Source organism: Balaenoptera musculus, chromosome 11 (genome assembly GCF_009873245.2).
Source record: "Balaenoptera musculus isolate JJ_BM4_2016_0621 chromosome 11, mBalMus1.pri.v3, whole genome shotgun sequence".
Classification (NCBI taxonomy): Eukaryota; Metazoa; Chordata; class Mammalia; order Artiodactyla; family Balaenopteridae; genus Balaenoptera; species Balaenoptera musculus.
The window spans coordinates 54,920,768-55,064,946 of NC_045795.1; the positions used below are offsets into that span (position 1 = coordinate 54,920,768).

General features: G+C 42.6%; 1 protein-coding gene across 3 annotated transcripts; it reads left to right on the forward strand.

Annotated features, from left to right (window-relative positions):
- The first annotated feature begins 6,568 nt into the window (after window positions 1–6,568).
- STAC (SH3 and cysteine rich domain) lies at window positions 6,569–107,696 on the forward strand. 3 transcript variants are annotated; one of them, XM_036870750.1, is made up of 11 exons: window positions 6,571–6,886; window positions 42,884–43,127; window positions 66,416–66,516; window positions 68,037–68,118; window positions 69,501–69,616; window positions 72,788–72,866; window positions 80,670–80,734; window positions 82,079–82,167; window positions 98,038–98,089; window positions 98,184–98,321; window positions 105,928–107,696. In XM_036870750.1, exons 1-11 carry the CDS (start codon window positions 6,776–6,778, stop codon window positions 106,024–106,026), a joined length of 1,176 nt encoding a protein of 391 aa, XP_036726645.1. In that variant the 5' UTR covers window positions 6,571–6,775; the 3' UTR covers window positions 106,027–107,696. The 3 variants fall into 3 exon arrangements, with proteins under 3 accessions (XP_036726646.1, XP_036726645.1, XP_036726644.1); XM_036870749.1 differs by having other exon boundaries at window positions 6,573–6,886; window positions 42,851–43,127; XM_036870751.1 differs by lacking the exon at window positions 98,184–98,321 and having other exon boundaries at window positions 6,569–6,886; window positions 42,851–43,127.
- Window positions 107,697–144,179: the final 36,483 nt, after the last annotated feature.

Consider the following 144,179-nt stretch of genomic DNA (forward strand, 5'->3'; position numbering starts at 1 on the left):
AGATAAGCTCGATGCTTTGTGACCACGTAGAGGGGTGGGATAGGGAGGGTGGGAGGGAGGCTCAAGAGGGAGGAGATATGGTTATATATGTATACATATAGCTGATTCACTATGTTATACAGCAGAAACTAACATGACATTGTAAAGCAATTATACTCTAATAAACATGTAAAAAATATATATATACCAATATATGCATGTGCTTCTAGAAGGAGGCTTACCAAAATGCTAATAGTTATTACCAATAGGTGGTGGAAGGTTCTTACTTTCTTCTCTATTCTTTTTGAATACTGCTTGAATAATGATAAAGCTAGTGTTTTGGAAATGAACAGAAAACCTAACTCAAAACTAATATATTTGACCAAAATCATATGACTAATAATAATATCAAAACCAGGCATTTAATCCTCTAATACTTATAGAAATCCATTGAAATAGGGATTATTATACCATTTTGGACTCAAGGAAGCCAAGGCTGAGAGAGATCAAACCAGTTGTCTAAGATCTCATTGCTTGTGAGCAGAGGAGCTGGGATGTTTGGAGTTCAAGTTCATGGCCTTTCCACTAAATGTAGAATAAAGATTAAAGTTGCTCTCTTCTCACCGAGATAATAACCAACTAGAAGCAGCCCACGCATGCTGTCTTTAGAGAAAAAGGCAGATCTTAACCAGAAAGCAGCTACGTGAGGCGTGGACCTTGTACCCTTTTCTAGGCACCTCCAGTGGGAGACGATTCCAATGCAGCCAAACAGTGCTCTCCAAATATTATCTACTATTCATGTTGCTGTTATTCTTATTGATTGGTACTTAGAAAAAACAAGGTGAGGATGCTTCAGCTGGATCTCATTCACCTTGACAGTATGTCTCCAAATTTAATGATTCACTTTGTCGCTGAGGAGAGACCAGACCAGAGTTGCTGTGAGGACTGCAGACAGGCATTAACAGTTGCTCACAGTAGGGATTGTTGTTGTTGTTATTGTTTTGTTAGCTGTAAGACTTTGGACAAAGCCCTTGATTTCTCTGGGCTTGAAGGCAGGTGCATCAAACAAGGTAGCCAGAGGGTGAGGATTAATGCTGGGATTCCTGGCCCTCCTTTACAGGTTGAATGTCTAGTTTGTCTTGACTTCTTGGCTATTCCTTTCAAAGTGTAGATGTGGTTATTATTTACTCTTAAGATAAAAGAATGGAGTGGGCAATGCTTCATTCTTTGAGGACTCCCCCCGTGCATTTCATTATGCCTCTGACTCTCAAATTGCATCATTCCTTCCCTTTAAGGCCTGTGGCCTCTTCACCAGATCTGGGTTCTGCCAGTGTTTGGGGTTTAGCAGAGCAGAGCCAAAACTTGGCCTAGAAGCAGGATAGATCTAAGTTCAAATCCCATGCTCACTGTGGAACCTAGGATAATTATCTTTATCTTGCTAAGGTTGTGTAGGGATTAAATGAAATAACATATAGAAAATGTCTATAACATAGTAGAAGCCCAATATACATTAGCCATTGTTATTATCAACAATCTAATTGCCAAACCCTGTGCCCTTTTCATATGTCTCGTTACCCATGATGACTCGGATGCATCAGACATGGAGAACCACTCCTTTATTGAGACCCTCTCTCCTTTACCCTTGTCAGTTCTCCACCCCCTGGACATTCTAATGATCCTCCCTTTTCCCTTTTCCTTGTTGTTCTTTTTTGTACCCTTCATAGTTATGGCTGTTTTAGTTAATTAGTCTTGATAGTATGTTTTTATTAAATGGCTCTAGAAGAAGCCGAAGTCCATAGAATGAAAGTCCAGTCTTTTTATCCAAACTTGGAGCAAAGCAATGGGAGAAGGCTGAAAGCGTCATATACTCTTCTGCTCACCAGTGTTACTGCAGAAGGCAGTTGCATGTAGTCAGGAGGAGGGCTTTGGTCTCTTTACAAATGAATGAATGAGTAAATAAACCAGGAGAGGGAGCATCAAGTTCAAGTTTGTGAAGATACATTTCTGCACACCTCACACTTCTGCTGGCTTGATATTTAACCAGTAACCAGAGTGAAATGGACCATGAAGAGAAGCTACAAAAATCACAGGGTCCTGCCCCAGTCCCGAGACTTAGGATAATTATTTGCAACTTGAATTTCCCAGCCTCCGATAGAAATGAGGTCATCATGACACCCATGGCTGAAGTGTCACCACAGCTTCTAATGCAGGGCCTCCAGTCTTCTGTGAGGTCTCAGCCCAGCATCACTGGGAGTCCTGAAGGGACATCTCACACAGAGCCATGAAAAAGTGCACTTCTGCTCAGGGATGTCAGCGCTTTATCAGGTGACCTCTGGGAATCACCATCCACTAACTCCAGTACCTGGAGACCATCAGTCCTCTCCACTGTTCTCTGGGCATCACTGCCAATATATCAATGTCCCCTTAATACCAGGTCAGGGCCGGCTTTCATGACAATGTGGGAGGACTCTCATCACTCCAGGACTTGGAATCAGGCATGGTCGCCTAGGTCCCAAGGTGGCAATGCCTGTGACCCAAGCCTGAAGGCATCCTACACAAATATAGTGCCATCCCCTTCTGCCAGCAGCCCTCTCCCCACAGACTGAAACAAAGCAGTGTTCTGTCCACCTGCACTCCCATTCCCAGAGACAAGCTGTGGACCTAACATCCTTTGTGCAGACCCCTTTCCTCCCCAAACCAGTGAACTCCCCGTTCACAGACAGCATGACTCTCAGTTTAAGGTCCTCTCTTAAGCCAATAAAGACAAAATCCTCAATATCTAGGAGTTTGTTTGATTTTAAATCATACTGTTTTCTAGAAGCATCCAGGGTCTTTCTCCATTCACAGTATGCAGGGCACATGGAGTAACTAATGCCTAGGGCATGTCAGAGCTCGGAGGCTACAAAAGCAGTCTCCTTTCATCATCAGCTAGAGGCAGAGGAAACAAGATGAGCACGGCATGGTCCTGCCCCAGTGGAGCTCAGAGCCCATAGGAGGACAGGCCACTTCGTCATTTATTACTCAGGAAAGGATGGCATGAGAACACGGCATTGGTTTGGAAACCTAAATCAGACTAAAGGAGTCAAGGAAGGAGACTTCAAGAGTACTAAATGTTTGGAGATGTGTTTTGAAGAACAAAAGAAGTTAGCTAAATAACAAAACATGAGATGGAAAGGGATTTATGTGAAAGCAACACACAAGGAAAGGCTTGATTAGTTTTGGCAGCTACAGGTAATTCCACAATTTCCTAGGAAAGGTAGCTATTATTTATCAGACCAAGGATTTCTGTTACTAGGATGGGGGTGCAGTGAGGAGGAAGGATGTACTAGCTCCTTTAACATTTCCCTCCAGGGCACCATGTTTAAACTTACGTTATTGGAGAATGACTAGCGTTAATCAAAGCTAAGCATTTACTAAAATGAAAGATGACATCTTACAGCTGCTCTTCAATTCGTAAAAAAAAAACCCAAAGATGAAATATGTCTTGTTATAAGCCACAATGTGCTTGCCCACCAAGATTGTAATTTTCCATGGACCTGGGGGCTTTACTTTCTCAGGAAACCCCTCTCTGGTCCCGTACTAGTTCAGACCCTGCATCTGTACACACTCATTAGAGTCCTGTACTGTTCCTTCTCACAGTTTATGAAAAATGTGTGTGTGTGTGTGTGTGTGCATGTGTGTGAACGTGTGTGTGATTTTATTAATCTGTATCTTTCACCAGTTTCAAAGTTCCAGGAGAACAGTCTTTTTCTTTTTTTAACTTTTTATTTTATATTGGAGTATAGCTGATGAACAATGTTATAGTTTCAGGTGCACAGCAAAGCACCTCAGCTGTACATATACATGTATCCATCCTCCCCCAGACTCCCCTCCCATCCAGGCTGCCACAGAACTCCAGGAGAACAGTCTTAAATCTCTGTTTTCTCTCTGCAGTATCATTAGTTTCTAGCACAATGTCTGGTACAAAATACATGCTTGATAAAGATGTGTTGATTCTGGGACTTACCTGGTGGTGCCGTGGTTAAGAATCCACCTGTCAATGCAGGGGACACGGGTTCGAGCCCTGCTCTGGGAAGATCCCACATGCCGTGGAGCAACTAAGCCCGAGTGCCACAACTACTGAAACCCACGCGCCTAGAACCTGTGCTGCACAACAAAGAGAAGCCACCTCAGTGAGAAGCCGTGCACCGCAACGAAGAGTAGCCCCCGCTCACCGCAACTAGAGAAAGCCTGCGCGCAGCAACGAAGACCCAATGCAGCCAAAAATAAAAATAAATAAATAAAATAAAATTTATTAAAAAAAAAAAAGATGTGTTGATTCTGCTGCTCCTGCCATTGTGTGCTGTTACTGTTGTGACTTTGGCTGTTACAATTTCATCTCGAATGAGCAAACAAGAATTGTGTTTTGAGGAGGAAAAAGCTGTAGTCATCAGGTTAGCCAGTATGGCCAGGTCATATGAGAGGCTAAGGGTCACAGGGGTATTTAGAGCACTCAGAGCCAAGGGCCAAGTAAGAGGCTGTCACTTAGAACAGAAGCTTTCAACTGATGTCCAGGACGGAAAGAGTAATAGGTTTGTTTTTTCCAAAGGACATGAGCTAGGGCAAACATGCAGGACCAAATACATAATTCACAGGGTACAGTGCAAAATGAAAATGCAGAGCCTCTTGCTCAAAAAGTATCAAGAATTTCAAGACAGTGACAGAAGAGCATTAACCCAAGTGCAGGGCCCTGTGTGACTGCACAGGCTGCATACCCATTGTAATAGGGAAGGAAAATCTGATTCCATATTACATCTGTTCCTTTTCACTTCAACCTTTGTGTTCTGTTGTCTGCACTTAGTCATGCTGGCTCTGCACCTTTTGTAAAAGAATGTTGTCTATAGCCTGAAATATACAGCATAGCCTATTCTCTGACCTTTAAGAGTCCTTCCATATAGCGATAAAAAGTTGCAAAACAGAGAATAACAGTTGCCTTGTTAGAGGTTTACAAGAACATCCTGACCTATGTGGATAACTGGAAGAACAAAGAATTCTTACACCAAAAAGTTCGCAACAACTAACCACGTCCTTCCTTCATCTTGCCTTTAAAAGTGCTTTGCTGAAACCCTTCGAGGAGTTTGGGGGTTTGGGGGCACGAACCACCTGTTTCCTTGCATGGCCCTTCAATAAACCTTTCTCTGCTCCAAACTCCGATTTTTCAGTTTGTTTGGCTTTACTGTGCATTGGGCACAAGAACTTGCATTTGCTAACACCGTGAAGCTGGCCTTGCAAACATTTATAGCTATTAAATAAAATCTGAACATAAGTTTGTAGTTTCCTGTTGGAATATTAAGGAGTTTTGTATTTGGTGGGGGGAAGCCTTTTAAATATCCAGATGTAGGACTTCCCTGGTGGCCCGGTGGTTACGAATCCGCCTGCCAATGCAGCGGACATGGGTTCGAGCCCTGGTCCGGGAAGGTCCCACATGCCGTGAAGCAACTAAGTCTGTGCGCCACAACTACTGAGCCTGCGCTCTAGAGCCTGCAAGCCACAACAGCTGAGCCCGCGTGCCACAACTACGGAAGCCCGTGCGCCTAGAGCCCGTGCTTTGCAGCAAGAGAAGCCCCCTCTCGCCACAACTAGAGAAAGCCCATGCACAGCAACGAAGACCCAATGCAACCAAAAATAAATAAATAAAATAAATTTATTTTTAAAAAATCCAGATGTATTTCCTTTCCCTGCACACTGAAGGTTTCCTTCAAAAGATACTGGATTCTTCTGCCCCTTTATCCCATGGGGCCATCTCTCTGTTTCCGAAAAGATCTACTAAGGCGTAGGTACTGGTTTGCCCCTCTGTAAACAGCCCTGACATCCTTGCTATACTGCAACACCCATTTGCTCCTCAGCTATGAAGATTTGGCCTAGATTTAAGGCTCCACAGTCCAAAAAGCATGGATTTTGACGCCAAAATGGGTTCAGATCCCAGCTCCACCATTGACAGTTTAGCGACTTGGAGCAAATTACTGAGCCTCCCAGTTTTCTCATCTATAAATGCGACTGATAATACTTAGCCTAATAAGGTGGCTCTGAGTATTAAATACGGTAAAAAGTGTGACGGCTTAGCACATAAATGCACAACAAAACTAGGACACATCCACATTTTGCAGTATCCCCCTGCTTTAGTCCAAAACTGAACCGAGGAAAGAGGAGCGCCCTCAGGCCAGGGAACTCCAGCTCTGCTTCCTCCGTCACTGAACCCTATAAATAACTTGGCTAAGTCACCGGCTCCCTGAGAGTCGATGTTTCTCAGGGTGCAGGAGGGAGTTGCTGCAGGTGGTCTCTCCGGCTGGATCATTCATTCGGGCGTTTGGTCTGAATTTTCCGTCTACTTCCTAAAGCATCTCCCCGACCGTGCTGTGCGCGCCCAGCCTCCCCGGAGGGCCTCCCGAGGGCGCTGCCCACTTCTGCCCCGCTGCTCCCCGCGGGGGCCCGCGCAGCCCCGCCCCGGAGCCACCTCCCGCCCCTCTTCTCCGGGGGGCGGGCCAGCCCGAGCCCAGTCACGACTGTGCGGTCCCCCGCGAGGTGGCCGCGGGCGCGGTGGGGCGGCGCGCTTTCCCCCTGCCCGCGGGGGTGCCGGGGAGGTGGGCAGGGCCGGGGCGGGGGCGAGGCCGGAGGAGGACGCGTCGGCGCCTCGGCGAGGATGGGAGTCCCCGGCCTCCGGAGCTGAGCAAGCCGGCCCGCGGCGGGGAGGGCGCGCCGCAGGGAGGCTAGCCTCGCTCTTCCTCCGGGAGCCCAACACCTTTCCCGCGCCGCAAAGATGATCCCCCCGAGCGGCGCCCGCGAGGACGGCGTGGACGGGCTGCCCAAGGAGACGACGAACGCCGAACAACCGCCCTCTCCTGCATCCACCGGCAGCCAGGAATCCAAGGTACCGCGCACGCTTGCCCCAAGAGGATACAAACTCACTCTCCTTCTCTCCTCTGTCCACCTTTGTTTTCTCCCTACTGGCGCTGGCGCCAGAGTCTGAGACGCGTCCCCAGTGCTTCTCAAGGACTGTACCTCCCTTGAGACTTGAATGTACGGCAGGACTCGCTGATAGCGATGCTGGACCACATCCCTGGAGACCCAGCTTTCTTGCCCACACAGCCCGGGGGCTTTGCGCAGGGCTTCCACCCTGCGAGCACCCTTAATTCAGTTGACTCCGGGTTCAGATAGCTTTCTTGGGTGGTGGTGGCGTGGTTCTGTGCTTTGAACGTGCATGTACCCAAAGCGCGTGTAGGTATTAGGTGGCTTCTGAAGGCTGAGGGACAAACAGCCCAGGGATACTCCTCCAGAAAAGCTGGGGCACTTGCGGACCAGCAGAGGTTTGCCTGTATCCCAAAGGTCTGAGACCCTTTGCTTAACAGGGCTCAGATACAGCTCATTTCAGAAAAACTAGGGAAATGATGCGTTCTCGGGAAAGTTGATGTTCCTCTTGTGGAAGTTAATCCTTGGACTTGCACTTGCTTTCATGAGAGTTACACTGACATACACAAAACCAACCCCGCAGCACTTCTGTCACTGGTACACTTCCTCTGAAACTCTCGTGGGTGCCAGGCACATGTTTGGAAATCTTGGAAGAGGATAAAGTAAAATGCAGCTGCTAGCTGTGCGATGCCAAATGGCATCTCAGCCGGGAGTGAAAACCATAAGATGGAGTTTGTAGTTATATGGATTTTTTAAGGGCAGGGCTCCTGGCTCTTTATCCAGATCTCCTTTTGCGTTCCCTGGATGTCTTTGGAATGTGGGGCGGTTCCTGTGTAGGAATGAAGGAAAGGAGGATGCCAGTCTGGAGGGCAGGTCAGATGGGGCAAAGAAGAGTCCCATCCTTATCTCCCTTCACACACATCCCTGGAAGCCATTGACAAATCAGCAGGATCAAAAGCACAGCTGAGTGGCTCTCAGTTTAAGTGATGCTGCCCACCGTGTGTACCCCAGCCTTCAAAAGTTAACCATCAGAGATGCTAATCCAAGGCGGAGAGCTTTGCATTATCTTTATTTTATTTTTTTGATAAATTTCTGACCTGAAATATGTGTGTCAACTTTTCTAAAACGCAGTTGGAAATGGGAGCAAAACCCCACCTTCCAGAATCATTGTGAGGCATAGTAAGTACAGTGTAAGGACTATACATCCCAGTACAGTGTAAGGACTCGATCCATGTTTACCCTTTTCCTTCCTGAGATAAGGAGATGGGCTCCATCTCACCATAGATGATTCACTCCAAATCTATCTCACAACCCATACACATGGACCGTTACCCCTCCGACCAGAAGTTTCTGGCTGTCTCATCATTGTGCATCATTGACCTTCATTCACCTAAGTGATATGGGGTAGTGGCCACTTCAGAGGTGATCTAGAATACTGTAAATGAACGCAGCTAAACTCAAGAGTGAAACTAGTATTCAACTTTTTGAATTGGGCCTGTTGCTCTGCAGTAGGTATGTTCTGGAAAGCGCTTAGGATTTGCTTATACAGCAGCACAGTTCAAACACACTGTATGGGCTTGCTATTTATAGATATCCTAATGTAAATTCTTTGGCAAAGCAAAACCTACGTATGTAATACCCGTCATCATCCACCAACTTATCTGGTTTATGGTTTCGGATCTGCACACGTCAGTTTTTCTCAAAGTGTATTTATACATTCCTAAATTTGCTGTCATGGCTTAGGTGTTCTTAATCAGTGGAGATGGACTGTGGGGGGCCCATGAACCCCAAGAAATTGAATGCAAAATGGTGTGCCTGAAGGTGAAATTTTGGGGGGACATAGTGTTTTTGATACTCTCTGAGAGGCCCATGCTTCTCAAAAAGACTAAACTGCTGATGTGGAGGGGGTATGGTAAGGGAACACGAGGATGGCATGAAACAGGAGTAGAGGCAGGCTCTATTTATTCTGCACCAGCAGTGCCACATTTGAAAGCTTATTGGCGTTAACAAGGATCCTCCACCCTGAGGATGAGCGTCTGGTAGGAGAATGTGGACACGTAGTCATCCCATCTTACTCTCCTCTGAAGTGGTTTGTTTGTCAAAATACCGTGTGAGACAGAATGGTCCAGCCCCTCTGGACAGTAAACTTTCTCAAGAAAGACTTTTAAAATTAGTTTTTTCTTTTATTTTGTTAAAGCCTAGTTGACTTACAGTATTGTATTAGTTTCAGGTGTACAACCTAGCGATTCAGTGTCTTTATAGATTAGTCATCATGCAAAGTTATTATAATACTAACTACATTCCCTGTGCAGTACATTGCATCCCTGTGACTTACTTATTTTATACCTAGTAGTTTGTACCTCTTAATCCCCTTCACCTCAGTCGCTCATTCCCCCCACCTCCCTCCCCTCTGGCAATCACTAGTTTATTCTCTGTATCTGTGAGTCTGTTTCTGTTTGGTTATATATGTTCATTTGTTTTGATTGTTAGGTTTCACTGCACATTTTTAAAATAACTTTTTTCTCTCATGATAAGAGTAACAAATACTCTGTGGAAATTTGAAAAGTCCTGAAAAAAATTTTAAAAATTCCCCACTGGTCACAGTCCAGAGACAACTACTGATATCTTGATTATATATTTGCCTTTTTTCATTGATTTTTATATTTACACAGTTGAGAGAACAATAGTGAGCATCTACTGAGTGCCTGGTCTGTCAGGCACAACTTGACCCTTCATGATAACCCTGTGAGGGAGATTGTGCTATTATTTCTGTTTTATGGATAGGGAAGTGGAAACTCAGAAAGGTTAGGTGACTTCCCCACGATTGTATAGTTAGTTGAGTGACACAGCAAGGACAGGGACCCAGACAGCATGGCTCTGGAGGACAAGTTGTCAACCACCTGCAGCCGTCTCTCATGCCTGTGTACTGTTTTACATCCTGTACTGTTTCACCTAACATCCTAACCAAGTATTTTATATGCCACTAAAAGCCATTTGCAACCGTATTTTGGTCTTCTCATCTTAAGAAATCTTTGAAAATAAATTGAGCCACATTATCATGTGAAATGATTAAAGCCCAGTTCTTATACAGCTTCTTTGCATTTGATTTTGCTACTCTTTCCCTAAAAGTATATTTACGGAAGTGATTAAATGGAATATCACAGAACCATCTGGAAAACCGGGCCACAGCAAACCCTTTGGTCTAGAGGGTCCATTAGAGAAGAATGATAATGATTCAATGCCCTGAGCATGTAAAATGTTTCTGGAAGTCCATTTCTGCAGATTCTTTAGAATGCTAAATCATGGAATATTAGAATTGGAAACACTGGAGATGATCTATTCTGGGTATTTGTAAAATTATGGATAATTTTTATTGTGTAAATTTATTTTATTATGGAAAATTTCAACACAGAAAAGTAGAGAAAATACTATAAAGAACCATCATGTACCTAATCACCTGGCTTCACCAATTATCAATTCATGGACGACCTTGTTTCATCTGTTACTCCCAGCACTACCCCCACCCCTCCCCATGCACACTGGATCATTTTAAAGCAAGTTCCAGACATCAAAGCATTTCATTCGTAAATATTTCCAGATGCATCTCTAAAGAATAAGGGCTCTTTTTGTAAACATGACTACAATCCCATTTTCACATACTCCAGGTGTTTTAAATCAAGGGTCAGTATATTCTTTGGAGGTCCACAAATTGTCTTTGGAATATCTGTGAACAACCAGAACTTTCAAAATTGCTTGTGTACATGTATATGTGCATTGTCTGGGGAAAGGATCCATAGTTTATACCAGCTCAATGAAGTGTTTATAGCCTTCAAATGTTATTTAAATATCCCCTCCCTTTTTTTTTCTCTGTCGAGTAAATCGAGGCCCAGAGAGAGGTAGTGACTTGCCTAAGATCACACAGGTAGTTAACTACCAATAGTCTAAGAACCTCATCTTGGACCTTGGATACCCCAGCACAATTTCCTCAGAGTAAATTCCAGTAAGCACAAGTCATAATCTAGTTTATGTAGTTTTGTTTTTCATAAAATTAGTCAAGTTGAAAGAGTTTGAAAGCCACTAATGAACCTCACCCCTGTATCTTTCCACTAACTATCCCAGAAAGACCACAATCTAATTTATTTTCTAAGTGCTTGACAGAGACCATTGAATACTAAGAAAAATTTCATGTTTCAGCATCCCTTATTGCAATGAATGTCTTTTCTCCTACTAACTTATTGACAACATAGAAATCTTACTAAGGTGTCACATGAAGTTTTGTATGGATGCCCTTTGCCATCACTTATATGACACAAAGTCACATTTTGATGATATGAAGGGATTATAGGTTTTGACGTCAAGTAAACAAGAGGTCAAATCTCTTCTTATCAGTTGCCATCTTTGTGTCCATGGGCAAGCTGCCTAACCTCTCTGAGCCTCGGCTTCCTAAAATCTAGAATGGGGGTGCTAATCCCCAATTGGCGTGGCTTTTTGTAAAGCCTGAGAATAGGTGAAACACCCAGTATGTTGAAAGCATATGTTGTAAGCATAAAGCGTTGTTTACTTTCCCTTCCTGCTTCAAATTAGATGATTCCGTCACTGACCAATCACAAATGTCATCATTGGAAGAATTTCAATAATCAAATATGACATTCCAATAGTATAACTGAGTTTTCCTCCCTTTGCACTTTCAGTTATACTGTTGACTGCAGTGAGATTTCATCTTAGCTATGTTGCATCCCCAAGAAGATTAGCCATAGACTCACCAGCATGTGACTTTGATTTTGAAAGGTTGATATAAGCCACCTAGGGCACCAATGGAGCCATGGACCAAGGTGTCCCCTCATTCGTGGATGGTTCTCTCTGAATCTGGACCATCTTCTGAGCTATCGAGAAGCAATTCCTAACCATGAAGATGTGCCCTGCATCTCCCGGAAAGGTTTCTGTGTCCATCAATCAGCAACTATTTATTGACTGCCTACTTTGTGGCCAGCTCACCCATTACATATATATGAAGCTATTATTGATAAGGAATTTAACTTCTACTCAGGGGAGAAGAAAGGAAATGGAACCTTGGCCTTGCATTCAAATCCCCTGGCGAGTCCAGACCATAGGCTAGACCTATTAAATTGAAATCTGTGAGTGAAGGTCCCAGCAATCAGCATTTTTATAAAGCTTCCTTAGTGATTTCATTGTACAGCCAAGTTTGAGAAACACTGGTCTAGACTAAAAGAATTACAGAATGTCAAAGAAAGCAAGATATTTTCCCTTCCAGCCAAGATACTTGGAATCATTTGTATTTACTTTCTCTTCTTCTTCACTTCCCATTTATACTTCAATCCAAAGAAATGGTTCTGGCAAAAGTAACCTGCTGTTTCCTCCACATTGCCAAAAAATCTAAGCATTGCTCAGATACAGCTGGATTTATAAGGTTGACTATGTCCTTATTAAGTTATTTTCATAAGCACTAAATGTAGAAAACTGTAAAGCACAGAATATATAAAAATTCATTTATCACAAAATGACCTAGACATAAGTATTGTTAGGTTTGTTTTTTTTTTTCCTTCTCCTCTCTCTTTCCCTTGCTTTATATACATCCTGCTTTTGCCTTGGTTAGATTAAATCAGGTTATTGTTGGCTTTCTTCTTTCTATAAGTAAGTGGTGTAATGATAATTACCGTAGGTCTTTTTTTTTTTTTTTAAGATTTATTGATTGATTGATTGATTGATTGCTATGTTGGGTCTTCGTTTCTGTGCTAGGGCTTTCTATAGTTGCGGCAAGCGGGGGCCACTCTTCATCGTGGTGCGCGGGCCTCTCACTATCGTGGCCTCTCTTGTTGTGGAGCACAGGCTCCAGACGCGCAGGCTCAGTAGTTGTGGCTCATGGGCCTAGTTGCTCCGCGGGATCCTCCCAGATCAGGGCGCGAACCCGTGTCCCCTGCATTAGCAGGCAGATTCTCAACCACTGCACCACCAGGGAAGCCCTTGTTAGGTTTTTTTGCTGTATTTCTTTCAGGTTTCCTTTTACACACACACACACACACACACACATACACACACACGCTTGAAACAAAATTAAAATAATGTATACATAAATGCACATTGTGTTTTTTCTTCTACCTAATGTTGTACATAAACAGTTTTCTTGTATTCTTAGATAAGTATTAAAGATGGTATATGTCATTGTTGTACCATATCTATTTCGTCAGTCTCTTCTGATGGCACATTTAGATTCTTTCTCAGCTTTCAAGCTTTAAAAAAAAATCAATATTTAAACGGGCTTCCTGATACATCAACATTTGAATATTTTTCTGGAGTAAAATTGCTAGGTCTGGATATAAACACTTTGAAGGTCTTTTATTCTCACTGACACAGCGCTCTCTAGAAAGATCTATCATAGCTTTTTTTTTTAGAATTTTTATTTTTATTATTTATTTTATTTTTATTTATTGGCTGTGTTGGGTCTTGGTTGCTGCACGCGGGCTTTCTCTAGTTGTGGCGAGTAGGGGGCTACTCTTCATTGCAGTGCACGGACTTCTCATTGTGGTGGCTTCTCTTATTGTGGAGCATGGGCTCTAGGCACGCGGGCTTCAGTAGTTGTGGCTCGTGGGCTCTAGAGCGCAGGCTCAGTAGTTGTGGCGCACGGGCTTAGTTGCTCCGCGGCATGCGGGATCTTCCCGGACCAGGGCTTGAACCCACGTCCCCTGCATTGGCAGGCAGATTCTTAACCACTGCGCCACCAGGGAAGCCCTATCATAGCTTTTTTTCTTGTAAACTTTGCAGTATAACATCATACCAAAAAGTGCACACAAGATTACAGATCAATGAATTTTCAAAAAATAAATTATTGATCAGTATGTAACCAAAACAGAAATCAAGAAATAGAATGTTATCAGCACCCCAGAATCTCCCTCATACCCTTTTCTGTCACTGCCTTCCCAAAGGTAAATAATATTTTGACTTCTAACAACATAAATTAACCTTCCTTTATATAAATGGAATCATACAGTGTGTACTCTTTTATGCTTGGCTTCTTTCACTTAGCATTATGTTGTGAGTTCATTTATACCATTGCATGTAGCAATAGTTTTCGTTTTCATTGCTATATAGAATTCCACTGTGTGAATAGACCACTATTTAACCACTCTATTGATGGTGGACATTTGGATTGTTTCTTGGTTTTGGCTGCTAGAAGTTATACCACTTTGACCATCCTTATACATGTTCCTTGTGGCACCTCTGTTGGGTGTATACCTAGGAGCAACATTGCTGGGCTGTAGGGTATACATAAGTTCAGTGTTAGTAGATATTGTCAACTTTCCAAAGCATCTGTACCAATTCGTAATCCCACCAACAATGTATAAGAGTTCCATCTGATCCTCATCCCACCAACATTTGGTATTGTCTATATTTCTCAGTTCAGCCATTCTCATAGGTGATTAGTGGTATTGTGCCGTGGTTTTAACTTGTATGTCCCCAATGACTAATGAATTAAGCAGTTTTTTTGTTTTGTTTTGTTTTGTTTTTGGCCACGCCTCATGCGGGATCTTAGTTCCCTGACCAGGGATCAAACCCTTCTCCCCTGCATTGGGAGGGCAGAGTCTTAACCACTGGACTGCCAGAGAAGTCCCGAATTAAGCAGTTTTTATGCTTTGGGGCATTTGAATGTCTTCTTGTGAAGTAGTTATTCAAATCTTTTGTCTATTTTCCTATTAGCTTATATGTCATTCTTTAAAATTTATATGAATTCTTTACATATTCTAGATCAAGTACTTTTAAAGATAAATGTGTTGCAGATATCTTCTTCTATCCTGTGGCTTTTCTTTTCTTAACAGAAATTCTTATTGAATGTAGTCAAATTATTAATTTTCTCACTTATGGTTGTTAGTGCTTTTTGTGTTCTCCTTATGAAATCTTTGCCTGCCCCAAAGGCATGAAAGTATTCTCCTAGAATATCTCCTAGTATTTCTTAGAAATGTTATTGCTTAGCCTTTCACACATAAGTCTATAATCCATTTGAAATTGCTGTGGGTGTGAGGTAGGGGTCAAGATTCATTACGGCACTGCACTGCCACCTTTGCCATAAATTGGATGGCTATATTTTTGATTTATGTGGAGGTTGCTGCTCTGCCCCATTGGTCTATTTGTCTGTCCTTGTACCAGCACAGCACTGTCTTAAATATAATGGCTTCATTAAAAAGTTTTGATATCTGGCAGAGTAAGACTTCTGGCTTTGCCTTGCTTTTTCAAAACTGTTTTGGTTATTTTGGGCCCTTGATATTTCCATTATGCATTTTAGAATCAGCTAATCAGTTTCCACAAAAACACCTGCTAGGAATTTGACTGGGGTTGCATTAAATCTACAAATCCATTTGGAGAGAATGGACATCCTCATACTATTAGTTCTTCCAGTAATAGAGTCCACTGTACAGAGATTGCTTCCACCAAGTGCCCCAAGGTATCATTACCTGAGAACCTAATTCTTTGTTACTTTTTTTCAGTTTGGGGATTCTCAGACCAAGTTGTGTTGTATAAATTTAAGCCCCAAATCTATGTGAAGGCAGATCTGTGATTATGAATTCCCAAGGAGATATTTGTTTGTTTATTGTCCACCTTATGTCTATACTAAGATTTTCTTTCTCATCAACCTGAATTGGTGAGAAATTTCTTTCTTGTTCATTCTTTCTTTTCAGATCTCCACTATATGTAGGCAGTAAAATTCAATCTTCCTAGGATTTTTCTTTTGAGTTAAAATACACATAACATAAAATTTACCTTCTTACTAATTTTTAAATGGTTACGTTTTAAATGTAGTTTTCTGTGGCATTAAATACATTCATATTGTTGTATAACTGTCACCATCTTTAGAACTTTTTCATCTTCCCAAACTTAAGTTCTGTACCCATTAAACAGTTATTCCCCATCTCCTACTTTTTCCAGCTCCTGGCAACCACTACTATTCTACTTTCTGATTCTATGAATTTGACTAACTCTAGGTACCTCATATATGATGAATCATTTAATGTTTGGCCCTTTGTAAGTGGCTTATCTCACTTAACATAAACCGTCCAGGTCCATCCATGTTGTGGTATAAGTCAGAATTTCCTTCTTTTTTTAAGGCTGAATAATATTCCATTGTATGTATATACCACATTTCTTTATCGATTCATCCATCAATGGACTATTGTGAATAATGCTGCTATGAACTTGGGTGTACAAATATCTGTTCAAGTCCCTGCTTTCATTTCCTTTAGGTATATAGCCAGAAGTGAGGTTGCTGGATTATATGGTAATTCTGTCTTTAATTTTTTGAGGATTCACCATACTGTTTTTCACAATGGCTGTACCATTTTAGATTCCCACCAGGAATGAACAGGATTCCAATTTCTCTACATCCTCACCAACACTAGTTATTTTCTGGGTTTTTTTTTAATCCTAGTGGGTGTGAGATGCTATCTCATTGTGGCTTTTGCTTGCATTTCCCTACTGATTAGTGTTGTTGAGCATCATTTCATGTGCTTATTGGTCATTTGTATATCTTCTTTGGAGAAATGTCCATTCAAGGCCTTTGCCTGTTTTTTGAGTTGTTTTCTTTTTTGTTAGTTATTTTTGTTATTTTTAAATTTATAGCCTTTTATCAGCAAATTTGAAGGGCAAAGGTGTATTGAAATTTTTTATTGTTTTAGTTACATTTATTCACTAGAAAGTGTTATTTTTATATTAAAAATTTTTTTCCTTTGTGAATTATATATTCATCTATTTTAATAGAGCATTTATTTCCTATTGATTTTTTTAAAATTCTTTATAAATATTAAAACCACAATCTTTCATATATGCTGCTAATGTTTTCCCAGATTGAAATTTGTTTTTCAATTTTATTACATTTTCAACATGGAAGATTATTTTTTTATGTTGTTAAATGTCTCAAATTTATTTAGCTATGGCTTCTTTTTCCCATTTATATTTAGAAAGGTCTTCCCCAGCCTGAGAGCAAATAAATATTAATCTGTGTGTTTCTCTAGCTCCTTATTATATACTTTTTACTTTTATCACTTTAATCCATCCAGAATTTATGTTGTTATGTGGTAACGAAGACCTTTAATTTTTTCTGAATGAAAAAACCACTTGTTGAACAATTCATTTTTACACTGATTTGAAATGTTGGATCTATTATGTAATAAATGGTAATATGTACTAGGTTGTCTTTTACAGTCATCTGTTATATTCTAATGATTTTGCATTTATTACTACACTCTACTTTGACATTACAATGATAATGTTTTAATTACTGTAGCTTTATAATAGACTGATAATTGATAATACAGGTACCTTCCTGGGAATTTATTTATTTAACTGCACTCACCGTTTTGATTTTCCATCAAGTTATAAATATAATATTTTGAGAAGAATTGCATGAAACTTTTAAGATCGTTTCTGCAAAATCTTTACATATAGTGGGATTTCTCATCCAGGAACATAGTATATATCTTTAGTTATTGAAACGTCTTTTATGCCACTCATAAACGCGTAGTAATTTTCTTCAAATACTTTTGCCCAATCCTCTGTTAGCTATTTCCTGGATATTTTATACTAGTTTTATATTAATTTTGTAATCTAAGGTCTTTTAGATTCCATTTCTTATTCATTAATAAAGAAGTACAGTGTTGCTTACTGATTCATTGTGGGCTCTGGAGTCAGAAGCAGCTGTGTTCAAATCCCAATGTACGGCTTTGGGATGCCACTTAATGAGCTTCCCTGTCCTTCACTTTCCTGAGCCTCACTGTTCTTTCTGTAAAATGAGCATACTAATGGTCTTTTGCAGCACTGTCATTAGGGTTAGGTTAATGAGTGTATCCTAAGTGCCTAACACAGTGCGTGGCACATAGTCAATGTTAGCTATTATTATTAGGTTATCATAGTATCTACAAAAATAACTTTGCCTCTCTAACTATAATTATCTCTTTTGGGGGTTAGGGGAGTGGGGTAGGTAGGGACAGAATATTATTGCAGTAGATATCCCAAAATACAGTAAGTATCAGTGGAGGTATTGGGCTAGTACCTAACTTTAAGTGCTACCTAAGTTTTGCTGTAAGTGTACATTGCGTATAGGTGTATATTGTACAGTGTTGGTACTAAAGGGTACTCTTAGATCTCTTGTATCTCAAGTTACTCTGCAAGCCACTTAAAATTTACACATTCAGCCTGAGAAACATCAGGTGGTAGTTTGCAAATTTAACTTTAGGACAAATCCATTTCCAACTAAATCATTTCTTAAGTCCTCCTTCTACACAAATTCCAGACTTCCCACTCTGTTTGCAATTAAACTGAGACAGTGTTTCTTATGTAAATTTGGGTAATGTTCTTAGCTTACTAAGAATTTCCACCAGGAATGGATGTGGAATTGTTTCAAATGACTTTTTGGCAAGTATCAAAGTAATCATGTGATTTTTCTTTTTTTCGTCCTTTGGCCTCTTTATGTGATGGATTATATTAATAGATAGCCTAAATTAAACTCTTCTTACATTCCTGGAAAAGGTCCCACTTGACCATGGGGATTTTCTTTTAATAAACTACTAGGTTTTCATTGCCAGTACTTTATTATTTTTACATCTATATACATAAGAAAGATTGTTCTCTGTCATTTTGTGTCCTTGGTCAGATATTATTTTTAAGGATATGCCAAGTTTAAAAAAACTATTTGGGAAGATATACATGGATGTTTTTGTTTGTTTCTTTTCAGTTTTTGTTCTGTGAACAGTTTGTAGAATCCAGATCTCCACTTTGAATGTTTGAAAAAAATGGGACAATATCTAAAACTGGCACCTATTTCAAATAAAATTTGAAAACATTTTTGTATTTTTTATTCTATTCTCTTTTCCTAAACTGACATGAATCAGGTTTGTTAACTTGTATTTTGCCTGAAAATTATTCCTTTCAGTTAAATCTTTATAATATCTCTGGATGAGTTATTTATAGGACAGCCCTGGGACCTTCCTTCAACCTTATCTCATCCTCACTCTTTCTAGCAGGCTTCCTATGTGTTCTTATCTTGTGAAATCCCTTTTTTTGTAGTTCTCTGTGTTTATATACCAGTGATCCCTTAGATCTGGATTTGGAATCAGGAAAGTTAAATACCAGTGCTTACGTTTCCACCTTATCTAGAGAGCTGCTCCCTCTTTGCTCCCTCCTTAAATCTCATTTTCTCTTTGATTCCCTTTCTACTGCTGTAACAGTTCCTCTCTAGTCCTATTGGCTATCACATTCTCCTCCACCCATCATTCAAGGGTTGGTCTTCCCCAGTATTCTATTCTCAGCCCTCAGCCCTTCTCACTCTTCATAATCTCTCTGGGTCTTTCTGGGACATCTTACCTATTCTTTTTATTTCATCCACCAGCTGATAACTCCCAAATCTGAAGCCAACACAGACATCACTCTTCTGTGAGCTCCAGACCAATATATCCCACTGCCTTTTGGGCAACCTGTCTTGATGCCCTCCATATATTTTAAATTCAACCTACCCTCAACTAAACTCATCATTCTCAACTCAGATGCCAGCTCAATTCTTGTGTGTTCTTCTTCTTGTGTTCTCACCCGGAGATGAGCATCATCCATGGAGTCAGCCAAGCCAGAAAACCAGAACTCATCCTCAGTGACCCCCAGAGGGCCTGAATAGAGAGGTTTTTGGAAGCAGGTGGACAGGAGACAAGATGTCTGTCAGCCCTCAGAGGGTGCTTCATTTATCTGAAAATGAAACTTGCACCTGTTGTCTGTTCCTAATGGCCCCCATAGCTGAAGTGTCAGTCAGCATGTTTTCCTCAGGTCTGGGAGCAACTGTGACCACAGCATGAAGGACTGAGGTCAGGCACAAGAGAAAGAATAAAGAGGAGGGATCCAGAACACCCTGGGCTCCCAGGAATGCCACTGCTACCTTGCCCTCCAAACTGACATGAGAGAGAGAGCAGTGAAAAGAGGTCCTAGAGTACTATGTGCCCTGGTAAGACCCCCACATTCCCTCTCTTCATCTCCAACACTCTCAGTTTTATCAGAACAAGGTAACTTGGAAACCTTGGAAAAGATTCCCATGACACCTCTTTCCCTGGGACGTCAGTCACCAGAAGAGCACAAGGCTGCAGAGCCCCCTTCCTTTCTCACAGTTTAATCTCCATACAGGTCTGCATATCTACTCATCAACTCTGTCTGCCACCCTCCCTAGTGGTCGGTACTCTCTACTCTACCCTCTGGAATTTACTTTTCAGTAAATCCTCTCTCTCCTCAACGTCTCTGATGTGTCCTTCACTTCTGACTCTGATTCCCAGCCATTCCCCTGCAGCCTCTCAAATGGTGGCTCTTTTCTCCCTCATCAGGCTCGGTAGTTGAGGAGGCTGCCTCACTACTGCTTCCAGACTCTGATCTCTCCTCCTCTAAAACGTATAGCTTTAAAATCCACACACTCAGTCTCTTCTACCCACTGCTAAAATCAGCAGTCCCCTACCAACCCGAGTAGGTCTCTCCGTTCTCCAGGCTCACTCTCACTCATTCCAACCCTACCCCTGTTATAAACATCGGTGATTTTCATATACTGCAGATGACTCTTCCAAATATCCTGACTTCATAAGTCCTTAAACTTTTCTCTTCCTAAGATCTTGTCTCCACTCTGTCCCACGTTGCCACCCACTTCTGTGACCATTCCCAAGACTTTGCACAATGATTGCACCATCTTTCCAATTGTAAAAAAGTACAGAGAAAACTTTTCAGGCAAGGATGCTCAGGAAAGGAGTCATTCTGGAGGGTCAACCCTTCCAGATAAAAGAGAACATGTCCTTTTATGTTCCAGGCATTTCCCTATTGAGAATTTTGCTTGCAAGGTTCACATCTCCGTGCTTTCAAAAGCAAAATATGCCACATGGAATTTCATTCACGTATAATAGAGCTGCAAATGCTTTGTAAATTTCAAAGCAATTATATTGCTTCTGTAATTTCCTTTTCCTAATTATTCAGGATCACCATTTTAAACACTAGTTATTGAACTTTTTGCGTGCAGGAGAGTTTTCCTCTTGCACTAATGTCTCCATACTGCTGTGCCTTCCTGCTTCTTGTGTCTGACTCTAACATTTTTCATACTCTTCCTACACAAAGACCATCCTCTCTCTGCTGGCTACTTTGAGTCTTCTAACATGCTTCTTTTCGTTTGCTTTTGTATTGGAAAATAAATCATCACACTAGTTGGAATTTCATGTTCCTTAAGAGGAAACAGAAACTGAACTCAATGGGCTATCAGGGAAGTAAACAGAGGATTTTTGGGTTTCAGTGTTTTGATTTTACTTAGTGACTTTACCTAGTGATTGGTTCATCAGACTTTCTGCTTACATTTTCTGGTTCTTAGCTGCATTTTCCATAATCAGTTGCTGAGTTCCTGATAGGTTTGATATTTCTTAATTCTTGTTTAAAGGACAAATTGATTAAGCTCAAGTTTCTGGTATCCATTTTTTTCATTAATCCATTTGTACTGGGTCCTTCATGTGTTGATTAGTTTGCTGGTGATCATCCCCAATGGATCTGACCTTCCAGTTAACATTTGAAAAGATAAAGTCGAAAATAGAAGGTTTCATTATTGTCAATTTCTATGGAGTGATTTTTTTTTCTAATTGCTATACTGGACTCTATCTCTTCTCCTCAGGTATATAGCCTGGAAGTACAGTAACATTGCCAAAATAAATGTTCCATGAATATGTTGCGTGAGAGAAAAAAAAAGAGCAAAAGGAACAAAATCCAACTTACAAAATTAGAGCATGTGGTTTATGGTTCTTCAGATGAATAAAAGAGAGAACACGATGTACGATCAGGAGGCTTCATGTCAGACCACAACTCAACCCACTGAAGCGTCTCAAATGTGCAGATTCTTAATCACTGAATGGTCTCTTTTCCAGAAGGAGTAACTTCAATCTGGTTCTGATAACCCAAGGGCTCTAGAATTTCATGAATTTTATGAACTTGTCTGAGAAAGCAGTGGCTTTATAGGTGATTTGTTTGTTAGTCCTTGTGGTTAGAATTATTTTGGCAAAGTTCCATTTATAGACTGCCTATAGGGTGACTTTGGCAGACAACAGGAAGTAAAAAACCTGATACTCTAATTTGTAATAAATCATGGAGTTGAAGATGGGAGATATTTTAAGCTTGTATTTCAGGAGCCAAGAGCAATATCCCAAGCCATCTAGCTTCATGGCAGGACCCTTTCTGGTTCTTAATTGGACCTTCCCTTGTAAGTTTGTCCACAACCTGGCTGGACAGCTGCACAGAGAGCCTGAATCTCATTCTTAGAGCCCATGCCCTTGGTTCCCAGGCTCTGGACAGCAGCTGTGGGGTAGACAGAGGCCCATGGGGAGAGCAACAGCTTTGACCTCATTCTCAGTGGTCAGAATCATCAAATCATATAGGTCCAACTTTCAGGAAGCCTATTTCCAACATGTAAAGTTGCTGTAGCTGCAGAAGGTACTGAGTTTATTTTTTTTTTTCCTTCTCCTTCACCTTAAGTTGAGATCTCTAAAAGAAAAGCATGAGGTTCAGAAGCATGTAATTTATGGAGTGTGTACTCTCAGGAGAAACCTACAAGGAGGAAGGAAAGCAGGAAAGGACAAGAGATGGGGCTGATCAAGAATGTAGTCTCAGGTGGTCTTGGCCCGATCCACAGCGGGGCTCTGGGGCACAGACAGCCCCACAGGGTTGTGTCGGCCTTAAAGCAATCGGGCAGGACTGCTTTACTCTGTATCGATCAGTCTTTGACCCCAGGGGTCGGCGGAGGGGAGGGGAGACATTGCACAGTCTCCCAGGGGAGACAGTTTCCATTAGCTGAGGGCAATTCTGGGAAGAAAGAATGATCTGCAAACCTAGGCATCTGGGAGGTGGGTGCAAGGGCCCCAGTAGAGAGGATCTGGGCAGGACACCAACAGCACCCACTACCTCGGGGTTCTCCCTGCGCTGCTTCAGCCAGAGCAGTCATTCCCCTCTTGCATGCCCTACAGTTAGGAATTTTGCTAATTTGTTAGTCAAAAAAGAGCGCTACATTTGAAAAATGTTTGATAGACACCCACCGTATGAAAGCATGTTAAGAGCTGTAGGCCATGGGAACTGGCTGCTTACCCCCTAACGCGCCACTGCATCATACCTGCGTCATACGGCAGAAGGAGGGTGAACGAGGGGTCTGGGGGGAGAGGTGGTGGGCACGGCTGGTACCCGGTCTAAGCTCCTACCGCTCACCCCATGACAGGCCAGTAAATCGAGAGACAAGGGGGGTGTGCTTGGTTGTTGCAGACTTTTGGTGCTGGAAGGTTCAGGTGATGTTGACGCTTGGTACAGAGACCACACTGAGTACTGCCACTGAGGTACCTTCATCCTTGTGGAACCCATCCTCTTAATTTATTGCTGTGGCTGTAATTACATACAGATGTTCTCTTGACTCAAGACGGTCTGCGTGTATGTAAGGGCTCAGGCTATAGCCTCTATCACCCCACAAATGGCCAGAGTGAACTCAGCTGGCGAGGAGGGAAGTGCCAGGACCACGCTGGGTTGGCCCAGCCTCTCTCCCCCTCCCACAGCCCCTGCCTCCTTCCCCAGCTGTGGAGTTGGGTAAAGAAGGCAAAGGAGGTCTTCATATGGTTGAGATTAACTTTGCTCAAACCTACAAACAACTTTTGGGGTTCATTTTGAAACAACCGGGAAATCAAACCTCTAAAAAGGTTGCTGTCCCTCCATTTGGAAGTCATGTTGGCTTGTGAAAAGCAGTCTCTATCCCCTCTGGAAATAAAGGAACAGATGGCCAACCGAAGGTTCAGGAAGGAGGCAGGGACACCTCCCAGCTGTGCATCTCCTTAGCAGGGGTTTCACGTTCGAGGACATACTCTAGTCCGTGCACAGCATGAGCCTGCCTTTTCCAGCCTATTCCTAGAAGTTTTATTATCCTCCAAACATGCTCATTCCTTTAGAAGTCATTAACAGAAAGGCAGGAAGTTGCTTCACTTCCAAAACCTTGCAGAGAACTACCTTAAAGACCTGGATAGAAAATAGTAAGTGTGTCAAATCAGAGCTATAGTTACAAGTGCTGCAGGAAACCCAAGGAACCCTGTGCCAGCTGCTTTGGGAACTTGGATAGAAATGACACTGGGAGAGCTGAAGCCACAGACAGCTGGCCGTAAGATTCCGTAGCTGCTGCCTTCAGGCATCTGGGAATCTGCTTCTTCCCTGTCTACTGGGAAGACAGAAATACAGATTCTTCCGTGCATTGTGTCACAGCAAGCAAAGCCAGCTGCATAATTTACAGATCTAGTGCAAAATGACAATAAGAGCTCCTTGTTCAAACATTATTAAGAATTTCGACAGCAACAGCAGAGAATTAAACCAAACCCAGGGCTCTTCTCAGTGCAGGGCTTTGAGTGACCATACACAGGTGGTGACCCCGTGAAGCTGGCCCTGCAGTGTGATCCCCACTACAGGGTTTGGCGGAGCCAGGGAAGGGGAAGGGAGAGGGGATGGACATTTCCCTAGGCCTTGCTGTGCAAGGTGATCCGTGTACATCATTCCATTTCTTCCTCATTTTACTGATGAGGAAACCACAAAGGTCAAGGCTAAGGAAAGCAAAGCGACTTCCCCAGGGGCTGACTGATACGAGTCTACACTGAAATTTGTACCCAGTTCTGGCTCTAAGTTCCCGTTGGTTGTTTGCTGGTTGGTTTGCTTGCTTCTTTGGTTTACCTTTTCCACATCTACATTCCAAAAGCAGTAACGGCTTGTAGGGGAAGCACTATATCTGTTTTCAAATTTTATTCCCTTATGAGGCTAAAGAAAGGGTAAATATTCAAAAACTATTTTTAGTGAATAAAAGGATTAATACATTCTCCGGGTCCTGGTTCAGTAGCAACAACAACAACGATAATAGTGGAAACACAGGAAGAGAGGATGAAGGAAAGGAGGAGGATGGAGGGAGGGGAAGAGTGAGTATGAAAAGAGGAGAAAGAGGACAGAGGAAGGTCTGGTCACTACATACCACTCTCCAGGCCTTATTTTATTTAACCTGCACAGAGTCTTCCCAAACAGCTCTTGTTTTTATGCCCGCTTTACAGATGAGAAGCCAGAAGCTTACAGCCATTGGTTAACTCTCCTGAGCCTCCCCACTCTGTATGTAGCTGAGGCTGGGTGCTGAAGGCTGCTTGCTCTCGCTCTTCTGTAAGGAAAGCCATGCAGGTTGTGTCCCGTGTCGGGCTGAGTCGCACCGTCCGTCCAGTAGTAGGTATAGTGTTCCCCTCCAGTGAGGCACAGCGAAATCACTGTAGTGCAGATAGTAAGAGCAGGTGCCATGTACTGAGTCCCTGTCACCCAGGTACTTTGAATCCAGTTTCTAATCCTTACAACAGTCCCCTTGTGGTAGGTTAATATTTGATCCAAACAACAGGTGAGCAAACTGAGGCTGAGGAGGTAACTCGTCCAGGTGAATGGTCAGCCTTACTTTAAAGATCGTTAAAGACTCGTCATTCAAATCTAGACCAGGGGTAGGTATTTAATTGCCTTTCCTCGCAAAATCCCATTGATATAACAGATAATGTAGGTTAAAAGATTATGTCAATGACGGTGGTAGAACAAGAAATGATACCATCAGCAGGCCAGAATTTGTGAGGAAATTGTGGAAGATATGAAGCAGAGAGCATTGAAGTAATGGAGAAAGCAGATGAGAGAAAACTTGTCCAAAGCAGATTCTGGAGTTAATAGTTACAGCCATGAGAGCAGATGTTCCCAGCAGAGCTCAGGAGATCCCCCCCCCCCACCAAGCTGAGACTTAGCAGATGCAAAGAGCAAGGGTGGTCTCGGCAGTTACCCACCCAGAGGCTCTGTCATTCCTCCTCATTCCCTAAGGATGCAAAGAGCTAGAAGTATAGGCTCCTGCTGGAGGCTAACACCTCTGGACTTCTGTCTAAACAACCTAAAGCATTAGCCTAGCAAGTCACCCAGAATGGATTCAGGGGCCAGACAGAGGAGAAGAGCCCAAGATAACTCCTGACTTCAAAAACCGTTAACTCCAAGAAAATAATAGACAGAAGGCAGCCCTGCCCAGGAGTAAAATATATGAAAGCATTCAAATCTCAAAGTAAAACCCTCCATACGTTGGGATTTGTGGGAGCCTCCATCCTGCCTTTTCGATCCCCACCCAGATATCCTAAAGCAGAGGCTGCCTGTCAGCCTTCCCAACTCAGATGGATCCAGGGAGTGATGTACTCAGAGCCTTACCTGCAGAGGAAGCTCATCCCAGCTACTTGTGTGATCAAGCTAGTTTTTCACCCATAAATAGGAACAGACAACAAAAGCATAGGTAAGAAGGACCAGTGCGCACAACTAAATAAACTAACCGAGAGAAATGAGAGATAACACAAGGATTATGACTAAAATAACTTTTTTTATTGAAGTATAGTTGATTTATAATGTTTTAATTTCTTCTGCATAGCAAGGTGATTCAGTTATACATTCTTTTTTTTTTTTATTAATTAATTTATTTATTTATTTTTGGCTGTGTGGGGTCTTCGTTTTTGTGCGAGGGCTTTCTCTAGTTGCGGCAAGCGGGGGCCACTCTTCGTCGCGGTGCGCGGACCTCTCACTATCGCGGCCTCTCTTGTTGCGGATCACAGGCTCCAGACGCGCAGGCTCGGTAGTTGTGGCTCACGGGCCTAGTTGCTCCGTGGCATGTGGGATCTTCCCAGACCAGGGCTCGAACCCGTGTCCCCTGCATTGGCAGGCAGATTCTCAACCACTGTGCCACCAGGGAATTGCCACATTCTTTTTTTATATATTCTTTTCCATTATGATTTGTCACATGGTATTGAATATAGTTCCCTGTGCTATACAATAGAACCTTGTTGTTTATCCACTCTCTATATAATAGTTTGCATCTGCTAACCCCAAACTCCCAACCCATCCCTCCCTCACCCTCCCTCCCCCTTGGCAACCACAAGTCTGTTCTCTATGTCTGTGAGTCTGTTTCTGTTTTGTAAATAGATTTGTGTCGTATTTTAGATGCCACACATAAGTGATATCATATGGTATTTATCTTTCTCTTTCTGACTTAACTTCACTTAGTACGATCATCTCTAGGTCTGTCCATGTTGCTGCAAATGGCATTATTACAGCTGAGCAATATTCCATTGTGTATATGTACCATATCTTCTTTATCCATTCATCTGTCGATGGACATTTAGGTTGTTTCCATGTCTTGGCTCTTGTGAATAGTGCTGCTATGAACATAGGGGTGCTTGTATCTTTTGGAATTAGAATTTTGTCTGGATATATGCCCAGGAGTGGGATTGCTGGATCATATGGCAACTCTATAAAATTACTTTCTAACTGGTATCTTCAGAGAGATTCAAGAAGTATTGTGACAATATCAAAAGAACTGGTTTCTATTTTTTTAAAAAAAGGGACAACCAATGCTAGGAATGAATTTTTGGAAAAAATAAGATTTCCAAAATCTAAAAAAAAATTAATGCAAGGCCTGAAAAATACAACAAACAAATCTGAAGACTGCATCAGTAAAATGGAAGGTAAAGTAGGGTAATTTCCCAAAAGAGATAGAAAAGGAAAGATAATTTATAAGAGAAAGGTCTGGAGATATTGAAAGTGGAAACAGGAAGCCAATGGGTCATCTCCACTAGGACAGAACAGCTGAAATGGAGGTCAGAAGATAATTAAAGAAACAAGTAGAAAAAAATTAAGGATTTTTTAAATATGAAAAATAAATGAAGAAAATTAATAAAAAGTTAAATAGAAAAATATTGGATTCAGAAATGTTCAAAATGAAAGCAATTTGTGAGCAATAGTCAAATATAAGTGTCAAGCAGTAAAAGCAAAAATATAAGAATGATATGAAAAGTAAAATTGAAAGAACTATACATACACAATTAGCAGAGTCATAATGACCTTTCTAAACTTCAAGAATAGAGAAAAATCCCTAAATGTCTCCACAAATTAAAAAATAGGTGACCTTCTCATAATGAGAATGAGTCACATCAGGCTGAGTGTAAAAGTCAAAGGCACCATGGTTTCAGATTCTAAGGGAAGGGTACATTCAACTTGGAATCCAAAATCAAGACATTGGGATGACTCCGGCAAAGAAAGTCATCATCTCTCTTGAAAGAGCATAGGTACAAATTAAATACTGCATAAAGCATTCACAAAGCCATCAGTATATTAAAAAATGAATTTCTCATAACCAAGGAGAATGGACCCCAAAAAAGCATGGGCAGCAAAACATTTAAAATGTATGTAATTCCCTACTTTGATTTAAAAAAAAGAGAAAATTGCTTTGACTCCACTGATGCAGAATCATTTGGAATTCCCGATTATCAAAAAGATTCCTGGTACACTAGGATGTATTTACTTGCTAAAGACTATCCACCAGAAAACTGAAGCAAACACCCCATGTAGCAGTGAATCATGAGTCCCCTTAAGGTGAGGAACAAGACAAGCTCACTCTTGCCTGTGTTACTCAACAATGCTCCAGAAATGCCAGGATGGAAAAATAAGCAAGAAGAATAAATAGTAAAATGAAGAGACAAAATTGCCATGACAAGCAGTTTATATGAAAGTCTGTTTAAAGTAATCAAATGAAACTCTCATGACTAATCTAAGATAATTCTGTATGTGACAAGCTCAAAATACAAAATACAAAATCCATTAATTTTCTTTACACCAGCAAAAACTATGACATACTGAAGAATATCTTTAACACGAAGTGTGTATGTGCAATGTGAAGAACCATGCCAACATTATGGAAAGCAAATAAGGAGACCTAAATTAGTGTAAAGGCATGACATTTTTTAGATGAGAAGACTTAATACTGTAAAGATGTCAATCCACTCTGAATAAATACATAAACTCAAGTGAATTCCAATCATATAACAACAGCATGTTTTTTAAAAATGAAAACCAGCAAGTCCATTCCGCCATCCTTCTTGGGGAATTAGTGGCAGTTCTCTAAGCCACAGCCTCTTCATTTGTAGTATTGGGATCATAATGAAACCTACTTCAAAGGGTAATTGTGACAATTAAATGCGTAACACGTGCAAAGCACTTACCACAATACCCAGCCCATAAGTTGCACCCACCAATATTAGTTTTTATTATATTACTCTTATTAAATGTACCTGTGCATGCAGATATACGTATGATAATGTTCATTCGAGCAGTGCTTGCAATAGCTAAAATTAGGGCAGCCTCAAGTTTCCATCACTGTTATAATGATTAAGTACAATGCACTATATCCATAGCATGGAGAAATATTAATAAAATTAGTTATTTCTGTCTATAATCTGACTTGGAAAAAGCAAATCACAGGACAAAATGTGTAGGATAATTCATGTATGTAAAAAGTATCAAAATAAATAGATGATGGAAATTTTTTACTTCTTTTAATTGAAGTGTTTATTGAAATAATTATAGATTCATATGCAATTATAAGAAATAATACAGAGAGATCCCTTGTACGTTACACCCAGTTTACTCCAGTGATAACATTTTGCTAAATTATAGCATAATATCATAAGCATGATATTGACATTAATAAAATCCACCTATTTTACTCAGATTTCCCAAGTGTTACTTGTACTCATTTTTTTAAATAAATTTATTTATTTATTTATCTATTTATTTATTTTTGGCTGCGTTGGGTCTTTGTTGCCGTGTGCAGGCTTTCTCTAGTTGCAGCGAGCGGGGGCTACTCTTTGTTGCGGGGCGTGGGCTTCTCATTGTGGTGGCTTCTCTTGTTGTGGAGCACAGGCTATAGGCTCATGGGCTTAGTGATTGTGGCTCGCAGGCTCTAGAGCACAGGCCCAGTAGTTGTGGCGCACAGGCTTAGTTGGTCCGTGGCATGTGGGATCTTCCCGGACCAGGGATCAAACCTGTGTCCCCTGCATTGGCAGGCGGATTCTTAACCACTGCGCCACCAGGGAAGTCCCTACTTGTACTCATTTTTAAAAAAATTTTATTGGAGTATAGTTGATTTACAATGTTGTGTTAGTTTCAGGTGTACAGCAAAGTGAATCAGTTATACATATATATTTATCCACTCTTTTTCTTTTTAGATTCTTTTCCCATATAGGCCATTACAGAGTACTGAGTAGAGTTCCCTGTGCTATACAGCAGGTTCTTATTAGTTATCTGTTTTATATATAGTACTGTGTATAGGTCAATCCCAATCTCCCAGTTTATCCCTCCCCTCCTCATCCCCTGGTAACCATAAGTTTGTTTTCTACATCTGTGACTCTACTTCTGTTTTGTAACTAAGTTCATTTGTACCCTTTTTTTTAGATACCACATATAAGCAATATCATATGATATTTGTCATATACTCATTTGATGGAAATTTTTAAGTAAAACTATATGTGAGTAAATTCATAGAAATTCACTGGTGCCTGGAAATGGAATTTTGGATGAATGACAAATGAATTCATGTGTAGATGAATGAATCACACAGACTTGGGTTTGATTCTTGGCTCTGCCATTCAAAAGCTGTGACCTTAGGTACATCGTTTAACCTCTCTAAGCCTCAAGTTCCTCATCAATACAGTAGGATTTATATTACTTCTTTTTCAGGGTTGAGACAAACATTACATGAGGATGCACGTATAGATTTCTATCACAGTACCTGGTATATACTATATGTTCACTTAAATGAGAGCCATTAGGTCTATTCAAAAAGTTGTACGACATTTTACAGCTAAAAAAGGCTGGAATCCTATTTCCCTATTTGGGTAGACTATTGCTTGTTTTATTAAAAAACAGCAACACCTTAGTACCTGCCAGAAATGCAAGGCCTTTCCTGCTGCATAAATGTGACAGACAGTCCCAGTGTTCTCAAAGGTATCGTGCTTTAATTTCTGGCACAGATTCTAATTAATTGCAACAAGCCAGATCCCATAAACGAAAAGTGCTGTAACCTCGGGGTGACAACTAATAACTCATAGCTGTTCAGAATTCCATTTCAAGAGCGGGTACAGCCCCAGGAGACCGCCTCCATGACCAGATTTCCAGAGGAGACAGTCCCTGGGCATTTCCTGGGGCTTTTACTGCCTTTATATGAGCAGCCTTGTTAATGCCATTGTATTTATTTAGTTAAAGTAACACACTGCTATGAACCACCAAAGTTCAACGGCTTAACACAAAGAATACGTTTATTTCTCTCACCTGACAGTCCAAAGTGGGTGTATGACTTTCTGTTGCTGCATAACAAAATACCACAAATTTAGCACCTTAACACATTTATTTAACCTCACAGTTTCTGTGGGTCAGGAATCTAGGTACAGGTTAGTTGGCTCCTTTGCTTAGCATCTTACTAGGACGAAATTAAGGTGTCAGCCAGCTCTACCATCTCATCTGAGGCTCGGGGTCCTCTTCCAAGCTCACTGGTTGTGGGAAGAATTCAGTTCCTTGCAGCTGCATGGCTAAGGTCCCCATTTCCTTGCCAGCTGCAGGCCAGGGATGCTCTCAGTAACTAGAAGCCACCTTGGTCCCAACTGGAAGCTTACTTCTTCTTCAAGCTTACTTCAACAGGACGGTCTCACTCCAGCCTGCTAGGATGGCGTTTTATACAACACGGCACAGGAACCCTGGAGTGATTATCCCATCACTCTTCTCATACAGTGTAATCGAACCAAGGAAGTGACTATCCCATCCTATTCACAGGTCCTTCCCGTACTGTAGGGGAGGGCATAATGTGCTCTTGCTCCCCTAAGGCCTTGTTATCTTCTTCTCCTGCCCCCTCCTTCCTCCTTCATTTCCTCCTCCTTCACCTACCGCTAGTTACGTCGGTCTCCACCAGGGAGTGCCATACGTTTCCGACACTCTGTTAGTTGCCTACCCGAGAGCCATTTACTCCTTTCTCCTTCCTAATAAAATGCTAATACTGCTCTGGTGCCCACCCTTCTCTCTATCGCCCTGTTCTTCAGGAAACAAGTGTTCTCAGCCCATGCACCAAGAAGGTAAATCCTGACTGGTCGAAGTGGATCATTCTCCTTGCCAGTGATTGGTTTAGGAAGGACATGTGGTTACAGTTCTGGCCAATAAGAAGGGAAATCTGATGGTGAGCTTGAGGGAAAGGTTTTCCAGGTAGGCTGGTAAGAACAGACATAAGGGGAGATGCCATCACCCTCCTGCTACTGAATGTTTGCAAACTGGCAGCCATTTTTTTGACCATGAGGGAAACCAGCTTTAAGGCTGGGATGAAGAAGGCAGAGTAATCTGATAGAGAGAACCTGAGTCCTCTGTGATGTCATTCTGCTGCTGAATTAGCCATCCCTAGTGACTCCTGCATTACGACCTCGTGTTATGCGAAGCAGTATCATTATGCTTAAGCCAGGTTGAATCTAGGTTTCCTAACACTTGCAGTCATAGGTACCTAAATGATTGTATGTGACTGGGGGGATATCAATCTTAAATTGTGGCACCCACCCCAGAGCAGAGTGAATCAGTGTGAAATATTGTGGTTCCCTTGCTTTACATACTGGAGTTGGAAATATTAATGATGCTGATGAAGATAATGATAATAACAGCAGTTACACAGAGAGGAGTTACCTCTGTCCAGGGAATGATGTCAAAGTTACCAGCATGAAATTTGCAAAATCCATTGCCCCTGATTTTACTGAATGGCATCTAGAAGGATATAAGTATAGATTTGACATGTTCCCTATAGTCTTCCAGATTCAGTGCTCCCCGGTTTGAAAATCCAGAGTAAATGTGCCAAGACAAACTTCAGAGGAGATGTTAATGATTTGGTGTTAAGATCTTGAGTGAGTGCCTCTCTCCAATTCAAATCAAGGGAGCAGGGTGGTCCAAATCAGAATTTAGTTGGTTTATGCATATTGGGCCAACAGTATTGATTTTCCCAATATAAAATGCACTCTAAATGTTCTTTTTAATTTTGTTTGTTTGTTTGTTTTGCCATAAACATGCATCCCAACAGTATGGATGATATAAACCGTGTGGTCCTTGACCCAGAAAACCAAGTGAACTCTTGGGGAATTGTGTCCATCAGAAGTTTAGTTGGCTAATAATGCTGAAAGCAATTCATCTGCTTGTACACAGTGACTATAACTTGAAAGGTATCTTGTAGCCACTCAATCCATTCACACACATCTGGAGGAAGAGGTAGAGAAGGCAAGTCACGCATTAACTTATCAAGGTAAAATACTCTAGGTAAATGGCTCCATAAAGCCAAACAGAATGAACATTCAACGGGCAGAATATGGAGAAATCTGTCAGCCTTCCATTTATATTTTACATAAATCCAATAAACAGATGAGGCAAAACTAGGGCATTTTGCAAAGCTTGAGAGATTTGTTCATTTTTATCGAGTCACGTTGCTTGGGATAGATTAGCAGTCAGTCTCTAACAAGAATGGAATTTTTTCTTTTCAAGGTATATGGAAATGAGAATGGAAGCCAAACGTCATCTGGGGTGGTCTATTTTTAGAGAAAGTGATTTGCTGAGGGTATTTGTCATTCATTCAGGAGGACAGCCAGCCCTGAGCCATGGCAGGCATCAGTAGTAATAGCCAGCTCTTGCAAGGAAAAGAAAATAATCCTTCCATTCTTGAAAATCATTAAAAAGGAATGTTATCAAGTCAAAGGCAAGCAAGACAGGCAGCAAGGGAATGAGAAAATTTAAGGCATTTTCTGTATATATTCATGTATGTACCGTAAATGTAGATTTTCTAGTGTGTGTTTCTCAGTGCACAAGTGTGAAAGTGTGTGTTCAGTGGGTTACGTGTGTCTGTATTACATGTTTCTGTGAATGTAAGTGATAATAGCTAATATTTATTGGGTTTATTCTATGTCTCAGACTCTGTGCTAAAAGCTTTATGGAGATTATCTCTTTGCATTATCTCTACAGCCTATGTTTTCCATTCATGAAGAGGTTAATAGAGCTATTAGGAATCAAAACCAGGACTCAGACCCAGACAGCTTGACCATTTCAGGCAGTCAGCTCCCCAGAGCCCTCTGCCACTGATTACATTACCATGCTGCAGAACAGCCATGTTTATATGTGTCTTTGTGTATTTTTTGTTTGTTTTGGAGACAGTCTTAAAGGGGAGCAGTTCTCTCTATTATCTGCATTAAAATAGTATCGGTAAGTATATTTCTCACAAACACACCCATCTTCTTGGTAACATATTAATGGGTTCAGCAGCAAAATGAGTTTGAAAAGCTAAAATCTCAGAGTGTTTGTTTGGATTCCTGGTTGTTGTTTGTCTTCATCTTCAGACAGAGCCCACACAGTTCATGCTGGTACCTTGCGTCTGGCCTGTGGCTGGTAAAAATCGGTGTGATGTTTGGGACTGGAAATTTAGGGGATTTGAACTCTCTTTAACCACACCTTTACATGGATCTCTAGTAGTCATCTCAAAATTAGCCCATCAAAAACAAATGCCCAGTATTCATCTCCTCTCCCCATCAGACATGCTTCTTCCCACTGTCCATAATCCCAGTAAATGGCCCTTCCTCCAATGGCAACTGCTCAGGACAAAAATCCTTGGATTCATCTTTGGCTTCTCTCTTTTCCTCACACACCACATCCAACTCACTAAGAAACCCTACTTCAGAATATGCCCAGAACATACCACTTCTTACTATTTCCACTGTCATGGCCCTCGCTTAAGCCATCATCTGTCTATGAAAATGTTAGTCCTTTCTCCATGCATAAACCAGTGCAATCCTTTACAGATACAGATCACTCAAAGTCAGGCAGTGACTTTCCATCACACTGAGAATAAATGCAAAGTCCTCCCCCAAGGCCTCTGAGGTCCTCCAGGACCAGCCTCTGCGTGTGTAACCTTATCTTTATCCTCTGCCTCCTCAACTCCCTCTCGGTCTGTCCTAGTCACCGGTGCTCAAGCTCCTTGGCGTTCCTCCAACACACAGAACGTATTTCCAGCTCAGGTTGGGAGGATGACCAGGATGAAAGGGTGCTGGTGGGGATGGTCTGAAGTGGCCCTTAAAGAAGTATCCAGGACAGCCAGGCAATATTCGGCCAACAAAGTTGCACCCTCATCATAGGAATTGAAACCATGGCAGCTACACCAAGGAGAGTGTTCCTCCAAGGTGAGGTCTTTGAAAGGCAGTGATCAGAGGCCCCATATCTCCATTTAGCCAAGGGATGCAGCTTTGCAGGTGGCACACATATACCTTGTGATGAGGCGACAAGGGCAGGGCACAAGCATGGATTTGGCAGTCTTGAGAAACCTGAATTTGATTCTGACTCTGCTGCTTACTGTCAGCATAACTGTGGGCAGACACTTAACCTTTCGGAGTCTCCTTCTCCTCATAGTTCAGGATTTTGCAGTGATTTACTCTCCTGCAATAATAGTTTGGGTTTGTCAAAAATCTGCATATACCCATGGGAGGGTAGCATGTAAGTGCTGTACCAGGTAAGATTATCAGCTGGACAAGTTAAAGAAAATTTTGATTAAAGGGACCAAAAAATCCAACTTACAGTAATTTAAACAAGTATGGGTTGGTTTTTCTCACAAAGTAAGAAGCCTAGAGATAAGAAGTTGCTGGCCTTGGCTTAGCTACTCAGCAAAGCCATCACGATCTTCCTTTTCTCTGCCACCTTGGCCTGTTGGCTTATGTCCCCTTGTTCGTTGTCGTGGGATAGCAAGAGGGCTGTTGTAGCTCTAGACATCATGTCTGTGTTCAAGACAAGAAGGAAAGAGAGAAAGATAGGAGCAACCAAGTCTTCCCTCTTTTATCAGGAAAGCAAAACTCTGGAGAAATCTACATTGGATGTACAGTGCCTTGGCCAGAACTGTGTCATAAGCCATTTCCAGCTGTCAGGAAAGCTGGACACACTGCTGTTCCAAGAAAAAATGGAGGTTTTGTAAGGAAAAGAGAAGTAGGGACTGGAAGTTGGGTACACAGCTAACAGAGTCTGCCTTGGAGGGGGGGGGCAAGAAAAAAGAAAGCAGAGTCCTACAAAAATAAAAAAGGTTGAGAACTGCTTTGGGAGTGATGTAAAGTTGACTGAGACCTAATCCAATCTGCAAGGAATTTACAAATTTAGGGTGGGAGACACACAAAAAGAGAGTGAATATGATACAAATTGAAATAAGAACTGGACCTGTGATGCAAGCATTATGTTATGGTAGACCCAAGGAGCAATTACTTCTGATTGGAATGATGGAGGCATTTTCATTGATGTATTTGAGCACTTCCTATGTACTAGGCATTTCAACACTAATTGCAAAGGTCTCCCCAGTGAACAAGACAGAAAACCTGTCTGCCTTCATGGAGTTCACATTTTAAGGACAGAGACAAGAAACAGTTAAACAAATAAAATGAACTCCAATTGTGACAATCCTGATATAGCAGGTGGCTTTCTCCAAGGGTGAGGGCGTGTTCCCAGACAGAGAAACAGCATGAACAGAGGCTCAGAGGCAGGAAAGTATATCCTCCTCGGTCACTTATGGCTGAAATTCCAAGTGAGGATGGAGGAACATGGTCAGCTTGGGTTGGCTGCAAATGCCTGGCTTGGTCAGAGTAAGCAGGACTGATTCTTGGCTTTATCACTTACAGTATGTCCTTTACCACTCTGACTCCCAGGACATCATCTACAAATTGTAATAATAGTCCCTCATTGAGCTGTAGGGTGGGTTTAATGGGACGGTGCCACACAGTAACTGCCTGATGAGGTGGATTGGAGGATTAAAGGAGATGATACACGTGAAGTTGTAGGAATAGTATGTGACACATCCGAAGGACTCAAATGTCAGCTGTAACTAATACCATGCTTGTTGTCCTTGTTACTTCTCCTCCACAGAAATGAGGAAGTTAACACAAGCTGGCTTCCTCCTCCATCCTCCACCCCCTCACTACTTGTGTTTTGTTACTACAACTCGTGGTATTTTTATTACTGTTAAAACTAAATTACGTGTCATCTGTTCTAAATTACGTGTCATCTGTTTCATTAAGTATTTATAACAGGTGAATTGTCTTTGTGAACTGTTTATACCAGTCATTTTAACTTAACTGTGTTTAAATTATTTCAAGCACAAGTTCTTTTATGCCTCGAGTTTTCCATATTTTCCCATGCTTTTGTTTTCTCTGCTCCTGAGTGGTCATTTGTCTGGGTTGAGAATACTTGGGTCATAACTTTGTCTTACATTGTTTCACATTGGAGAAGAGAAACTTGAAGTGAGTCTGAGGTTTCTTTCTTCATGGGTGACGCACTTTCCTGCCTGTGTGTTTGGATGTCCTTTTCTTTTGACACCTTGACGTTCTGACAGGACACTTGAACCTGCTGGCAGGAAGAGAGATATCTCTTTTCACCAGGCTGACCCGACACATGTTGGTTCCCTCATTGATGGGTTTAAGTCTTCTTCCCTCATTTAGCCCAGGAATTCTCTCTTATCTTTGAATAATGCTGCCGTTCTAGTCATTCTGAAGTCTTCTTCAGGATCCAATTATTTCTTTATGTCTTCTCTAATGATTTTCATCTTCTTGTATCTTTGTAATAAGTCCTGTGTTTTATGTGAGCTTCTCAAACATAACCCCACATCGTAGGATCACCTTTCTGCAGAGTGAGTCCTTTTTGCTTTTACCTTTCCTGTTTTAAATTTTACTGTGGTATTTACTGCTTGCTACAAATTCTTTTCTTAACTCTAGCGAATCCCTTCCTTTCTAACTGAGTTTGATCATCTCAGCTTTCGTATCTTATTTTTCAGAGATTATATGTTTCCAAATGTATTGAAAGCACAGAGTGTATATAAAATTTACTTTTTATTCCAATAGTAAGCGTTCTCACAACTATGTTCTTCCTTTACCACCTGAGTGGTATAATATTTACTTATGTTTTAGAGGTTTTCACACACACCATATTATTGGTTTATGTTTTATGTTCTTTCATTTCTAAATGAAACGAGTTTTTCAAGATCTGGAATTTCTGCCTAAATATAGTGAGAAAAGTCGCCTTTGATCACTTTAGGAGTCAGGTAGATGTTGTTAGAGTCCTTGTATTATGTCTTGAGCTAGAAGGGAGGTTAATGTAAGTACATATCATTAGTTGACTGAGACAGCAGCCTCAGGAATCACATAGAATAAGAAAATAGTACATCTTCAGTAAATGTCGGCCGTTAACAGCAGCAGCAGCATTGATCAATTTTGACTCCATAAAATTTTAAATTCATCCTCTGTAAACACGTTGAGTAAATAAAGTCAAAGATGAATGACAAACTGAGGGGACAAGGAGAGGAAAGTTTTCATCTCACTTGGGGAGATAACATGGGCAGATATTCATTTTATAGCACTAAACTCAGTCTTGTGAGTGAAAAAAAAAGCATGGGAGATGTAACTCACTCTTTAATTGTGGTCTGATATTCCATCGAATGGGGTACTGGATTAATTAACTGTTTCTCTATGGATGGACATTTGATTGCTTCTAGTATTTTCTTGAGGCAGAGACCTGCATTTGTTCACCAAAATCCATTTTCATTTCTTCCTGGCTATACAAATGGCAGATAAAGTTTTTATAAATCTATAAAATATGTACATAACAATAAAAAGATCTATAAACTACCAGATAATGATTAAATTTTGAGCAGTTATTTTCTGCCCAGATAGCAGTTCATAGGTACCATTCCCTAATAAAACTAACCAGGGCTCCTTGGAGAAATGCTGGCTGCAAGACTGGAACAGGGAAAATATAAGATAAGCCTGGAGAACCCTGTAGTGTCAGCAAGTAAGGAAGTCTTCAAAGATAGTCAGGGCATGTGGAAAAGGACACAGATTCAAACCTAAAGGAGCTTCCAGTGACCAAACCTAGGACAATTAGAGTAACAAAATGATGGTAGTAGGAAATTGTAACTCAGAATAAAGCAAAGATCCATCAGTCCATACTAATAGAAACAAATAATTAATAAATAGGTGAAGAGGAGGAGAATACTAATTAATTAATATAGAAGGATAATGGAAATAGACTATCACCATTAGGCAAACACCAGGTAATAAGTTTTGCAGGCAAGAATCATGGATGGATGTTGAAATTAGAGGACAAATGCATGATCAGAAACAGGATATTTACATCATCTCAAAGTAGTTCCCCTACGTGAAACTCTTTCATTACAAAGAGAAAAATAGTAACTTTACAGTGGAGCAGCCTGGCTAATATCACCTCAGCCCACTGACCAAAGTTAATATCACCAGTAACAGGACATATTGACGTCAGGTACCTCCTAATATGCTGCACTGAGAAGAACACATCACTTTTGTCCTATTCTTACCGAAAATATATAACCTCAATCTAATAATGAGAAAACATCAGACAAACCCAAATTGAAGGACATTCTACCAAATACTGTTTTGTAGACCTCAAAAAGGTAGAGGTTATGAAAGACAAGAAAGACTGAGGACCTAACATAGATAGAAGAGACTAAGGAAACGAAACTAAATGCAATATGGAATCCTGGATTGGATCCTGGACCAGAAAAAAAGGCATTATGGGACAACTGGAAAATCTAATAAGATCTGTAGATTACTTAACAGTTTTATATCAGTGTTAGTTTCCTGGTTACAATCAATTTACTGTATTGTACTATGTAAGACGTTAACATTAGGGGAAAGTGAGTGAAAGTTACACGGGGATTCTACTATTTTGCAATCTTTGTATTACTAAAATTATTTTTAAATAAAAAGTTCAAAAAAAAATAGGTCATGCAGTTTTCACTGCATTGCTCTTTCATAGGTGAGCAATCCAGAGCCCTGCTGAATTGAAGAATTCAGAATAATTTTCTAACACCTAATAGCTAATGTTTAAAATCAGTAGTTTTTTTTTCGTCATTTGGTGTAATCTAACTCTGGGGTTTTTTCTTAATTATCTGAAAGAAGCAGATCTGTTGTTCATTTGACAAAAGAAACTGCCCTTAGCCCTTATCTTTAGCTAAATAGATTGTTAAAACCAGAGAAAGCATCAGATGGGGCTTTAAACAGAATTGGGATTCTATTTGCTGCTCTGATTCTCCAAGCTGCTGTTAAACCAAAAACTGTTTACTAGGTTCCTATAAATCTAATGTGCAGCTTTAGAGGGGTTCTGCAGTGCTTTCAAAATGAAAAGTCAAGGATCAGAAACAGTGTATGAAATACACAAAGGATTCAGCCTGTAAACTGACAATCCATTAGCCACTTTTTTCAACACCTAAGTAAGTTTTTCTTGAGTTAACACAATACAAAATAGCAGAACCAGAGTATGGAAGTCTCCAGATGTAGACTCAGATACTTACGTTCAAGTTCTTTTTTTTCAATTGAAGTATAGTTGACTTACAATATTATATTAGTTTCAGGTGTACAACATAGTGGTTCAATGTTTTTATAGATTATATTCCATATAAAGTTATAAAATATTGGCTATATTCCCTGTGCTGTATGTTACATCTTTGCAGCTTATTTATTTTATACCTAGCAGTTTGAACCTCTTACTATCCTACTATATATGTATATATGTATATGTATGTGTGTGTGTGTGTGTGTGTATCTGAATCACTCGCCTCCTGCCTAAGTCTCCCTTCCTCCAGCGTCAGTCCAATTTATAGCCAGAAGGACTTGATGTGCAGAAGGTGTGTTCTGCTCCTTTGCTGGTTCCAGGCCCTCACCTCTGTGGGGCTCAGTCTCAGAGCGATTGCTTCATAGCCCCCTCGCAGTTAGCTTTGCTGGAGATGGAGGGTCCTCTTCAAAATAAGTGCTGTGCTCCCAAGGGCTCGTGACTCCCTTCCCCTGCATCAGTGAGGATGCGCTAGGTTACGGTTCAGTAACAAACACTCCAAGATAACCCAGGAGCTCCTCCTTCCTGCTCCTTTGGCAGTTCCAGCCCCTCTGCTGGGTCTGGGCTGTAGGGCGGAGGGAAAGGGACAAGAGTCTTGGCGGCCCACAGTTTCTGACCTTTTATGTAGTTTACTGCTGCTTCTCAGGCTAGCCCTTTCGGGCTGACGATGCTCCATTGCTGGTCTTAGTGGGGCTTCTCTAGAGGGCCCTGCAGGGTGTTCCCCCCCGACGCCGTACAGTTCCCTGAAGTAGAACACTGGCTTCACATGGTGCCGGCCAACTTCAAATGGGCAGCAAGGCACAATCCCACCACATGTTTGGAAGGTGGAGAGAACAGCACTGTATTGCTGTGTACACACGACAGATACTCAACTTAATGGTTCAAAACACCAGCCATCTCTTTAGTTGATGATTCTATGGGTTGACAGTTTGAGCGGGACTCAGCTGGGCAGTTCTGCTGGTCTCATCTACGCTCCTTGATTCCCTGCAGGGAGCAGGGTGGCTCTGCTTCGGGGGTGTCACTCGAGTGATGGGGGCTTCTGGACTGTGTGTCTCTCATCGTCCTTTCAGGCTATATCGGGTTTGTCCATATGGCAGTTTGGCAGGTTTTCAAGAGGGCAGACAGAAGCATACAGGGCACCTTGAGATTTGAGCTTGGAAGTGGCTTAAAGTTGCTCTGCTGCCTGCTGTTGGTCAAATTCCCCAAACCAACAAGATTCGAGGAACTCCAGTTTTGATGGGAGGAGCTGCGAGGTCACCTTGCAAAGGGGCATGGGAAGGGGAAGGGTAGAGAACTGTGGCATCCACCCCAAACACTAAGACCACCACATCTTCCTGATCTTCTGCGGGAGAAGTTGGGGGGCTGATGGCTAGGTTAGGTGGCTAGACTTGGCAAGGCCAGATCAAGACATCTTGTGTGTCCAGTAGGGGTGTCTGACCACACTTGATGGAGGCCTTTATTAGAATAGTGTGATGAGCACTTTTTTGTCTACAGCTTTGGGGCTTAGACATTAATTCCAGGCAACAGGCATGGATATTCAATCACAAAAGGAAAACTGCCTTAAAGGTGAAGTGACCTACTACAGGTCATGCAGCTGCTAAGTGGTTCGTTTCTTTTATCTGGGGAGAGGGGAGACGATGCACTAAGGGCTGGTGATTAAAAAGCATGATAAATGCCAGAGACTTAAAAGGCCACTGTGGCTGGGATGGGCAGAGCAAGGTGGACGGTGGTGTGAGCTGTCGTTGGGATCCAGAATCTACCAGCCCATGGAGCCCATGGCAAGGAGCTTTTCTTTAAATTTATAAAGAACAAAGGAAACTCTGTGAAGGATTGTAAACAACAAGCTCACATCTTGTTTCCAAAAGACACTTCCGGCTGCCACGTGAAAACTAGATTGGAGGTGCAGACTGGACCAAACCGAGTTAGAATTCCTCCAGCCCCGTGTGGTGCCACTCCATGGGTCCCAAAGGCAAAGGAGAAATGGTCGAGTTTACCATGACCAAAACCGAGAGGTAGGGCGCAGGGAGGAGCAGAGAAAGTCAAATGGGTAATTTCACACCGTGCCCTCCTCAAACACACACACACGCACACACACATGCACACGCACACGCACACACACTGCTTCGGACCCAAGCAGGCTTGAGAAGTTCCGGCTTGTGTTCTGTGATACTTTAGCCAGATTAATTCCGAGTCAGACAGTGGCCTCCTCTGCTTTGCTGTGTGAACAGACAGATGGCTGCCAAGGGACCACAGCAGAGAAAGACCAGCAGAGACCCCAGCATGAGGGACCCAGCCTTTGAGCCCAGGAGTTCATACAATTAATATTTCCAGTGATTCCAATTCAAAAGGCAAATGGTGTCCAAAGCAGTGGGCTCTTTTGACAACACGTGGGTGGGAGGGCAGGGAGGCAGAGAGGAGGGGCAGGCGGTGGAATAGGGGCTGCTGGCATCACCCACCCCTCTCAGGGACACCTGTGAGCCTCCCCAGGGGCTGAGGAAGTCCGTAGGAACAGAGCAGTCCGTGGAGCAGGCCTCAGCCCCACAGCAGGAGTCTGCACGATTGATCGTAAGTCTGTTCTGTCATTGCATTGCAGCTCCAGAAACTAAAACGATCACTTTCTTTCAAGACCAAGAGTTTACGGAGCAAAAGTGCTGACAACTTCTTCCAGCGAACCAACAGTGATGTGAAACTGCAGGCGGACATGCTTTCGGAGGTCAGCCCCAGCTCCAGCCTGCTCCCTTCCCCCGGATGCCTGACGTCCACAGTCACCAGGGCCGGCCTGTACCCAGGCGGCGGCAAGGCCCACGCCTTTCAGGAGCACATCTTCAAGAAGCCCACTTTCTGTGATGTCTGCAACCACATGATCGTGGGTAAGCTGTCCCTCTGCCTCCTCCTCCAGGTCCCTGCATCCCTGGAAAGCCAGGTGAGAGGGGTGTACCTGAGTCCAGGTTCCTGTGGACGACTCTGAGCCTGTCTGATATGCAGGAGGGTTGTTTGGGAGCGCTCGGGGTAACAGTGTGTGTCAACAGGTAAGGGAAGCAGGGCTGGGCAGAGGGAGATGCTGGGTTGTGGTATAGATGGAAGAACGCTTCCAGCCGATCCCCAGGGAGCTCTCAAGCCCTGTACAGTCATCTCGCGTTGAGGCCAGAGGTCTGGGACTTTGTACGCCTGCATCACCTCTCACCGGGTACGGGCAGCCCCTGGGGAGGGGGCAAAATCTTGACCAGAGTAGTTCTTTTTAGCTAAGGGCAGTTAAGGGAGAGGGAATCCGTGGGAGGCAATCAAGGTGCTGGGCAGTTGGGGTTCGAAGGCTTCTGTTCTGCAGGGAGATCTGAGTGACGCATTGCAGGGTCCTCTCCAGTATGCGTGGCCGTGTCTATCTGGGGTCGCCTGGGCAGGGGGTCTGTGGCTTGGTGAGCTACAGGTGAATGACCGAGACAGGCAGCTGTGAAAGGCAGGAGACCTCAGGGAGGCACTGACCCAGGCAGGACAGGGGTTCAGTTGGAATGGTGATTACAACTCTGGACCTGGAAAGGACTCACTCCTGGTACCTCAGAGAAATGGTGATAGCCTGAGCGTCTTGGGGGTTGTGCCCAGATGAAGAGAATGACCTATAAAATGTCCCAGCTAGAAGGAAGACCTGAGCCATTGAGAGCCAGGCGCACAGTAAACACTCTTCTGCCTGTCCCACGGTGGAAACCCAGTGACCAAACAGATGGAGGAAACCATAAAGGTACTTTGGGTGGAACTCAGAGTGAATTGAAACCCGTTGTTTCCAGAACAGCAGCGTGTCCTGGTGATTGACGGGTCACTGCAGAACAAGAGAGAAGGGGGAAGGAGACGCCCACGTGTGCTCTCAGGGGGCAGTTAGGGTGTACCCACCCTAGGAGAAGTTGAAGGGCAGAAGGCTGGAATTAAGAGAGGAAATGAGGCTGGAAATCAAAAGATGCAAGGCTGACCGAGATGGGGACTATCTTCCGGAGACGGTGCTGATCCTGCAGATATGAAGCCAAGCAAAGCCTAGAGTGCCTGGACAGCCACCGAGAGGGTAACAGGTGTGAGAGACAGGCCTTCCCCACGTGGGGTCCCAATGCCAGGCCCACGCCGTACCTCCTGCTCACTTACGGCCTGGATGCTGCAGTGCTGGGCTTGGCCGTGAAGGCTTCAGGGAAGAACACTTTAAGATCAAGAGCCTGATTCCCAAGCTCGGAGCCAGGGCCCAGTGTGGCCCTGATATGTCATTCATCTCACCTTCCAGCTCCTCAGCCCTGACACCCACCCTTCCCAGCCCCCCGTTTCCCCTTCAGTACCCATTTCCCATGGCCCAGCACCTCTTGTGAGTATGACAGTTGTCTCAGGTCGGATTCCCTAGAAGCAGAGCCTGACATGGGGACTCAAGCGCACGTAATTTACTGAGAGGGTGCTCTCAGGACAAGAGGGAGAGAGGGAAGCGGATGGAGAAGGGAAGGAACTAAACTAGGAAGTGGTCTTAGGTGGATCTTGCGGGAGTCTGGAGCATGAATTTCACCAGTTGGTCCTTCGTTGAGCCCAGCCTTTGGTATCAGTGGGCTTCCCTCCTCCTCCCATGATGGAGGTCATTTCAAATCCCTGAGCAAAGTGGCTCATGTTCTGCCGATGGCAATTTTCTGAAGAAAGGGACAGCTGTGAGCCACGAGCAGCCAGCACAGATACCACCAGTGTTATTAGTGAGGTTTTGCTGCTATAACGAATTACCACAAACTTGGTAGCTTAAAACCACACAGATTTATTATCTTATAGTTCTGGAGATCAGAAGTCCACAGTGAGTCTCACTGGGCTAAAATCAAGGTGTCTGCAGAGCTGCATTCCTTTCTGGAGGCTCTAGGGGAGAATCCATGTTCTTGTCTTTTCCACCTTCTAGAGGCTGCCCAAACCTTGGCTTGTGACCCCTTTTTATCTTCAGTGCAATGAAGCATGGCAGTGGCAGTTCACATCTTTCTCACACCACCGTCTCTTTGGTCCTGACTCTCCCCCTTTCCTAAGGATTCTTGTGATTACACTGGACCTACCTGGATAAACCAGGATAACCTTCCCATCTCAAGGTCACCTGATTAGCAGCCTTACTTCCATTTGCACCCTTGAGTTCCCCTTGCCACGTAACATAACTACTCACCAGTTCTGGGGGTTAGGACATGGACATCTTTGGGAGGCCATTGTTCTGCCTATACCTATCCAGTACAGGGTATCTGGGCAGGGCATCAGCAGTGTCCACCATGGCAATAGAAGAAAACCTTAGTTGAAGATCACAAGACTGGCCTCTGTTGATTCCTTTCCATCCTGTCTCTGATGCCAGTCATGTGATAGTTGTATTCCAGCCAAAGGCTTTGTGATGTCACTGGGTGAGAGGCCATCTTACTTTGAAGTGGGCAGAGAGGTACCTTTCCATATGGTACACAGAATGGGGAGAGCACAGACCCATGTTTTGCTCCTGGCTATTCCCATGAAACAATTAGCCCCTTCCCTTCCCGGATGAAATGAGATGAGGGAGTGAGGATGGTAGAAAGACCATGCGTGTAGAACCAGACAGCCTGGATTAGAGCCCCGTGCAGCTGTGTGACCTCGTGCCAGTGACTTGCCTTCTTTGAACCTGTGTCCTCATTTTATGTGGAGATGATAATACCACCCTCAGGGTTTTGTGCAGATTAATGAACTGGCAGAAGGGAAGTACCAGGCATCTGATAGACCTCAGCAGAGGAAGGTTATTGGAATTGATATCATTATCATTATTATTAAACAAGAAGATAGTCATTTTCCTAAGGAAGAGAAAGCTATTTAGAGGGTAAACCAAATTAGTGTAACAAAAAAAATTTTTTTGACACTTTTTAGGCATAAATAATTACAAAAATAATATCATGGTAACAAAATAATTAGTCCCTTGTCTACACAGCAGTGTTTTACATACACGTTAAATATTGTCTCTGATTCTGCATTTCCCATTCTGTGAGGGAGATGAACAAGCAAGCAGGTGTCTAGAAGAGTGATCAGAATGGTGAGTGGTGTGCCAAAATAAGATTGTGAGGAAACCCTGGGAGTTTGGTGTGGAAAAGACTTTGGATGTGCAACTGTGTTTTAAAATACCATATTGGAAAAGTCAAGAGACTTACTCTCTGTGCCTTTACAGGGAAGGGTTGGGAACAAGGGGTAAAGTTAAAAGACGAATTTCAGGGAGAATATAACCATTTAACTGAGGCACTTGACCGGTAATTGAAGGGCCTGCCTTAATGAGTAGCGAGTAGTTTAACTTCTCCCAGGCATAGGTCGTCTTGAAGATCTTCCCCTACTTCATTATCCGATATTCTTTGAAATGAGACCCTGCTGCTTCCCAAAGAGACCAGTGTCTGTCATCATTGAACGTGGACATATCAGTGGTTTCCAGTGTAGCCGGGAAGGCAGGGTTCTGCGGTGTCCTTCACCCTTGGTCAAGACCCAGTTGGCGGGGGGAGGGTGTGTGGGGTTGTTTATTCAAAATGGGGAGCAACGTCAGCCCCTTTTGCAACCATACACACAGGCCTGTCCTCATCCTCAGAAAACCATTATCTATTCACACTCTCATTTTCTAGTCACTATTATTATTCATGTTCTTCCTTCCAACAGGCCACATTTAGGAAGAGTGCTTTGTGTCAGTCAAGGATTTCCAAAAAATCGCTGTATCACAACTACTCTAAAACTCCAGCGTGCTCAAAACAGCTTTCTTTTACTCTTACTCAGCATCTTCAGATTACCTGGGGTTTGGTTGATCCAGACTCAGCGCAATTATTGCGTCTTCTCTCTCTTCCTTAGCTCTTACCCTTTCCTTGGACCCATGGGCTGCCCATGCCATGTCCTTCTAATGGCAAGGACAAGTGGAGGCATACAGAGTTTCCTAGGGCCTTGGGTTGGAGGAACCCAACTGTCACTTCTGTGGGTACTCCACCGGGATGTGGGTCAAACCCATGTCCAGGGATGGAGAAGTGCACTCTGCCCTCAGTAGCAGGGATTGCAAAGCCACCTGCGAAGGACAGAGTGAAGAATGTTAATAATCCAGCCTACCACTGGGCTTAGGATGGCCTCTGCACTACGGAGCCTTTTTTGTCTGGGAGACACTACTAAGTCTTAGAGCTAAACTACCTTCCACATCCCTTCTGCATCTGGAAGTGATGCCTGGCATCTGACCGTTACCATGGCAGGGAGGGGGTCTCATCATGTCTTTTGCTCAGAACTCTGAGGCAGTTTGGCCTCCAACTTCGTTTTTGTGTCTACCTACCTAGCTTCGGAATTTGATGCATCATTTTCAATTTCCACACAGATTTCCACCGGTCCTTTTCAAGGCAGTGCTATTCATAACCCTTAAATAGGTGATGATGAGTCTCTATTTTCAGTCTCATGACGAGTGTGAAAAGACCCACAGCCTGTGTCTTTTTAAAACAACTAATGGAAATGAGTTCACCTCTGAGGAATGTCACAGTCATTACCCTAAAGAGGATTCCAGGTACACCTCAAGTACAGTGACAATTTTGAAAGATTCTGTTTTGAAAATCACACCAAAAAAATGCTTTGTGTTAAGGAGAATTTCACTATACTTTTCTCTTCTCAGAATTAAATGTATAGTGTAACCGCCTTTTTAACACAAAAAGAAAGAGAAGAAAGAGAGAAAACGGTCAACAAGGCACACTGCTCTTTTCAAAGATGAAAACCAAGTAAACCAAATAGTAGCCTCCTTCAAAGAAAGGAGAAAGGGTATTAGAGAGGTGCTGTGAGACCGGAGGGAACGGGGAGAGGGAAAAGGCAGAGGAAGGAGGCGAGGAGAGGAAGAGGAGTGAGGTAAAGCAGAGGCTGAGGGACGTGATCCTTCCCGAAACACTGCCCAGGGCTTGTAATCTGTGATAGAGCACAGCTGATCTGCCCTTTTTCTTTACTCCGCAAACCTAACCTCCTGTCTCTACATAATCACCTGAAGATTTGTTTTCTTTAAGCCTCAGCTTATCTTCATTTTCTAAATTCTGGGGAAAGACCACTGCTATTATCCCCTTAGAATGACATTCTAGAGAACGTATTAAAGCAGGTTTTTTCCTTTCAACTGAGGACCAAAGGTTATGTAATGATGGCCAAGAAAAATCAAATCTCATTTGTGCAGTTTCTAGCTGATGGATATTTGTATAAAAATAAACGGAATCTGGCATCCTCGCTGTCTAGGATTTCTAAGTTGGCACGGACACTCAGAGTTGGGTTTACAGGGTCTCACATGTGTGCCTCGCCTGGCTGCCTAGGCCTTAAAGCTGGAAAGCCTAAACATTTGCCACCAGAAAGTAGCAGTAAAAGTAGACCAGGACCCCAGCCTCATTCCCTGCCCATCTCTTTCTAATTTCCTTGGCTCCTTCACTCATGCCTTCATTCCCTAGTGCCAGCGTTGCCCTTGGCCTTAGACTTGACACCTGAGACTGCTCCTCCCCTGCTGACCTTGCTCTTAGGCCCCTTGGGTTAAGCAGGCACTATGGCATGCCCCCCGCCTGCATGACATGGCTACCCTTTATGATCACCTCCTTTCCAGAAATGTGGTCACCTGTGCAAGCCAAAGATGATCAAGCCAGTCTTTCATGGAGACATGAGAGAAATAGGCAGTTAGGTGTGTTCACCAGCCTCAATGCTGGATGCCCAAGCCTTTGGGTCAACAGGATTCAAGAGCCAGTCTTAGACTAGGAGAATCCTCTTGTACTTGCTTAGAAGAAAAATACTTCCTCCACCAAAACAGTCCACTCTTGCCATCTTTAGGCCTTGGCAGTGGGAGTTAGGGCGGGGGACTCGTCTTCACTGGACACCCAGTACATGTATTCCATCTAAGGGCACTCTGTCTTTACAATGAACTGTCTACAGTGACTCGTTTCAGGAGAGCATTGAATTTCCTTGCAGTAATCTGCATCTCACTGGAATTGCAAAGACTCGAACAAGTCAGTATGTACTATTAGCATAACTAACTCAGTGCATGAGTCCACTCTGTCAATTAAGGAGGTTTTTCTAAGGGACTCCATTCTGACACCTTGTTTCCAAAACTATTTTTAAATTAGCTAAATGTTTTTAGTTGGCAGCCACTTAGAAGACACAGCATATTAAATGGGCACGTATTTTCTAAACAAATATTTAGCAAAAAGGCTGGATTTCATTGCCTAAAATGTCAAGTTTCCTCATACAGTCACTGCAGTCAAAGGCGCATTTACTTTCTAACTGTCCGAGTAGCAACCACTGGGGAAAACAATAATGGCTTTGTCTTGGGTAAGAATCCCTAGAACAGGACAGAGTTAGAGATCCTAGTGAAAGTGGTTTATTATGGGGAGAGCCCTCAGGAGAAGGGGAATCAGAGAAACAGGACCGGGCAGGGGGAGGAGCTGAGCAAGGATGTGGTCTCAGCTGGAGTTGACGTCACATGATCCCACCCAGGGGGAGCTCTGGAACACAGATTTTATCATATCGTCAAGTAGCCGCACCTTGAGACCAGGGTGTTGGCCTTTGTATACTCCTGTCGCTCAGTCATTGGCCATGGCTGCCCCCCAGGGGGCAGTGGGAGTGTGACATCCCAGACAAAGAGGATCCCATTTGGCTGAGAACAATTCTCTGAAAAAGGGCACCTGTGAGCCGTTCGGAACCAATACTCACAGTGTCAGTACGATAAATAAAATCTAGGCGAGGCACTAACAGCCTCAGTATCTCTGTAAACACACTTTAATGCTACAAGACGCAATATAAAAACATCCTCCACTAGGAATGAATTTGAAATGCAGATGGACCTTGGCATTGTCGTACCTATAACACTGTGTTATCATTATAATGAATAATATAAGGAGAGGAAATATTACATTACACTGAGTCCAGGACTTTTCTGTTATGCTTTTGTTTGACCATTAACTTAGTTGTTTCCTGACCTGTTTGGACCTCATCCGATTGCTTGAAAAAGCCATAAACATTGAAACATTAACCACACCTGGAATGGAAATATTCGCTCACCGTTGAAGTTGTTTCTTGGTGGGAAACGCCAAACAGAAATCAAGGGGAATATTAAAAAGCAAATGTAAAATCTATGTATTCTCAGGATGGAATTAAAACTCTTGAGATGCCATCAATCATTTAGCTGGACAGTTGTTTTAGGAGCTGTGCAGCTTATAAATAAGAAAATACAAGTGCTCTCTAGAACATTTTACTTAAATTTCAGATGTATATTTTCCTTTGGGCTGTGGTATGTGTCCATCATAAAATGTGGTACCTAGACCTCAGTGGTTTGCCCTATGGGATTGTTAATCTCTGGAGTCTTAATTGCTTACAAGTAGCAGTAAGTTAACTGCTACTTTTCTACTAGGGGACAAAAAGGCAACGTAATGCCTAGTCCAACAGAAGTAATTTCTTTGTATTCTTTGCTTATCTGGCCACCTTGAGAGAGTTGTGTTTCTTCTGGGGACAGAGTTTTAAGTGAAAGTAAATAAAACTGGAGCACACCCAGGGTAGGGAGATAGTGACCCTGCCGGCTGAGGAATGTTTGCAGGAGGTGGCAATGCTTGGCTGGGAGAAGACTTTGGGGAACACCGTCATTGTCTTCAAATAGCTGAAGTGATCTCATCTGGAAGAGGGTTTAAACTTGCTCGGGGTCCCAGGCGCACAATGATGGATGATACAGTGAGGCAGAGTTCAAGATGCTAAAAGGAAGAGCTTCTAAAAGTAATCCCAGAAGTAGGCTTCGTAGATTTGGGGAGGGAGGATTTTCTATAGTAAAATATGTGTTTGGAAAATGCTGTACAGTACACTCCCTTTGTATAATCACAGCACACGTTAGCATTTGGAAGTCCTGCTATCCTGAAGACAACCAAGTGTTATCAGTGGAGAACAGAGGCAGTGGAGCAAATGGGTAATAACGGAGGTCTCCCTCCTGAAGATTTTCTTTTCCCTAATTCCACTCGGCTGTCATTGAACGCTCTTTGGCATGTCTCTCTTTAATGGACACAGTTTGGAAAGCCTTTACAGTGCCTGCAAAAGCAAGTTCATTAAAGAGTTATTAAGACTTCAGTTCAGATCCCGTGTTCTCAGAGAATATTGTACTCAGCACCTTTTAACTAAAGGGGCACAAAATACTTTTCAGCTAGCGTCTTCCATTAGTTTCCTGAAATTTTACGCCTGCTGCCAAGTATTTTAAGAAATACATTCTCTCTCATTTAAAATGACTTAAATGAAAAAGTAAACCACATGCCTTCCAGCAAAGATTGAGCAGAAATGGATGTTGGTAGGCTCCAAGGAAGGAGGTATGTTAGAGCCTCACACAGAGGTGGAAGCAGCTTCTGTCAGGGGCTAGTGTTATGCTCTGGGACCTCACATGGGACTGCATGGTATCACTTGACCTGCTGCCAAAACAGAAGACAGGACCATGGGAGTTGGAGAGGACTGCCCGTGTTACCAGATTGCTCACCACGCTACCCTGCAACGGTCCTAATGTGTTCTGAGCCCATTGTCAGTGCCCCAGCGTTTTTGCTCTTCCTTCTGGAAGATCTGGGACACCCTTCCTTCCTGCCCCATTTCTCCATCCATGCCAGCACCAAATCAATGAAAAGGCTTTCTCCAGTTCCTGTGGTGACCACTTTCTCTGAACTGTCATGTCATTTCTCAAACAGTCTACCCCTTGAAGGCATGATCTGGTCTGATGCAGGTGCCTATTCCCACAGCAGGCAGCACAGCACCTACCGGCATGTAGTGGGTATTTTAAAAAGAGTAGTGAGTGAGTGGGAAAAAAATCGTCTGCCTTAAATACCAACCAACAGAAATAGAAGAACATGGAAAACTCCCTAATCCCCTTGCAAGCCATTCCCCTGGTGTATCAAGTCTCCAGCCTGCCCAAAAGGAAGCTTGACACAGAAGGCCAATTTTCTCATCTGTCATCTTTCTCTGTATTTCTCCTTTGTGTTGCATATGTTCATGTAAAGTTACTCAGCGCACAGTGTCATAACATGGATTCCTTCATTGTGAATTATATCCATAGCCAAATAAAACAGCTTCCTATCCTGTTTAATACTTCTGTCATGAATCCCACTGTTATAATAATGCTTCCACCTTAGTTTTTTTTTTTTATAGTAATATTTTATTTATTTATTTATTTTTATATTTGTATTTTTGGCTGTGTTGGGTCTTCGTTTTTGTGCGAGGGCTTTCTCCAGTTGCGGCAAGCGGGGCCCACTCTTCATTGCTGTGCGCGGGCCTCTTCACTATCGCGGCCTCTCTTGTTGCGGAGCACAGGCTCCAGACGCACAGGCTCAGTAGTTGTGGCTCACGGGCCCAGTTGCTCCGCGGCATGTGGGATCTTCCCAGACCAGGGCTCGAACCCATGTCTCCTGCATTGGCAGGCAGATTCTCAACCACTGTGCCACCAGGGAAGCCCCCACCTTAGTTTTTTAATACTTGCCTGATATGCCTTTATCTACCTGTAACTTTAAACCTTTTTTGTCGTGTCATCTAAGTGCTTCTTTTGAAAATAAGCATAATTGGATTTTAGATTTCTTTTTTTTCCCATCCTAAATTTTTCTTCTTAAATGGAAGATGTTTATGCATTAGTATTCATTGTTATGAGTGAAATATTTGGCTTCCTTTTGTCTGGTACTACATGATTTCTATTCTGTGTTTCCTGTTTCCTTCCAGTTCGTGTGTGTGTGTGCATGTGTGTGATGTGTGATTTATATGTTCTTTCCTTTTAGAACCTCCACAGTTTGAAAGATATATAATATATTCTTCTCCTAACAATTACCTCTGAGGTTTTCAAAAAGCACTCTTTATTCCACATTTTTCAAGTTATTAAAAAGTAAAATAAATATGATATTTTTATTCCTCTATTATTGCAGATAAGCTTATCCAACTTTTAATCCCAACTCCCATCGTGCCAGCAATAGTATTTCCACTTCTTGTTTTTGCGAATTAAGTACGGCCCTCTTGTCAATCCATATTTTTATTGCTCTTCCGATGTTTTGCAATTCAGACATTTGAGAATAAATCTTAAGATATACATACCTTTTATAACAAGATTTATACATTGATTTAGACATTTCCAGTTTTAACTGATTTTAGTATTTACCACCAGCTCTATTCTCACGTAACATCTCCATTCTTCAGCTCTTATTTTTGTTTCTCAGTTGTTCAGTATATTTCCAGTAATATTTTTCAAGAGGATATAGTACCAAAGGCATAAGGAAGGACATTGCCATGGGCCCCCTTGCTTGGCTCATGCATCTCTTGCAGATTGGGGCAGAATGGTGAGCAGGGTCCAATCCGGGAATTCGTGCGGTTTCCACTTAATGTCCCTCAGCCTGTTCTGCGGCTTTGTCCTCTGTCCACTCTGCTCTCACTGAAGCTAGTTGCACGCTCTCCCCTTTTACTTTAGTCCATGAAATCCAAAGATCTGAGAACTGCTGCTTTATGATAGTAACTAAATCATCTGTACTATCAGTTCTAACCTTCACTTCTTCTAATAAGGATTTTGATTGTGAAATTTTATTTTTTTGCTGTCCTGTATTCCCCATGCATTCTTCCAGGTTTTTTATTCCTTCTTTTTTTTTTTTGGCCCCCTGAACCACTCAGCATGTGGGATCTTAGTTCCCCAACCAGGGATCAAACCCTCACCCCCTGCAATGGAAGCGCAGAGTCTTAACCACTGGACCACCAGGGAAGTCCCTATTCCTTCTTTTGACTCCTTTATTGTAATATCTGGTTCTCTTGTATTTTATTGTCAACCAAAAGCAGATGCTGTCTATAATTGTCTTCTGTTTAGTATAATATAATTCTTTAAAATGCATCTTCCCTTACAACACTGTGAAAGGAGCAAAGGAGACAGGTGATTAATGCAGTCACGTAGACGAGGTGAATGGCAAATCTGACGGTGTAACCTCCTGAGGGCAGAGGCTGTGGTGTGTTGTGTTCACTGTAGCATCCTCAGCACTGAGTCTGGCACCCATCCTGTAACAGGTGTTCAGTATGAATCTGTTGAATGAATTAATAGATAAATGACTGCTCAACCATTGATGACTATTATCAGAATTATGGTTATGATTATTTTTATTATACACAGAAAAATATTCACAATTAAGAAGGTAGAACTGCAGGTAATCTCAACAGCCATGGATCCATCAAACATTGAACACCAACTGTGTACCGGCCCGGTGCTGATGTCTAATACCTTCATAAATTCAAGTGAGGACACTGAGAGGTACCAAAGGAAAAGAGACCAGAATTATCTAGAAACTGGAAGAAGTGAGGAGGAGCCCCTCACTCTTTCAAATGAAGACCTGCTGGGCCTCCTCCCATGCAGATGCTGCAGTGTCCACTGGGGAGGGTGGGTTTAACAGGCCTCGTGATGCTCTCACTGGCCTTCCAAGGCCATCCCATCCCACACCCCCATCCAGAGCATCAGACTGGGATGTCCCAAAGCCACATCACTGATGGGAGAATATCTGAGTCCTGTTTGGGGGACTAGTTGGGGAAGTCGGGCACCCAAAGGAACTGTTAGAGGCTGGTTCATCTCAGTGATGTTAGCCATACTTCCACATCTGTTCCTAAAGTTGTTTTTCTTAAGGTACACATCTGCTGACATTAGGAAGGCATGGGCACTGCCTCCCACCCTGTCCTTAAACATCTCATGATTATTGAGAATAAGAAAGGGACCAGGTGGTGATGAGAGAATCTTTATATGCATAAAAAATAAGATAAAAATTTCCCAGCCTGTCAGACACTGCTGCTATCCTATCAGTGTACGAAAGAAAATGAGGGACTTCATTCCTGTGAACTGTTTATTTTACTAGTAACTGACCAAAGTCTTAAGTGGCCAAATTTGAGGGGAAAATTGTGGAAAAAAAGGTAGCCAAAGGAAAGAGACTGTCCCTCTTAAATTATTATCCATCATGATGTTTGCAGGTGTTTTGGTGATTTCTTGAATCACAGCATAAACATGATTTCCAGAGAAATAATGTTATTCGTGCCCCAAAGAAGAGATCTGTATTTCAGGAGCCTTTTAAAATCATACCTTAGTGGAAAGAAATGACAGTACAGGAGAGTATTTCCACTGCATAAATAACTGGCCGGACAGGGGAGAATGATAATTCAAGGCAGTCTTTTGTTACATTTTTAGTCATTCTCTGAAGGTCTAGGTCACCAGCTAGATGCTATTTAGTAATATCATAGCCAATAGATTCTGAATATATGTATTTCCATGTTCTTCTGAGACCCTCTGTGCTTCATATATTTCCTCCTTGTCCCACCTACCAAGAAATTAAAAACCTGCCTAGGACAGAAGGAAAGGAGGAGAAATCTATCAAGGTGGAGATGGGTGGACAGAAAGTAGACGGTGAATTCTGGATACACTTTAAGCCTTTTCTAAATTTGTGGCTGCAAAACATTTTCCTGACTGTGATGTTGCCGATTTATGCCTTCCTGCTTGAGGTTAAGACCAAGCCGTGGCAGAGAAATGTAGAAAGGACCCATGATTAATTCAGTGTTTGGAAGCTAGGGATCTCCTGGAATAGGCCATCTGCTGTTAAAAACAGGGGAGGCAGAGACCTGTTGGAAGATGTGTATCCTGTGCCTGCATTCAGCTGCCAGGGCAGGGAACGCTCCACTGACCTACTTTAGAAAGGTCCCTTTGCTTGTGCAGCCCCAGGGATATCACATAAATGACAGAACTGGGCCAGTAGTAAAAAAAAAAAAAAAAAAGAATAGGACAGCCCTTTGTGTGTGTCTGGGGCTCAAAGCATCCGGCAGGTGTGTGTGTGTATATACGTGTGTGTGTGTGTGTGTGTGTGTGTGTGTGTGTAAGGGAGACACCTATACACTGTGACCCAGCTATGGAGGACAGAAGATGAGGGGAAGAGAAATACTAAAGCATTTTCTTTGTAGTTGATCAAACACTGTCTGGTTGCTGAACCAGAAAAATAAAGCATAGACTATTCTATCACATGCTAAGCTTACCTGGAAAGATCCAGAAGCCTATAGCTACCCCACACTCCTCGTCCCAACAACATGACAACAAGCAAGCACAGGAGGGCACACGTAGATACCTGCCGGCACGTGTGCTCACCACACACACACTTTACCTTCAATCAGGGAAATGTATGTTTCCATTGACACGGCAAGAACATGGCTTCAAGCGTTTACACCTGCTTCATTCTGATCCCTTACAGTCTAAGATCCAAGCACTGTAATGCCATAAAGAGAAGTCACAAGAATGACTTATTATAACCGAGGCGGGACAGTGAACCGGCTTGACCCTGACCCAGAAGGACTGTATCGCTTCACGTGAGATCAGCCCTCTTTGAGAAGGAGATTTCAAGGAACATTCTCTGAGCATCCATTTTCTCGTTTTAAAAATAGAAATAAAAATATCTCTCTGATAGATGTGGCATAAAGATGCAATGAGACAGTGCCCCAAAGCAGTGGTGCCCACTTAGCAGTAAGGTTCAGGGCTCTTTGCTTGTCCCTGTCTTCCTGTCCTGCTGTCCCAGGGGGCACGTACTGGTGCTGGCCGGCCTCTTTCCCAAGCTCTGGTCTCTCACTTCAGCTACAAGAACTCTGCTGCTCAGATGCCTTGTGGATGCTGAAATGCCTACATCTTCCCACAGTGAAGCAAATCATCTCCTTCCCCCATAAAACCTGCCACTTTACTGCTGGCCTCTCCTACTGGGGCACATGGCACCTGCGTGCTCCCATCTACCTGGCCAGAGCCTCAAGGCTATCTTTGACTTCTCCCAGCCCCTCTCTCTAGAAACCCCACCCATGAGCAGCACACTCTGTCAATTCTACTTCTGTGACTTCTCCATGGCCAACTTGCTCCCCTCTTCCCACTGCTCCTGCCTCAGGCCAGGCTTCAGCACATCTCACGTGAACTGTTTCAAGAACTTCCTAAACTATGTTCTTTTATCCATCTCTACCGCCTCATCTCCCCTTGACACTGCTGCCAACCCTCTTCTGAAAGCAAACTGACATCGAATTACTGCTTTTCTCAGGAATGCTTGCTCGACCTGATTGCCCAAAGAATTATACTCAAGCTCCTTAGCTTGATGCTTATTCTAAAACCTCCAGTAGCTGACAAAGGCAAAGAAGGGCTTTGTCCCATCAGATTTATAGAAGTGAAACTTTTTTCACTGCCCTGACAGTCATCATCAGTGGCACTAGTGAGCATCTACAAGTGGATCATTGCAAACAAATTCAAAATACAGAACTGCAAGAGAGAGCCAGGAGAGAGGCAGAATGGGGCAGAGAGGTTGGGGTGGGTATTTGCATTCTGCCTCTGCACTTAGTAGATGGAATGACCTTGGACAATTGCTTTACCTTCTCTCAGTCCCAATTTCTTTTTTTTTAATTTTTATTGAAATACAGTTTGTTTACAGTGTTGTGTTAGTTTCAGGTGTACAGCAAAGTGATCAGTTATACGTATATATAAATATATATTCTTTTTTACATTCTTTTCCATTATAGGTTATTACAAGTTATTGAGAATAGTTCTCTGTGCCATACAGTAGGTCCTTGCTGGTTGTCTAGTTTATATATAGTGATCTGTATATTTTAATCCCAAATTCCTAATTTATTCCTCCGCTGGCTCCCCTTTGGTAACCACAAATTTGCTTTCTATGTCTGTGAGTCTATTTCTGTTTTGTAAATAAGTTCATTTGTATCATTTTTTTAGATTCCACGTGTATGTGATAATCATATGATATTTGTCTTTCTCTGTCTGGCTTCCTTCACTGAGTCTGATCATCTCTAGGTCCATCCACGTTACTGCAAATGGCATTATTTCATTCTTTTTTATGGCTGAGTAATATTCCAGTGTGTGTGTGTGTGTGTGTGTGTGTGTGTGTGTGTGTGTGTGTGTGTATACCACATCTTCTTTATCCATTCATCTGTCAGTGGACACTTAGGTTTTACTTCCATGTCTTGGCTATTGTAAATAGTGCTGCTATGAACGTAGGGGTGCATGTGTCTTTTCCAATTATGTTTTTCTCTGGATATGTGCCCAGGAGTGGGATTGCAGGATCATATGGTAGCTCAATTTTTAGTTTTTTAAGGAACCTCCATACTGTTCTCCATACCGGCTGTTACCAATTTACATTCCCACCAACAGTGTGGGAAGGTTCCTTTTTCTCCACATCCTCTCCAGCATTTATTATTTGTAGAGTTTTTCATGATAGCCATTCTGATCAGTGTGAGGTGATACCTCATTGTAGTTTTGATTTGCATTTCTCGAATAATTAGCAATGTTGAGCATCTTTTAATCCCAGTGTCTTTCAAATGAGATTGAAAATAACAATACCTACTTCATGGAATTTACTGATAATTAAATACATTGATACAAGTGAATGTTCTTTGTGGATTATAAAACTCAAAAATTGTTCAGTAAGATTAAAGCTATCTGTATGTATGAAAGGTTGAGATTAATAGCATGCCAAATTCCTCGGAAAGCACTTTGGAGATGGAGAGACGGGGTACAGCATAGATTGGCCAATCCATTCTTAGGAGAGCTGAGGATAAATACAAATTCTTGAGCCCTAAGCTAGAAGAACAATTCTGAAGAAAACAAATGAGACTGTGAAAACTGCAGACCTCAGAGAAGAGGAGAAGACAGCAGCAGAGATTATTACTGAGGTCAGGGGTGTTCCAGATGGTCATGAGAAAGTGATCATTCAGGAAGACATGTCTCAAAACTTCAAGCCACACACATGTAACAGAAGGAAAGCTTGCTGGCCATGGTGCTAGGACGTGAACTGGTGACCCAGAGGGCAAAGGCTATGGACTCCAAACACAAAGCCCTGAGCCAACCCAACTCCTGTTGCTATTTTTGGAGCTCAGTGTGGGTGAGGGGCGGGAGAAGTAGGGAGAGTTTTTCCACTAGGAGTCAGAAACCGAAATAGGAAAGATCAACAGAAGCATTTATAAACAATGAATGCCATTAATTTTTTTAAGCTAGGAAGGAGTTGGAAAAGATGTAATGTGGCAGGGAGTGGGGAATATAGTCAGGGAAAGATGGCCCAGGGGTCTTCAAACCATCTTGTTCAATTGAACTCATAGTAGGGGACAGATAGCATGGGTTATTTTTCATCAAGTTCTCATGAGTAGAGTTCAACTGTGATGGGAAAAATGTTCCCGTTTTTTCCCCTTTATCAGAAAACTTTCTAACTATTGAGTGATTTCCGAAGTTTGAGAGCAGTTTAAGCTGTATTGCTCGAATTCTGAAGCTCACGCTCTTCCTAGTACACCACACTATGAGGACAGGTCCAGATAGTTATCAGCATCTGCTTTGAGGAGGGTTTGAGGAATCAGTAGCAGAGACGGAAGGAGTGATTCCCAGAATCGGCTTTCAGCCCCTTCCTAGGTCAGGCAGTCATCAGATGGAACAGTATTCTGGCCTGGATTGTAGGGTCAACCGGGAGCTTGGAGAGTTCTGGGTCCCAACAAACCAGGATGCAGTCACATTGGAACTTTGGCATGAAAAGCAAGACTGACCAGCTGGGAGCCCAGGCAGTAAAGATCTGCAGGCGACTAGAACCCCGTAGTCACGCACGCCTCCAGGAGCCAGGGGCCACAAGAAGGAACCTCACTCCTTCCACAGCATGAGTGGGGCAGAACCCCAGCATTCTCTCAGCCTGGGCGCTTCTCTGGCCCAGGTCTGAGTAGGCTGATCATTCCTCACGGACAGGAATGTTCTTTGTGCCAAGCCCTTTCCTGGCCACAGGAGTTCTAGAGGTGAATAAGCCATCACTTCAAGTCAAGGGCCTTTTGTGAAAGGTATCTGTAAACAGAGGAGAGTGTCGGTCCTGAGGTGATGGAAGCAGGGAGAGTGTGTGTGCAGGAGGCTTTGGAAAATCCTTAAAAGGGCTTCAAGAAAATGGGAAGCTGTTTAGCAACTGAGCAAGAAAGGCAGAGGAGGCAATGTGAGCAACGCTCAAGCGGCATGAGCCGGCCACCCTTGCCAGGAGCCACAAATGATCTGGTAAAACCAAGGAGTAGCTCAAGGTGGAGCATATTGAAAATGAAGCAAGGAGAGTCAGCAGAGGTCCCATCAGGGAGGGAATCCTACGGAATTCTGTTTCATTCCTTGCCTTAGTGTTTATTCAAAGGCAAATGGCCCATGAATAATGCTAGCTGCATTATAATGCCGGTTTTTATCACCCAGCGGAGGTTTTGTTAAGGCCTTTAGTTTAAAAATACTAACTCTGTCATCTTTACTACTGTTTGCATAGTCCCTAGCCCTTAAATGCCTCTGGTCTGCCCAGGCACTGAAAACACACCCTCCACTTTTGCTCTCATCTGTGGCTCTGAGGCCCTTCTGTGAGCCTGGCTTCTGGCCCTCCGAGGCTTTGCAGACTCTTGATGCAAGCGATCTCCTGATCCCTTGCGGTCTCCTCTCCCAGCCATGGCCTGTACTGCCAGAGGCTGAGGGGAATCCAGTAGCTAAACCGATAAGAACAGGGGCCTAGAACATCTTTGAACTATCTCATCTATATTTACCTTTGAATCATTTATATATATTTTATGTAATCCAAGAAATATTTATGAATCTATTTCTAGATATTCATATTTATAACATATATATTATTTATTTCTAGATTTTTTAAAGTTTTTTTTCCCATATCATGGTAAGGTACCTTTCTTGTCTAATTTACATTAATTTTATCAAATAAATTGTAGGAGTGATGCCATGGTTGTACAATCTGGAAGCAAACTAATTATCAGTAACAATGTTAACTATTGTTCACCGCTGATTAAGTACCGTACTGATTACATTTCTTTTCTTACACATTTCTTTTTCTTATTTTTACCCATTCTCCATATTGTTCCTCTAGGTAAGTGATCTCAAGGGCAACAATTGTTTTATCTTTAACTCTGATACTATATGAAATTCAACCAAGGGGTAAGCAATGCCTCGATGGCAAAATCTTATCAAAATTAGTCTGGCCAATTGTTTTATAGATATCTGTAATCGATATCATTTCTTTTAAAAAGCCTGTCATCCAATGTAGTTGATTCAGCCATTTGCATTGAGAAAACCCCTTCAATATTTTCTCCTAACATCTATATATAAACTTCTTCATTCACTGGAGCTTCAACACTTGGTTTTCTATGGACAGCTCACTTATCCATAGTGGCAAATGATACCAGGCTCATAAAATGGCTCAGTGCCCAACAGTTAATCAGTGTTGTATTGGTTTGCATTGATCCATTCCAAAATCCATCTCAATATCATAAGTCACATTCTTAACAATTTTCAACTGTAACTCATAGAACTATCTTAGATTTTCCTAGAAGTTCATATCCCAGGGAAGAACTGATGGTTTCTGTGAAGATCTGGCCCCATGTCTTCGCTATATCTCCATATTCCAAGGACCACAGCATTCCAAGGGGCTGACTTGACCTGGTTTCCTGCAAGTTCAACTTTGCTTTTTGTCACAGTAGTACATGAGACTAGTTTAAAGGTGGTACTGATGGTACTGAAAATACTACAATGGAAACTGTCTCATCCTATAACCCAGACTCGCTTCTGAAAGGCAACCACTTTCATCCTTTTTAATTGTTGCTTCTGGCATTCATTTCAGTATTTCTAAATCCTGTGCTTCTACTACTATTTATTGATGAATCAAACATGTCTTGGCTTCCTGCTATAGAGGATGAGGATTCAGCTCTAACCCCTCCAGCAACCCCTGCTTGTTCACTTCTTCCTCACTCTCACTTTCCCACAAGAGTCACATCACAGTCTGCTGCTCCCTTGCTCTCTCATCTTCCCAAGTAGTTTTATCACAATTTTGTGTTAAATATAGTCACTTTATACACTATTATGACCATTGCTCACTTCTGATTCTAGTATTGTACCATGATTACATTTCTTTCCTTACACAGGTTTTATGTTGCTTCATACTGGAAATTGCCTTTTTCATTGCCTTGACTTTTCATGCACCTATAATTGTTTTTTTTTATATACTCTCATATATCTGTCTAATGCCATATCTATTATGATATCCAAATCTAAAAAAGCTCTATAAATGTTTAAGTTCCATTTTTTCCCAAGTCTACTGCCTCACTTCATCTGTGGCTCCTGTCTAGGGCTATTACTGTGTTGTCATATGGGCATATCATTTACCTGTCCTCTATGTTGTTCTTGTGTTGCACACTGAATCTGATATTTTCCTCTTCCTTGATTTATTTCTTCATCTTTCTAAGGCACATTCTTCAGTAGTTTTCTAAGAAAGCGTGTATGGAAAGTTAAATATTTTTAACTCCTGAGGATCTGAATATGTGTTTATTCTGCCTTCATACTTGTTAGTAATTTGGCTGGGTATAAAATTCTAGGTTGGAAATTTTCTTCTTGCAGAATTTTGAAATTCCACAGTTTTTGAAGCTCCATGACTTTCTAGTTTCCAAGCTGCTATTGGGAAATCCAATCTTCCTCTCTTCTGCTAAATTGCTTACCACACCTTCAGTTGCTATCTTCCAAATGTATGTTGAACTTTCTTCTACTCTTGCCACTCCTCCCAGTAACTCTGTTATTTGGGCGTTTATACCATTTTTTTATTCTTGCTAATTTTAGTGGGGTTTTGGTATGAATAAGTGGGAAACTCATGTTGCCAGTCCACCATATTTACTCAAAATCCAGTAATATCTTTATTTTTCCAAGTGTGTAAATCCATGCCATCCCCTTTGCATATATTATGATGCTATTACTATTAGCATCCCTGAGAGTAGTTAGTACTATTCCCATTTTACGATGAGACAGCTGAAGCTCCAAGAATGTTAGTAGTTTTCTTAAGTTTAAAGAGCCCACATGAGACAGATTCAAATTTAAAATCATGTTTTTCCCACCCTACTGAGGCATAACGGTCACATTCAGTGATGCCTTTGTGATGCAGATCAGTGGTGATAAAACAACTTAGATTATAGCTTCTCCATATCTTGCTACAGTAAACTAATGCCACTGCTGGGATTTAAATTATTCCTTTGAACTAGTCTCTGAGCCACAGAATACAAGCTTGCCTCTTCAATCACTTTTGTTATTCCATGGTAGAAATTGGAACACCTAAAACCAAATAATTGCTGGTGGTCTGACTCATACAGTGGAGTGTTTTAGAACAAGCAAGGAAAAGTGAAATTATGGTGTTCAGGTCTGAAGGAAAATATACCTTAATATATAATGGCTCTATTTCAGAGTCCAGCACACAATGAAATAACTTTCCTCTTTGAAGCTTTTACTTACATTCTGACATAAGGCACAAATAGCATTCTCTATTTGAAAGCAAAAATTAAGTTACTGCCTTCAAAGTCCAGTCTTTTGAAGACATTGCAATCTTTCAGCTGAGTGGTTATTCTCAAAATGAAAAAGAGATTTTCCAACTAGTATTTATGAACAAGCACACATACCCAGTAATTTATGGTGTGTTTATATGTCACTTCGACTTTCTGTGTTTATAACAGCAGACACACTTTGTGTTAAATGTTGCCTTCGTGAAGGGAGTTTTCAGGTAATACCTCCTGAAGGGTTTCTAGGCCTTTGTCCAGTCAAGAGTTTTCCTGTTGCTTTTCTCAGCTGACTGTCAGGTTCTCATAGTCCCTATTTTATCATCTCATTATCCTCAACTGCATCCTCATGTAGGTTAAACAAGCCAAATAAAAGGAGGAAATGTTTGGGTCAAGCAGGGAAAGAGTGAAATTAAGCAGGACCTCCTCTGACCTGAGGCAAGTCATTCTACTGCTTGGACCCTCAGGCTTCTCGTCTGTGAAATAAAATCATACACATACACCATTGTAAAGCAATTATACTCCAATAAAGATGTTAAAAAAATAATATAAAATAAAAGCATACACATAGATGATCTCCAAGTCCTCTTTCAGCTCTTGAATGCCATTCCTACACCATCGATGAAATCAACTTAAATTAATTATCTAAATCAGTCACCACTGATTTCATTGTGTGTGTGACTGACTATAAAAGAATTCGTTCATTAATTTCTTTAATACGTATTTATTGGGCATCATACCCAGAGCTGGGTATACAATAGCAAATGGACAGACTCAGTCCTTAGCCTCATTGAGTTCATAGTCCAGAGGAAAAGACAAAAACGAACTCTCAAATAAATAACAACTGTGATAAATCCTGTGAAAGATAATAACAGAGCGCTGTGAAAAGACTAACAGGAAAAAGAGATAATTTAGAGTGGAGGAGGGGGAATGTTCCCAAGAAGGCCTCATTGAAGAAGTGACAAGCGGCCCTAAGGATGAGGACAGTGAAACAAGTGAGGAGCTACAGACAAGCATTGCAGGCACACAGGGCAGCATGTGTAAAGACCCTGAGGGATTCAAGAGCTTGTGCATTCAAGGAACTTGAAGAAGGTCATGTGGCTAGACCCTGGTGAGCAAGAGGGGTCGGCCTGAGACAAAGTTAGAAATGGGCTCCCACCAAATCATACAAAGTCTCGCCACCATGGTGAGCATTTTGTATAACATCAGAAAAGCAGGGAGAACCTACCGAGAGACCATTAAGTAGGAGGTTCTACACACAGTGGAGGAAGGCAAAAATGGATAAGGCAATTCAGTCAGGAATTGGTCTGGACAAGGCGTGGTGATGGTTTGGAGGAGGCAGTGGTGGAGAAGAGGGTGGATTTTATGTGTGTTGGGCTGTCGTCGCTTTGTGTCTGTGGTCAGCTATGATATACCGGGAGACCTGTGACCTCATGTGTCAGGGCCTATGGACATATTAATTCCTACTGAGGGAGGCTCGTTGCCTTTCCAGCTGGTCTTCTTGGGCAGCATTCCACGTGATCCATGGAAAGTATTCACACATCCTTTTGCTGACAAGCTTTTAAGGTGCGGGCCTTGCCTATATGGCTGTTTCTCCTTGGTAGGCTGGCAGGACCACTGGTCACCCATATCCCTCACCTACACGCTCCCATGGGTGTGGCCACAGCCATGTGTCCAAATCTCCTCAAAATCCCTCTCAGTAGGAGGAGACTGAGAAGAGAAGAAAGCACCTCCTTCTTCTCATTATGTAGAGAAGCATAGTTTTAGGGATAAAACTAATAGTGCCTCAACAACTCTACAAAGAAATTCTCCCTCCAGTCTCCCACCTCCCTTCTGCTTTTCCAGTAGGCTTGATTTGCTTGGTCACCTAAGCACTGTGAAATCTATTTTGGCGCCTCATTTTTAAGACCTCCTTGGAAGCCTACTACCTCCTTTTCATAAGTCAGAGCAGATGGCACCTCTTGTCCTGTATCCTCTGTCCTGGAGTCAGTGGAGACAGAAGACATCCCATTTTAACATCCTCTCTTCGCCTCCATCCAGCCACTTTCTAAAACAACAAATGAGGTGCCCAGCACTACTCCTGTCTTCCTGAAGCTCCCACATCCCGCCCTCTGGTCTGTCCTCCCGATGCCTCTCCAGTGCTGCTGCCTTGGGCCTTGGTGCAGGCCGAGATTTTGGACACAGTGGCCAGGATGACTCTCTGCCTCTCCTCCCTCCTCTGCTTTCTTTCTTCTCACCCGTTATGGCACCCTGTCCCAGGACACTAAGTGACTCACTGCAGGGGTAGTTTCACTGCCCCCCACCTCCTCTTCCTTTTCCCCCAGGCAGGGGCTGGTGTCTGATCGAGCCCTCTATCCCCCACTTTAGACCATCATCAGCCCCACTTTCACACAGACCACGCTGTTGCCCCTTTATTGGTCATTTTCCAGAGAGTTTGCCCAATAGTTCAGACTGTGTGATGGGAATTCAGGTAAAAATGGGTAGAATTTCAGGACTTGGACGACTCAGCAAGATACACAGAAGAGCAGAAATGTGATCCATATGAAGAGCAAAGAAAGTGGGATTTGCGAGCTTGAATTGAGTGAGCAATGAAAGCAGAGGAGGTTGAGATTGTCTGGAGGAATAAACAGGAAAGGGGCAGAAGGAAACCAGAGCTGATACTTTGGGTAGAAAATATGGAAGAAGGTAAAAGAATCGACTGTAATATTTTGTCCATTTTTAAATGTTCATATAAACATCACAGGAAAGAGGAATTAGCTGGGTTATGGGAATGGCCACTTTTTCAGTGATTTCATACAAGTTGCCAGGGAAGAGTAGGTTGTATCCTAACCAAAGCTCACCATGTATCTGACAGGAACAAATGCTAAGCATGGACTGCGCTGCAAGGCCTGTAAGATGAGTGTCCACCACAAGTGCATGGACGGCCTGGCACCCCAGCGGTGCATGGGCAAGCTGGTAAGGGCTGGTGCCCGGAGTGTGCCCCGGAACCGCTGCTCAGGGCCCCTGCCTGCCCGATGAAATCACTCCATTCAAAATATTTCATGGCAGCACCCTGAGAACTGGACACCGGGAAGGTACCCCCCACGTCTCTGGCTGGACAACTTGGCTTCCTAGTTGGCATAAAGATTGAGCAAGGAGGAACTTTGTCAACTTAGGAGATGCATGCTGCACGTGTGGAAAGGGCTCAGTGTCCTTCATAGAGTGGACAACTTGTCCTGGGTCGGCACTTTCCCGGTTTTAGCATTGGGACTGTCCAGGTTTTGCAAGTAAAAAGCAGGCATCCCAGGAACCCCCTCAGCCCCAGCTTAATTGTCTGACAGCTCAGTGCGTATCAAGAATGGTATAGAGATGAACCGCCCCACAGAAGTGGAGAGAGTAGTAAACATCTTTACCACTGTAACAGATCATGGTGGCCAAACCAAGGGCTGGGGGCTTAGCCTGGCCCATTCTGGGCTGATTGTCACATCTCAGGGGTGGACTTCAATACTGGTGCCACACAATGATAAAAAAGCCACCCAGAACACTTGAGAATAGTTGAAACTAAGATGGCCAAAGAATTATAGAAGGGACCAAGAATGTCTACCCTAGACATACTTAGGGCATGACAGCTGTCTTCAGAAAAATTTAAGATCTGTCACACAGAATTCTGTCATCCTCTGTGGCTTCAGGGAAAAGGCCTAGGATCAGTAGGTTCCAAGTCTTAACCATCAGAGATCATGTCACCAAGGACCTGCCTCCAGGATTAGTGAGAGTTCCTGCTATCCACATCCCCAGCAGTGTTCACAGGAGGATACCACTTGCTAGGAACATTGGAAGGGATTCTGGAATTCTAGTAGGGGTGGGACCCTTAAGTTCCCTTCTAACACTGGGGTACAGTAAGTCAGGATTCTTAGAGAGTTCATCTCCGTACTCTGATTGGCAGTGTCCTTTTCTCCAAAACCCCTGCCTCATGTGCTCCCCTCCTCCTCCTCCCATGGTGATTCCCACAAGCCAAGGCAGAAGCCATGGATGAGAGGTCAGAAAAACAGAATGGAATCTAGAACACAAAGCTCTGCGTAGAGCTCATCAGACATACAAGGGACTTCAGGTCTACCTGTGAGGTCTGCTTGCCCATGCCCAGGCCTTTTAATGATGTTAATAAACCACGTGGTGAAGTAACACACAATGGTCCATTTGTATCCTGGGAAATAATGAGCCCAACATAAAGGAGGCTGCAATGTGCACCTGCAGAGGAGAAGCAGGACGGGGGAGGGCAGGGCTGGGGGCTTGCTTTCTGGAGGGAGTGGAGCTTGCTTATTGACACCTGGACCTCCCAACCCGACCCCAGGGATAAATTATAGGACATGTCAGCGTCTTAAAGGGAGACAGGGAGGCACCCCTAGAGGAACCAACTGGTTTCATTTTTAGAGTTCTCGTGGGGTTTTCTCCATCTCATCAATAACATTGAGCCCTTCTCTTTCTCATTCTGTCTCCAGCCAAAGGGGTTTCGGCGTTACTACAGCTCCCCCTTGCTCATTCATGAACAGTTTGGATGCATTAAAGAAGTTATGCCCATTGGTGAGTTGGGACCCGGTGGGCTGAGCTGGGTTTGGAGCAGTGACGTCAGAGCTGATGGCTGCTCTTCTCCCAGGTCCCGGTGCTGCAGTACCAGTGGGGGGCCAGGGGGTGGCATTCGTTTGGTGGCTAATTGGGTTATGGTTGTTTGTTTTGCTGGAGGGGAAACTTAAGGTGAACCAAATTCTCCAGAAATTTTTGTCCTCTCCCTGATGAAGCTTCAAAGAACCCAGGTCCCAAAGGCCATCAGCAGCATGGCAGAGTGGAAGGAGCATGGAGCCTGGCATCCCATAGACCTGGGTCAAAGCCCAGCTCCTCCATTGGCCAACTGTGTGTCTGAACAAGCTACTCAACCTGCTGGACCCTATACAATGAAAACAGCAGGGCTTCCCTGGTGGCGCAGTGGTTGAGAATCTGCCTGCCAATGCAGGGGACACGGGTTCGAGCCCTGGTCTGGGAAGATCCCACATGCCGCGGAGCAACTAGGCCTGTGAGCCACAGTTACTGAGCCTGTGCGTCTGGAGCCTGTGCTCCGCAACAAGAGAGGCCGCGACAGTGATAGGCCCGTGCACCGCGATGAAGAGTGGCCCCCACTTGCCGCAACTAGAGAAAAGCCCTCGCACAGAAACGAAGACCCAACACAGCTATAAATAAATAAATTAATTAATTAAAAAAAAACCAGCAATGGCTGCTTTGCATAATTTTTTGTAGAAAATAGGTATACATTATAAACCAATGCTTGGAAGGGGCTTACTGAATATTGTTTATTCTTTCATGAGGAAAAAATGTCTTATATTTTTAGGTATTTCTGGCTTGAATATATTCCTCAACAATATCTTTCAGTTCCATTGCTTCTCCCTTTCTGAAAATCTCTACATTTATGTTTGCCTTTTGGTGGGGGTAGGGGGAGGAACTTTTAAACTAGAAATTTACAAACTAGAAAGCTTTTAATTAGAAACTCCAGGAGGCCTGGTAATGTCCAAGTCTTTCAAAACGGTTGCCTCCTACTGCAAACTTTGTGTCACGAGACTTCGTACCTTGGTGAGCAGGGCCTTTCACTAGAGGAAATAAAGCTGGTCTCTAGGAAGAACCTGGGCACTGGAGTCCTGCGGGTGGATAACAAAGAGGAAAGCCAGTCAATCAGCAAAGGTTTGGGAGCACAGAGGGCTGAGTGCAGTGGAGGGACCTGGGAAATGGGCACAGGTCGTGGGGCAGCATGCGAGGAAACTTGACCACAAAAGCCCCATTTTCCCAGGGGTAAGAGGGTCTCTTGTGTAGGACCTACTTTTCGAGCCATTAACCCGGGAGGTATGATAGGTGGTTATCTATCCCGACCGTGATATGAGGAAACCCTTCTCTCAGGTGAGCTTTCTCTTCTGCTGCAGCCTGTGGCAATAAGGTGGACCCTGTCTATGAGACCCTCCGCTTCGGCACCTCCCTGGCCCAGAGAACCAAGAAGGGCAGCTCTGGCAGCGGCTCCAATTCGCCTCACGGAACCTCGGTAATTGTCCTCTTCCTCCCTCGGGCACCGTGCAGTGTGGGTCCCACCTAAATGCATCAGGCTGGGGGAGTCTCTTGGGGGTCAGGCAGCCTTTAAAGGGAGCTCCAAGTGCCTTTGGGCCACTAAAGGTTAACCTTCTGGGGCCAACCCCCAGAGATCCTTTTACTTTCCTCCTAAAGACCACGCTCCTGGCCTCAGGCTCATTGACTCTCTCTCCCTCCCCCTCCCACCACTACTAGCTTATCCGCCCGACACATAGAAAGGTTCGGCCCAAACAAGGGGCAGAAGCAGAGGAGTCCCAGTTGTGTCCAGTTCTCCTTCCAGCTACATCCCAGTTCAAGAATACAGCCATTTCTCACATTTTCTCAGTCCTGTCTCTCTAAGGCAAGGTGCACCCTTGGATTTCTTTCACACAAACACTGCCCGCCCCGGGGAGAGGGTGGGGAATGGAGGGGGGCGCTTCCCTCCATGGGACACACACCCTCCCAAGCACCTCTCTCTTATGTTTTACCTGATCTAAAATGAGTGTTGTGTGCATCTCTGTGGCCTGGTGTCATCATCCTCTCTCTGGCTTTCCCAACCAGAATTTCTATGAATGCCCCAAGATGCCACACAACTCTGTAGCAGAGAGAAGGCTCCCCAGAGATGGGCCTGACCTGCCCGCATGAGCAGCGATGTCTGCTGCTGCGGTTCTGAGCTCTTGCTCGTCACAGCAGGGAGACATCCTGAGAAACACTCCGCGGGAGACAGTGAACGTTTTCGCCTCCACATTTGTGACTGATGCTACGAGCAGAAAGACCGTCACAGGCATAATTGAGGGATGTCCAGGCTGCTTTCGTGTCTAAAACAGCTTTGTTTCTAGCAATGTCTCGACCCTACAGACTGGTTTTAGGGGCAAAAAGCACAGTTTGTTCAATGTCAGTAACATGTTCGTTCATCATATTCCACTTATACTTCCTGGCACTGGTTCCATCAGTAAATATTTCTCGGAATTTTGCTCTGTGAAGGCTTTGTTCTGAGAGCTGCAGGGAGACAAAGACAAATCAAATTGTACTTAAATATCTGTCACTTCACTCTCCCCAGAGTCCAACTTGCCTCAGTGGAAGCAAACAGAAACAATTGATTGCTACTTTAACATGACTTTGCTTCCTTCCTGCAGGGTAGGTAGTAATGAACTTCAGCCTCTTGCCATCCTGGCAGTATTGTTATATCCTAAAGCGAACATATTCCCACATAGCAAAGGTTGATTTTCTTCCAGGGCTGTAGAGGCATTTGCTTTACATTGTTGGGAAGTTGCTGCCTGGCTGTTTCTAAATCGTTAGGTCTCTTCTCAAGTGCTTTCAAATGTTCTAGAATAGAGAAGACTTGACGGCTTTGGGAAGATCAGCAGAAACCAAATTCGAAAACTTTCTAGGAGTTGGTTAGCTAGTTTAGGAATAATCTTCAGTTTTGTAAGATTAAATTAACATAATAATAGCAACTTCTATTCAGAAATAGTGAGCTTCAGAGGAACAGGGTACAAGTGACTTAGAGACCCTGTGACATTTTTTTTCTTCTTTCTGATGTGTCATGAAAGGAAGAATGGCTGAAATAAATCTTAAAGCTAAATTGTAAGAAGAAATCAGTCTCAGGAAGGTGGTACTAAAGTACTCTAGAGCTGATGAGGAGAGTTAGGAAGGCAAACTTGTTCCTCTCTAGTAAGATATAAATAAATTGTTTTACAAATATGACTCTCCTCTAAGGCCCCCTAAATTCCTCTTTTAAAGAGACGAGAGATGCACAGATAGAAGTAGGGCATCTGGCCCTTTGAAAGAGGCGATCTGTGGTGTAAATGTTTAATGACCAACGAGGGCTGGACCCCGATTTGTAGCATTTGCCAATTTCCATGGTGTAAATACTCCCACTGTGGCCAATTTCAAGCTTACCAGTGTGATGACCCTAAAGGCTCTCACCAGCCCATGTGAGCTAGTCCAGCTATACTGCTGGGTGAAGCACAGTGCTTAAGAGACGAACCTAGAGAATGTTATGCTCAGTGAAATAAGTCAGACAGAGAAAGACAAGTACTGTCTGATATCACTTATATGTGGAATCTAAAAAATAATACAAATGACGGATATGCAAAACAGAAACAGACTCACAGATAAAGAAAATAAATTTATGGTTCCAAAAGGGGAAAGGGAAGGGGAGAGGGACAAATTAGGCATATGGGATCAACAGATACAAACTACTATACATAAAATAGATAAGCTGTAAGGATTTACTGTATAGCACAGGGAATTATAGCCATTATCTTGAAATAACTTTAATGGAGTACAGTCTGCAAAGTACTGAATCATTATGCTGTACACCTGAAACTAACATAATATTGTAAATCAACTATACTTTAAAAGAAAAAAAGAGCCTGGGCTCTGGAGACAACACCAGGGGTTCAAACTCCAGCTCCACCACTTACGAGCTCTGAGACCTCAAGTTGAGTTCTTGATTGTCTCTGGGCTTCAGATTCCTATCTGAAAAATAGGCCTATCAGAGGATTATTGTGAAGCATAAATGAGATGATTCATATAAAGTATGTAAAAACAGCACATGATAGATGATTGGTAACAATTAGCTATTTAGAGTGCTGCTTTATTATTGTTGTTATTTCTGTAACCTAAATTATAACTATGACTTCTCTTATACACAAGAAAGGGCAGAATTTGTTATTACAAAAGCAATTACTTTTCGCAGCAATGGAAACAGCATTAAACTCATACCTAAGTAATGCATCCCTCAGTAGTGCATCTTGTTCTCTATAATTGATATTTAACACTCACCTAGAAAGAGCTGTAGTTCTACTGACCATTTGAAGTGACAGGGTGTGGGCAGGAATTCTGATTTCTCTCTGTCGTCTCTTCCTGGGAAATAGCCTAACTGTGGCCTGTGCATATAGGCACTCATTCACCTGTCATGTGCCAACCCCTGAGCCTGCTCTGGACACTGGGAGGGAGGGACAGTGCCTGTAAGACAATACACAGCCTCTCTGAAGTTAACCAAACAGACAGAAGAGCAATGATGCGATTCTTAAGACAGTGTCATGTAAATTCCACCTTAGCTCTTCTACTGGTATCACAGTCTCTGCTCAGTCGGCCCCTGAAATGACATTGCTCATTCCACGCTGTTCCTCTTTTCAAGATTTCAGATCTTGTGGAGGTTCCTGAAGAGGCTGACGGGCCAGCAGGCGTGTATGGCCTACGGAAACGCAGCAACAGCGGTAAGTGGGGTGTGTGGGGATCTAGCACCGCCCAGCACAAACAGGAATCACATCCGTCATCCAGGTCAGCAGGCAGGCACACCTGACTTCCAGGCTCCTCTCTCTGCCAGCTCTGGAATTCAATCCGGGCAAGTGTTTGATATTCTGGAGGGAAACCGGACATAATCACTGGTGGATTTCAGTGATTTGACTCTAACATTCCCTAAGTTCTGTCTTCTGAGTTCTCATGCCCTAAGGACATAGAGGTCCTTCCAGGCCTTTCTGTTAACACGTCACTTCCCCCACTGACCTACACTGGATAACAAAGCATCCCAGAGAGAACCACTCCATCCTACACCGGAAGTACTCCAGGTGAGGGGTGGTGCCGGGGAGTGTGGGCCTCACCTTGGCTCCTCCCCAGCAGAGATAACTGAGACTCAAAAACTGATCCGCACAATCTAGCCAGACATTCTTTATTAATATCGTTTAGTTTTCTAATAGCATAAGCCCTTCTTATAATAATTTCTAGAATACTTATTAGATGCTGACTACATGCTATTGCTTGCTAACATTGAGAAAGAACCTCTTCTTAAACCAGAACTTAAAGAAACATAACCAGCACCTTATGCCTGAATCTTGATGAGCCTCTTGATGTCAACAACTACTTAATTTCCACTCATTTATCCAAAAACTAATTATGAAGTATTTACTACCAGCAGCAAAACTACATAGGTCACAAAGCTGTCCTCGGGTCACTCATAACCCAGCACGGTTGCAGGTCCTGACCTGCGTTGTTACCTTGGGCTGAATGCATTCTCCTGGCAGAAGTTATCCCTCGAAGCTCTAATACCCGCAGGTGAAGCACAGGGATGCACCACCTTGGACAGATTTTCCACTTGACTAAGTGTCCCTGCCATTTCCAGACTGGAAGCAGGACTTCTGCATCAAATACCCCATAGCTGCTTTGTCAGCTGCTGTCTTACAAGGTATCACTTCACTTCCTTAGCTCTAGGAATCCATTCATTCTCTTCTCTAGTTAAGATGGGGCCTCTGCGATTCCCTCAGGCAGCGCCCCATGACCCTCCTTTCTAAATAAGCGTCAGCGTCCATTAGGGCCCCCTTTGCCAACCCCACCCAGCTGCTAAAGCACACTGCTAGGGTAATAAGTCTTTGGCATCAAATGGGGAGAACACTACTTTCAGATAAGTGCAGACATCCGTCAAGCACTTAGCAGTGCCATTAGAAAGACAAATCAGAGAGTGCCAGCTGCCAGAGGACCTCGTGGCAGAGCAGTAACCCTGCAGGACCTCCCAGCCCACTTCTGTCCAGCATTGCAGATCCAGCAACTGAATTTGGTGAGCAACCCTGGAGTTTGTCAGTATCTTAGGACCAAACTCACCAGAGGCTGGAATGTAAGCCAGAGCTGCATTTCAGTGCTGTAAGTCTGTCAGCTGTTCTGTCCCCTGAGTCTGAGTTCTGCCTGCCTTCTTCCCCTGGCACTTCTCACCAAATCGCAGGGGGCATCCTCATCATTAATTGCACTGGACATATTTGATCCTTGGCCCCTCCTTGCTGTGGAGGTAGATGCTGGACTTCACTTAGTGATCATGTGGTCTTCAAGAGACCTAGCCTCTCTCTGCTTCAGTCACCTCACCTCTAAAATGAGCATAATAATAACACAAATCCATAGGGTGTTGTGATCTTTAAATGAGGTAACAAAGGTAAATGCTATCTATACACTGATGACTCTGAAACTTCATTCCTAGCATTAGGCCTCTTTGCTGCCTCTGGATGCCTGTAGCCTACTGGAAATGGCCATCTGAATGGAGAGCAGGCATCTTCAAGTTAACACACCCAAATGGACTCTTGATTCCCTCACTCACCCCCCACCCCCGCCTACCAAAACCAGCTCTTCCTCAGTTGCTCCTGCTTAGTTGTAGGAACGCCATTTTCCTAGATGATCAGGCCAAGACTTGTGGCATCAGCCTTGACACCCTTCTTCTCACACCTCTTATCCAATCTGTTGGCAGATCTTATCTGCTGCTCTTCAAAATCACACCCAGCATGGGCCCACATCTTCCCTCTCTGCCTCCACCATCCTGGTCCAGCTTTATGGATGCTGTCACCCATTCCTCAGTAGCTGAGGTCTCTTTTTGCCCTGGGGATTTCTTTACTCAAAAATGGTCTTCTTAGGGTTTTATAATGTGAACAGCTGTATTTGGGGATCGTCAGTATGAAGCACCATTGCTATTAATGAAGTCATCGTCAGGTCACGAAGTGTCAGAGATGCAGCCTAGAGCCTCACTAATCTACATGTGGCCCATGGCCCAGCGGTCTGGGCAGAACTTGAGAGCCCATTAGAAATGCAGAATCTCAGGCTGCCCCAGACCTGAAAAATCAGAATTTCCATATAGACCTGTGATTCATATGCTTGTTAACGTTTGAGAAGCCAGATTAGAGGCCATTTAGTCTAACCCCTCTCCTCCAATATACACACACAAACAGGGACACACAGACATACACACACAACAAATACTGGATAGATAAGGAAATTGAGATGTGGAGTAATACACTCAAGGACACAAAGTTGATGATTTGCTGTCTCTTTCATGTTAAGGGGCATTTTCACAGTCTTATTCAAAGAAATCTGTTGAAAGAACTTAGCAAGTGATAAACCTCTAAAAAGCTTTGGAGATCTATTAGCTATTCCTTTGATCAGCAGTAGCTTTCTTCATGTGCACTCTTAGAAGCGAGAGGGATTAATTATGCATCAGCTTGCTTCAAAACGTGTTCGTTTGATTTGGATTTAATGCTCTGTCCATGTAGTTTGAGAAACAACATAGAGAAAACACCCTGCTTATATAGTCCAATTTCCCACTCGTCTTCTCACAGTCTTGGCAAGGAGATCTTCTGGTTCTGCTTTACCTGTTTCATGTATGTTCTAAAATGTACATAGGGCACACAGGTATTATTTCTGCCAGCCAGATGTTATGTCAAAATCCTTGAGAAATATTTCCAAGGCCACCTCAGAAGAAGGTACAATTCATACTCATGTCTTTAGTGCTAAGAGTGCAGTCTCTGCTTTCTCTCTTATATTATAAAAGCTCTTGGGTAGGTCTGAGTGTTTCTGGTTGTTGTTTTCAACACTATTCCTGGGTGGATCAGAAATATACATGGGCAAATTTGTTGGTCTTCACCTTTGGCTTAACTGCCAGAAACTCCACTGGAAGCAAGGTCATGAGCAGAAAGAGAAGTGTCTATCTAATACATAGCCTCAAAATGACAAAAACTCAAGGAGAAATTGACAGAACTATTAGGAAATTGGCATCGCGCTTCATAATGAGAGATTTTAACACTCCTCTCAGTCACTGGCAAATCAGATAAACAAAAAGATTCAGTACAGACGTGGAGGATCTGAGGATGCACTTGACAATCCAAATCTAATTGACTTTAAAAGGATGCTCCAAAAGAATATATATCTGAATCACTTGGCTGTACACCTGAAACTAACACAATATTGTAAACCAACTATACTTCAATTAAAAAATAAAATAATAAAAAATTAAATTAAAATTAAAAGGACACTCCATCTAACAAATGGGAAATTCACATTCTTCTTAAGAATGTATGGAACTATTATAAAAATTGGTGAGACTTCCCTGACAGTCCAGTGGTTAAGACTCCGCACTTCCACTGCAGGGGGCGTGGGTTCAGTCCCTGGTCAGGGAACTGAGATCCTGTATGCCACACAATGCAGCAAAAAAATAAATAAAATTGCTCACCTACTGGACCATAATGCAAGCTTCACACATTTCACAGAATTAATATGATACAGAACACATTTTTCTGACTACAATGCAAACAAGATAGAAATCAATATTCAAAATATAACTAGGAAAACCCATACTTTAGGAAATTAAAAACATATTTTTAAAAAGCTCACATGTCAGAAAAAGTCATAATGAAAATTGAAATATATTTAAAACTGAATAATAATGAAAACACGCCCATCACAACTTGTGGGATGCAGCTAAAATTGTGCCTAGAGTATTTAGCGCTAAAATTATTCCACTAAAAAGTAAAAGCTGAAAAGTAATAATCTAAGCATCGTATTCAAGAGGTCAGAAAAAGAAATAGAACAAACCCAAAGAATGCAGAAGGAAGGCATTAATAAAGACAAGAGAAGAAATTATTAAATGACACAGGTAGGTCAATAAATTCTAAGAACAGTTCTTTAAAAAAATAAAATTTACAATCACTAATAATTTTTTATGAATAAGAGAGAGAGAGATGAAACAAAAAGTAATTAAAAAGGAGGAATGTAACAGGTTGACAAGAAAGAATCTTATGACCAACTTCACACCAATACATTTAAAACTGTTTTTAAATGGACAGATGCCAAGAAACTTATCAATGACCAAAGTCTGACTCAAGAGGAAATAGAAATACAGAGAACTTGACTTTGCTTCCAATTATGGTGGAAACAATCAATATTTTAAGATTTTGCACAACAAAAATACCAGGCCCAGACAACTTTATCCCAGACAACTTTATAAATAAACTCTACCAAACATTTTTTTTTAAATAAATTTATTTATTTATTTATTTTTGGCTGCTTTGGGTCTTCGTTGCTGTGCACAGGCTTTCTCTAGTTGCGGCGAGCGGGGGCTACTCTTCGTTGCGGTGCACGGGCTTCTCATTGTGGTGGCTTCTCTTGTTGCAGAGCACGGGCTCTAGGCACGCGGGCATCCGTAGTTGTGGCACGTGGGCTCAGTAGTTGTGGCTCACTGACTCTAGAGCGCAGGCTCAGTAGTTGTGGTGAACGGGCTTAGTTGCTCTGCAGCATGTGGGATCTTCCCAGACCAGGGCTCAAACCCGTGTCCCCTGCATTGGCAGGCGGATCCCTAACCACAGCACCACCAGGGAAGTCCCTCCTTAAATGTTGGGTAGAGGGACTTCCCTGCGCCACAACTACTGAGCTGGAGCTCTAGAGCCAGCGAGAGCCACAACTACTGAAGACCGCGCGCCTAGAACCCGTGCTCGGCAACAAAGAGAAGCCACCGCAATGAGAAGCCCGCACACAGCGACGAAGAGTAGCCCCCGCTCGCCACAACTAGAGAAAGCCCACACGCAGCAATGAAGAACCAATGCAGCCAAAAATAAACAAACAAATAAATAAATTTATTTAAAGAAGAACATTTAAGGAAGGTAAGATTTTCGGATTACATAAGCTCTTTCAGGACAACAGGAGGTGCACGGGAGCACGGGCAGCAGCATTCTCTAACTTAATTTATGGGACTGGCGTAATACCTCAAAATCAAAGGAAGACAGCCCGAGACAGAAAATCACTGGCTAGTCCCCCTCGTGAGTATGGATGCAGAAATCTGAAACAAAATCATCTTAGTGCACTGAATCCAATAATGCATTTTCGAAAAGCAGTGCATAATTACCAAGTTGAACTTGTTCCGGGGATGCAAATGTGAGTCAATGTCAAATAAGCTGATAATGTAACTTGTACATGACCAGGTTAAAGAAGAAAAACCAAATCATCATCTCGAGGCAGACATGGGCCTCCCAGGACTGCAAAGTAAAAAAGAAAAGACGGAATATAGAAAAGGAAAAGAGGAAAGCTCTTTGGGGACTAGCAAAAACTAAAGATTCATTTTGCATCTGTAACATAAGAAAATATGCCTGTGCAATGCACATAGATTTTGAATGTGTCCATGGTGAAATCAATGGCCAAATTATTTTTAATGAAATGAATTAAAAGTACCAAACATAGGGGCTTCCCTGGTGGCGCAGTGGTTGAGAGTCTGCCTGCTAATGCAGGGGACACGGGTTCGAGCCCTGGTCTGGGAGGATCCCACATGCCGCGGAGCAGCTGGGCCTGTGAACCACAACTACTGAGCCTGCGCGTCTGGAGCCTGTGCCCCGCAACGGGAGGGGCCGCAATAGTGAGGGGCCTGCGCACCGCGATGACGAGGGGCCCCCGCTTGCCGCAACTGGAGGAAGCCCTCGCACAGAAACGAAGACCCAACACAGCCAAAAATAAATAAATAAAGTAGCAAAAAAAAAAAAAAAAAAGTACCAAACATAAAAGGTGTCTGATACATTTTTTTGGTAAAATAGTTACCATTCTTTATGCCTTTCCCCTCAAATCAAAGTCTTAGAAATAGCCAGAAGGAATGGGTTTTTTAAAAAATCATTTTTTTTTGACAGTGTTCCAGTTCTGTTTGCAACCATCTAGCTGAAAACACATTGGGAGTCACTTCAAATAATTTTCAGCATAGTTCACAAAATGATACACATTTTTGTGATGCCTAATAGATAGTCAATGAAAAGCTAAAATAATGTGAAATTACAAAATTATAAAATCAGTCAAACTGAATATTGCATATGTACCTTATGTAGTCCCCCTTTTAGATCAATCAAGAATTTTCTAAGATGCTCTTCCCATGTTTCCATTCAGACATTCAGTATTCTTTAAATGTATCCAGTTTTATACTTATGGAATCCAGTTATGCCAAGATTTCAGGTAATCACTTAAAACCAGAGAAAATTGTTGCTCGTCTCTACTCTTTTTAAACCGGGAAGTTGCATAGCCAAATATTGAGGCAGACAAGGCCCTTCATTTTCCTACAAAGCAGAGCGCCTCCAGTGACTGCATATTGGCTTCCTAGGGATAATGGAATTTTACCCACAGGCTCTGGAACTATAAACCATGGGCAACAGATGCTTGCTAAGCATCAGTACATTTACAGGGGCTCTTGTTCTGAAGTGTGTTTTCTACATCACAGTTATTGAGCCCATTTTAAGGACAGTGGAGATTGTCGATGCACTAACTGAAAGAGGGTACAGAGCTTTCCGTGGTGCGTTTCTCTTCCTCTGCTGGTATCCTTGATCCTCTGAAGGAGGACCAAAGGGAAGACTAATGTGTTATTTTTGAATGTCAAGTCATCTAAAAGGTAGATTAATTTCACCACTACAACCCTCTTGTATAGACTCCGAAACACTTGCTACCTTTTATGTTTATTTAAGAAGATACATGATGTTGGTCTCTGAGATAGTTGTGACTGATTGGACTAGCTAAGGCAGAGCCCCCCGTACGCATCAGGGACCTCCCACAGCTGTGTGTGTGGACAGTGAAAACTCCTGCCCATTATAAGAAGCCTTATTCTTCAGCGAAGGCCACAGAGTGGCTGCTTAAATGCGAAAGGCAGAGAATTATGTATTCTAAGAACAAACTAAATGAGAAACCACTATTTAATTTTCTTTCTCAACAGCAGCCCCAATGCATCGACAATAAGAGATTGAGGAAGTATTTTGAAGTTTAAAACTAAAGCTTTACTCTGCAAATAGAATGTAGAAATCATTAAGAAACTAGAGTCAAGATACTGAATAGAGATCAAAGAATCTGGTATTTGAAAATCTGAATTCAAATACAATTAAATTGGGCCATAGCTCACCTACCATCCCCTTAACAAATGATTTGATACATTTAACAAAGGTTAATGACATGGTTTCGGCTCCTGAGAAGAACTCTGCCAAATGAGACCAAGCAATGCAGGAGAATGTGTGCTGGCCTGGAGGCCTGTATGAGGGTGTGGGCGTGCAGAGGGGGTGGTGCAGGATGCTCAAGGGAGACAGGGGGAGCATCACGTGGAAGATGACACGAGAGCTGGGTCACTGAGGATGAGGAAAAGGCGGGCAGAGGTCAAGTCGAAGGTATGGTGCTGGGAAGAAATAAAGCTACATCTTTCAAGCATGTTTCCAAAACATGGTGACTGGATTCATAAAGCTCCTGCTTTTTCTTGTCTCCTTCAGTGTTTACGTATCCAGAAAATGGCACTGACGATTTCAGAGACCAAGCAAAGAACATAAACCACCAGGTATTTGTGGACGTCTTGGAAAACAGACCAGACAGGGTCCTTAGATCATTCTGTAGGTCACCACCCAAGTGGGTCATGAAATTGATTTAGGGGGGCCCAGACCAGCATTTTTAGAGAATAATGTAGCATAAGGCACATAGCATAGACAGTATTGAGCAAAACAAATACAACAGTGCATCCGGGGTACAAAGGATAAGCATTATACTGTATGCTTTTGTTTCTGTTATGTATGTCACATACAAGTTGATATATGCTCTACAGTGTGTTAATTATATAATTATGTAATATATTATGACTATTTTAAAGTACATAAGTATATATTTATTACATTTTATGTTAACTTACATATGCAATTAGAATAGAATAATATTGCATAAAGTACTTGAGCTTTGGATAGCAGAGCGAATCACAGATAAAAAGAATGTAGTTGTGTACAACTTTTGTTTATGTTTTCTATATATGGCATATATTTATTATATTATGCATTTAAATATAGTATACAATTATATATTACTTATATAATATATACATATATAATGGTACAACATACAATATCTGTTACATATTATATAATTTTAAATTAGGTATGTTATAAAGCATAAACATTTATACAGGATTAACATTTATGTAGTTAATAATAATAGCTAATGTTTATACAATACCTGTAAGACTCTTGTATAGTGTACAAACTGGGGACACAATAGAGTCGACCTCAGAGGGCTGTTGTGTGGTTTGAGTATGCTAATCCATGTACCATAATGCCTGGCACACAGTAAGCTATCAAAAATGATAGCTTTTATCATCATTACTGCAAGGTTTCATAGCCAGTAGATGGTGATACCATAACATAAATTAAATCAGTCTAATGCCAAAATCTGTACTTTTTCCACAACATGAACGAACGAATTTCAGGATGAATATACCCAGATCCCTTTGATATGCTAGATACAAAGTTGTAGGCTAACTGATAAAAAGTCCGTCTTAGGAAATGGAAGTTGTTTACTACTATTCACATGTCTCCTGTCTATAGAGAGAATATTCTCTTGCCTGGGCCCACCTTTCATGAACAACTATATCAAAGAAAAAAACTGATTTGAAGAAAATTGCAGTATTTCTGACAAAGAGTTCTACATAAATGTTTTCAAATAGTTTGTGGTGAAATCAAACTCAGCCAGGAAATTAAAAATAAATCTATGTTGGAACAAAGTATTTAATAACAGTTAGGTATTTTAACACTTAAGATCCATACACTGGAATTACATTTAACTTCTCCATTTCCTATTTTCTTTCTTCTCTCCATTTCTTCCTCCTTCCTTCTCTCACTTTTCTTTTATTTTCTTTCAGGGACCTCTTTCCAAAGACCAATTACAGATGAACACCTATGTTGCCTTGTACAAATTTTTACCACAAGAGAATGAAGATCTGGAAATGAGGTAAAAATATTCTTAAAGGAAAAAAAGAATGAAAGAAAAATTTTAAGTCAGTATCATTCCATGTGAAAAAATATAATTCAATCTGCGCTACCTCCAAATGTCTTAGAGCAACGATTGTCAAATGTTAGTGTGCAGGGCTGGTTAACACGGATCGCTGGACCTTGTCCTGGAGGTTTGTGACTCAGCATGTCTGGGGTGGGGCTTGAGAATCTGCATTTCTGGCTGGTCTGCAAGCGGTGCTGATGCTGCTGGTCCAGGGACCACTCTTTAAGAAGCGCGGTTAGGGCTTCCCTGGTGGCGCAGTGGTTAAGAATCCGCCTGCCAAGGCAGGGGACACGGGTTTGAGCCCTGGTCCGGGAAGATCCCACATGCCGCGGAGCAACTAAGCCCATGCGCCACACCTACAGAGCCTGTGCTCTAGAGCCCATGCGCCACAACTACTGAGCCTGTGTGCCTAGAGCCCGTGCTCTGCAACAAGAGTAGCCCCTGCTCGCTGCAACTAGAGAAAGCCTGCGCACAGCAACAAAGACCCAACGCAGCCAAAAATAAATAAATTAAATAAACAAAGCGGTTAGCACATCATCACCAGAGCTGCTGCTGGGAGTTTTCATGAAGGTTGAGCATCAGATGCACTTGGCATCCTGTGGGGTCTAATAGGGGACCAAAAATGTACTTACTGCCCAAATTAACACTGATTGACCAATCAAATTAAAACTCTTTGTTCACCCTGCTGGAGACTGGCAGCTCCCCCTGGCTCCTACCCGGAGCTACTTCTGTTTCAGGAACCATCCCACTTCATGGTAACTGAAACGGGAGGACAGGTGAGCCTCGGGGCCCTCGTGAGGTCTGACCCCTTCTCTGGACCACAGTCTGTTCGCGTTTCAGGGGTAGTGTGACTGGAGTCAGTCCTGTGTTCACACCCTACTTGCTGTGTGACCTTAAGCAGTGTCTGAACATCTCATTACTCTGGTTTCCTTACTTATAAACGAATAATAATGACCTTTTCCCCTTAAGGCACTTGTGAGGGTGAAATGAATAAGGTTCCTAAAACATACAGCACCGTCATGGTAAACACTCAGGAACTGGTAGTCAGTAAGGTGTTTGCCATGTCGTGTTCACTGGCTTGTCTCAAAGAAAAGAACTCACTCCTTCCCTCCATTTATGACCCAAAACACAAGTAATCTCAGGAGAAGACTTTGGTGTTTTCCAGTCCTAGAGCGGGATACAAGGGGCTGCTTTTGTAGCCAAATGGGCCCTTAGAGATGGGTTCTTTCCTCTTCTGAAGAGCATGGAGAGAGAAATTAGCACAGAAGACCATTTAAATGTCAGAGTATTAGGGAAATAGCCTCAATTTTTATGGTGGACTCCACTTGTCCGAATGCCGTGTAGGTCAAGTTGTCAGTCACCGGTCATCCCTGAAGATGGCTCTGGAACGCCTTGTCTCCACCCTGGAGCTCTTTGAACGTTTCCGCATCTCAGGTTTGTGCCATTTCCCTGGCATGGTCCCTCTGGCTTTTGCCTGAATATGGTTCCTCCTCAGTGAAATCAGCCTTCTCTTCCACTTTCCCCAAAGCCCCTTAAAAGGAGAGAGCTACCAAAAACCTCCATTTAGACCCTGTTTCCCGGGTCCCATATGCCACCAGGGTCAATGTTGGCAGCTCAGCTGCCCCTCCTGGTGCAACACCCAGAGGGACTCCGTTGCAGATGTGGGTGTCCTGCAGGAGTCTGGGAACTCCCCCGCTCACACCCAAGGTCAGTTTTCATTATTCGTCTGTGGTCTGCTTCCAGTTGATTCTTGGACCTTTCCAGGGCAGAGTTCAGGCCTGGTTCCTAGCTCCTTAGATTCCTTCAGACAATTAGGTTATTGTACATCTGAATGTTCTCCATCCTTGAGGAAGAATCACCGTGCTGAACTCACTGGCTGGAGTTGTAAACATTACCTAAACAGCCTGGCTTAGGTGCAGCAGGATGAGATGGCATTTGTCAGGTGAAGCCCTATTCCATCAAAGATACAGCAAACTCTGCTAGTCAGAGCCTGCCTAGAATTCATCGCCGAGGTGGTGCCTTGCCCTCAACTGACAGTCCACATTAACTATCTGCTGACTTAAATTTACTTTGCAATAAATAGTATACTGGGTCCTTCTTGAGATTATCATTTGGGTGTCTAGAATTTAAAATTTAACAACTCCCCTTTATGCAGATCCCACAATTTTGTATTAGAAGATTGTTCTGAAGTCATCAGATGGAAAAAATAACTCCAGAGAAATCCAGACAATTATTGGGGTACTGAGGAGTAAAGTCTAGCTGCCTGGCAGTGGTCGTAAGTTCTTGTGCTTAAGTTAGTCGGTTACAGGCCTTTAAAAGTCAAGTTGTCTGGTCACGAATCAAACGTTTACAGTCTGCTTCGAGGCAAACCAGGACTGTTCATTCCCAGAAGTGAAATGTCTGCGTTACATAGACTGCAAGATTGGAGTGATAAATCATACTCATTTTTTTTGCAAAGAGATTGTAGGTTCCCATTTTAAAAGCCAAGCTCTTGATTTAGAATGTGTAAGGCAATGCTTCGGGGATTTAGTATCATTCCTTGAATGAACTGGGGCTTTGTGAATTATCTTTTTCTCCTTAAACCATGCAGTAAAAAAAATCCTTTTAACAAAATACCATTCTCATCTCTATTTTCTGACAATAGGGCATCTTACCTAACTTTCTGAACCTCTGTTTTCTCATCTTGAAAATAGTGATAATAAGCCCTGCCCTTGTAGGATGGCTGTGATTAAATAAGATAACATAGTAGGAGCTTAATAATATTGGTTCCAATCAGTTCTGTTCATACTCCAGAGGTAGATGCTTCCTTTTCAGACTTAAGAAGTGAGAGAGAAAGAATGACATAAGACATGGATTCACCGAATGTTTAGGAATAAAGAGTGTGGGCATCACTTGACCTGGATTTAAGCCCTAGCCAAGCCACTCACTTAGCTGTGTGACCCCCAGGAAGCCTGAGAAAGTTCCACAAGCCATCTGAGCCTCTGCTTCTACACTTGTGAAAGGAGATAATCATTGTGCCTGCCTTAGATCTGCTCATGACACTCAAATCTTTGTTTAAAACTCTCTAATGTCCTCCCACTTCCTTGGGTCAAGACCAGAATATTTACAGGGACCTCCGGGACCTGCACAGTGTCATCCCTGGTGACTTCTCTGCTTTGTCTTGCACCATTGTTCCCCTCACCTCTCTGCTCCATCTTTTATTCCCCAAAAGGACCACACTACCACCTGCCAAGGAATTTTTCTTCCTGCAGTCTGCTCCTCCTCTCCCCTCACCCTCCTACCCATGCACCACCACCACCATCTCACATACACACATACACACACCTTCCAGCTGACTATTATGCACCCACTAGATCTCAGCTCATATTTCTCTTCCTTGGTGCAGCCTTTCTTGATACGCACAACCTGGGTGAGATCCTCTGTTACATACTTTCGTGACACCATATTTCTTTTCTTCAAAGTACTTATCTCACCTTGTATTTATATATTTCTTGAGTTACTTGGTTAACTTCTGTCTCCCTTGTAAAGCCCATGAGAACGAGTCTGCATTTGCGAACCCTTATGTCCCTGGAGTGTAGTACAGTTCTTGAGATATAGTAGATGCTTAATAAATATTTCATGAATGAATGAATGAGTATTGTGGAGATTAAATGAATGAACTAATGTCATGCCTGGCATATACAATTAGTGGGCAAAGAAAGTCCATGATAACATAATGGAAACTATAAAAGAGGAAGCAAACCCAACTCAGAGGGTTTAACCAGGACCTGTTTCCTGGAGGAGATGGGCTTTGAGCCCAGGATGAATATGATTTGTCCAGAAGAAACTGTAGAAAAAGAGACCAAAAGTAGCCCATAGTCGTATTCACAAAGAACAAGAGTTTAAGACAATTTGGCAGAAGCCCTGCTAAACCAAACGCAGTTTGGGCATGGAGGAGTGAGCCTTAGAGAGGAGGAGCCCAGAGTGCTACCTCCTTATTCTTAGGGCAATGGTACTCCTCTTAGAACTTCTGTGGTCCCATCGCTGGTCTCCAAACGCTGTCTAAAGGCAGAGGCTTCACACAGTCAGCTTTGCTACGGTTTCAGGGCAAACTTCCTTCATAAATTCCTCTGCTATTACCTCCCCAGATCTCTGGAGCTTACAGATCATGATAATCTTCCCACCATCATGGGCAGAGAGCGGGAGAGAACAAGGGCATAGGGCAGAAAGGAGCAGTGTCGAAGAGTCACACCTGGGTCTGCCTTCCAGCTCTGACACATGCTAGCTACATCAGTTTGAGCAAACTGTTTAATCTCTTGCAGCCTCCGTTTTCTCCTTCCTATCTCGTTCCTATTTAACGAGATAATGTTAAAAAAAAAAAGGTGAGATTTCATGCCCAGTACAAAATGAGGTGCACAATATATATGTATTTTTTTCTGGCTGCGTTGGGTCTTCGTTGCTGCGCACGGGCTTTCTCTAGTTGCAGCGAGCGGGGGCTACTCTTCATTGCGGTGTGCGGGCTTCTCGTTGTGGTGGCTTCTCTTGTTGCAGAGCACAGGCCCTAGGCGCGCGGGCTTCAGTAGTTGTGGCACGCGGGCTTTCAGTAGTTGTGGCACGCGGGCTTTCAGTAGTTGTGGCTCACAGGCTTTAGAGCACAGGCTCAGTAGTTGTGGCGCACGGACTTAGTTGCTCCGTGGCATGTGGGATCTTCCTGGACCAGGGCTCGAACCCGTGTCCCCTGCATTGGCAGGCGGCTTCTTAACCACTGCGCCACCAGGGAAGCCCACACAATATATTTTAGATACCGTCTCTTCATAATTTGCATCTTTTCACAATGTGTTTTATTTCCTGGTCTTCTGATCAATTACCCTAAAGATATATAGTAGAGAAAACACAGTTTAAGTCTCTGTCTCGCCTTCGAGCACATCCAAGGAGACTTTATCTAATTGGTCTGGTGATAAGGATGCTGTGACACCCTGCCCCATCTTCTGAGTAGGTTTTGTGGTTGCTGACATGACACGCTCTAGGTATGGAATTTCACCACTGATACACAAGTTGTGATGCCATCATGCAGGGCTCTCCAGACCGTTGCTGGTGATTTGAGGTCTCATAATGTTAAAGAGGCACCCGGGTTCCTCTGTCTGAGTGTAATGAGCATGTGTAGTAGATAACTTTCTGTCATTAAGGGTCTTAGACAATTTCCACCAAAAACCCTTACTATCAAGTTTTTGAAGAGTCCTGAAAATTACACTTTATGGAATACCAGCTTAATTCATGAGCAAAGCTTTTTAAAATGCTAGTTGAACTACAAACTGGAGAACCCCATTATAATCAGGACTGGCTTCATTATCATCCTACGCTGCCACGTGAATTCACAAAGGTCATGTGTCAATCATTCTGGCCAAGTGCGTGAGTATGTGTGTGACACATCACATATGCACATACACTCCCACACACTCACAGTCAGATACACACAAACTCACACACAGTCACACACTCACACACATACATATGCACACTCAAATACACATGCATTTTTACACACACATATTAGCAAAAGCTTGATAACCCATGCTTAGCCTTTTGATGAAAGTAAATCCTGCCCTCCACATTTACACTGTAACCAGCCTCATTACCCTCACTGCTTCTGGGTTCAGAAGTCTGCAAAACATTCATGGAGATATCACTTATTATTCACACCAGCGCATCTTTTTAAAATCAATAAGAATAACTCTAGTGGCTTTGCCAAGTTGACATACCATTTAAATAATCAGCAGATGTAAAAAACTTTGAGTAAGCACAAACCCCTAAAACACGGTAGCAACTCTGAAATAAAAGATCAAGAATAAATAAAAGACTCTAAGGTTCAAATACATATTTTAGTGACCATACCTATTCCGAAGAATCCATTTTGGTTTTCCACATCTAAATCATTTTCATTTTTATTATTTCTCCCCAGATGGATTTATATGATAATGGCCATGTTTCATAAGGGGGAAAAAAAGAGAGGAAAAAAATTCTTATGGGTCAAGAGAGGGAATGAGGAGACTGCTGTTCAAATATTATTAAAATTATTATAAATATTATTTATAATCTTTATAATAATAAAATATTATTTAAAATTATTAAATTTTAAGGGAGATACAAATTAATTGCCACTCCATGTGTGTGTGTCAGAACACCTAAATTTGGGGGCCTTAAAAGAAAAACATATCTTCTTTTGTAACTCCAAGTTAGATTCCTGATTTATAGTCTTGAATTGCCAGATTCTTTCTTGGAAGCAGTGAGTCCTGGATTTTTCCATGGGTGAGTCTGAACAAAGCCAAGCAACCCGTTGTCTCATTAGCTAATATTCACAAGAACCTCTGGAGATGGGATGGCCTGAATTCATCTCTTCCTGATTTATTGAAAGCACCACTTGAAATCAGGTTAAAAGGGATTTTAACCCTTGTATGGCTGTTTCCAGGATTTGTTTCATCTACCCACCACTCATCACGTGGTGAATGAGCATGTACTCTCTGCAGGGTGAGCAGTTCGCAGGCCCTGTTCTCAAAGAGCTCCAGTGGCCATAAGGCTGAGAGCCCTAGACAAGAAAGTACCTCCAATGTGAGGTCTTGTGGGCGGGGATGTAGTCCAGGATGCTGCTACTGCACCTCAAGAAGGCATTGAACCATCACCTAGGAAGAATCAATGCTTCCGACCACCATCATCCCACTGCAGAATAGGATTGTGACCTAAAACTTAAGAGGAAGAGAGGAAGGAAACTAATATTTAGGGAGCATCTACTATGTATCAAGTTCTTTACAATACATCATTTCATTTAATCTTCAAAAAAAAAAAAAAAAGAAGGCATTGAAGCAGCCTTGGGAAGCCAGGGAAGGCTTTTCAAGGAGGTGGCATCACAGCCTAGCCAAGGCTTCCAGATAGAGGGGACATGGGTGCCTGTGCGGCTTGGATAGTGAGCAGTCATTCTATTCTCTCTTTCCAGGGAGGAAAGGATAACCGAAGAATAGGTTGAACTATAGAACAAGAGAATTATTTTAAGAGGTGCCAAATGTGAGCCAACTGCAAACCCCATTACAAAAGAAGTGGTGGAAATTCATCGCAGAAGCATATTTAGATTCTTACCTTCCTCCCAGTCTAGCGAATGGACTAGGTGTCCAAGTGTAGCAAAAGGACACCTAGCTGTTTAGTTCATATGCCAATGAGACAGTTTATGGTCCTTTACCCTTTTGATGGGAGGGAGGGAGAACCAAGTCCAAGAACTCACAAGTGGAAAGTGGAGGCTCGGAGCAGTTACCCAGGGAGGCTGACCCTCAGTGCACTTGTCTTTCTCCCACCCGAAACCTTCCATCCTACATTGACTGTGGTAGGTTTTCTCTCTGATAAGGTTGACAATTTATATTAATCAGCAGATTCAGATAATGCATTACTTTCTCCCATTTTGGCCACTCACATCACTCCTTATAAATCTATTTGGATTATTAAGTCTGGTTAAAAAGAACAGGAAGCTTGTGATCTATACAGTGGGTTCATGAAAAGTCACTCCTGGTCAAGGACAATTTTTAAAAATTAAGATAAAATCACAACTGTTATACAATTATAAAATGAGCACATGTCAGAAATTTAATTTGAATCATTAATGAATGAGAGAACCAGTACAAAGGAGAATTCACACAGCACCCATATATAGGCAATTAGGAGTGCTGATGTGAATTTACAAATAGATGCAAAACTGGTCGATATTCACAGGGTAGTAATTGACTACATTCTGCCAGACACAATTCACTTGCATTTCTATAGATAAGGATCATTTGCATTATTGCAGAGATGTGCAATAGCTCAAAGACATTGAAAGGGGGAGGTTACCCAGAAGGGCATACCACACAGATGGTATGGTGTCATAGGACACCAGATGAGTCATCGGTTTTGCCCGTTTCAAAGTCTTCCAAATTGTCCCTGACAGCCCCTTGCATTCTTTTAACAAATCTGTGGGGTTATTCAAGCAAGTAGTATCTTACAGAGAAAATTATGGTTAGGATGGTTAAACTACGTGTTCCAATCCTTAAGAATCTCCTGGAGAATGTTATTAAAATAGAGACTCCTGGGCTGCACCCAGATCTAGAGAGTCATATCCCACTTGGAAATCTGTATGGTTAAGTATTTCTCTGGATTCTGATTACCTGCCAGATTTGAGAGCAACTGTGACCTATCTGACTTCTCCAAAGATGCGTAGTGTGCCAGTGGCCAACCCAAAATGCAGGTTTCCTGACCCTCAGCCAATGCTCAGTACACTGGTCTGCACTGGGGCTTTTTATTTGGTAATGTGCTTCACTCTGTAAGGTTTTATAAACCCTCCATAAGATAAGAAAAGGAGAGCCCTTGAGACAGGGTAGGACAAAATAAGACCTTTTGGTGTCTCGTTTCCATTCTCTAAGTACATTACTGCTTGGCAAATGCATCAACTTAATTAAAACTAAACGTAATTCTTATGTACCAATTTGATTTAAAAATAATCTTCACAGTCACCAGGACATCAAAATGCAATTAAGGCTATTTGAGGAAAGTCTCTGATGCATATTATGCTCTGATGCTGCACTATGTCAAGAAACCCAGATCTTCCTGAATGTCACTAATGTGTTTAGGAGCCTCCCTCTCACTCAGATGCCTTTTTCAATTAGGTTCTGGAGAGCATGATCCATGACAGTTCAGGAACATTTACCAAATCCCATCCAAATGGCCCTTTAGCTGAATGCTTTTTCTCTGAGCTGGTCTCTGGAATTGAGAAGATGCAGGCAGTCTTATGGATGCCAGGCTTAAGACAAAATCAAACTACAGAGTTCAGGAGTTCCTTGTTATCGATCCATGTGCTCAGACTGTAAAAGGCTCTGGACCAGGATTATAGAAATTGAGAAATGGGTCTAGCGAAAAATTAAGCAGTAGATCTAAAATTAATGGAGCAGTTTGGCTGGCTCCTTTTTTATTCCCCTTGTCTTGGTTTCTCCAGGAGATCTGTTTGGGCCCAGTGACCATGGCTGATGTAAGCTTCATTTGGGGGTTCTTCTTGCCTAATGAATGGGAAAGTGTTAAGAAATTTTAAAAATCCCCAAATAGTTGCAGGGTAAAATGGGCAATTCCAAGGAGTTTTCACAAAGTTTGGGTGGTACAAGAGGCAGCCGGATCTAGTAGAGTTAGTGGTGGAATCAAACCCTGCCTATAAGTGGTAAAGTCTCTCTTGACCTTCTTACTTGTGTGGAAATGCTACTGGTCACGCCCACTTCATTCAGTGAACATTGCCGTCCCCTCCAGGCTGTGTGGGAGCCCCTCAACCCTTCCATCATCTCCCCTGCAATCAGCCACCTGCGTGGTAGAATCCTCACTCCACCCCGGGCCCTGCCACACCTTTGTGGTCACTACCTGGAGTCAAGGGGCAGAAGAGGTGAGGGGTGGGGGCATGAAGAGAGGGAAACACTTTTCCAAAACTCTGAATCACATCAAACTTCAGCATCGGAAGCCACTTAAGAGGTCAAAGGCTATCACATTAAGGAACTGTCCCTGCGAGAACCTCATTTAAAAGTACTGATTACTAAATCTCATTTCCCAGTGAAAAATTGCATTTTTAGGAGGAAATTAGAATTTTTAAGCCTTTATTGTATATCAGCCACAGTGCTGAAGACTTCCACGTATGCATTCTCATTTAATTCACATAGCAATTTTGCCAAGTAAATATAGTTCACTGTATAGAGATGGATATACAGATATAGATATAATGCATAGTTTGTAATTATGTAAATATAATTGAGGTAGCTGAGTCTCAAAGAGGCATGTATGTTTGCGATTTTTGTTTGGGGTCAATTCCACACATGTTTGTGCCCCTCGAGCATATTTCTTCTCAGTTAACAATGGCACTATAAGTTACCAGTTTACATGTCTTTCCCCTTTGAGATCACCAACATCTTGATGGCAATAACTATGTCTTAACAACCATAATAGCCACCATCTCTTGTGGGCTTATCTAAACGTGCTTCACAAGTATTAACTCATTTAATCCTCAAAAAAATTGAGGTAGGTACAATTATTATCTTCACCTGACAGATAAGAAAACTGATGCATAGAATAATCCTTTCATCTTTGTACCCTGAGTGCACACCCAACACCTAACGTGTCATAAGCATTCAAAAAATACTTGAATGCCATATAATTTCCTTCGGCTCAAGAGACAAAGATGGAGGGATAAAGAAAGACAAATTTCCTTTGTTGTCCAAAATATTCAGTACATCCAAAACATTATGAAAGCAAAGAAGGCCCAGAGCATCCTGCCTTGTCCATGGGCTTCCCATAGGAGGGCCGAGCTGAGGTCTCAGGTTGTCTCAGACAGTGGAGAAGGTATTTCTCGGAAGCAGTGACCTCATCGGAAGGGTGTCAGTTATCTCCACCCCTAGGAATCTGTGCTCTATGTGGGGACTGGAGAGAGGCTGGATGGGGGGCCTCAGGACAGCTCACAATCCACCCTCCAGGAGCTCCCACCCATGAAAGACTCAACCATCTTCATAACACCTTGCAGAAGAGTTCTCTGTAGATAGCCAGGCTCACTTGCATCATTCATACGCTGCATGTACACTGTGCCCTCTGCGTCCCTGAAACCAGTTTACTTGGTTGAGGGCGAGATGGGTTCTGTGTCCAAGTGGAAAATCGAGAAATGAGGGAGGCAGAGGACTGCTGGAAGTGACCCCAGATAGCAACCATCAGGCTCACATGCACATACACGTAAACACACACACACACACACACACACACACACACACACACAAGCTCTGTCCTCCTCACCACGAAGCCACGATTCTGTAGTTAGCTTTGTTATTTTATTCCTACTCCTATTGATAGCCCACAGTTCCCTCATCATTTCAGGATGTTCCATGAATCATGACATAACCAACCTGAAAATTTTCCTCTGGGTTTAAGACCAATTTTACTGAACAAACAAAAAGAAAAGGCCAGCTGCGGTGTTCTGATCTATCTGCTCCGAGTAGGAGGCTCATGCTTGTATTGTTTCTGAAGAGCATTGTACTTTTTATCAATGTATAAAATTCTGGGTTACAATACAGCAGAATTTTTACCTGAACTTAGGATGCTCTGATTGATTGAATTAAGCAAAAGTAAGCTTTTTTTTTTTTCACTATTTGGGAGCCTGACGAGTTCATCTCCAAGATTTGGAAATAGAGAGTTAAATTATAAAATCTATACATAATGGATCAGGAACATAAAGTCACCTGGAAGAAAGAAAATAGCTGTTAGACCAGAGCAGGACTTTCTACTAACATGCCTGGAGTGTGATAATGTGAAATAAGAAAGAACTGTTTCATGGAAAGGGGCCTGGTCAGCCACAGAGGCATGAAAAACAGCTAGAGACAGAGAGTCATGCGCTGGCAGTGTCCATCCTAGGACCAACCAAGGGAAGGAGAATTTTAAGCATTAGCCCTCCATTCCTCCAGGATCAATGGCAAGGCTCTTCCTAGGTACAGCAGGTAGGCAGAGTGTTGACTTAGTTCTTTGATGGCAGGACATGGCACTCTGACACCACAGGTAGGAGAAAAGAACTAAGTTGAGAACAGGTTAGAAGAGAACTCACAGTTGAGAGTGAAGGGCTGCCACACAGGGCCACACTGGCCGACCAGGGAGTCAGGGTAACAGCAGCTGGAGCTGTAGGGGCAGCTTACATATGGTCAGCAGCTGGGATTAGTGAGGTTTCCCAGGCTTCCTGTGGGTTAGCTAATTTGAATAATTTCACAGGCTCCAGGGTGCAGAGGCTGTCCCTAGCTGTCTGGTACCTGGCCCCAGGGCGTTTAGGGATGGGGCTGGTACATAGTGCCCCGGAGCATCTGAGCCTCATAAGGGAAGTGGTGTGGGTGTTGATTTAATCAAATGTTTAAGGGGGAACTGACCAATCTCTTGCCAGAGTTTCAAAACTGGTCAAGACATATCTTAAAAAATAAATTTAAAATCTTATATTACACAGAGTGATTTTTACCTTGCATGCCTACTCAGATCAACTGCCTGGAGCCCAGTGTGGGAAAGGATCTAAAGCAGCCTCAGTGGGGAAGAATGCTGGGAAGAGAAGAAAAGAATGCCAGGCAGAGGCAAGAGGGCAGTAGAAATCCCACAAGCCACATGTGTGCTTGCCCAGATGCTAGAGAGTTGTTGTCTTGGATTCAAGTGCCGCCCTAGAACAAGATCCTCCCCAAAGTGAAAAAGAGACATTAGCTGTCTCTGCTTGATGATTAGAGTATTTAAATCATATCATTAGGGGTCCACTCTTATTCTTTGTGACTGCATCCTGTTTATTTCCTTCATATATATTTATTAGTTATATATACACATTCTATATTTATTAAAAGTTTAATTATGCGTTTGCTTGTTATCTATCATTCTCACTAGAATATTAGCTCCAGTGAGGACTTTACTCACCAAAGTATACCCAGTGCCTAGTAAAATCACTCTTTCAGAGTCAGTGTTCTGTAATATTTGTTGAATGAGTGGGTAAACAAAACAATAAAGGATAAAGGGATGAATGTAATTCTTCTCACTCACCAAGGAATTTTAGATGCTGGCAGTGCTCTTTTATAGGAAAAGACAGAAACCCCATCACGCTGTCAGGATGTCAGGATGTCTGGTCTTTCTCATAAAATTATAGCTTGTATTCCAATGAGTGCCTTCTTCTAATGTGTGGTTTAGTTAACATAGGTCATGGGCTCAGGGACTGTCCACATCTGGACATGGTGAAGACTGACTCTCTAGACCATAAAAATAGAAGCTGGATTCAGGCAGCACTGTTTTACACCCTTAGAAAAGTCGCCTCTTCCAACCTTGATTCCCTACTTAACAATTTCTACCGAACCATCAGCAAAGTCACTGTAGTTGCTAACACATGGTTTCTTAGGTTACTAGGCTAAATAAAAACTGCTGGAGCTAGAAGGACTTTTCTACATTGACTTTTATCCTTGCTGCTTAATTAAATCCCTCACCTGAGAAAAGAGTGATTTTCAGCCTTCTCACTTTGTGTGGCATCAGCATGATACTGTGACTGTTGAAATACCAAAATGCCAGTTGTGTTTAATGCTTCAGGTGCAACAAGCCTGTTGTATTTGGAATCCCCTAAGAAGATAGATATTAACTGAAAATTGAAAATGACAGCAGAGGAGATTGAACCAGAATAGCAAAAGGAGCACACAAATCTACTTCCCTTCTTGCTCCAATCCCTTAAGATGTCAGAAAATATATTTTTTAAAGAATACATCCATCATAGTACTAGAAAATAAGAAATAACACTATCAGAGACCAAAAAATCTTAGGAGTTTCCTGGGAGACTACAGCAAATAGAGAACAAGGCAGATGACCAGAGACCAAAGGATGCTCAGGAAAAAAAACAACTTTAAATGTAAGAGCACAGAAGAGACACTGAATTCACAACAAGTTCATTAAAGAGCATGATGATGTCTTGGTGACTGAATTGTATTAATGGCCCCAGTTCTTCACCAACCCTGTATCCATACCCTTTGCCATGAGACTTTACAGTTCCTCTCACTGCAGAGTTGCTTTGCCCAATAAAATGAGGCAGAAATGAAAATGTGTCAGTTCTGAGCCTAGGCCATAGAGGTCTTATGTGTTTTTCACGTTTCCATTTGCTGCCCTGGCAATGCTATGAAAGTCCAAACTGACCTTCTGGGGTATGAGAAACATGGAATAAGGCAAAATCAACCCAGTCATCCCAGCCAGCAGCCAACACCCAAGAATGTGAGTGAGTCTTTGAGGTTTGGGGGCTGTTTGTTACACAGCATTATCATTGCAATATATAACTGATACAGAGTCCCAACAGTGTTCATAACACCGTGTTACTACTTAGAATGAGAAATAGGCAGCAATGGTGTTTGACTCTAGAATTAAACCATTACCTGTACTCTAAAGAAAGGGAACCCCTGCCCAAGGAGGGCTCCTGTGTGGGCACAAAAGACTGAGAAAGAAAAAGAATTGTGTTGAGATAATTCTGGACCTCCAGAGCTTCTAGAGAGCAGGAGGGAAGGAAAAGATAGCTCTACTTAGAGGAAAATAATCTAACCTTCTCTCTCCCCGGGGTTAAGACAGCCGCCCTTGTTTTAGCCATTGGGGTGGTGGTAGGAGGCTCCAGACTGCTTGTCTGCTGTACTCTCAAGCATCCAAAGATGAGATGCATCAACTGACACACCCTGCTCTCTTAAGCAGAGCCTGAAATTGACCCTCATACGTTGCAGATACAGATGTATGTGATAGCAGAGAAACTTGCCCAGCGATTCACACCCTCTGTTTTCAGTCATGAATATAAAGAGACAGCCGAGAAACAGGTGTTGGAGAAAATCCCTTGATATGAAGGAGAAGTAAAGTAATATGATAAAGAACAGGCTAACTAATCCTAGTGGAAACGAATCATTCAATAAAGGGAAGAAATATTGTTTTAAATATATAATAATATCCTCAGAATGATCCATCATACTATTCCATCCATAACATAAAGTGACAAATGTTAAAAGGAAACTTTCAGAAAATAATACAGAATGCTTGGAAATTCAATTTTTTTTTAAATTCTCAGTATTATAATAAATATTAGAAGAGACAAGCCCATTAAGCAATTAAGAAGATTAAATTGAGAAAAATTTTAGAACAGAGTTGTTTTTTGGGGGGGGTAGGGGTTGTTATTGTTGTTGTGTTTTTTGGCTGCATCGGGTCTTAGTTGCGGCATCCGGGATCTTTCCTCGCGGCGCACGAGCTCTTCATTGCGGCGTGCGGGCTTCTCTCTAGCTGTGGCAGATTCTTTACTACTGGACCACCAGGGAAGTCCCAAACAGAGTTTTTTTTTTAAGATAGAAAATGTGTAAGAAAGACAAAAGATATAGATAATTGATCCAGCAGGTCCAACATGTGTTGCATAGAAATTCCAGGAAGAAAGAAGAGAGAAAAATGAATGGGAGAAAACAGTGAAAAAAATAGACAAGATTTTCCCAAGTTGAAAAAGAGTACAATCTTCAGATTGTAAAAGTGTCATTAGGTGCAGAGAAGGAATGAAAAGACACATCCACACACACACGTGGATGTGAAAATCAAATAAGAAGTGGCAAGTAATCACCATATCTACAACAATACCAAGAGCAAAAACATTATGTAATTCTTCAGTTAAACCAAGTAATTCTTGATGAAGGATATAACAGACACACACACAAGTCTAAAACAAAATTCCAGATTATACCAGCATAAAAGGTGGCAGACAAGGGAAGTGGAACTAAGTAAAAATGGTTTCAAGAAGGTACTGAGAAGACATAGCTGATAATAAAGATAATGTCTCATTCCAGATGTCATTAGTAAACAAAAGAAACAGCCCAATACATCTATATCTCTATATAAATGTCAGTGCATGAAAAAGGGTCCAGAAGGAGGCACAGGAAACCATTCACAATGGTCACCTCTGGGCAATGGGAGGAGGATTATGGGGCAGAATATGAAAAAACTCCAGTTTTCATATTTCAGACTTCCAAATTTTAGAGGTATTTTTCAATGCAAAGATGATCATCTACGTATAATATAAAAATAAAGCCAAAGATTATTTTTAAAATACAGCACAGAAATTACACTTGCTTTCAGTATCTAACAAAGCTATTTTCATGGGTGGGAAGAACAGGTAAAAGTCATGTTTATTTTAGTCCTATTTATTTTAGGATTATTTGTGTAAGTGAAAAGCTACCACTTCTGACTTTAAAGGACCATCTTTTTCTCTTTTACCCCCTCTACTTCCCCACCCAACTCATTCCTTCTTCATTTTAGGCCAGGAGACATGATTACTCTTCTAGAGGACTCCAATGAAGACTGGTGGAAAGTAAGTATTTCTTTTTCTTTACGAAAAGTCATTTGGTAAATATAATCACAATGAATGCTACAATTGTGGATGCATGCCTCCTTTTTCCTTTCAGGGGAAAATTCAAGACAGGATTGGCTTCTTTCCAGCCAACTTTGTTCAGAGAGTACAACAAAATGAGAAGATTTTTAAATGTGTTAGAACCTTCATTGGGTGTAAGGAACAGGGGCAGATAACACTGAAAGAGAATCAGGTGAGTAAAGCACACAAACTCATACCAAGTATGACCAAAACAGAGTAACAGTCATTTTGACAAATAGCAGTACATGTAAGTCTGAATAAGTGGAGTCACAAGCGAAGTATTCACTTTGAGAAAAGATATTCTTAGTCCAATGATATTAGTGTAGGAGGATCTAAACATGCAAAACCAAAATGTTAGGAAGCTCACTTGCCTTCCCTGGGAACCAAACATATAGATTATATATTATTTACAGAGCTTATGTACCTACATTTTTTTGAACTTCTATACATGGCCTATAAATGAGGAAACAAAGGTTCATAGAGGGCTTCCCTGGTGGCGCAGTGGTTGAGAGTCTGCCTGCCAATGCAGGGGACACGGGTTCGAGCCCTGGTCTGGGAGGATCCCACATGCCGCGGAGCGACTAAGCCCGTGAGCCACAATTACTGAGCCTGCGCGTCTGGAGCCTGTGCTCCGCAACGGGAGAGGCCGCGACAGTGAGAGGCCCGCGCACCGCGATGAAGAATGGCCCCCACTCGCCGCAACTGGAGGGAGCCCTCGCACGGAGGCGAAGACCCAACACAGCCAAAAATAAATAAATAAATAAATAAATTTAAAAAAAAAAAAAAAAACAGCCTTCCCTTCCTCTCCTCTTTCTATAAAAAAAAAAAAAAAAAAGGTTCATAGAGGTGATGTGCCTTGCTTAAGGGGCAAAAACTTGGTAAGTGGCCAGGCTGGAACTTAAAGATAGGTCTGCAAGCTTCAAGTCAGTGCCTTCCACTGAGCCATGTGCCCTGGACAATGTGGAACAAACTGGGAATGTCAAGTGCCTTTTGCATAGTTTGGTTCCCAGGGAAGCAAGTGTCCTCAGGGCAAGTGTACTAGGACCAGAAGGGCCCTTGGAAACAAATTCTTGCTCATACAGAAGCCCTACTGAGTCATTCTTGATTACAGGCAATGGAATCACCCTCATCAGACTGAGACCCCATTTCTAATGCCATAAACATCCCACAAAGGAAATGGGACTTTTCCCAGCTGGATTCCACACCAGTGTTTCAAACTTCTCCAAGATTACCCACTGTATCCTTCCTGTTACAAAATCTGGGAAGTCTTTTGAATGAAATACATTCGGGAAGGATGTTCATCTTTATTGGCAAAGCATTATTACATAATTTTGCTAGCTTGTTTTTTTTTTTTCTCAGAATAATCTTGTGCTTCCCCATGTGAGATTAAACATTGTTTTATGTTATTAAAATACAAATCAGTGAAAGCAGAAGGCAAGTTAAAATTTGCCTAAGTTGATCAATTTCCAGAAGCAGAACAGCTGCTCAAAGACTTCTACCAATCCCTTGGCCATATTCCCCCCAAAAAAAATTTTTCTGGGAATGAACTCACATTCTCCACTCTCATGGTTGAACTGACAACCTGCTGGGGTTGGGGTGAGACAAACAACCCAGCATCTTTAATTAGACATGCTTGAGACACAACACAGCATTTCGGCCTGAACCTGGAACCGCATGAATCTACCCGTAATTGTTTAGGAAGGGCTGTAACCCTGATATTTGTGTAGCCTGGTATTTCTAAGGTGTGGTCTTTGCACCACGTGAATCAGAATCACCTGGGAGCTTGCTGAAAATGCATATTTCTTTTTTTTTTTTTTTATTCATTTTATTTCTGGCTGTGTTGTGTCTTCGTTGCTGCGCGCAGGCTTTCTCTAGTTGCGGCGAGCAGGGGCTACTCTTCGCTGCGGTGTGCGGCCTTCTCATTGTGGTGGCTTCTCTTGTTGTGGAGCACGGGCTCTAGGCGCACGGGCTTCAGTAGTTGCAGCACACGGGCTCAGTAGTTGTGGTTCGCGGGCCCTAAAGCGCAGGCTCAGAAGTAGTGGCGCACGGGCTTAGTTGCTCCACGGCATGTGGGACCCTCCCGGTCCAGGGCTTGAACCCGTGTCCCCTGCATTGGCAGGCGGATTCTTAACCACTGTGCCACCAGGGAAGTCCCTGAAAATGCAGATTTCTAACTCCATCCCACACCTGCTGAAGCAGAAACTTTCAGGGCAAAGGCAGGGAATCAGCCTTTTTTACAGACGTCCCAGGTGTTCCGATCAAAGCTAAAATTTGAGAATGACCTTCATTTCCATTTCTCACTTTTAAGTCCTATAGTAGTTCTTTGGCAACTGAAGGCATTTTTATTTCCAATTACATGTGGGTCAACAAAAGGCACTGAGATCTCTTTACTCCTATACAAATCTCTATTTTCGATCTTTGTCATCAATGTGGCTACCAAGTTTTGGAAAATATCAGCCCTCTGAAAGAAAATTCCATTTTAAAAATCTATTATTGAGAAAAACTTTTAAATTTGTCTCCACTTTAACGTCTTAAATTATTTTAGGTGTAAAAGTTCAAAACATGTTTGTTGATTGAGGGGAGTCTAATGTAGTAGCAAAACACAGATTCCAGTATCATACAGAAATGGATCTATATCCTGTGTGATTTTGACAAAGTCATCTCTGAAAGTCAATGTTCTCATCTGTGAAATTGGCATAGTAGCGTCTCTCTCTTGACATGGAGGTGAGAGTTACATGTATCACCTGTGTAAAGCACCAGCACAGTGCCTGACCACCGTGGGTGCTGAGCGGGGTCATTACCCTTGCTGCCATCATCATTCAGAGAAAAGCCTAAATGGGAAATCCATCTACAGTGGCCAGTGCCACCTAAAATTACCTAGTAAACATCAGAAAATAGCATGATATTTAAACTCTAAAAATATAAAGAGACAAATGGTCATTAGCTGGGAAGTAGAAGAAATTAGATCCTGAAAACAAATGTAATGCATCTCTTTGATTAAATTTCTGCCTCTGGGGTTAATTTGTCTCACAATTATTACATTATTTTTTCACAGAACTTTTGCTGCAGATAGAATTAAGTTATCTTTTTGTTGTGAACACACCTAGAGTTTGCATTGACACGAGTATGTTTTCTTCATTTTTGAAATTTAAAAACTATCCTTATTAAATCAACTTGAACACCATAAAACTATGTTTTAATTCATCCATAGTTCCGTCATCCCCAGAGAACTATTTTAATTGATTCTTGTGTTCTATAAAAGCTTTAAAGAAAAATGGATAAATCATTTTTAGATTAATAAAACTAAAATGCTTTTATTGTGGAGAAAATTTGGAAAATACCCTCAAAAATTACAAAGAAGAAAATAAAGATCACAGGTAATTCAGCCATCAAGCGACTATCGACATAAATACTTTCGTGTTATTTCCCACCAGACTTTTCTTCTAATTCTTATTTTGATATCATATTATATTTAGTTTTGCAACTTTTTTTTAAACTTAGTTATTAAATGTTTATCAAAACACATGTTTTAGCAGTTGTATAACACATCATCATGTAGATCAGAGGCTGGGAAACTATAACCAATGGATCAGTCTGGCCCTGTTTTTAAAATAAAGTTTATTAGAACACTGCTGCACTCATTCATCTGTGTATTGCCTGCGTTGCCTGCGGCTGCTTTCACACCGCAGCAGCTGGGTTGAGTCATTGCAGTGGAGACCACGTGGCCTGCAAATGTTTCCTATTTAGTCCTTTACAGAAAAATTTTGCCACCCCCTAGTGTAGGTGTACAAGAATGTATTAAGTTTTCCTCTATGATTGGATATTCAGAGTTTTTAAAAAACTATTATGGATAACTGCAATGAACACCTCTAAACCTAAATTGTTTTTTATAACTCTGATTACTTCTTTAGGATATGCTTTAGAATTTACAGGAAAACAGATAAACAGTTTTTACAGTTCTTGATACATACTGCCAAATTGCCTCCCAAACATTTGTGCCAATTTACACCCACGTCAGCTGTTTATGAGAATATTCAGGTTACCACATCCTTGCCAGAACTGAACGTTACTATTTTTTACATATTTGTATATCATACAAAACGATATCTGTCGTTTTGATAAGTGAATAATATTTCATGTTAATCCTCATTTCCTGGATGGTTAGAGAGGTTGAGGTTTTAACACATTTGTATTGGGCATTTGTACTTCTTTTATGAATAATCTGTTTATGTACTTTCTTGTTTTCTTACACTGCTGAAAAAGTTTTCTATCCTTTAAAGATATTTACACCTGATCTATCATGTGTGGCCAACGTTTCCCCCAGTTGGTCCTTTGCCTTTTGATCTTAATGCTTCTTCCTTCAGGGACTTAATAATGCTTCAGTTGAATCATCTCTGTTTTATCGTATTTCCCTTATGGTTTTAATCTCTTTATTGCTTCCCACTTTATCACTTCACTTCTTCCTAGGAGAATGTTTCAAGATAGTCCCGCACTTCACTTTAATTTTCTGAAGTTTGATTCAGGCTTTCATCACTTCTAACATTGATCTTAATTTAGTGTTTATTTCTTTGTAGTATTTTCTTCCCAATCAGCCCACTTTCCTCTACAGCAGGTTTTCTTTAAGTTAAGTAGGTTCCCACGTAAACCTAATGTAATCACAGGGGTCCTTATAAGAGGCAGACAGGAGGGTCCGAGTCAGAGGAGATGTGACAGTAGAAGTAGAGAGGAAGAAAGAGAGGGATTTGAAGATGCTGTGCTGTTGGCTTTGAAGATGCAGGAAGGGACCATGAGCCAAGGAATGCAGGTGGCCTCTAGAAGCTGAAGGTAAGGAAACAGATTCTCTCTTATAGCCTCTGGAAGGAACACAGACCTAATGACACCCTGATTTGGGGACTCTGATCACCAAGACTGCAAGATAATAAATTTGTGTTGTTTTAATCTACAAAATTTGTGGTAATTTGTTATAGTCACCATAGGAAACAAATCCAGATTTGTTTGGATTTGTTTCCTATGTAAAAGCAAATTTGCAGATGTGATTATGTTGCAGGTTATTGACCACGTGACAGGGAGGTAGCCTGGATTGTCTACATTGGCCAAATCTAATCATTTGTACCCTTAAAAGCAGTGAAATGTAACTGGCTGGAGAAAGAGAGATGCAGCAAATGAGGGCAGAAGAGAGATGAGGCAGAAGGGCAGGTCAGAAAGAGATTAAGTGTGAGAAGGACTCAACCCACCCTTGTTGGATTTGAAGCTGTAGGAAGGGACCACAAGTCAGGGACTTCAGGTGGGTTCTAGCAGCTGAGAATGACCCTTGGCTGACAGCCAGCAAGGAAACAGGGACCTCAGTCCTACAACTACAAGTAACTGAATTCGGCAACAACCTAAATGAGCCTGGAATTGGAGTCTCTCCTAGAGAAACAGAAGAGAAAGAAAGGAATAGGACCCTACTGACTCCCTGGCATTGGCCTTGTGAAACCCAGAGCAGAGAAAACTGGCCAAGCCCACCAGACATAGGATTTAGAGAACTGTGATATAATAGATTGTGTTGTTGGAAGCCACTAATTTCTGGTAATTTATGACAGCAGAAGTGAACTAATACATATCTCAAGTCACAAAACTCCAATTGAGTCAACCGCAAAAGGTATATTTTACTCATATAATAAGATGTCTGGATACAGGGCAGTTCTTGGATTCGTAATTCCGCAGCTTGATCCCATGATCAGGGAGGGATCTAGATTCCTCCACCCCTCTGTTCTGCTATGCTTAAAATGTTAGCCACCTGCCCTAGTGGTCACAGATGGCTGCAGCCACTCCAGGAATCCTTGCCAGAACAAGAAAGAGATTTTCTTCCTAGTGCATCTCTTTTAAGAGGAAAGCAACCCTTCCCAGAAGTTTCCGAGCAGATATTCCATACTGTTTCATTGGCTGGAACTAAGTCCCATGGGAATCACTAAGAATCATTAGCAAGGAGGATAGAAACAGACTTGGACCAATTAGGATTTACCTGAGTCCTGCAGGGTAAGGATAGACAACAGAACAGAAGTCCGGACTCTGCTGCATGGGAAGGGGGCAGTAATGACTGTTGACATCAACCAACAAGGTCTGCGTCATCTTTTAGGCTGGTAGATTTATCCTTGGTCCAGCAGCACAACTTGCTTCTGTCATCAGTTGAGCTCAGCTCCAAAGATCTTATGGAAATTTCAGCTTCTGGAATGGCTGTCAGTCTGGGCGTTCAGTATTTTGACATTTCTTCCCCACCTCCAACTCCCTATCTTTTCACAGGTATTTTGAGGGGAAGACTGAGTCTAAGAATGCTAGGCAAGAAATCTTTTTAAATAAAATGACTGTTCTTCTGCTCTAAGTGGCAGCATATTTAAATGTTAACGAGCTTGGAGGCAATGCAGGGGGAAACAGACATTATCAGCATATGCGCTCCCGGAAGTGGGTTAGACTGAAGGACTTTAGCCAGATAGGACTAAAATGGAACTGAGCCAAGACGGGCACTTAACCAGCAGGTAGTAGATTTCTGAAACATAAATCAGATACCAGTCCATTGTGTGCCCCAAGCCTCAGGAGTCACAAATCAAGCTCTTTAAGTATCCTAACACTTAATCATAAAGCTCTTTATTCTGTGTAAAAGAAGAACCCTCTCTGTTGATTTCTGTTGGTGCCCTGCCTACATCCCCTTCACTAGGTGTGTGCACGCATCTTGCAGCTGCTATGTCAGCGACTAACAACTCATAGCTGCCCCTTCTCCAGCGAATACCCCTTGGTGGAACAAGAGCTGCCTCACCAGAGTTACGCCTCTCACTCCGCAGGTCAGCCAGTGACCAAGGACTAACGTGGGGTCCAAAATGCCAGACCCCTTGCTTGAAAGTGGGTCAATCCTATGACACAGTTAACGCTCCGGCGCTCGCTGTGGGATCAGGCTGAGGTTCACCTCCAGCTGAGACCACACCCTTGCCTAGCTCCTTCTCCTGCCCCATCCTGCTTTCCTCACGTCCCACCTCCCGAGAGCACTCCCACAGCAAGTCACTTGCACAAGGATTCCTGTCTCATGCTCTGTTTCTAGGCAGTCCAACCAGGGACAAAACTCACCACCCTTGGAAGCAGGTTCAGCAGGAGAAACTCACAGCACACGAACAGCCCTTCAAAACCGCTTCTCATTGACAGCTGGCCTCAGCCACCCTTACACGCCCTGCAATGGCCTGTTAGTGGTGAATGACAAAATACCCAAATGGATCTTAACCACCTCCTTTTTTAAGTCCAGCATAGGAGGTCTTACTCTGGAATATGCAAGATGATAGCATCTATTTTCTTGTGACCAAGAATGAAATAGCTTCCTTTGACTTCCTGACATTATATGTATAAACTTCCAGGCATATGACAGGAGCCTGCTACATGGTAACCATTATTTTGGATTTTAAAATAATATATTGAGGACTCACTGCGTGCCGCATGCTAGGCTCTGTGATAAGCATTATCTCATTCTGTCCTCACAGGGACTCTTCAGGGGGACCCAGAATCATCAATCCTGCTTTACTGATCCTCATTCATAAAGCTGAATCTCAGAAAACATTCAATGCCTGGACCTAGTTTCAAACCCAGGGCACTGCTTAATTTCTTATCAAATATTTTTCTCACCGAGGCACGATTTCCCTAAACCAGTCTCCCTTTTCCAATTTGGTGTTCCACTGACTTCAACCAGCGGTGATTCAAGCCACGGGTTCTAGCTTCTTTCCCATTGACACGTTTCTTTTTTTCTTCCTTTTTTCCAGATCTGTGTGACTTCTGAAGAAGAACAAGACGGCTTTATCAGAGTCCTCAGTGGAAAGAAGAAAGGTCTGGTCCCCTTCGACGTTCTAGAAAACGTCTGATTGCTGGCCCCTCCTCCTTCTGCAGTCGGCAAACTGCGGTGATGCCTCACCTCACACTGTGTTAACTCAGAGGAGCTGCCGCGCTGACCCGCCACCCAGGAAACAGTGAGACAAGACTCAAGGGTCTGAGACTGTGGGGGAACAGCCACAAGGCAGGAGGCGCCTCCCACAGCACACCCAGGCTGCCCAGAGATGGGGGTGAGGCTGAGAGAGTCGGCCAGCAGAGCCGAGTGCCGTACCCAGCAGGCGGTAACCACCGCCGTCCCCCAGGACTCAACTCCCTCCCTGTCCATGTGGTGTCAGTTAACCCGCTGGAGGATGCTCCGGTCTGTGGAGTGGCCCCGGTTGACGCTCAGATCCACGTAGCCAAGTGTGATTCTGGTTCCAGACCTTTGTCCCCAGTACCGACCAATCAGCATCATCACATCTAAGCCCCCAGCAGTCTCTCTGCAGAGCATCAGGAAGCCCTACTTCCTAGCCCCCAGTACTCCCCGCAAGCCCCCCTCACTGTGATCGAGCTGTCTCTCTGGCTTCTGAATAAGTCCTGGTGGCGTGCGTTAGATGTGAGGGATACGTTGATGAGGCACCAACTGCAAAGACCTGATCTGCCCCAAAATTGCTGTCAGGCAGTCCCTCCTGCTACTCTAGTTACTGACAAAGGTGACGGAGGCAGGATATGAGGCATGGAAGGAAACAGTGGGCCCAGTGGGGTAAGGTGGGGCAAAGAGCTCTTAGTTATGGATGATTATACAGCCCTTTCAATTATGAAGTCCTTTCCCCAAGGAGATGGAGCTGGGGAAGTGAATGTGGAAAAAAGTCTCCATGAGTGCTTCATCTTCATTTGACATCCTCTGTCTGGGGACAGTTTCCCCTCCTGCCGTCCTGTAGGACTCCCTTTTGAAGGGAGTTTGAGCCCACCTTGCCGGGAACCAGAAACACGGAGGAGAACCAGAAACAGCATCTTAGGAGAAAAGTAGCCAAATAGGAATCCATTCTTCTTTAGGGCAGAATATTATGCCCCAGCAGATACATAAAGTGGAAAATAATCCTTAATGCTTCATCCCTCTGAAAGCAGAGGAACTTGGGGCCTATTAAGCATCAACTAGAGGAATCTCTATTACTCTGTATTTGTACTAATGTTTACAAGAATGCAATATACTGTGATGCCTTCCTCCTCAAGCCTCCTCCTAGCATTCAAACTTGCATCTTATCAGTCATTAATGCAGTTAAACTTCAATTCACAATGACCTTCGAATTAATGTCAGTTTGGTTTATTTTGTTACGGAGCAATAAAATCATTAGAGCAATTGGTTTTTAAAAGACTTAAGTGGATGCATCCTGTGCATGTAAGCATTATTTCCCAAACCAAAGCATCATTAGTCTCCGTTTATTTCTTTTGTTACTGCTCAGTGTGAAGTTGGGAGCTGAGACGGGATGGCTGCTGGTTTCACAGTAGTTTGGATGCCTTACTCTCATTTTAAAGCCAGCATCCAGAATTTCCTCCCTCTCTGATACAACGTGCAAAACTGAGTGTAGAGAATCAAGATGGATTCTTCGAGAGCCAGGGTGGATAACATGACTGCCATTCCATAAATGGAACGCCAGAAAACAAACACTCTTTGCCTCTAATTCAATATTCCATTTAATAAAGACAACACAATGGCTGGAAAGAGCATAGAAAACATGTGTCCTGATCTCTTCTTTCTGGTGGAATATCCACTGAAGCTTTTGGGTACAGTTTTGTTACATCCTGTGCAAATTTCATTTGTATTTTAAAAAATCAGTTTTCCTTTCGAAGTTGAACAGAAGGAGGCTACGGTAGCCAGGCTCCAAGGTGATCCCCTCAATGATCCCTGCTTCCTGATATTCTTGACTTTGTTTAGGCCCCTCCCACACTGAGTCTGTGCTGGTCTTATGTGGCCAGTAGACTACAGCAGAAGTGATTCTCCATGACATCCGTGGCTAGGTCAAAAAACTCCCTGAAGCTTCTGCCTTGATCTCTTGGAACACTACCCCCTTGGAACCCTGAGCCGCCATGTAAGTTTATCTACGCTGAGGCCGCAATGCTGGAGAGAAACCAGTGTGGGACCACACATTTCTGCAGCTGAGAACAACCCAGACATCACAGAGCAGCAATCATCTGGCTGAGCCATGCCCAAGTGTAAGATTTATGAGCAAGATAAATATGTTTTTTAAGTCACTAAGTTTGGGAGTAATTTGTTACACAGAAATAGATAACTGGAACAGGGACTTTGTAATTTGAGCCAGCATTAGAAAGGAGAAAAAAAACTTTCTGCACAGTGTGGCCCATAAGTTTTTGCAAACATCAAATATTGGCAGGAGGTTAACCCTCCAAATGCAAGATGTCTAGTGCTCCTTAAAGATCTGGAGTCATGCAGATAATCAGAGAAAAAACAAGATGTTCCTTACAGCACAGATTGACATGGATGCTTATACACACACACACACACACACACACACAGATTTTAGGAGCCATCACTCTGTTTCTCCTCCTGCCTGTCTGTGGAAATGGCAAGAACAAAGATTGCTATGACCTACCAGAGTCTTTTTTTTTTTTAATCTTTATACAGCAGGTTCTTATTAGTTATCTATTTTATACATATTAGTCTATATATGTCAATCCCAATCTCCCAGTTCATCCCACTCCCCCCAACTATCCCCCGTTGGTGTCCATATGTTTGTTCTCTACATCTGTGTCTCTATTTCTGCCTTGCAAACCAGTTCCTTCTGTACCATTTTTCTAGATTCCACATGTGTGCATTAACATACGATATTTGTTTTTCTCTTTCTGACTTACTTCACTCTGTATGACAGTCTCTAGGTCCATCCACGTCTCTACAAATGACCCAATTTCGTTCCTTTTCATGGCTGAGTAATATTCCATTGTATATATATACCACTTCTTCTTTATCCATTCGCCTGTTGACAGGAATTTAGGTTGCTTCCATGACCTGGCTATTGTAAATAGTGCTGCAGTGAACATTGGGGTGCATGTATCTTTTTGAATTATGTTTTTCTCTGGGTATATGCCCAGTAATGGGATTGCTGGATCATATGGGAATTCTATTTTTAGTTTTTTAAGGAACCTCCATACTGTTCTCCATAGTGTCTGTGTCAATTTACATTCCCACTAACAGTGCAAGAGGGTTCCCTTTTCTCCACATCCTCTCCAGTATTTGTTGTTTGTAGATTTTCTGATGATGCCCATTCTAACCGGTGTGAGGTGATACCTCATTGTAGTTCTGATTTGCATTTCTCTAATAATTAGTGATGTTGAGCAGCTTTTCATGTGCTTCTTGGCCACCTGTATGTCTTCTTTGGAGAAATGTCTATTTAGGTCTTCTGCCCATATTTTGATTGGGCTGTTTGTTTTTTTAACATTGAGCTGCATGAGCTATTTATATATTTTGGGGGTTAATCCTTTGTCCGTTGATTCATTTGCAAATGTTTTCTCCCATTCCGAGGGTTGTCTTTTCATCTTATTTATAGTTTCCTTTGCTGTGCAAAAGCTTTTAAGTTTCATTAGGTCTCATTTGTTTATTTTTGTTTTTATTTCCATTACTCTAGGAGGTGGGTCAAAAAAAGATCTTGCTGTGATTTATGTCAAAGAGTGTTCTTCCTATGTTTTCCTCTAAGAGTTTTGTAGTGTCCAGTCTTACATTTAGGTCTTTAATCCATTTTGAGTTTATTTTTGTGTATGATGTTAGGGAGTGCTCTAATTTCATTCTTATACATGTAGCTGTCCATTTTTCCCAGCACCACTTATTGAAGAGACTGTCTTTTCTCCATTGTATATCCTTGCCTCCATTGTCATAGATTAGTTGACCATAGGTGCCTGGGTTTATCTCTGGGCTTTCTCTCCTGTTCCATTGATCTATATTTCTGTTTTTGTGCCAGTACCATATTGTCTTGATTACTGTAGCTTTGTAGTGTAGTCTGAAGTCAGGGAGTCTGATTCCTCCAGCTCCGTTTTTTTCCCTCAACATTGCTTTGGCTATTCAGGGTCTTTTCTGTCTCCATACAAATTTTAAGATTTCTTTGTTCTAGTTCTGTAAAAAAATGCCATTGGTAATTTGATAGGGATTGCATTAAACCTGTAGATTGCTTTGGGTAGTATAGTCATTTTCACAATATTGATTCTTCCAATGCAAGAACATGGTATATCTCTCCATCTGTGCCATCTTCGATTTCTTTCATCAGTGTCTTATAATTTTCTGAGTACAGGTCTTTTACCTCCTTATGTAGGTTTATTCCTAGGTTCTTTTTGTTGCAGTGGTGAATGGGATTGTTTCATTAATTTCTCTTTCTGATCTTTCATTGTTAGTGTATAGGAATGCAAGAGATTTCTGTGCATTAATTTTGTATCCTGCTACTTTACCAAATTCATTGACTAGCTCTAGTAGTTTTCTGGTGGCACCTTTAGGACTCTCTATGTATAGTATCATGTCATCTGCAAACAGTGACAGTTTTACTTCTTGTTTTTCCAATTTGTATTCCTTTTATTTCTTTTTCTTCTCTGATTGCCATGGCTAGGAATTCCAAAGCTATGTTGAATAATAGTGGCAAAAGTGGACATCCTTGTCTTGTTCCTGATCTTAGAGGAAATGCTTTCAGTTTTTCACCATTGAGAATAATGTTTGCTGTGGTTTTGTCATATACAGCATTTATTATATTGAGGTAGGTTCCCTCTATACCCACTTTCTGGAGAGTTTTTATCATAAATGGGTGCTGAATTTTGTCAAAAGCTTTTTCTGCATCTATTGAGATGATCATATGGTTTTTATTATTCAATTTGTTAATATGGTGTATCACATTGATTGATTTGCATATATTGAAGAATGCTTGCATCCCTGGGATAAATCCCACTTGATCGTGGTGTATGATCCTTTTAATGTGTGGTTGGATTCTGTTTGCTAGTATTTTGTTGAGGATTTTTGCATCTATATTCATCAGTGATATTGGTCTGTAATTTTCTTTTTTTGTAGTATCTTTGTCTGGTTTTGGTATCAGGGTGATGGTGGCCTCATAGAATGAGTTTGGGAGTGTTCCTTCCTCTGCAATTTTTTGGAAGAATTTGAGAAGGATGGGTGTTAGCTCTTCTCTAAATGTTTGATAGAATTCACCTGTGAAGCCATGTGGTCCTGGACTTTTGTTTATTGGAAGATTTTTAATCACAGTTTCCATTTCATTACTGTGATTGGTCTGTTCATATTTTCTGTTTCTTCCTGGTTCAGTCTTGGAAGGCTATACCTTTCTAAGCATTAGTCCATTTCTTCCAGGTTGTCCATTTTATTGGCATAGAGTTGCTTGTAGTAGTCCCTTGTGATGCTTTGTATTTCTGCGGTGTCCATTGTAACTTCTCCTTTTTCATTTCTAATTTTATTGATTTGAGTCCTCTCCCTCTTTCTTCTTGACGAGTCTAGCTAATGGTTTATCAATTTTGTTTATCTTCTGAAAGAACCAGCTTTTAGTTTTATTGATCTTTGCTCTTGTTTTCTTTGTTTCTATTTCATTTATTTCTGCTCTGATCTCTATGATTTCTTTCCTTCTGCTAACTTTGGGTTTTGTTTGTTCTTCTTTCTCTAGTTCCTTTAGGTGCAAGGTTAGATTGTTTATTTCAGATAGTTCTTGTTTCTTGAGGTAGGATCGTATTGCTATAAACTTCCTTCTTAGAATTGCTTTTGCTGAATCCCATGGGTTTTGGATCATCGTATTTTCGCTATCATTTGTCTCTAGGTACTTTTTTATCTCTTCTTTGATTTCTTCAGTGATCTCTTGGTTATTTAGTAATGTATTGTTTAGCCTCCATGTGTTTGTGTTTTTTACGGTTTTTTCCCTGTAATTTATTTCTAATCTCATAGTGTTGTGGTCAGAAAAGATGATTGATATGATTTCAATTTTCTTTAATTTACCGAGGCTTGATTTGTGACCCAAGATGTGATCTATCCTGGAGAATGTTCCGTGTGCACTTGACAAGAAAGTGTAATCTGCTGTTTTCAGAAGGAATGTCCTATAAATATCAATTAAATCTATCTGGTCTATTTTGTCATTTAAAGCTTGTGTTTCCTTATTTATTTTCATTTTGGATGATCTGCCCATTGGTGTAAGTTAGGTGTTAAAGTCCCCCACTATTATTGTGTTACTGTCAATTTCCTCTTTTATAGCTGCTAGCAGTTGCCTTATGTATTGTGGTACTCCTATGTTGGGTGCATATATATTTATAATTGTTAGATCTTCTTCTTGGATTGATCCCTTGATCATTATGTAGTGTCCTTCCTTGTCTCTTGTAACATTCTTTATTTTAAAGTCTATTTTATCTGATACGAGTATTGCTACTCCAGCTTTCTTTTGATTTCCATTTGCATGGAATATCTTTTTTCATCCCCTCACTTTCAGTCTGTATGTGTCCCTAGGTCTGAAGTGGGTCTCCTGTAGACAGCATATATACGGGTCTTGTTTTTGTATCCACAGCAAGCCTGTGTCTTTTGGTTGGAGCATTTAATCCATTCACATTTAAGGTTGTTATCAGTATGTATGTTCCTGTGACCATTTTCTTAATTGTTTTGGGTTTGTTTTTGTAGGTCCTTTTCTTCTCTTGTGTTTCCTACTTCCTAAAGGAAGTTCCTTTAGCATTTGTTGTAAAGCTGGTTTGGTGGTACTGAATTCTCTTAGCTTTTGCTTGTCTGTAAAGCTTTTGATTTCTCCATCGAATCTGAATGAGATCCTTGCCGGGTACAGTAATCTTGGATGTAGTTTCTTTCCTTTCATCACTTTAAATATATCATGCCACTCCCTTCTGGCTTGTAGAGTTTCTGCTGAGAAATCAGCTCTTAACCTTATGGGAGTTCCCTTGTATGTTATTTGTCATTTTTCCCTTGTTTTAATAATTTTTCTTTGTCTTTAATTTTTGTCAGTTTGATTACTATGTGTCTTGGGGTGTTTCTCCTTGGGTTCATCCTGCCTGGGACTCTCTGTGCTTCCTGGACTTTGGTGGCTATTTCCTTTCCCGTGTTAGGGAAGTTTTCGACTATAATCTCTTCAAATATTTTCTCACGTCCTTTCTCTCTCTCTTCTCCTTCTGGGACCCCTATAATGCAAATGTTGTTGCGTTTAATGTTGTCCCAGAGGTCCCTTAGGCCGTCTTCATTTCTTTTCATTCTTTTTTTCTTCATTCTGTTCCACAGCAATGATTTGCACCATTCTGTCTTCCAGGTCACTTATCCGTTCTTCTGCCTCAGTTATTCTGCTATTGATTCCTTCTAGTGTAGTTTTCATTTCAGTTATTTTATTGTTCATCTCTGTTTGTTTGTTCTTTAATTCTTCTAGGTCTTTGTTAAACATTTTTTGCATCTTCTTGATCTTTGCCTCCATTCCTTTTCCAAGGTCCTGGATCATGTTCACTATCATTATTTTGAATTCTTTTTCTGGAAGGTTGCCACTTCATTTAGTTGATTTTCTGGGGTTTTATCTTGTTCCTTCATCTGGTACAGAGTCCTCTGCCTTTTCATTTTGTCTGTCTTCCTGTGAATGTGGTTTTTATTCCACAGTCTGCAGGATTGTGGTTCTTCTTCTGCTGTCTGCCATTGGTGGATGAGGCTATCTAAGAGGCTTGTGCAAGCTTCCTAATGGGAAGGGACTGGTGATGGGTAGAGCTGGGTGTGCTCCAGTGGACAGAGCTCAGTAAAGCTTTAATCCACTTGTCTGCTGATGGTTGGGTCTGAGTTCCCTCCCTGTTGTTTGTTTGGCCTGAGGCGACCCAGCACTGGAGCCTACATGCTCTCTGGTGGGGCTAATGGTGGACTCTGGGAGGGCTCACGCCAAGGAGTACTTCCCAGAACTTCTGCTGCCAGTGTCCTTGTCCCCATGGTGAGCCACAGCCGCCCTCTACCCTCTGCAGGAGACCCTCCAACACTAGCAGGTACGTCTGGTTCAGTCTTCTATGGGGGTCACTGCTCCTTCCCCCGGGTCCTAATGCACACACTACTTTGTGTGTGCCCTCCAAGAATGGAGTCTCTGTTTCCCCCAGTCCTGTCAAAGTCCTGCAGTCAAATCCTGCTAGCCTTCAAAGTCTGATTTTCTGGGAATTCCTCCTCCCGTTGCCAGACCCCCATGTTGGGAAGCCTGATGTGGGGCTCAGAACCTTCACTCCAGTGGGTGGACTTCTGTGGTATAAGTGTTCTCCAGTTTGTGAGTCACCCACCCAGTGGTTATGGGATTTGATTTTATTGTGATTGTGCCCTTCCTACCATCTCATTGCAGCTTCTCATTTGTCTTTGGATGTGGGGTGTCTTTTTTGGTGAGTTCCAGTGTCTTCCTGTTAATGATTGTTCAGCAGTTAGTTGTGATTCCGGTGCTCTCACAAGAGGGAGTAAGCACATGTCCTTCTACTCCACCATCTTGAACCAATCTCGACCTACCAAAGTCTTGACGGTTTCCACAACTCAAGAAATGTCTGGAAGAATGACCACAGTTTTGGAATAAGGATGAGATGAAGACCTCAGGAGACAGACCCAGGTGAGGGGACAGAAAAGGAGGGGAAAGTGCTAATACGAAGAAGAAAAAGGGGGCCTGGGGATATTTTTCACAGTGTGAAGGAACAGCCTTGCATCCCCTTACCTCCCCCTGCCTCCAGCTAAGGGATGGCACACATCTAGCTAAACCACGGGTGCTGTGCCCAACACTTCACCACCAGTGCTGTAGGACTGGATTCCATCGTGGTGAATTTGAAATGAAGAACTGATTGAACCTTCTTCAGGGCTCCAGGGAGTGAAGAATAGAACTTCTTTCACCCTCCCATCACTAGCAGACATCTGAGGCACCTCTAACGTGGGCAGTGGGGCTGCAAAGAAAGCCCATATGTAGATGTCCAGCTGGCTACCAGTAGGATTGATTTCACAGACTGCTCCCCCCCACAGCTCTATACCACACACACACACACACACACACACACACACACTCCCATCAGGATGAAGAGTCCAGCAGCTGTATTACATATTGAAAGCAACTAGTGAGATGGTAGGAACTTATTAGAGTTTGTCCTCTTTGCTATTAAAGAAAGAAAAATAAAATCGGTGGGAAGATCACAACACATGTAAATAGCCTGGTGCCAAGTATTGCTAAAAGGCAAAAAAAAAAAAAAAAAAAAGAACCATGGAAGTCCAAAAGCTGGTCCAGATCACTGGCTGCTCCAAGGACAAAAGAGCCAGGAATGAAACCTACTGTCAGCCTCAGCCTACAGACAGGCCTAGGTAGCTGTGTGCTCAAATGGAAACTTAGGTTTAAATAAAGTGATCTAGAACTATGGAATACCTATTAGCATCAACTAGAACATTCCAAGGAATATAGTTTGGAAAATTCTTCAGGAACATAGTTTGGAAAATTCTTCAGTAGAGAATTCTTATATAATATCGCGTCCACTTAATAGCCCCTTTCTTCCTACAATATCACTAAGATACCTATGAGGTATTGCAAAGGACAAAAGTGAGCAATCATAGTAAAAAATGAAGGCTGAAAGATAGTCTACTCTGGAATCTAAGTCAGCAGGGAGTAGAAGAAAGTGGGATCTGTGTCCCCAAGGGATGAAAAACTCACAAGGAAGAGTGGCTTTTTCATGTTCTGATAACTTTAGCAAATACTGACCAGCAGGGCGTAGGCTGGTGGTATAAATCTGAGAATAAAAGAAAGTTCAGCATCACCCAAAATAGCATCCCCAGGAAACTGAGTGAGCAGTTGCGATCCACAGATTTATCACAGAACAAAAACCCTTACAAACAACTCGGACAAAAAATGACATCCTGTAACGACAGTTTGATGACATCCTGTAACGATCTCTTAGATTTTTCTCAGTTGCCATTCTGTTGTGTGCTTTGTACAACACCTGGTGTTTTTGACCCTTGGAATATATTTTTTCCTTAGCTTCCAATAAGGAGTTTTAAATAGTCCTCAGTCTTCTGTGGGTAATAGAAACTGTTAACGGTACCTTGAAATTTTAACAATTTAATAGCAATTTATTTTATAGTTCCTTTTTAAAAATGAGAAAGTGGCAGATCTTTTTTTATCATCTCATCATCAAGTTTAAACAGCTATTAAACATCTTCCATGTCTTCATGGAAGTCAGGATATACTGAAGTACTGAACATACACCCTGGAAAAGGAAAATACCTATGTCCAAGAAAAATGATGGGTCATCTTTAGATTTCCTACACTGGCCTCATTTACTCAGGTTCTCAGGTTACTCACCTGACCCCATGTTTTTCTATGCATGGCAGTATTTTTCTTTGTCTACTACTCCTTTTAAAACAGCTCTTTGAAAATGTGCTTATTAGTTCATTTATTTTCATTCTTTATTAAGGTAAAAACTCATCCAGGGCAACAACTTTTCCTGAGTTCAGCTTTGACCATATTTTCATTCATTTTAAAATACTCTGTAATTACAGTTTTGATTTTTCTCTCAGATTTTTTATTTCATGTGTGTGTGTGCATGTGTATGTGATTAAAACCATTTTCAGAAAATATGGTCCATCTGGTTCCTGCTTTGAGGAATTAATTGGATTTTTTTTTTTTGCTCTAATATGTGAATAATCTTACTAATGTTCAATGAATGCTGGCAAAAAAAAAGAAAAGCTATGTCTGCAGTCTGTAAATCTCAGTATGTGTCTACTAAATAAATGCTTAAAACATTCAGGTCATCTATGTTCTCATTTACTTTTGCTAATGTGCTTTCTTAAAGACAAGGAAGTCAAGAGCAAGCAGCCGTGGGACTGAAATGAGAGACACCTTGCAAGGACCTCCAATCACTTCTTTAGTGCCGGCCCTTGGAGGAAGGAAATGCCAACCAGGGCTCTCCACCACAGCTTCCCCTTCTACATTTAGGATGAATCACCAAAGTCATTTCCTAAGTAAACGTTCTCTTCAGCTCCCTGGAGAAAACTGTAAAGGAGCTAGTTTTTTGTTTGTTTCTTTATTTTTTTGGCTGCGTTGGGTCTTAGCCAGGGCACGCAGGCTTCTCTCTAGTTGTGGCGCACGGGCTCCAAGGTGTGTGGGCTCTGTAGTTGTGGCACATGGGCTCCAGAGCATGTGGGCTCTGTAGTTTGCGGCACACAGTCTCTCTCGTTGAGGCACGCGAGCTCAGTAGTTGTGGCACGTGGGCTTAGTTGCCCCGTGGCATGTGGGATCTTAGTTCCCCAACCAGGGATGGAACCCGCATCCCCTGCATTGGAAGGTGGATTCTTTACCACTGGACCACCAGGGAAGTCCCAAGGAACCAGTTTTAAGTGAAGAGATTCTAAAAATATTCTTGGAAAATTTCAATATTGATTCAGGGAGTTTTAAAAGAAAAATTACAGCAATCACTGTTGGATGAGAATCACATCACAGCTCCAGTTTGTGCCACCTACAAGACTAGTGGGTTTTTTTCAGAGTCAGCCTCAAAGCCAGAATCATCTTCCTACAGCATCGTTTTGATCCTGTTGCCTCCATGCTCAGTAGTTGTGGCACGCAGGCTTAGTCACAAAACCCTCTAGTGGCTTCCCAGGCTCTACAGAAGCAAGCCCAGCAAGTCCAGTGGCCCCAAACCAAGCTCAGCACCTCTGAAGCTGCGTAACCCTGACCAGAACCACTTAGCTGCCATCTATCACTTCTTGCTTGACTGGTGGTAATTTTTTTACATTTATTTCAGTGAATAGATCCTAAACTCCTTGAGGGTAGAATGCCAGGCTAGATTGCCTTGGAGAAGGAAATCACTATCTTTGTGATAAGTTCGGAGTACCATGAGTATTGACATCATCAGGAAAATCCCCAGTCCGATCTGCCATGACCAGCACACAATCTATTCACACATCCGTGTCATGGCAACAGACGACCATGACGTCTGCCTGTAGCATGTTAAATCAGTCAGCAAAGCCCACCAGGTTAGAGATCAAATTCAGGACCTGGACTAGAGATTGGATTTTGTTCTGTCCTTGGCAGGGAATGCCGTTCCAGTCCCTGTCACAAAGTGAGGCGGATTCATCACCACCTCCAGAAAAACAACTTAAAAAGCACTTGCTGACATGGCTCCACAAGGCCCTTTGTACACCTACCCCTTTCCATCTGTATTGCTTTTAGACACAGCTCAGGTTGGGTGGGGGAATGGGGAAAAAGAATGGGAATTGTTTGCATTTTATTATTTTTAAATCTCAAGTTATGAGTGATGTTAAAAGTAAAATGTATTGAGTAAGCTCAGCTTACTCAGCTGACTGTTGATGTGAGTGAAATGCATGCTCATTTGCTTACCAATGTCTTCTTTCCATGCTGAACACAAAAGGATTTTTATTGTGTTTCTAATTTGAAATTTGGATAATTACAGCAAATAGACTACTTTTGGAAAGTCACCTTTCCAACATACCGCAGACAAGAAGCAATGAGGGATTCTTGGTGATGATTTACTCTTGGAGAAATAGACATTACACTCCTGACCAAACAGCAGAAATGGAATGACCTGAAGTACCATGATTTTACTGCACAAGTAAGCTTTTTTAAATCATGCTTCTGGTTTCTCTTAACATTTGTATTCTTCAGTTCCTTGGAGCTTCCTTCCCAGAACTGGATGTATTTGGCCTCCCCTTCACAAGAATTTAGCTGTTACTAGTTTTCCACTTAAACAATCTTTTTTTTTTTTTTTGGCTGCGCCGCAAGGCTTACAGGATCTTAGTTCCCTGACCAGGGATTGAACCCTCAACCCCGGCGGTAAAAGCACAGAGTACTAACCACTGGACTGCCAGGGAATTCCCACACAATCTTTCTTTCAAGGAGTATAATCTGCTTCACAAACGCACAAGAATAGTGACATTATTTGCTTTTTTATAAGTCTAGGTATACTAATAATTTAATTATATTATACTAACATGGTTAATTAATATATTATGCTAATAAGAACTCATAATAATTGTGCACTCTAAAATGTAATAGCTATAGTCCTTAAAAGATTGTTTTATCTTTACTTTACTTATATTACCACTTCATCACAAAAAGAGCATAAATAGTAAGTGCTTAATAATATAGCTGTTGACCCAGAAGGCAACTATTGGTGTTTGATAATACAGTGAGAAGAGCATGGATTTTTTTTTAAATACAACTTAGGTTAGAACCCTGATTTAGTTCCTTCCTAGCTTGTGGCCTTGGACAAATTACTAGACCTTTCTGAGCCTCAAAGATAATAATACCCACCTGGAAGAATTATTGAGAGAATTCAAGGAGATATTTATGAGTGTATAGTGTAGTGGCCGGCACACAGAAGGCTCAACAATATTTACTGTTGTCCCCCAAGAGTGGTCTTATCCTATTAAGAGGCTGTTGCCCAATTGTAACCTGTTGACTAGAAGGATTCTATTCTATTCTACGGTAAATATTTTCGGAATATCTTTGTTCAGTATGTGAACAGTTAATAGTTAATAAACCGGCCTAGTATACACTGATCTCCTCTGATTCTCCACTTGTCTGGACACAGCTATAAACAGAACATGCCAAGGATTGGCCCACGCCCCTGTTGACTGACTGCAGCCTTCTTCAAGAGCTATGGGCAAAATTCTTTATGCTTATATGGTCCCTATGACTGAAACACAAAGCATTTTTCTGGAGATTAAATCGGGGCTTTCGTATGACCCTGGTTAATAAATGTCACGTCTCCAGTGTGAAACCTCAGAATATCCTTTTGAGGAAGGTGGTTGACAACCTTATCTTCCATACAAATAAACTGAGGCATGGAGGGGATACATCAGAGGGCTTTTTACAGATTCTTCGCTCTTGTTTACTTTCAGTTTATACGTGAAGACCGGTCAGTGCTTCACGGGAGCGCTCGGAGTGTCAACAGGGCTCCCCAGAGAGCATGGTCAGGGTCTCTTGGAGAAAGCCCACCATTCTGCTAACATGATTAGGAGTCTTATGGGACAGCATGGGGAGGAGTGGGTGTTATTGAGGCAGAGGGTGCTCTGATTGGGTAAATAGTCTGAGTTACTGACATCACACAAGCAAATAAGCCAGAACTCCAGAGGCTGAGGCATCTGTCGTGCAAAACAGAGTTCCCCCTTTGAGCTGAGTTCCTGTGGCTACAGTCAGCCTCTTCTCAGGAGAAAAGGAGCTCAAGAGGGGCTAAGAAGGAAGGCCTTTGTGCATCAGGACAGGGAGAGTGCTCTGATATGCCACAAGACGATGGAGGTCCAACTTGCCAGCTGGGGACAGTGTCGGCAACTATGACATCAAGAAGCAGAAAGATTTCCACCTCGCAGAGTAACCCCCTCCACCTCAAACATGCACCTCCAGTGGATCCTTGGGGGCCGCTACCCTTCTTCCTGGTTTTCTCAGACCAGAAACCCTCTGCCTGTTTCTTCTCATAATTCAGGCACACCGATAGTTAACATTTATTATCATGCTACACGCCCAGTCTTTAACACGCTGTGGGGGCTTTGTAGGCTTTGCACTATGACCACATAGCTGAGCTGGAGCTACATCTCCCAGAATTCCCTTCCCTGAGTAGTTCCAGGTCAGTGTAGTCACAAGAGAAATTCTGCATGAGACTTGAAATGTGGAAGTGAAGCAGCCACCGTATTTTTTACGCTTCGAAGGTCAGGATGAGGCACCAGGCACTATGGCAGCTGGCTCGTGTGGTCATTGTCAATTCCTCCAACTCTTGCTCTGTTTCCTCCTGCAGCTTCTCCACAGGCATCCATGACGTCTTGGTGAAGGGCACCAGCTTCTCCTGCATGTCAGCCATGGCACTGAGTTTGCAGGTGGTGAGAGACAGACATGGGTCCTAGTTCATTCTCATGGGCTCCAGTTTGTCTTTGTTCTCAACCACACCCACTTTCCCTAGCTTACTGCGGACCTGCTTAACATAAAGCTACTTTATAAACTAATACAACGTTACATGCCAATTGAATCTCAATAAAACTTGGGGAAAAAAATAAAGCTACTTTAAACTTAACATTAGATGAAGAGACAACAGCCTGGCATAGATTCCTCCACCAGTTTCTACAATTGCAGAGTCCAATCCCTATAATAATTTTGTTTTCTATGTAACTTACAGCAGTTCTGCTTCTCTGATCGAACCCTGAGTGATACACGTGTATTGTCTCATTTAATCCTCACTAAAATCCTAGGAGATAGGCACTATTATTATTCCTATTTCACAGGTGAAGAACTTGAGAAACAAAGAGAAGAGGAAGAGGCTCAGGTGTAGTCAGTCTGGCCTTATCCTGATCTACAGAGGGGCTACTTCTTAAAGTAAAAGGAGCTTTTGCTCCCATGTTAGTCACTTCCGTAGCTCTGCAGGCCAGGTATCTTCCCTCAGCCCAGGACAATTTTCCAGCTGTGAAACATTAGCAGCCAACATTCAGGGAAGCTGGGAAGATGGTACACCAGCTCAATATAGGGGATCTAGGAGGGGCACCATGGTCCCTTTGCAGGGTACTATCTTCTTTGGCCTAATTTTTGTCCACCAAAACTCTGTAAGCAGCAATGCTGGCAAACCTTATTCCAGCATCTTCAGACTTCTGTAAGGCCCTTTGGGAACAGTTAGCTCTTCTACATGAAACTGGTCTCCAAAACCCCATTTCTGAAATGCATTCCAAAATAGAAACAACATCAGTAATGCAGTAGTATAAATTATTGCTATCAGATCAATCTTCAGTGTACTAGAGGATCACACTAGGACTTGTCACTGAGCACTGGGGATTAGGTAAAGGGAATCCAAGGGAAAAAGGGACTGGAGGACAGACCCTGGCAATTCCAAAATGAGTCAGACTATTATCAGAAAAATCATGTCTTCTGGATTCAGACATATCCAGTTATATTCCAAAGCCTGGAGAGTGTCTGATGCTCTCTGACTGACAGTCTCCCCATTGGTTAAAATGCAATAATAATATGTGCCTTGCATATCTGTTGGAGGGGAAAATGTTTCAAAAGGCCCCTAATGCAGTGCTCATTGCGCACATAGCTCAATAAATGGTATTTTATTGCAAAGACATATATCTATGCTCCCCACTCTCACTCACTGAACTTCTTCATTCCCCAATTCCAAACAGATGGATTGGATTTATCCCCTGCAGAACCCAAACAAAAACCACAAACAGGGAATTCCCTGGTGGTCCAGTGGTTAGGACTCAGTGCTTTCACCTGGTGGGGGAACTAAGACCCCCCCCCACAAGCCTTGTGGCGTGGCCAAAAACAAACAAACAAACAAAACTCAAATACTAACCAAAAAAGCCATGGTCTAGAGCACAGCTAAGAAAAGTAGAGTTGCATTTTTATTGAGCAATTTTCTCTGTCTGAAACATATTACAAGACACCAAGCACTGGGGAAAGGGGCAGGAAGACAAACCATATCCTTTGAGCTGTTTTGTAGATACTGAAACCCTCACCAGGTGGAAGAAGTTAACTATTCAATACATGATGATGACCAGACTGTAGCCATGACTTCAGCTGCCACAGTTCTGAGAACTGGCCTCAAATAAATGGGAACAAACTAAGCCTCCAACTGAAGACTCACTGTACTTAAAACAATCAAGACGATGCTGATCAGACCACCGCCTGATCAATTTCAAGATGACTGTCAGAGCCGACTCTGCTGTTTCTGCATGCAGCCCCCTCCCTTCACCTATAAAAGCTCTTGCCCTATGCCTCCCCACTGCTGGGTTGCTAGCCTCCAAAATAAAACAAACTTTCCTTTCCACCAACCTTGCCTCTTTATTGGCTTTTGAGCGGTAAGCAACTGGACCCACTTTCGCTAACAGATTTTTGGCTCCCAACACGAGACTGCGCTCTCGCGATATCTGGCTCCCAGTGCGGTGAGGGGGTGGTTCCTTCCCCACCAGCAGAGGTACCGCCATGACGTCGCGCCCGGGTGGCTGCGAGGAGCCCATTACTCCTGCGTCACTGGCCCCGGGAGGGGATTTGGGGGGACATTCCTAGCAGCTGCCCAAACCATTCGTTTTGGGAACCCTCCCTGTTTCTCCCCTGCTCGGCACTGGTTGCCAACAAACGCTTTTCCTTGGTGCAACGGAAAGATGCCTCAGGACGAGCTGACGAACTCCAAGACCGAGTAAGTCCACCGGTGCGCACCCTGCAAACTTCTCTTTTGAGCATGAGGTGCTATCTGGGCATTTTGCCCGTTGGTTCTGACGTGTGTCTGATGTTGAGGACCATTTGTGTCGGGAAGTGTTTGTTTGGGACTCCATATCCGTCCTCCTCTCAGTGCATTTGTGACAGTTCTGTCTTCTGGTGTGTGAGTATGTAGTCCATTTGTGTGATTGATATTCTTGTTGCCTTTTGTAAAATGGTAAATTCAGGTTCAATTCATTAAGAAAAATTTTGGCTATGAACCTATGGCTAAGAAAGATTTTTTTTAAACATTGTGTGGTCAACAGTATTCTTCAAACTCCAGAGAAAACTGGTTATGATGTGTATCACTGCTGGCTTTAAGTTTTCTGCTTGAAGCACATGTACAATGTTTGTGTGACAACTGGGTATAATTGATAAAATGTATAGCCTATAAAATATTTCCCTGTCAGCATACCTCTGCACTTATTTGTTATGTCTGATTAGTTTTCCCCCAACGTGAATGACTAAGCAAATATATAAACACAAAAGTAGGCCTAGCCCCGAGGGACATGAATGGACCCAGAGCAGGCAGGAATCAGCTCAGCTTTGTAGCATGAGTACTGAAGAGTTTTGAGTAAACCAAGATGGTGCTAAGTTGTTGTCCTTTCCATTGCCTTCTTTTGTTTTTTTGTTTTTGTTTTTTGTTTTTTTAACATCTTTATTGGAGTATAATTGCTTTACAATGGTGTGTTAGTTTCTGCTTTATAACAAAGTGAATCAGTTATACATATACATATGTTCCCACATCTCTTCCCTCTTTTGTCTCCCTCCCTCCCACCCTCCCTATCTCACCCCTCTAGGTGATCACAAAGCACGGAGCTGATCTCCCTGTGCTATGCGGTTGCTTCCCACTAGCTATCTATTTTACATTTGGTAGTGTATATATGTCCATGCCACTCTCTCACTTTGTCACATCTTACCCTTCCCCCTCCCCATATCCTCAAGTCCATCCTCTAGTAGGTCTGTGTCTTTATTCCCGTCTTGCCCCTAGGTTCTTCATGACCTTTTTTTTTTTTTTCTTAGATTCCATATATATGTGTTAGCATACGGTATTTCTTTTTCTCTTTCTGACTTACTCCATTGCCTTCTGATAAGGATCACGAACTGCCAGTGGCCAACGCATTACTCCTTGTCATCTAGTGTGAAGTAATCCTGGAGAATCTGTCCATCCCCCATCCAAACAATCCACATGGGCAACCACCATCGGATGACTAGGGTCCCTCATAAGTCTTGTTCAACCCCATCCCCAGCCTGGACAGGGAGGGATTGGTACTGGGGACTATGAAGACATGAATAGAAAATATGCAACACACTTCTCCCACATCTTCTGTCTTGCCTATTGTTGGCCCTTTTGAATTTTACATTTACCCAACAAGACTCCAAGAAGCATCAGATGCTGTTTAATGCTGCACAAGTCTACCACCCAGCAGGAACTTGGCCAAGGAGCCAGTTCTATTCTGCCTCCAGAGTTGTTTGGGAGAAAAGCAGTGGATGTAATAATTTACATTTGGATTTTTCTTTTATTTGTTTAGAATTTGGTGTCCCTTCCATTTCTCCTCCCTCTCTTTTCATCCCAGCTCCAATTAGAAATTTCCATTGTACAAAATTCCACTCCACAGGAACCTATATCAAATTTGGAAGCCATTGGTTTTTAAAGAACCCTCATTTCAGGAGGGTAGGACAGAGCGTGCCATGTAATCAAAGGCAATTAGAGACATTCATGCCATTGTGAATATACATCCTTTGCATACACAATTATGAAGAATTGTTCAGAGAGCTTACACACTGTGGTGCTGGATGGTTTCCAGAAGCACTTAAGGCATAAGAAGCACTTATTTGGGGCTTGCAAACATGAGTTTTGTTTGTGTTCTTATGCATGTTTGGCAAATACAATGCAGGCTCTGCTTTCAGAACATTTGGCCCTAAATAAAAAGAAATGTGTCAGCAAATCCACCAAGAAGTACACTAAACCCAAAACTTCTGTTGGATCCAGAAAGAGGCTGAGGTAGACTTTGTTTGTTTTCCAGCTAAAGGCAACATCTGGATGCAATCACCAAGTGTTCTGGCTGCTTTGGCCACATCTAGCAGAGATGCAGAAAGCCTTACCAAAAGCCCAGTGCATTCTTTGTGAAGCTGCCCAACACTTTTAGCACACCTGGGGTCAGTTAGGCAGGCAAAATGTCCACGTGAGCAGGATGAGCTCACCCCGTGCCTTTCAATGATCTCAAACATTTGCCATCTACCCCAGGACATGCAGAGTACCACCTACATGCGTATGGGATTTCTTGGATGCGGCGGGAGAAGGGGAGGAGAAGAACATGTTTCTACCATCTTTATATAGTAAATAAGTAATAAGGAAAGACTGCAGTCCATCTACTACGGTGAAGTACAACTCCACTTACTCTGTGACTAAGCAAGTTATATCATATCAGCCTCACTCTCCTTGTTGGTAAAACAAAAATAATAATAGTACCTGCCTCATGAAGCTGTTGAAGACTGGTAAGATGACAAATGTAAAATGGCCACACCAAGTAACTTCTCAAAGAATGTAGGCTAAAAGAATTAAATTATTTCATCATATTCTCTCTGTGTCTTCTCCAACTTCTATGCAGAAAAGTCTCCTCCATTAAAAAACTTAAAACTTGATCTACGATTCACCCTCACAACTGACCACATCTCCACTTCTTTCTTTATTTATTTATTTATTTGATGTGGACCATTTTTAAAGTCTTTATTGAATTTCTTACAATATTACTTCTGTTTTATGTTTTGATTTTTTTTTGGCCACGAGGCACATGGGATCTTATCTCCCCGACCAGGGATTGAACCTGCACCCCGCTGCATTGGAAGGCGAAGTCTTAACCACTGGACTCCTGGGGAAGTCCCACCATCTCCACTTCTTTAAATGTCCAGTTCCTTGAAAGAGGAGTCTGCACGTGTGGTCCTGCCCTAACTCCCATTCACGCTCACCACCTGCTCCCTCCCACACAATAAGTGACGAAGATCATTCATCAACAGCCCTTGCCACCTGAGTTGGAGTGTTTCCCAGGCTCCCCCACTGACATGCTGGACACAGGACTGCAGTGGGTCACTAGAATGTGGACAAACATGATATTTGCCACTTATGAGCAGAAACGTTGAATGTGCTCACTTCCTTTACTTTGGCCTCTTGCATTCTTGTCTTCTTCCATGAGAACAGCATGGAAAAGAAAGGCTACTGCTTTAGCCTGAGTCCTGGAATGAGAAGATGCCTTGAGCCCAGGAAAGCCCTCCAGAATCGCAGCCAATTCGCAGGCTTCATTTCATTTCAGAAGGCAATAAGTGTTTTATTCTGTTGAGAACTGGGTTCTTTGTTACTACAGCAAAAGCTGACGAATGCCTAGTATCTGCTCTCCTGCCGACCTAAGCATCCCTACTATAATGATCAGTAAGGGATGATCTGCCCCTTCTTCATCAAACTCCCCCACTTCCTCCACCCCCCACTCTGTATACATGAGTCTCCTGGGTTTGTCATGTTTGTAACTGCTGGCTCCCCTGGCCACCAATTATTGGCTCCTAGGTGGGTATCTGATCCAGTCTGCAGTGGGAGAAAAGCATGAAACGACCATACACACAGAAGCAGAATGAGAGGGAACCTCCAAGGGGACTTGAGCCAGTGGTTAAAGTTGTTGTTTCTATTGCTAAATGTCCACACCCAGGAAAGACTTCCTGGCTTAAAGGGGTGAGGCCAAGAGGACTACACACACGGACAGGAAGGAGAAAGGTCCTCTGTTCAGACAAGAGGGATTCACCATGAGCCTTGTGGAGGCAGGCGGTCAGCAGGGTCAAGAGTCAGAACAGGTTAGTGTTGAAGTGGTTTCGAGCCAAGACTTTCCATTCAGACATGGTCTTGATCAAAAACTTGAGGGGCCATCCAGATTCCTCTGTGCGGTGAAGCTAAATCTAAAGGAAGAATTCAAGGGCCTGAGTAAAGCAGATGGGGAGGAGGATCAGCGTGGGGGAACAATGATCGGGCAGACCTGGGACTTCAGAGGGGAGATCGGAACACCAGGTTTCTGACAAGGCATCCCAAGAGTGTGAATAAGAGACTTTTCCACCCCTGACAGCAGCTTCTTAGAGCCAGCCTGTGGCCCAGCCTTCAATTTTTTTCCAGCATAGCAAGTCTAATCACAATCGGATGTGCTGTGACCTCCCAGACGCCACTCTGGGAGGTCACAGGAAGAGATTCCACAACAAACAGAAGTGTTCTGGGCTTTAAGGGTAAAACAGCCCTTCACCCCACACCCCAACTATGTTTTATTTGTTTGTTTGTTTTGTTTGTTTTTGTTTTTTTAAAAGCATTTTTAAAGTTTTTTTTCTTTTTTTAAAATTTATTTTTTGGCTGCATTGGGTCTTCGTTGCTGCACATGGGCTTTCTCTAGTTGCGGTGAGTGGGGGCTACTCTTCATTGCGGTGTGTGGGCTTCTCATCGCGGTGGCTTCTCTTGTTGCAGAGCGTGGGCTCTAGGCACACGGGCTTCACTGGTTTTGGTGCACAGTCTCAGTAGTTGTGGCTCGCGGGCTCTAGAGCGCAGGCTCAGTAGTTGTGGCGCACGGGCTTAGTTGCTCCGTGGCATGTGGGATCTTCCCAGATCAGGGCTTGAACCCCTATCCCCTGCGTTGGCAAGCGGATTCTTAACCACTGCACCACCAGGGAAGTCCCCCAACTGTGTTTTAATTGTGGCAAGAAAGATCAGTCTGCACCAATGAAGAAAAGGTCTCCACAAACATACCATCTTTCTCCTTTTACAAAGAGAGAGAGGTTAAAGCGGGCAGAGCACCCACCAATGCATACCCTTCCCAGTGTATCACATCCAGAAACCTGTGGGGCTTGGGGGTTGAGGACTGGGGTGTTCTCTTGTTGGCTTGGTCCCTGCAGACTTATATGAGGCTGTGGGACACTCATGATGGCTACAACCCCCAGATCACCTCCTTAGGCTCCTAGAGACCTGGGCTCACTGGAACTTGCACAGGGCAGGCTATGTTTGTCATGTAGGGATGACCTGGTGGGAGGGTGGGGAGCCCTGACCAGCATCTGAGGAGCCAGCGAATAAAGGCAACGGGGAGTACAGCTGGTTAGGTTACAAATTATAAAGTATGGCAATAAAATAATAATAGCCAACACTGCTTGGGTGCTAAGTGCTAGGCAGTGATCTAAACATGCACACAGAAGATTTAGTTTATCCTCATGGAGAATCAAGATGGCAGAGGAACAGGACATGGAACTCAACTCCTCCCACAAATACATCAAAAATACATCTACAGGGAATTCCCTGGCGGTCCAGTGGTTAGGACTCAGCACTTTCACTGCCAGGGCCCAGGTTCAATTTCTGGTCAGGGACTAAGATCCTGCAAGCCATGCAGTGAGACCAAAAAAAAAAAAAAAAAATCTACAAGTGAAACAATTTTCACAAAACACCTGCTGAACACCAGCAGAAGACCTCAAACACCTGAAAGGACAATCAAGATCTCCAATGTAACCCGGTAGGATGAAAGAAAAAAAAAAAAAGAAGGAGGATGGGACCTGCACCCCTGGGAGGGAGCTGAAAAAGAGGAAAGGTCCCTGCACCCTGGGAAGCCCCCTCACTGGCGGGGAGATAAGCCAGGACAGAAAGGGAGCTTCAGAGGAGAGTAAAACAACTGGTCTGTGGCATGCAGAGCAGAGAGAGACCTGCACAGACAGCCGTGCCACCACCCTGTGTGCCCCAGCCTGAGACGCCTGTCCACTGGGGGGAGGGGGCTGGCGCCTGCGTGCTGGTGCCTTGGGGGCCCTGGGAGCAGATGCCAGTGGGTTGCCCACATGCAGAGGTAGGGCTGAAAACACAGCTGAGCCTGGGGCCTCGTGACTTAGGAAGCAGGGGGAAAATCTCTCCCCGCAGCTGCACAAGCTGCAGACTTACACCTCTGCTGCCTTTGGCTTTCCAAACGGACAACGAGTGCTCCCGCAGCTGGGATGGGTCTGGCCTTAGCAGCTGTGGGCTTTTGTGAGCACGTGCACACAGGGGCCGGGCCGGGCCAGGGTCTGAGCTGCCTCCATAGCCCCCACAGTGGGTCCAGGGGCAGGAGGACCACGGTCCTGGGACCTGACTTTAGTGGATCTGTGCTGGTGGCCTTGTGAAAACAATGCCTAAGGGACACCAGGGCCAATTGCCGGCCTCCCCACGGTTGAGGCAGGGCTGAGGGCAGTGCCAACAACAGTGTACTTTGTGAGCCCGCACAACGGGTGACAGGTGACCCCACAGAGCACACTCACCAGTGAACAGCTCTAGCAGAGGAATACTCAGTGGCTCCCCTCCCAGTGGGAGCGCGCCAATCCTACCTACCTCACGCCACAGCTCAGAAATGGATCTGGGGGCTTCTACTCCAACAACTAGGGAGCAGACCCAGCCCCCGAAAGGGCTGTGACAACCACAGAGCAAGGAGGAGGCCCCGTTCAACATCCAGGGCAGGCTTTGGTCACCACAACACCAGTCACACCACCTAGCAAGCGGATAACGGCCAGCACACACTGAGGAAAGAGGTGGCAGGCATCCATAGTAAAAACAGGCCTCACACCAAAAATCGTAAACCCACGCAGGCTGTGCAGGAACACTCCCACATATAAATATTCCTCCAAGACCACAGTAGATAACTGTTTCTCCTCAACTCATAGAGCAAGAGAAATATAAGTAAAAATGAAGAAGCAGAGGAACCACTTCCAACTGAAAGATCAAGAGAATTCCCCTGAGAGAACAGGCAGTGAAACAGACCTCTTCGGTCTAATTGACTCCAAGTTCAAAAAAGGAGATAATAAGAACACTGAAGAAATTAAGGACTATTGATAGAAATGCAGATTACTATAAAAAGGAACCAAGAAAAATTAGAAAGTTCATTTGCAGAGACAAAAGCTGAACTAAAGGCAATGAATAGCAGAATAAATAATGCAGAAGAACGAATAAGTGATCTGGAAGATAGAATAATGGAAATTACCCAATCAGAATAGCAGACAGAGAGCCAAATGAAAAAAAAAAAAAAAAAAAGCAACATAAGAGACCTATGGGGTAATATAAAGCGTGCCAACCTACACATAATAGGGATTCCAGAAGGGGAAGAAAGAGAAAAGGGGATTGAAAATGTATTTGAAGAAATTATGGCTGAAAATTTCCCAAACCTAAAGAAGGAAACAGATATCCAGATACAGGAAGCACAGAGGGTCCCAAACAAGATGAACCCAAGCAGACCTACACCAAGATACATTATAATAAAAATGGAAAAGTTAAAGAGAGAATTTTATAGGCAGCAAGAGAAAAACAAAGTTAATTACAAGGGAACCCCCATAATGCTATTAGCTGATTTCTCCACAAAAATGTTGCAGGCCAGAAGGGAGTGGCAAGATATATTTAAAGTCCTGAAAGGGAAAAATCTGCAACCTAGGATACTCTACCCAGTAAGATTATCATTTAGAATAGGAGGAGAGATAAAGAATTTCTCAGACAAGCAAAAACTAAAAGAATACAGCAATACTAAACCTATCCTAAAAGAAATATTGAAAGGTCTTCTCTAAATAGAAAAGAAGTAAGAATCCATAGGAAAGAGAAAATCACAATTGGAAAGTAAATCACTTAAATAAGCCAGTACAGATTTAAAAAAATAAAATTAAAAAATTTCTGTGAAAGCAACGATAATCACAATGAACAGGAAAAGGATGAACACGAAACATGATGTAAAAGAGGACACCAAAATCATAAAATGTGGGGGAGGAGGATAAGAAAATGTAGATTTTTTTCCCCTAGAATGTGTTTGAGCCTATTTGACTACCAGTCTAAGACAAGTAGATGTAGAAAGGGGTTAATATACTTGAAAAACAGGGTAAGCACAAATCAAAAACATACAATAGATTCACAAAAAACAAAAAGAGAACATAAATAATACAAAAGAAAATCATCAAACCACAAAAGGAAAAACAAAAAGAAAAAAAAAGGGATAGAAGAAATACAGAATCAATGGGAAAACAAGGTTTTAAATGGCAGTAAATACATATAATCAATAATTACCCTAGATACCAATGGACTAAATGCTCCAATCAAAAGACATAGAGTGGCAGATTGGATAAAAAAAACAAGAGCCTACAAAATGTTGCCTACAAGAGGCCCGCTTTAGGGCAGAGGACACACATAGACTGAAAGTGAGGGGATGGAAAAAGATTTTATGCAAACGGAAATGAAAAGAAAGCACAGTTTGCAATACTCGGACAAAATAGACTTTAAAACAATGGCTTATAAAGATAAAAAAGGACACTATATTTTATCCTCATAACATCCCCAAGAGATAGATGTTATTAAAAGTCCCATTTTACAGATGAGAAAACTGAAGCATGAGGCAGTTAAATTAACTTCTCTAAGATTAAGGGAGATTTGTTAAGGGAGATTTAAATTAAGGGAGACTTGTTAAGGGAGTATGTAAAGATTTAGACACAGGAATGTTCTTACAGCACTATTTTTAATAAGGGAAATGTTTGCATAGTAACACTGTAGACAAATTTAAATGTCCATCATTAAAGAATGGATTGGGACTTCCCTGGTTGTGCAGTGGTTGAGACTCCACGCTTCCAGTGCAGGGGGCCCGGGTTCGATCCCTGGTCAGAAAACTAGATCCCACATGCTGCAGCTAAGAACCCACATGCCGCAACAAAAAAGAGCCCGCGTGCCGTAATGAAGATCTCACATGTGGCAATGAAGATCCCATGTGCTGCAACTAAGACTCGGTGCAGCTACCTAGCTAGCTAAATAAATAAATAAATCGATAAATAGATAAATAAATAAATAAATAAGGAATGGATTAAATACTACATTAAAAATGATCCTCTAAGTGTGTGGTTTGGGAATGAAAATCTGTTTATTGTGTATTATTCATTGAAAAATCAGGGCACAAAATAAATTAAGGCACAATCCCATATTTTAGTAACTATAAATATATATGCATTTTTTTTAAGTTTTGAAAGAATATGCATCCAGGTCATATCATTGATCTGCAGATTGTAAGGTTGTGGATGCTTTTCGTCACTCCTTCATTTATGTAAATCTTCTAATAACAATACATTGCTTTTTTCATAAGAGAAGAGTTATATTAATTTTTTAAATAGTAAAGAAGAATGGAGGATTATCTGAATATCAAGGTCAGGTCTATGGGGGACACTTAATTCCATGTACATCGACTGCAAGGTCCCTGGCGCCAGTGGAATTAGTGTAATCCAGCATTTCCCAAAAGTGTGTTGCTTAAAAAAAGGAAAGGAGCTTCATGGTAAAATGAATTAGAAAACTCTGTCTACTTCTCTCAAAGATTCACAATGCATAAATTCTGTTAACAAAGAAAAGAAAGAAAGAAAAACCTATTTTACTTCGTGTAACCCAGCATTTCCCAGTCTTACTTCATCACAGAGCTCTTTTACACATGATTCTTATTTTTGGTTCAGGAAATCCAAAAAAGGGAATATATGTATATGTATAAGTGATTCACTTTGCTGCACAGCAGAAACTAACACAACATTGTAAAGCAACTATACTCCAATAAAAATTAATTTAGAAGAAAAAAGAAATGCTTGCACATCTTGGAGGTGGTGCTATTATTTCTCCCTCTGCCCAGTGCTAATACTCTCCCATCTTTACAGGTGTTATACCAAGAAAATCCCCCAGGAAACCTCCTACATTGAAATCACCACTTCAGAGTCTGTTCCAGACAATGACATTTGAAAGGATTAAATAAAAAGCAGAAAAGACAGGTATAGGTATAGGCAAGTTAGAAAAAATAAGAATCATGCTCATTTATTATTTTCATGTGCTTTAAAAGTCAAAATTTTTTAGCGAGATAGCTAACTTTTAAAATGCTATGAGAATAAACAACATAGACTGATTACAAAAATAGATCAGGACTATTTTCTCAGTTTTCCCATAACTGAGGCTTTAGGTGATCTTACTGGGATTCATTGTATTTCCTATATTTATCTTATTTGTGGCTTTCCAGCATCTTTTGAACACCCTTCCTATACTTTGTTGATTTTCCACATTGTGAGACCCACTAATGCAAGATGGAAACCAGGGAACTTGCTTTCCTGGCCTTCCTTGCAGTTAGGACACAGGAAGTAAAACAGACAGCCCCGCAGATTTCCATGAAGAAAACAAGACATGGAAGGATGCAGCACAGAGTCCATTTTATTGGAAAGGGAGAGGGAGCTTGGGAGAGAAATATCAATCTTTCAGAATCTGTAACATCAGGGGATTTCACAGCAGTGTCTCAGGTCACTGTGCTTTTTTTTTTTTTAAGGCTAATTTCAATTATTATTATTTTTTTAATTTTATTGAAGTATAGTTGATTTACAATGTTGGGTTAATTTCTGCTGTACAGCAAAGTAACTCAGTTATACATATATATATTCTTTTCCATTCTGGTTTATCACAGGATATTGAATATAGTTCCCTGTGCTATGCCATAGGACCTTCTTGTTTATCCTATATACACTAGTTTGCATCTGCTAATCCCAAACTCCCAATTCTTAGGGAGTCTTCCTCACCCTCGTCACCCTTGGCAACCACAAGTGTGTTCTCTTTGTCTTTGAGTCTCTTTCTGTTTCATAGAGATGTTCATTTGCGTCATATTTTAGATTTCACAAATAGGTGATATCATATGGTATTTGTCTTTCTCTTTCTGACTTCACTTAGTATGATAATCTCTAGTTGCATCCATGTTGCTGCAAATGGCATTATTTTGTTCCTTTTTATGGCTGAGTAGTATTCCATTGTATATATGCACCACATCTTCTTCATCCATTCATCTGTCGATGGACATTTAGGTTGCTTCCATGTCTTGGCTATTGTGAATAGTGCTGCTATGAACATAGGGGGTGCATGTATCTTTTTGTATGGGTATATGCCCAGGAGTGGGATTGCTGGATCATATGGCAACTCTATTTTCAGTTTTTTAAGGAACCTCCATACTATTTTCCATAGTGGCTGCATTAATTTACATTCCCACCAACAGGCAGGTCACTGTCCTTGATGAGAAGTGTGGGGTGAGTGTCCAGTCATCATGGGACTGTACATATGAGGAGTCCTAGAGAATATAAGTTTGGTTTTCTTCCTGTCTTCAGAGCCTCCACGCCTGATTCCCTGAGTATTCAATAACTTCTTTTTCTACTTAAGCTAGCTAGAATGGGTGAGCAATGCATGGTTCCAGAACCAGATGTTCAGACACACTTTAAGTCTCTAAAACCATTATGCTACCCATCCTCACAGGAGGAATGAAGGATGCTAGAGAGTAGGCAGGTTATTGTTTTCTGATATTCCAAATGTTAACTAGATGGTTGTTCACTTTATTCCATCCACTTCATGTTCAACTTTATATTTGGCTGGCCGAAGTTTATTTTGGCTAGCAAGTCTAGATTGTCTAAGTGGCTAATTTCATGCTACACCAAAACCAATGAGTGGCCTTAAGCACTTTCCTTTCTTGGATTCTATAACATATCATGTCTTAGTTTTCCTCCTACATAATCGGTTCCTTCTTTGCTTCTTTATGACTCTTCCTCCTCTATCCAAAATCTTAATGTTGGCATTCCTCAGGACTGGGTCTTTTCTTCTCTCCTTTTATCCTCATTTGATAAACTCGAGAGTCCTATCATTTTAAATAAGACCCATACATAGGTGACAACTACCTTTACCTCCACTGAGTTTTAAACCTAATATACCACCAGAGGATGATCTAGGAGCTATCTCAGACTTCACCTGTCCAAAATGGAATATCCAAATGGCATGTCGTCTGCCTGCTTGCTCACACCAAACACCTGGGAGCCACCTTTCATTCACCTCCCCTGCCCGCTACTTCATACATGACTCAGCAAACATTGAAAGGAACTGCTATAAGATACAAAAGAAATTTTTATAACGAATCTCATTTATGCTCTCACTAAAGTACAAGAACATATCAACTCTATTTTTTAAATGTACAGTAAACGAGAAAAGCAACAGGCTAAAGTGTGGACTCAGGATAACAACTCACTGGAAAAAATGAAGAAGTCATTGAGAAATCATGGCAAGGAACTAAAAACACAGGAATCAGAATTGAATTCTGTTTTTTTTTTTTTTTTTTTTTTTTTTTTTTTATAAATTTTATAGCTACTTTATTTATTTATTTGTTTATTTTTGGCTGTGCTGGGTCTTCGGTTCGTGCGAGGGCTTTCTCTAGTTGCGGCAAGTGGGGACCACTGTTCATCGCGGTGCGGGGACCGCTCTTCATCGCGGTGCGCGGGCCTTTCACTATCGCGGCCCCTCCCGTTGCGGGGCACAGGCTCCAGATGCGCATGCTCAGTAGTTGTGGCTCACGGGCCCAGCTGCTCCGTGGCATGTGGGATCTTCCCAGACCAGGGCTCGAACCCGTGTCCCCTGCATTAGCAGGCAGATTCTCAACCACTGCGCCACCAGGGAAGCCCTGAATTCTGTTTTGATGCTTATAAAAAAAAAAAAAAAACCAGAATCAAAGCTACAGATATGTAACATAAGGAAAAGTATTCAACAGTAATAATAGTCCAGATTTATAATCCCAAATTAGAGTATCAAAGATCAGGAAATGGTATGGTGAGGGGGGAAATATAATCAAATCTTAATCCCAAGAATGACATAAGAAGGACCTTTAGTCATTGAATTTAAAAATTGGAGAAAGAGATTAATGTTTGAGAAAAGTTGAACAGTAAGAGCAAAACAAAGCTTGATATACACTTAACAAGTGACTAAGAAAATAAAAAGGAAAGGAAATAGGTAGACAAGCAAGCAGAAAAGTAAGTTGTCAAAGGCTAAATATTTCTATTAGAAAACAAATGACCTGAGGTAAATTCCCCTATCAAAAGGGGAGAATTCTCAAATTTGGTCAAAATGTAAACCCAGCTGCATCCTGCATAGACAGACTCCTAACTTAAAATGGTACAGAGATTTTAAAAGTGAAACTATGGACCAGAAAAAAATATTTAATTAAGAAGAAAAAACCATGGCGGTAATATAAATATCAAATTAAACAGAATTAAAGGCATGAAAAGACTCCTTTTATAGGATACAGTCTGTAATGAAATTTTTTTAAATTGTTAAATGTTATTTGTTAATAGCCTCAAGATTTACAAAACAAAAACTTGTTTTGTTTTGTAAATTGACATACCACCATTCTGGTGGTATGGCAATCGGGGTGCTGTACCAGCCACCCACATAACTCCCACCTTCCTCAGGATCTTTCTTTGTACATCTGATTGCATCCTGCAACCCCAAGAAAACAATCCTGGAAGAATAGAGGGGCACCAATAATCTGTTAGTCCCCAAAAAGGAAATCCCTGTATGCTCTAACAGCAGTAGATAATGGGCACTAGAGATTGTCACGAACTCCATTTATTTAAGAAAGAAAAAGACAGTGGAGGGAATTCCGTGGTGGTCCAGTGGTTAGGACTCTGCACTTTCACTGCCAAAAACATGGGTTCAGTCCCTGGTTGGGGAGCTAAGATCCCACAAGCCGCGCTGCGTGGCCAAAAAAAAAAAAGACAGTGGAGATTAAAAAAAAAAATTCCATTTCCCCTGCCAAGAGACCCAAAATGAACTGGGCTAGGAATTATTCACCTCCACCTCCAAAGGCAATTCAGGCAGAAACTGCATGGATTTAGAGCAGGACCCAGGGCATCAAGTCCCACCCCTGACGAGTGGTAAAGACCAAATCAGAGACACCCCTTATTCCAACAGCAAAAAGAAAAAAAGGGAGCAGTTTTTAAAAACTGGCATAAGTGAATGCTTACCAAAAACAAAAACAAAATCCCATGATGTCCCCTGAAAAGGAAAAAGAAAGAAAAGCATGTGTCTCTGTGTGTGTTTGTTTATTTATCCTGGAAAAAATTAGGCCCTAACCTCATTCTGCCAACACTGAAGCTTATCATCTTGGTATTCTTAAGATTCTGTGGATGAAACCAAATTAAAAAGACAGCCCTGGGAACTGAAACTCAGCTGTCTTTGCTCTGATGAGCAAAAGGCAGTGGGTCAGATGATTTAAACACCATGATGCGATCCCTCCAATTTTCCCCTGGAGTGGGTGTCTCTTGGGAGCAGGACACAGGATTGGAAATGAGAGATGAAAGAGACAATAAATGAATTAATAACACAGAGACTGTACAGGGAATCAAGATAATCACGTGCTATAAACTGAGGAGTAAGTTTGTTCAGTCCAAGTCTCTATACCGAGGAGGAAAAAAATGCTTCATGGAAAACCAGGATAACATCTCTTGTCATCCTTAGGACACTCTTAGATACACACACATTATCCTTATTTTACAAGGGAGCAAGACCGGTAATCTTAAGCCAGGCACCCAGTAGAGCTCAAGTTCACTCCGTGGAGAAGAGGGATTGAAACCCACCCGTGTTTAACTCCACAGCCATATCTCAACCACGACACACTTTCTGTCTCTGACGTTTATGCTGGAATGTGTTCTGTTGATATGTCCTTGCTTTAGTTGTGCAAGACCACGGTTATGCTGTAGTAAAGGGCTTTTCTCACAGGCTGAATACATTCCTGTATCTTAGTTAAATTCCCTTCATTCTAGAAGCAGACTGAATATATGTGTCTTTGGGAGCTAGAAGGAGCCTTCCTGGTTGAGACGTTTTTGGTGGAGTCTGTGTAAACCTACAGAAAAAAATATAACTAAGACTCACATCCCTCAAAAAAAAATCTAGATAATTTAAGGGACTGTATTAAAACTTTTACATTCTACTTCATCTTGGTGTATAGAAACAGCTGCAGAAATCCTACATACAAAGCCTTTGTCAAAAATCTTTACTACGTCTTCTTTCAACTCACCGTGATTCTTCCAAGACGTTTGAAAAGTCTTTGGGAGAGCCACAATGAGCAAACCCCACCTCTCTCATAAATCACGCTATTGTTTAGTGATGCACCATCAAGACGGGCCCCATTTATCTCCCCAAAGCAAGCCTGGCAAGAATACGTTCAGAAAATATTGGTCATGTTATCTTTCCAAAAGATTAAGAGAAGGATTTGCTTGCCTATAATGATTTATGGAACTGACAAGCAGGTGCACAAGTGTGGCCAGGAAATGCAAAAGAATAGACAGAACGGCTTAGAACAAAATTATGGTGTCAGGGCAGGAAGCTGATAGCTCCATTCTCTAATGGGACGAAAGAACTGGGATTCATAAATCACGTTTGTCAAGAATAAATAAGAAGAGAACCAGATGAGGCCAGTGCCCCCTTGCTGTTTCTATCTTCACCATAATTTGTTGGCCTGCCCTGCCTTTGTCAGAGATAAGGGCTTCTACTGCTTTCTTGCTATCTCCAGATTAGGTCTAAACACCAATAAATAAGACACACTGGCTTCTGTTAGTGTGTCCTGCTCCTGTCTGACTTGCCTGGTGACTGTTAAATGATTTTCCGTGACTTGATGCTTTAAGCAGTGAACGAGAGTATCTGAGCAAGACCCCATGTCAACCCCATCCAGTGAACAAGCCTGAATTCCAGCTCCAACTCTGCCAGTACCTACCTGGGTGACTTTGGACAAGTTTTCTGTTTTCACTTCATTCATTTGCAACATAATTAAAAAACACATTACCCATTGGACTTACCTGGTGGCGCAGTGGTTAAAAATCCACCTGCCAATGCAGGGGACATGGGTTCGAGCCCTGGTCCGGGAAGATCCCACATGCCACAGAGCAAATAAGCCCGTGTGCCACAACTACTGAGCCCGCATGCCACAACTACTGATGCCCGCGTGCCTAGAGCCCATGCTCCGCAACAAGAGAAGCCACCGCGGTAAGAAGCCCTCGCACCACAGCAAAGAGTAGCCCCCACTCGCCATAACTAGAGCAAGCCTGTGCGCAGCATCGAAGACCCAACGCAGCCAAAAAAAAAAAAAAAAGATCACCCATCAGTTTGAAAAGCTGAGATAATAGTCCAGTTGAATGAAAAGAAACCATATGATGTCATCCCAGTGCCCCAGATCCCACGACTGTTTCATTGCCAAGCACGTAGGGGGCTTGGGGGGCAGAAGGCAAATGTTTATAAAATTGATTGAAAGATGTCTCATATCTCTAAATGAAGAAATGCAATAGAAGTCTACAGGATTTGTCAGTCTTCTTAATTCTGAAGTCATATCTTTGAACTTGTAAAAAAGAATAGCTAACCATCTGCTGATTTAATTGACACTTTAGCACCAACTGAACCGTTCTGGAATAAAAATACTTTTTAACTTCCTAGTTTTTGCAGAACATTCCCTCCTTGTGTTTTATTGTGGCCCTAACTATAATTCAAAGACAAACAAACTTCAGTACAATCCCCCTCCTGCCCCCAGCAGTTCCTTGTGCTATTTCAAGCTCTAACTGCACCATGGGTAGCAGTTAGCATAAGCACCTCACCAGAAAACCTTTATTTTCATTCCCTAGAGAAGACAGCTAACCTCCAGGTGTTCTGTTCAGTGGATAATGGGCATGCTGGGATTCGTATGCACTTGTTCTTATCCATTTTGAAGCCTGAGCTTGGAACAACTACATTCTTAGACTGTTTGCAAGATTAAAATACGGAAGGTATAACTAGACCAGGTTCTTATCCCCGGCTTCCCCTCCCCAGCTCTCCTCCATTCATCGCCCACACCTCAACAAGGAGGCAGTACTGGGTGCCCCACGCCTCACCCGCAAACTTCACTTGGGCCCCTGCCCCCAGCTCCACCCCTGCTCTGACCTGCTCTGGCTCCTGACTCGCTGGCTTCCTCTCTCGTGTCCAGACCTGTGCTCACCTCCTAGGCATCTGCCGTCTGAAATGGGACTGACAACACTATTCACAGGAAATAAGGTATATCTAAGTGATTTCTGTGTTTTGTCTTAATAAGACTCACAGGCTCAGTAGAAAAACCAGTCCCCCAGAAGTATGTTGACAGAATTGGAAGAAGAGAGTTTAAAGCAGTTTCCGCAAGCTCAGGATACGCATCTCCAATTTTTCATGTGGCCCTACCGGGCATGACAGCTTTGTGGCTCACACCACATGCAGCTCATCACGAAGTTCACCACCAGACTGGTCTACATTTCATTCAAAGACAAAGCCGCTGGTCAGCACTTAGACGCAGCAGCAATGCCAAACTGCCATCAAAGCTCTAAACGTGTGCTGACCATTTCCATACTCACCGTCCTCATGGACCAGGCACAAATAGTTGTCTGACTGGCACAGTCCTCAGACCGTGTGTTGAACAGCACTGGCCTGCAGGACCTGAAAACCCTGCCTGTTGGTACTCCATTCTGCAAAAACTCAAAGTAAACCAGCAGAGCCTTTTTTAAACATCAGAGTTTCACTCCAAGGCCTGTGAAACGTTGGTATGTTGGGGGCTATTCATTTAACCGCCTAATGCCTCCAAAACCATGCAGATGGTAAAAACACTGACAGATGTCTGTGTCTTCAGTTTTAAAATTATGCCATTTCCATACAACATTAACTTTACATTCATTTATAAAGGAGTATGTTTTTGTTTGAAATTCTTGTAAATAATAATCGTCATTTTACATTCATAATGACAGCAGAAAGCAGCTTCAGTCAGACAAATCCAATTAACATGAACACACTGTGCTTTCACCAACAAAGAAAAGAGAGAGAAACCACAAGGACAAACTCCTGTGGCTCAGAGAAGGAACATGCCCCAGAGGAGGAACAGAGTGAATTCTAAAGACTCGTCTCAATTCACGCCCGAACTCCTGAAGCCAGACCCACGGCTGGAAAGCTCCAGCATTGTTGTGACGACCCAGCTGACCCGTGGGTGTGTGGACTCAGTCCACACAAGCAACACAGCCTCCCACCCCGTAAGGCATCAGAGAAGCAAGAAGTGGAGGCCTTAACTTGGCCTGGGATTTGTTTGCAACCACTGACTCCTGTGAAAAAGGCTTTCATGGAAATATTTCGCTCTTGCACCTCTCTGAATGGTGCCCCACGTGTCTCTGTCTAGTTCGACTCCCATGTTAGGGCTCTACGCATCTCTCTCCCCCCACATCAGTCTATGTGTCTATGCCCATGGCTCTCAACCCCAGCACCCCAGAAAATAGTTGCTGCACAAATAGACCCCCAACTGTTGGTCATGCTTAAGATCTCCTCTTCATTCAACAGGGGTACATTCCAAGCCAGTGTCAGCTGACACTCTGCACTGCAGAGCAAGGTAGAGGGGAGCGCAGCTTGCTGGGAATAAGGTGAAGGCTCAGCAAGAAGTCAAACAGGACCCCAAGGAAGAACACGAGAATTGTGACCCCCAGGTACATTGAAGAGGGCGGTCAGAGCAGTAACTGTTTTGCTCAAACAGAAGCATCATTCTGAGGGGCAGACCAGATGCCACTGAGGTGATGGACACTTTTGAAGGCAGCGTGAGACATTGTTATACAGTCATGGGATCGCGCTGGAGAGGCTGCTGGCTTGCTAATGGCAGGTCAATTCCTATGATCCCTCGTACAGCGCTGCCCCAAATTCAAAGAGGTGCTTCAAACACAGAAAGCTGAGACCCCTGCTCCCTACGTCTCTCTTCCCACCTCCCAGAACAGTGTTTCTGAGGGTGGTAACCAGAGGTGATTGGGAGGTCATGGAGAGGCTTTAAAATGTAAATTCTCAGCTCTCACCCTAATCCCAAAGGTCAGAGTCTCCGAGAGTGACTCCCCCTCAAAAAATGGATGGTCTGGCTGGAATATGGAGGACATCTCAGGCCCGAGTGAGGCAGGCCACCCCTGCTGGCCTGGATCCCGAAGCCCAGCCTTGTAGAGCTGCTCCGCCGAGCCCCACCCCCAGCAGCGCAGGGAATGCATTACAATAAAACACAGAGCTGTTATAAGGGATCAGGACCACAGCTCATCCTCCCAGCAGCTCTGTAATGGTGCTTTATTATCACCTGCATTGTCAATTGGAAGACACAGAGTCTGAAAGGTTAAGTGACTTGTCCAAGGTCATGCAGCTAGACCAAGGGCAGTGCAGATGCAAACCCAAGTCTATCCAATCGCAGTCCCTGAGCTAGTCCCTCTACACCGCTCTAGCCTTCCCCTAATTATCACCCACGGCAGGATCTGCACATCGCTGGCTGTTTTGGCTCATTTTAACACTTAGTTTCTTGGTTGTTTTGCCATAATATAGAAATTACTGAGTGCGTTCGTAACTGCTCCCACCAGCTTCCCCTCCCATGCCCCCGAGGAGCTCAGGCCAAGTTATAGACAGGGGAGCCTCACCCACATTAGAGGGAAAGCATGCAAATCAGCATCACTCAGAAGAAAAAAAAGAAAAAGAAATTATTTATACCTTTTGCACAAGAAATTGTCAATCATTACTTGGCAAATGACTGAACTCTGTGTAGCCTTTTATTAAACCTAAAACAAAATCACATATTTCAAACTGCCATGCAAGAAATCTGCACACACACAAAAATTATTTAAACTCTGAAATTTGACCCTTTTTATTGTTACAAATCAGGGAGTTGGCAAACTGTGGAATGTGAGTCAAATCCAGCCCACAGCCTGTTTTTGTACAGCCAGCAAGCTAGGAATCATTTTTATATTTTTAAAGAGTCGTTCAGAAAGAAAGACTATGTGAGAGACCAGAGACTGTATATGGCCTGCAAAGCCTAAAATATGTACTATCCAGCTCTTCATAGGAAAAAATTGCTGAGCCCCACTCTAGATGATATAAATCATTATGCTAAGACCATGCATTGTCAACACAAGTGATATCACAATAAATTTGATTTTTAGGGGGGTGAAAAAACATTTACTCATTTATGTGTAAACAAAGATATACAAGTAGTACATAAACAGAGACACAGCATATCTGTGGTTCAAAACCTCATGGAGTAGAAGCAGTTAGGAAGAGATGCCTAAACAGGTTCCTTAAGGGACAATGATGAAGAGGAGCCTGGGAAACATTGGGCTAAACAAAAGCTAAGAGTATAGAGGGCGTGGCTTCGTGTGTGAGATGCGCAGTGTTCTCAGCCTTCATCTTCATGGCCCAGTGGAGAGGCTTTCCTCCAAGATCAGACACACCCATTAGCACATGTACCTATTCAGAACTCCAACATCACTGCCCCAACCCTGCCAGGGAAGCCCATGTGTCTCACACATGGGCCATTCCTATTATTAAAAATAAAGTCAAGGGGACTTCCCTGTTGGCACAGTAGTTAAGAATCCACCTGCCAATGCAGGGGACACGGGTTCAAGCCCTGCTCCGGGAAGATCCCACATGCCGCGGAGCAACTAAGCCCGTGTGCCACAACTACTGAGCCTGCGCTCTAGAGCCTGCAAGCCACAACTACTGAGCCCGCGTGCCACAACTACTGAAGCCCACGTGCCTAGAGCCCGTGCTCCGCAACAAGAGAAGCCACTGCAATGAGAAGCCCCTGCGTGCACCGCAACGAAGAGCAGCCCCCACTCGCTGCAACTAGAGAAAGCCCGCCTGCAGCAACGAAGACCCAACACAGCCAAAAATAAATAAATAAATTTTTAAAAAATAAAAAAATAAAGTCAAGAAATTCACTTTTTAAACTGAGAAGCTTACATGCATCATCCCCCCCACCACTTACAGGGTTAGAAATATCTCACACCAAAGGCAAGCATCCTCAGGTCCTGTTATAACAAGTCCAAGGAGATCTAATGCTAAGCCAGAGAAGTAACTGGCAGCCAGGGAAGTAAAGCCTCTGAGTCCCTGTGTAGGAGACATTCACAAAAGGTGTTTTTGTTTTCTTTCACCTCACTCCAATCCACGCCCCTCCCAGAAAGCCTCTCTTGCCGTGGCCTTGGGAGAGCTCTATGCTGACAAATCTGGTAGATCTTTTCTTCTCATATTAATCACTCTGTATCTTGTAATCCTTTGAAATAGCCTCGTATTCTCATTTAACTCCTCTCTTCTTTCAGCAACTCCAAATTTGTTGATTTTCCTCTTACCTCTCTGGACGAGTCTT

Bases quoted from the DNA above. Each gene is read 5' to 3' on its own strand.
- STAC (XM_036870749.1), top strand. From the start codon at position 6,776: ATGATCCCCCCGAGCGGCGCCCGCGAGGACGGCGTGGACGGGCTGCCC. The intron at 72,867-80,669 runs GTAAGTGGGGTG...TGTCTCCTTCAG, and splicing joins ACGGAAACGCAGCAACAGCG to TGTTTACGTATCCAGAAAAT. The intron at 80,735-82,078 runs GTATTTGTGGAC...ATTTTCTTTCAG, and splicing joins CAAAGAACATAAACCACCAG to GGACCTCTTTCCAAAGACCA.